General features: G+C 44.5%; 5 protein-coding genes and 1 non-coding gene across 6 annotated transcripts; 1 reads left to right on the top strand and 5 right to left on the bottom strand.

Annotated features, from left to right (window-relative positions):
- Positions 1-26,001: 26,001 nt before the first annotated feature.
- Positions 26,002-36,664, bottom strand: LOC142586347 (lipase lipl-5-like). Its single transcript, XM_075697597.1, has 8 exons — positions 36,433-36,664; positions 35,708-35,822; positions 34,905-35,055; positions 33,440-33,532; positions 28,791-28,949; positions 27,099-27,170; positions 26,843-26,917; positions 26,002-26,292 (listed from the first exon to the last, which is right to left on the bottom strand). Exons 1-8 carry the CDS (start codon positions 36,662-36,664, stop codon positions 26,002-26,004), a joined length of 1,188 nt encoding a protein of 395 aa, XP_075553712.1.
- Positions 36,665-37,485: 821 nt separating this feature from the next.
- Positions 37,486-93,212, top strand: LOC142585640 (palmitoyltransferase ZDHHC20-B-like). Its single transcript, XM_075696560.1, has 5 exons — positions 37,486-37,515; positions 38,759-38,821; positions 85,984-86,210; positions 90,687-91,047; positions 92,470-93,212. The coding sequence occupies exons 2-5, from the start codon at positions 38,795-38,797 to the stop codon at positions 93,037-93,039; spliced, it is 1,185 nt and encodes a 394-aa protein (XP_075552675.1). The 5' UTR covers positions 37,486-37,515; positions 38,759-38,794; the 3' UTR covers positions 93,040-93,212.
- Positions 49,055-65,765, bottom strand: LOC142584522 (lipase member M-like). Its single transcript, XM_075694635.1, has 5 exons — positions 65,727-65,765; positions 53,758-53,979; positions 52,159-52,301; positions 50,136-50,286; positions 49,055-49,120 (listed from the first exon to the last, which is right to left on the bottom strand). Exons 1-5 carry the CDS (start codon positions 65,763-65,765, stop codon positions 49,055-49,057), a joined length of 621 nt encoding a protein of 206 aa, XP_075550750.1.
- LOC142585639 (gastric triacylglycerol lipase-like) lies at positions 65,073-79,194 on the bottom strand. The gene is made up of 9 exons (XM_075696559.1): positions 78,782-79,194; positions 77,790-77,997; positions 76,236-76,347; positions 75,279-75,429; positions 71,717-71,809; positions 70,435-70,593; positions 69,195-69,266; positions 67,616-67,684; positions 65,073-66,320 (listed from the first exon to the last, which is right to left on the bottom strand). Exons 1-9 carry the CDS (start codon positions 78,896-78,898, stop codon positions 66,036-66,038), a joined length of 1,266 nt encoding a protein of 421 aa, XP_075552674.1. The 5' UTR covers positions 78,899-79,194; the 3' UTR covers positions 65,073-66,035.
- On the bottom strand, positions 81,081-83,232 carry LOC142584433 (palmitoyltransferase ZDHHC20-like). The gene is made up of 3 exons (XM_075694584.1): positions 83,013-83,232; positions 82,314-82,553; positions 81,081-81,633 (listed from the first exon to the last, which is right to left on the bottom strand). The coding sequence occupies exons 2-3, from the start codon at positions 82,424-82,426 to the stop codon at positions 81,081-81,083; spliced, it is 666 nt and encodes a 221-aa protein (XP_075550699.1). The 5' UTR covers positions 82,427-82,553; positions 83,013-83,232.
- A 31,158-nt stretch (positions 93,213-124,370) lies between the features above and the next one.
- Positions 124,371-124,442, bottom strand: TRNAW-CCA (transfer RNA tryptophan (anticodon CCA)). The gene has a single exon. It is a non-coding gene; the product is annotated as a tRNA-Trp (tRNA).
- Positions 124,443-144,179: the final 19,737 nt, after the last annotated feature.

Below are 144,179 nucleotides of genomic sequence, written 5' to 3'. Positions count from 1 at the left end.
CGTGCTTATCCCAGACAAGCGCTGTTCGGCAAAGCGCGCCACTACCTCAGCCCACTGCACATTGCCAACTTACCGCTCAGCGAACCAGAAGCCAGATATGAGGAAATTTCTTCCAACACGGTGCCCCTGTATACTGCCCAGGCCAGGACTTAATAAGAGCAAGTGCTTTAACTGCCGACAGTTAGGTCACCCTGCTGCAAAGTGCACTGAGCCCAGAGCTCCGCGTGAACAACTTTCAGGCAACACGAAACCTCATACCATGCCTTGCCTCAAGGATGACTAGTGCAGTGCGCCGGGATTGAAGCTCACGTCGCAGGTGTCGGAGAAGCTGACGCCATCCCAGACAGCGGCTCTAAGATTAAATGTTGACTGAAGACTTTGTATTGCCCTCCGCCTTGTCGTCTTTGACGCCATTTCTGTATTTGGGGGAGGTACAGTGACAACCGCAGGTACAATATCGGCTTGCATTTCAAGTGTTCCCGTCTCCACGGTACTAGATGGGACGATACTCCGGCCTAACCGGCTACCTCTGATCCTCAGTGAGGACTGGTTCAATGTTGCTAACGCAGAACTCATCGTGAAGCCACTTAAACCTACAGAAGTTCACCACCCAAGCACAAGCACTATTCGGTTCGGCCATGAAAAGTGTAGTCGAGGGTGGCGAACGCCGCGATGCTTTACACGCCGACCCGGTCCCCATTTACCCCAACTCATTTTGCCACTGGAAGCCTACAGCTCGACCGAACCCCTTCCATATGTCAACCAGCCGCCGTGGCTCTCACTGGCGTGGCATGAAGCAACCCTTTGGGAAAACAGCATCGATGAAAAGACAGCGGAGCCACCCGACCATTCAGGTAACTCAGCAACGGAAGAGCCAAGTACCAACCCAAGCGATGAAAGCGCAGTGTCGAGCTTAACTAGCAGCTCTGTAGATCTAGGAAGGCAACCCCAAAACAGGGCACATTCTGGAACCTTGAACACAAAAAATTAGGCGAAGAGTTAGACGTGCACCGATGTCAGTGAGCTGGAGAAAAAAAGCCAAGCACGACAAGTGACAAAGCTAGAGATGCCAGCTGCAACGGTGGCACCAGGGTTACCTAAGACAACGGACGCAAGAGCCGCATCAGGAGTCCATCAAGCACACCCTCCATTGAAAAAGCTAGGACAAGGAAGCAGTGTTCATTGTCGAGCAGCAGTCCAAGTCAAAAGAGAGGCGCTTCTAAAGAGCCGAGCAAAAGCCGAAGCACGTCTCCAGACAGCCCTGGTGTGGGAACACATGCTGAAAGCCCAGAGAGAAAAAGCCAAAGGCGAAAGAAGAAACTGTAGCAGGGAGAAGAAAAGAAGCAGAAGGCCGAGAGAAGCAACGAAGTCCCGCCGAGAAAAGCAGTAGAGCTGCAATTGTGAGAAACGAAGGACTCGCAGCAGAGATAAAAGAATTAGCCGCAGCCGAGACAGGAAGAGGAGCCGTAGTCGGGACAAGAATTAAGAGATGCCACAGTCGAAAGAAGAAGCGAAGCATAAGCAGAGAGAGGCGCAGGAGCCGTCCACGACGAAGCTGGGGTCGTGCCGCCGCACACCTTGCCAGTACCTTACCAAGGAACGGAAGAATTGTTCACTCGAAACAAATCAAAGCCATTTCGTCCACCGTACGCCGACCAAGTTTTTTTGAGCTTACAAGGAACGCCTCGTATCGCGCCACTTGAACATGCAGAAAGTGACGTAGAACTGACCGCTACGCCCCCAAGTGAGTCTGTGCAAGATAGATGCGAGAGGGAACCGTCACCCAAAGCATCTGAGGTAATCGCGGAATATAGTCAGGACAGCGTCGTAGCAAAGGACCCTCATACTCTCAGTCGACGTCGTCGTCATATACGTCAGCCGAGGTGCCTTCAGGACTACGAGAACTGATGTGAAAGGGTTGGGGAGGTCCTTTTAAGAAGGGTGGGATGCGAGGTCTACTGCTCACCGAACTACTTCTTGCTGTTTCTACTCACCGCCTGTGCTGCTTCGCCGTATATAGCGTATATAGTGACCAGTGGTCTGGCAACTGGGGACCTAGGAGGGACAGACGCTGTATGTGCGACGCCGAAGCCCGATGGGTCTGTGCTATGTCGGGCGCGTTGTAATCTGATGTGATCTGGTGCACATCAAACCTCTTCTCCCCGCTCACTATATATATATATATATATATATATATATATATATATATATAACAACGTTAATAGAATAAGTGCATGTGTGTGTGTGCGTGTCTGTCTGTGTATTTTTTTTTTCATTTTTACTTTGTACCTAATAAGCTTATATGACTAACAGCACCGCGTGTGGCACTCGCAACTGTGAGTCGCACATTGTCTGCGTCAGCCTGCCCCGCGCTATAGTAGCGAGTGTCACTATTAGGTGATCCTCACAGGTGCTGGACGGACTAACCAAACCACCGCTATCAGAACAAAAGGTTCTAGCCTTGTTCTCCTAAAGAAACTCCGCGCGGAAGGCTTTATTCGCGCCATTAGGGCTCCCAGGTGTACGTGCCTTCATGACAGACCTCAGGATCGCCACCTGCTATTGCTGCAGAGTGTACACGGTCACCTCCTTCGTGCTTGCTTCTTTCTCTCTTCCCGTCCACTCTTTTTCTCTTCTCAATCCCCTACACCTTCCCGCCGTGCAGGGCAACCAACCAAAGAGACCTCTGGATAACCTCCCTACATTTCTGTACATCCTTTCTCCCTCTCTCTTTCAATATATATTTAGCCGTCGCACGTAATTTGTTCTACAGGTGAAAAAAAAAATGTATGTATTAGATATGTGCAAATCCTGGGCAACTCGTGCATAAAAAACAGCGAAGGTGATATGGCACGCACACGACTGGTCTGGTTGGTGCTCCATTGACTTAGTTGAATCATACGGTTTTACGTGCCAAAACCACCGTCTGATTACGAGGCACGCCGTAGGGGGGGGGGGGGGGGGGGGGAAGGGGTCCTCTGGAAATTTGAACCACCTGCGGTTCTTTAACGTGCAAATAATTCCAAGTACGCGGGTGTTTTCGTATTTCGCCCCCGCCGAAATGTGGCCTCCATGGGCGCGGTTCGTTTCCGCGACCTCGTGCTTAGCAGCCCAACACCATAGCCACTAAGCAACCGCAGCGAGTTATTGACTTAATTCGTCCCACGCACTTTGTGTAATCGTGCGCCACCGTAAGCTATTGTTAAGAGAGTGTTGTTGACGCACGAGAACCGCTGGGGTGCTCGCATATAAGATTTTATATAGGACTTCAATATAAAAGCATCCAAGATACCAGGTACTTGTTTAACGAGAACGGAATTTTGAAAACTCGTCGGTGACATATAGCACCAGCCTATTGATTTCTTGAAGAGGCCGACACTGCTTGCACAATGAAGCAAATTGAATATTTGACTGGTTAATAAAATGTTGTTAAAACAAGCTGTTAGCTAATTATGTTTGCGCTCATCGTAATCTACGAATCAAAGCCAATGAGTTTGCCAGCCACATTCACTTGGAATGCATATGTCAAATGCTGTAATCCTCAGAATTATTTCTGAATGAATGTTACTTCAGCAGCGTGAACAGCAGCGTGAGCAGCGTGAACTCGAGCGGCTTTAGGGACTAGGAAAACTGCCTTAAAATATTTAGACTTGAGGGGAAGCTTCGTTAACAAACTATAACACGGCAATCAGCACTCGTATACGACGAGAGAAATTATTGAGACGTGGGAAATTCCCTTGAAATAAATCTGGTTTGCGAGACAAATGCTTGTATGTATTGAATCTCTTAAAAGATGAGGGGGGAAATATGCGCTCACCGAGAGGGCATCTTCAGCACGAGACCACCGCGAGGCACCTTACTGAGATGTAGAGAGCTTCGCGGCCGGAACGAAATCTCCCCTCTCCGCCGGCCCAGGGTGGAAAACGTGCTTTCCGATCGCTCAAGGTTGCGCGGATATTGTATAGCTCTAGCGTCTAGGAAAAAGCTTAAACAGGTGCGGGGGCGGCACGCATAGCGTGGGAAGCTAGCCGCCGGAATAGCTATCTCAAGTACTGCTGCTGGCGAGGGCGAAATACCTTCGTGTAATTATAATAACCCTAATAGGACTTCTTTCAAAGAAAAAAAAGAGAAGAAAAAGAAAAGGGAAACGGCTCAGAAGGCTATACTACGAGAGCTATGACTGATACTTTTCTATATATATGTATTCATCTCATCTATGGGATCGCATGCGCGCGCTGTTGGTTTTAAAGCGCAACCGTGGTAGGGAAACGGAAGGCTATATAAGCATGCGTGTCCATGATACGCACACGACAAACTGCCTTACAATATTTAGAATTGATATATATATACACACACAAAAGCCAATATAGGCTGCTCGACACTATCTCGCGCGTTTTTATAGCGAAGTACATCAGAACCGACTCGTCGTTCCACAACAACCATTTCCTGAGTGATCGCCAGATATATGCCGAATAACTTCCTGTCATTCAATAAGAATGTCTCTCTTTCATGCAGCCTACCAATTCGCGCTGTTTCAGTTTAGACAAAACAATTTATCATTCGAGGCGCACTTGCCAAGTTTGCCTCCAATTAAAACTGCCTGCGATGCCTATAGTGCAGCTCTTATCTCACTCAACGTATATAGAACTGTGTATGTAGTATAGCCTTCTGAGCCGTTTCCCTTTTCTTTTTCTTCTCTTTTTTTTCTTTGAAAGAAGTCCTATTAGGGTTATTATAATTACACGAAGGTATTTCGCCCTCGCCAGCAGCAGTACTTGAGATAGCTATTCCGGCGGCTAGCTTCCCACGCTATGCGTGCCGCCCCCGCACCTGTTTAAGCTTTTTCCTAGACGCTAGAGCTATACAATATCCGCGCAACCTTGAGCGATCGGAAAGCACGTTTTCCACCCTGGGCCGGCGGAGAGGGGAGATTTCGTTCCGGCCGCGAAGCTCTCTACATCTCAGTAAGGTGCCTCGCGGTGGTCTCGTGCTGAAGATGCCCTCTCGCTGAGCGCATATTTCCCCCCTCATCTTTTAAGAGATTCAATACATACAAGCATTTGTCTCGCAAACCAGATTTATTTCAAGGGAATTTCCCACGTCTCAATAATTTCTCTCGTCGTATACGAGTGCTGATTGCCGTGTTATAGTTTGTTAACGAAGCTTCCCCTCAAGTCTAAATATTTTAAGGCAGTTTTCCTAACCCCTAAAGCCGCTCGAGTTCACGCTGCTCCTCTGGCGGTCACTTTTCCAAGAAATTATGCCTTCCAACCACTGCCGCGGAAAAATCGACTGCCGCGGACAACATCAGTCCCTTTCCACATAAGTATGAGGCTCGGAGCAGGAGCTTTGGCGTTTGAAAGTAACCGTTGGCTTGACGAACCAACCGACTGAGCTACCTTTCCGGGCAACATTGAAGGATCACGAGTTCAAATCACATGTTATGTTCCTTTTTTCTTTTTTTTTCTTCTAATGTATTTTCCTTCCTTTTATCACTGTACGGAAACCCTCCTAAAAAAAAATTATATATCCTCAATTATGTGTGGCCACACATGTGCAGGTCATAAATACCAGGTTCTCTAGCCGAGTGCCATCCATGCGGTATAACCGAGCTCAGATTGGTCCACCTTGACTGATCAAATAGGGCACCACTGTAGGTTAAATGAGGCGTACAACTCCTGCGGGACCCGCCGTGGTTGCTCAGTGGTCATGGTGTTAGACTGCTGAGCACGAGGTCGCGGGATCGGACCCCGGCCACGGCGGCCGCATTTCGATGGGGGCGAAATGCGAAAACACCCGTGTACTTAGAATTAGGTGCACGTTAAAGAACCCCAGGTGGTCGAAATTTTCGGAGTCCTCCACTACGGCGTGCATAATCAGAAAGTGGTTTTGTCACGCAAAACACCATAATTCAATTTTTAATTTAACTCCTGCGGGGACGGTAGAGTATCCGTCTCCAGTGCAAGAGGACCGTGATTCAAATCCCGGTGCCGCGCAATTCTCCACCGGGAAATACAAAAAAAAACCGTGTGTTGAGAAAATTGCACAAACAGGCCTGGAGTGCGGCCTGATCCCGGTGACCAGAACCGGTAACGCACTCTCTCACCAGAGCAGGATTGGCCACCCTGGCGCAGTACTTGGCCACAAACTCCTATATGAATACAACAATCAAACCCCGGCCCTCAGTCCCCAGCAGCCGCGAAGCAACTGACCACGGCGGCGGTCAGATCTGTAACGCTGCAGAGGGTGCTAAGAATACCTGGCTCCGGACAGGCCGCCATTGGAATCTGAACCTGGCAACGTTTAACGTTAGAACGCTATCTAGTGAGGCGAGTCTAGCAGTGTTATTGGAGGAATTAGAGGGTAGTAAATGGGATATAATAGGGCTCAGTGAGGTTAGGAGGACAAAAGAAGCATATACAGTGCTAAAAAGCGGGCATGTACTGTGTTACCGGGGCTTAGCGGAGAGACGAGAACTAGGAGTCGGATTCCTGATTAATAAGGAAATAGCTGGTAACATACAGGAATTCTATAGCATTAACGAGAGGGTGGCAGGTCTTGTTGTGAAACTTAATAAGAGGTACAAATTGAAGGTGGTACAAGTCTATGCCCCTACATGCAGTCATGATGACCAGGAAGTCGAAAGCTTTTATGAAGACGTGGAATCGGCGATGTTTAAAGTCAAAACAAAATACACTATACTGATGGGCGACTTCAATGCCAGGGTAGGCAAGAAGCAGGCTGGAGACAAGTCAGTGGGGGAATATGGCATAGGCTCTAGGAATAGCAGAGGAGAATTATTAGTAGAGTTTGCAGAACAGAATAATATGCGGATAATGAACACCTTTTTCCGCAAGCGGGTTAGTCGAAAGTGGACGTGGAGGAGCCCGAATGGTGAGACTAGAAATGAAATCGACTTCATACTCTGCGCGAACCCTGGCATCATACAAGATGTAGACGTACTCGGCAAGGTACGCTGCAGTGACCATAGGATGGTAAGAACTCGAATTAGCCTAGACTTGAGGAGGGAACGGAAGAAACTGGTACACAAGAAGCCAATCAATGAGTTAGCGGTAAGAGGGAAACTAGAGGAATTCCGGATCAAGCTACAGAACAGGTATTCGGCTTCAACTCAGGAAGAGGACCTTAGTGCTGAAGCAATGAACGACTATCTCATGGGAACCATTAAGGAGTGCGCAATAGAAGTCGGTGGTAACTCCATTAGACAGGAAACCAGTAAGCTATCGCAGGAGAAGAAAGATCTGATCAAGAAACGCCAATGTATGAAAGCCTCTAACCCTACAGCAAGAATAGAACTGGCAGAACTTTCTAAGTTAATCAACAAGCGTAAGACAGCGGACATCAGGAACTATAATATGGATAGAATTGAACAGGCTCTCAGGAACGGAGGAAGCCTAAAAACAGTGAAGAAGAAACTAGGAATAGGCAAGAATCAGATGTGTGCGTTAAGAGACAAAGCCGGCAATATCGTTACTAATATGGATGAGATAGTTCAAGTGGCTGAGGAGTTCTATAGAGATTTATACAGTACCAGTGGCACCCACGACGATAGTGGAAGAGAGAATAGCCTAGAGGAATTCGAAATCCCACAGGTAACGCCAGAAGAAGTAAAGAAAGCCTTAGGAGCTATGCAAAGGGGCAAGGCAGCTGGGGAGGATCAGGTAACAGCAGATTTGTTGAAGGATGGTGGTCAGATTGTTCTAGAGAAACTGGCCACCCTGTATACGCAATGCCTCATAACCTCGAGCGTACCGGAATCTTGGAAGAACGCTAACATAATCCTAATCCATAAGAAAGGGGACGCCAAAGACTTGAAAAATTATAGACCGATCAGCTTACTGTCCGTTGCCTACAAAGTATTTACTAAGGTAATCGCAAATAGAATCAGGAACACCTTAGACTTCTGTCAACCAAAGGACCAGGCAGGATTCCGTAAAGGCTACTCAACAATAGACCATATTCACACTATCAATCAAGTGATAGAGAAATGTGCAGAATATAACCAACCGTTATATATAGCTTTCATTGATTACAAGAAAGCGTTTGATTCAGTCGAAACCTCAGCAGTCATGGAGGCATTACGGAATCAGGGTGTAGATGAGCCATATGTAAAGATACTGGAAGATATCTATAGCGGCTCCACAGCCACCGTAGTCCTCCACAAAGAAAGCAACAAAATCCCAATAAAGAAAGGCGTCAGACAGGGAGATACGATATCTCCAATGCTATTCACAGCGTGTTTACAGGAGGTATTCAGAGACCTGGAATGGGAAGAATTGGGGATAAAAGTTGATGGAGAATACCTTAGCAACTTGCGATTCGCTGATGATATTGCCTTGCTTAGTAACTCAGGAGACCAATTGCAATGCATGCTCACTGACCTGGAGAGGCAAAGCAGAAGGGTGGGTCTGAAAATTAATCTACAGAAAACTAAAGTAATGTTTAACAGCCTCGGAAGAGAACAGCAGTTTACGATAGGTAGCGAGGCACTGGAAGTGGTAAGGGAATACATCTACTTAGGGCAGGTAGTGACCACGGATCCGGATCATGAGACTGAAATAACCAGAAGAATAAGAATGGGCTGGGGGGCGTTTGGCAGGCATTCTCAAGTCATGAACAGCAGGTTGCCACTATCCCTCAAGAGGAAACTGTATAACAGCTGTGTCTTACCAGTACTGACCTACGGGGCAGAAACCTGGAGGCTTACGAATAGGGTTCTGCTGAAATTGAGGACGACGCAACGAGCCATGGAAAGAAGAATGATAGGTGTGACGTTAAGGGATAAGAAAAGAGCAGATTGGGTGAGGCAACAAACGCGGGTAAACGACATCTTAGTTGAAATCAAGAAAAAGAAATGGGCATGGGCCGGACATGTAATGAGGAGGGAAGATAACCGATGGTCACTAAGGGTTACGGACTGGATTCCAAGGGAAGGGATGCGTAGCAGGGGGCGGCAGAAAGTTAGGTGGGCGGATGACATTAAGACGTTTGCAGGGACAACATGGCCACAATTAGTACATGACCGGGGTAGTTGGAGAAGTATGGGAGAGGCCTTTGCCCTGCAGTGGGCGTAACTTGGCTGATGATGATGATGATGATGATGAATGTTACTTGCGATCTCATAGACCTATAAAGTGATGAAATGCAAAATGATACTAAAATCAGTCAGCAGGGGTGTTCTAATCGCAATATTTCCCATTCAAATGGAATGAACATCGAATATCGAATCGAATATCCGATATTTTTTCATTCCTAACCTTAAGTATAGAGTTTGCTAGGAGTCCGTTTCGGAAAGAAACAAAACGGGAAAAAAATCTTATTTGCATTGTTTCTTACTTGCGTATAATTCCATTCGGAACTGGATGTCTATTATAGGGCGATGTCCAACAGGAATAGAACTGAAAACCTCACCCGAATCGACATTTTTTCCATAACTGAACCCGTACCCGAGGCGGTATTCTTTGAGCATGCCAGAACCCGAACCGAACATAGAACGATAAAGTATTAGCGGTTACCAGTTCAACACAAAACGGTTTGGGATGCAAGGTGACAACGCATATTCATTAAATTCGCGATTCCTTGAAACAACTATTTCACTCCTATGTCCTTCATTTACTTTCGGCTCCCTCTTCAGAGACGCTTGGACTTCTGAACTCGTTCGTGCTAGTTGTGTTCACGACCGAAACGTTGTTTAGGGCATTGCCAAATCACCATTTTTGTATAGATGCTCCAAACCAATACCAAAAAAAAAAAAAAGAGAGATTCTCCTTATCAAATTGGATGCACGTTTTTCTTCCACCGCGAACGTTCAGGTGGGCAAGTAATGCGGTATATAATAGAAATAGTGGCTGGGATCATGCGAGGAGCAATCGCAACTCCTACTTTGAAATATCATTTAAAGTCCGCAAACGTGCTTCCTTGTAGTGGGTTACGTACTACGGCCGTTGGCCAATCCTTTGTTTCGATTGGGGGACGGTACTATGCCCAACACATGTTCAAAATAGTTTGCTAGTGACGAATTAAGCCTTTAGAAAAGTAGAGACGAACCTTGAACAGCTTTAAAAAAGTAGTGTTTATTGTAGGATCTATAAGCACAATAGCGATTCTTTAGAATGATGGCAATCATTCGTGCCTGCCTCAGACGAGGCACATAATATCACCAGCATCCACAAGCGAAATAGTCTGCTTTACCTCCACGTCTTCTCTTCTCTCTCTGTCTCAACGGCGTCCAATGTTCTCGCTCGTATAGGCAAAAAACTAGTAAGTTCTTGTTTTACTCTGAATCAGCAGTGTAATATTTAGCTGCAGCGATATCACTATTTACTTTCAAAAAGGCCTATAATTGCCTAATAACTGCGCCACACGCGTCAATGAGAAATGTGTACGGAACTTTGAAACCTACCCAGCAGTCACCGGACAAAATTTTCTTGGCATCGAAACGAACCTTCGAGATCGGAAGCACGCAAATGTGCGTTCCCGTCCAAACGAGCGGTCATTAGGCGATCGTTGAGCAACCGACAGAAGGCACCTAACCATCAGTTCTAGCACATTACGAGCAGAGATATAGGGTCACCAGGAGTAGGAGTATAAAGCATAGTTAGAATTCGCTTGACTTAGTTGTCGAACAAAAAAAAAATTGAAACGACTGTAGCGTTATACCTTGTAACTATCGGCAGCTATTACGCTAATGAAAACTAACCACTCTCATTTTGCCTCTTGAAAGCATGCGTGGTTAACCGCGCGCCTGATCGTTGTTAGACACGCAGCACGTGGTACACTTAGTGAAATTTAATTTAGTGCAGCAGGCACGACACACCAGGCGTCCAGCGCAATTGGCCGCCCTCTCGCGTACCTGTCTTTAAGAGTTCATACTCGTTTCTTTGAAACGTCGAAATGTCTCGGGCGAGCGCTTAAAGTAACGTAATTTCCGACAATGCGCTTAACTAACCCACGCGCTCATAATTTTGCGCAAATATCACTTTCCACGTACTCTATAATTTTCAGTACGGCGAGGAGGCTTCATTATTTGAATAGGTGGCACCAATTTCTAATGTCGCACCTTCGGCCTATAGCTTTACGATTTCAAGCAGTTCTGGTTGACCCACCGACTTCATGGTAACATTCCGGTGGTCATCCGCTCATAGCAGCTATACATTAAGTGCAAAGACTGCTTTGAGAGAGATAAAAAGAGGGCATTTTCAAAGTAACGTCACCCTAATACAGGCAACAAAACAGAGGTAGTGTAGTTGAGTGGAATGAGGGCGGGAAGAAGTGATGTGGACAGGACGGACGCTCTGCCGTTTCCACAGAGTGTCTATCCTGTCTACAGGGCGTCTGTCCTGTCCACAGAGCATATTTCCTGTCGACATCGGTTCTTCCCGCCCATATTCCACGCAAAGACACTAGATGATGCGCCAACTGGCCCTACAGTCAACGCTTCCAAAAGAGAGGCAGAGGCAGAAATGTTTACCAGATAGAAATTTCTGCTATGCTGCTCTTCAGGGGTGCGTGAACGGGAGCTTAGACTAGAGAAAGTGTAAGAAATTAAATATCAGAACTTAAAGACATTCAAATTATAGGGGTTAGCAGAGGCAGGTTGAGCATGAAAAGCGCTGAAGCACAGTAAACACAGGCGCAGCCTTATGGTTTGAGGGTGAGTCCTACGTGGGTGTTCCAGGATTATCCTTTTTGACAGAGATCTTGTTGTCCAACTGGCAAGCACGAATCTTACTACTGAGTAAGCCATTGTGTGGCGTAGGAAATGAAATAGAGATACGTGGTGAAATTGAAGTGTTTTCTGTCATAGAAAAACCGGACACCGCACCACATGCTCTTTCCCATATGAAAGTTCTACAGTGTTACATTGAAGCGTTACATACGCGCAATGGAGGTATCTTCCTTGTACCTTAGCTTGCTGCTGCAATTGCACTCATTATCATCAATTTCATCACACCAACATAATTTATCTGCCGTCCTCGATAGCTCTTCCCTTCCGTCACACTCCCTCTTACGAGGTTACAAAAGCCTGGCATTGACACTCCTAATTTACCGGTCAGCACGCAGCAGCTCTCGTAAGTCGAGCCAGTAAATTAAAAACGTCAACATGTACATACCTAAGAAGATAGAGGGAACAGCCCTGGAGTACAGCGACTATGACACCAAAGGAGGCAGATTAAACCTCAGCGACTGCAGCAGCATCGGAGTTGGTTGTGCCCTAGCAAGCGTATACTATAATACAGTACGCGAATTCGGATCGCCCTACGAACTTTATTGCACTCGCTGTCAAAAAACCTGCAGAAGCTTTTGCGTTAGCTTAAAAATAATGTGTGTAGAGAGTAGATGTATACCTTGCATGTTTTGAAGACAAATGTCTGCGAACTTTCTGTAAAGAAACAACTCGAAAGTCTAACACGCACAAGAAGCAAGCCAACTCCTTTTAAGCCTTTCACGGCAGCACATCCGTGGAGTCTATATAACCTAAGAGAAACGTCTGTGAACAAAAAATCTTCAAGGAGGCCTGTATAAAGTTACACGAAGTCATTTTTTTTTTGCAAAGGATGACATGGTGGATAGAGGCATGCCTTTGTCCCGCGGTGGCTTTGTTGCCAGCCCCGCTAGTCCTTTTGTTTCACGCCTCGTGATAAACGCTGTGTCAGCGTCGCGTTTCGCGCGCCAACAATGCGGGCACAATTTGTCGCTATTAAAACTAAAGCGTGAGGGGAACGAGCCGAGAAAAGATGAGGACCGTGCATTATCGCCTAGCAACAGTGGCACGCACGAAGGGCCCCCTTCACAACGTTCCTGCTCGTTCTACGGGGGAGAAACTCGGCGATAGTCCTTTTAAAACACGTGTAATGGACGCGTCGAGTGCCGGAATATTTAGAGCGCAACTCTCGGTGGGCCTAGCAGTGTCACCCAGCTAGCCAAACGACGGCCATCGTCACTAGGCGCGGTTTTATTCTATCTATACCGTCCCGCTTTTACGCTCGGGGACATGTGACGTCACGGATCATTGAAAGCGCACACGTACTTGACAGCGTGTGGGAAATCCTCTTTCATATCTTGTGAAATACCTTAATGCACATTTTTATCCCCCCTTCTTTTTTTGTTCCCCTAAAGCTGCATAGACTGCAAACCTGTTCTTTAATAAGCGAAACCCGAAGAGTAAAAGTAAAGAGCTTATCGCAACCTTAATCCACGCTATCATGCACTGCTGATGCTGGCGAACGGATCTACTTGAGCCACAAATCAGGATAGACGAACTGTGAACTTTTGTGCCTGTTGCATTGTCCTCGTGGGTGACGAAATCTACCTGCATAGCGAACGTATCTTTGAACAGCTTAAGAAGTGTTCGAACAGTGTTAGCTTCATGTACTGCGACCTAAAGCGCACAGCACTGTGAAAATATGTGCGTTACGTATAACCGCGTTCATGAAATAAGAAGCAAAGAAAGATAACTGCGCAGGAAACGGAACTAGACACAGCTGCCGCGTTGGCTGCGTCGAAAGCAGAGGAACAAGAGGAGCGGCGTGAAAACTAAATCTTCTTGAAATCACTATTCGGGCCTGTAACGATGCCTTATCAGAGGCGGCGCACATTACTTGTACGGCAAATGTGAATGCTCGTGTAGATAATTAAAATCATTCCCGAGTTGTCTTTCATTTGCTCGCTTTATTGCTTGCTGAAATTGTGAAATTGAGCTGAAGGGAAAACATGTCTGCTCACCAGAAGTCCTTAGACCATCACAGCTTTCGAAATATCAATCTTTGAAGTATGAAATGAAGTATGTTGGGGCTCCAAGCGTTTTCTAAACGCCTGCTTCAAACAGTTCGGAACGATAACAGTTGCAACGTCAATGCATACTTTGGCAAATTTAGAGGACGGATATCTGGAAAGCGATGCTAATCTCATAATATATTGTTACGTCCTCGGAGCTTCAGTTGCTCAGTACATGCCTGCTATTGAGATTGTGGAAGTCCCGCCAGTCGACGACTGCGACGAGGTTCAGGTGGTAGCGATTCCGTCGTTGAACGCTTAGAAACCGAGCGCCTCCAACACTATGTTACGGGGTGTGTAGAAGGCGTTTATTTCAGGGAGCCGTAGGGAAAGTGGGTGCCGGTACTGCATGTCGTCCTTCTCTTCTTCGCTGCCCTCCTAACGTTCTTGTTGCTGCTGATGCTGCCGCCCCACTGCCTTTGACGCACTGTAACAATATTCTGGGCACTACTTCTCTTTTTCAATTTCGCAATTTCAACAAAAATTCAAATCTTTCTTTAGTGGGACCTGTTAATTATCTACATGGCCGTTTCAATTTGTCAACTAATGCCCAACTCGTCATGAGCCACCTGAACAGGCCGAATTTTGTCACATTTTTCAGAAGATTCTGAAAAAAAAAATCTACCACAAGTAGAAAAACACACGGCCGGTACCTCTAGAAGAAAAAAAAAATATGGCAGGTAACCCTATTCTTTGACTTAGGTGTCTCTTAGCGGCACTCGCACCTCGCGGCGTCGGCATTCTTTAGATTAACTTTAGGTAAACGCAAAGCACGAACCGAACTCGGGGGCAACTGTTTTCCATTAATTAGCCTGTTAAATATGAAGCCACCTCCTTGTGTGTGACGGAATTAGTGATGTCATTATTCCGCTTTCTACTTCTGGGTATTTCAGGAATTTTGCCAAATTTGTGCTCACGTGGCGTGTCTAAACTGTACGATTATGTGATTTGTTGTGCAGTAATGAGTGATTTATAATTAAATTTTAATTATTCCAGACACTTCGGTAATTCAACTTGCAACTAAAGTTATGCTCTGATATCATATCTTTAATGAAACCCATGAGTTTTGTACTGTAGTATTTTTTTTCTGCTTTCTTTTCTATTTCTTCCCCGGTCGTCTCAGGAGGTGGACGGGAAGGGCTGCGCAAGAAACAAAAGTGTCACTCGATGCTCGTTCTACTAAAAAGAAATCAACATCGGGTGCTAACATACACGGGCACGTGCAATCGCTGGAGCGCTGAGAATCTGGGCGCTAGCTGCATTGAGATCTTCAGTGGCAGCACTTGTGCAGGCAGCCAGGAACACGAATATATTTGATATTGTATTCTCTCAGTGATTGCTTCTTTCACGCACGGACCTGCTTGGTGGGTCCTATTGTGGCGACCCTGCATTGTATTCTGCACATTGCGTCGTATAAATCGTTTTGTCTATACAATTTTTCCAGGATGCTTCGTTTAGCAGTTACCAACATGGCTGTTTTGAAGGCACTTGCAAGAACGCCCAGGAAGGTACCCGCGCGGCGCGCTCTTTGAGCGCCAGCAGCCTAACTTTCCGTCTTATGCCTCATACTACGTCAGCGGGGCACTTCCAGACGATGGCGCCACCGTTTCCATTCGCGCCCAGTACAGGCGGTGGAAGTCCGACCAGGACGAAAACTGACGAAAGGGGCCAAGGAAGTCATCGGCATCAAAATCACAAAAAAAAAATCTCGTAAGGAATATAATATTTAGGCAGGATGTGGACTCAGCCGCGGTCTCAGCCGGAGACTCAACCCGAAGCGGCGAAGTCCTTCGGCTCCACACATGGTTGCCACGCCACTCTGGCCCCGCGCGAGCCACGCAGTATACGTAGTCGCCCTCAAGTGGACAGCCGGATCGTGCCAGGCACGGGCGTGTAATTTATGTTCTCGGGAGTCAAAGGTGCCGCGGCGAGCGGCTTCGCACCCGACTAATCTTTTACGACGACCCAGTGCGTCGGGGACGACCGTAAAGACAAACAAACTCTTCTGATGCACGCCGCCGAGAAAAGGCGCGGTCCCTTCTCTGGGCGAGGCATACATTGATTTTTCTTTGTCCATAAGAACATAAGGACATAAGAGCGCACATCCTGCCCAGAGAGAGGAAAGGGGAATAGATAGGAGCACCAGTTTGAACTATAGAAAGCACTGTTGTCGAGGCGGCCCTTACAAGTAGACTGGGTACTCGATGAAACGTTCTTTCAACTACAGTTAAAGAAATAGAGTGGTAGTTGGGTAATGTTTCTTTACAACCCGGCTTACGTGCTAGTAAATACAAATGTGTTTCTTGTGTCTGGGAGACTCCAAAAGTTTACTATTTTTTGCTACCCATGCAAGTTCCTAGTTTATAATGCTATCTCGCCAAGTCAAAAGGTAATTGACATTTTAGAGCCCTTACGGCTTCTTTGTCCCCGAACTACACACTATGTTGCGTACTGCCATGTACTGTGAATCTCTACGTGCTGTCAGAACTTACGTATATATACTGCCGAAAACAACCAGAACAAAAGAACACATGCTTCATATCCATGGGCCTGTCCCTAAGGCATATTAGACTGAAAATTACTAACTCACGTTGGCCTGAAGCAAAGATGACCCTATTCTGCGTTTCGTTTGTTATTCAAATCCTTTTTACAGTAACGTTTGCGCGCTGGCCAGGGTAGTAAAAAAAAAATGGACACAAGCAACTTCCTCTTTCTATGTCACCGTTTATGCCAGTACGCTTGGAAAGTGAAAACACATTAATTATTCCTCTCTTTTAGTGGAGAAAAATATGGTTTTTTTATGAGCTTCCGCAGATACGAACGAACGACAGACGCATAACAAACGTGTTCGGGTAACAAAACAGATACGCCCTGTGCGCTTGGGCATGGCACAGCTTTCGAGGTCATGTACGCGGCGCCGTAGTACACCTACAAGCCACGTTGATCGATAGAAGCGGCTAGGCGCCAATTTTCCCGGCGCTTCATTGCTGCCTTGAGCAGTCTGTTGTTTTCCACCCTAGAATATCAAGGAGGAGCACTTCATCTACGCAGGATTCGCGCTATTTTTCTGTTGGTACTCAGCGCGATTGTGTTTTCCGGTCTCTGAGCAAAAGTTGCAAAAATAATAACATTCAATATTATTATTATTTTTTTATTTTATAGGACACTGGTTATTATACGGGTTCTTCAAGATTGGTTATCTTGCGCCATGTGTGTTTGAAATAGAAAATGCCGAAAGATTGACTTCTGGCCCAAGCATGGGGCCACCACATTATGTTGCTGGTTCTCCTTTGTTGTTTTTTCTACGCGAATGGTATCTTTCAGGCGAGCTTCTGTACTGACCGGGTGTTTCCCAGTGCTGCAGTGCACGTGAAGCAGTCAATGTCGGTTCTGTAGCTCAATGGTGTTTGAAGTTCTTTCGTGGGGCAAGCATTTGTGTAGACTAAAGAAAATGCGCCAAAATATTTTAAATGTTTCCGCTCTTTTTGGTGCTGCTCGCCTTTAATGGTTCCGAAGATGCAAAAAGTGATAGGTGTAAGCTTGCAGCACAATAAATTAATTCCTGTTTGTGCGGGTTGCGCACCATCATACATGAGTGCGTGTGTACTGTAACTTTGTGTCCTCAAGCATCCTCTTAGACTGTTATGCATCAATTGTAGCGCCTTGGCACAGTACATAACGTTATCTCCAAGCGTGTGATGGATTGATGAGCTTAACTAGCTGACCCGGTGGCACATCACGCACTTGTTTATCTATTTCTATTTTTTAAATTTTTTTGCGAAGTCTAAAGCTTGAAAATTGTTTACGCATACTGAGCAACTTCCCAAAGCCCACAATTAGTCTTAGATACCACAATTTACCTGCATGAGACATCTTTAGTTGTGAAAGCGGTCATGTCGCAGTGCCCTGATGTGATGAGCCTTTTATTTTAGGTGACTGTGTTCCGCTCGTGCCTAAGATTTGTGCTCGTGACTCAAGGTCAGATTCTCTGGACAAGTCCTGCTATCCGTACGCCCCTAAGGCCCACTTGGCACGAGTTTCATTTGTGCTTAATCCGCACTGTCCCACTAGTGACTGCGCGAAAAGAACGAGGACACAAGAAAGAAACACCACACCACGAGGTTGTGGTGGGGTAGGTGTTTCTTTTGTGTGTCCTCGTTTCTTTCGTGCAGTTAAAAGAAAGGTCTAAAGCTATGAACCAACTAGTCCGCCAGAACTACTAGTCCAGAACTACCATAACTACAGTCCCACTAGAGAAGTGCGTTCTGTAGTTATTTTGTCTCGTATTTTCCTTTTTCTGACATGAACGCTCGCTTGTCTGTGTTATAGGTTTTAGTAACCACCGGAACTAACAAGCGGGAATTCTATTGATCTCACTCACTCACTCACTCACTCACTCACTCACTCACTCACTCACTCACTCACTCACTCACTCACTCACTCACTCACTCACTCACTTACTCACTCACTCACTCGCAATTCTCTATGGCAAATAGCATTTCTAAAGCCACTACAGAGGTGTGACCGAAGAATCTTGTCTCGAACGGCTCTACAACGAAGGCCTCTGCAGCTAAATGACCCGTATAACGGAGGATTGATTATGTCCCGTCGGAATTTCTGCTTTTGATATGTATTGTGTGCGCCTCTACGGCAAAGACCACTACTACCAATTTGCGATACGACGAACAAACTTAGGCGTTTCCAATACACGATTTGTTGCCTAGCAAACGCCACGTAAAAGTGCTTCCACTGCCCTATGCAGCCGTCGCCAAGGTGTCCTCTGTGTTGGTGCTGACGGGGGCTCTTGCGACGCACTAGCTGAACGTGCCGATGTCAGTAGTAGTCCTGCCGCATTGCTCCATGATTCGCTCAACTCGTATGCTGCGTCCTGTAACGCATCAGTCGGTTTGACGGCTGATGACTGATGACCAGCATCTTCAAAGTTATCTAGGGTGGAAAGGAGATCCTGTAAAGGAAACAAAAGTTTCGATGGCAACGGAGGCGCCTGATAGCGGTATTCGACGACCGGCTGTTTTACTTTGCGCAGCTCCTGCGTTTCGCCGCAGAGCATGCTGTGAACTACGCTGCACTAAGATCGCCTGCAGTCGCACGTTCTGTCAAAGTGTGCAGGAAAAATTAGTGACTTACTTCACTAAGCCTCTCTTGAATTCATGTTAGACATCGGTTTTTCTTTTGATGAATGTGCTTAGCCTGGCTTTGTTGCCAGTGGTACGGTAGGCTACCTCTGCAGCGAAGTAACCTGTATAACGAAGGATTTTGGAGTTCCCGAGAACTTCGTTATAAAGGCATTTTATTGTATTTATTTCTAAAAGTTCACCTACCTAAGCTGCAAAACATAGTGTTACGAGTGCAAAAAAAAAAGCATGCAACACATATCATCACTTTACGAAAATATGCCCTGTCGTAATCGCAGTTTACTTTCCGCACGAGAGCCAGATGCAAATAAACACCTTCCACGTTCCCCAACTCCTGGATTCTGGCTCCACCGCGCTACTCGTGGTGCCACTCAGCTGTTTCCAGGCGTAGCCAGACAGCGAGAACCTTGGAGCACGTGGCGCCGACTGGTATCGAATTAAATAATTTATACACATTGTCGTATCGCCTCCGAGACTTGGTGTGTCTTACGTCTCGGAAGCAATATTTGCTGACGCTGGCTGTGGTTTCAGTAAAGTGTTCCGTGGGATTACCGATTGGTTTATTCATTTGTCTACATACTTACGTCGAATACAGAAAGTAGTGAAAAGGGGGAAAGAGAGGGCTAGTACTGCTTCTTCAAGCATCCATGAGATCAGTCGAAGAGGGCTTCAATATCGATGCGAGAGATAAACATGGCATCACATGACGTTAGGAAGGAAGTAGGCGTTCCATACTTTGGATTGCGTTAATATATGTTTTGAATAATAAATTTGTGAATGGACAAAAAAATGATTGTCAACAATATTTGATTTCAGGGTATATTAAATTGCGTAACAGAATTTTCAGGCGAACAATATGTTGTACATCGTTCCTTCTGCATTGACTAACATTTGTGGGAAACGGGATTTGATCGAGCAAAATATATTTTTCAGAATTTATTGCTAATTACTCAAGGGACAGACTAGCTGGTGCCTCAATGTGCGCCAATGAGAGCACGATAATTCACTATGTTTTCTTGCGTGCAAAAGACCACAGAAGCCCTTCTGCGCTTCTAAAAGGCTACTGGACTGTACGAACGCTTGTGGCAGTGGACTTTCCTCTGCGACCGACTCTGCTAGCAACTGTCTCTTTATTTTTTTCTATTTCCTTCTTATCTATTCTTCTCATTTCGCCGCCCCAAATATAGGGTAGCCAACCGGGCACGTCCTTGGTTAACCTACCTACCTCTCCTTCTTCGTTTCTCTCTCTCTCTCTCACTCTCTCTGTCTCACTCACTCAAAGGACCAGTGTGTTCGTCCCACTTGGCCATGCTTTCTCACATCTGCAGATATGCGCAGGATTTAGATTGTACATCTGCTTTTTTCACCTTCGGCGACAAATTGACCAGGGAAATCACTGAGGCATACCACATAGAAAAGAACCGGTACTACATGTGTGAGCCGGCCTCCATTATCATTGCTTGACGACGTAACCTTTCTAGATGACGAGGGATATCATCAGACTATGTTTATTTATTTCCGCAAATACTCTTTATTGTGCTTTTAAGTTTCTGTAATGCCACTTATGCCCTGCCTCTGAAAGAACTTGTGCGCAATACAAGTGCGAATCCAGTGTTGCTGTTTTCTTTTCACTTTCCTTCAAAACACACGCTTAGTCGACAGTCAGCACTAGAGATGGAAGGGCTCGGGAAAAAAACCCGAAAATTCTCGAAAGAAAAAAAAAAAAAAGGACAGTTTCTTTCTAGTTTTCTTCACCACGGCATTAAAACCAAAAGCAAATGAAAATAAAACAAACCAAAAAAACAAGCGGTCCAACTTACCTAATAAAGTTGGGTGTATTCATCTAAATTATGCGAACATTCGGAGAGTATCACTTTGTTGGTATTGGCTATGGTGTTGGGCTGCTGAGCACGAGGTCGCGGGATCGAATCCCGGCCACGGCGGCCACATTTCGATGGGGGCGAAATGCGAAAACACCCGTGTGCTTAGATTTAGGTGCACGTTAAAGAACCCCAGGTGGTCAAAATTTCCGGAGTCCTCCACTACGGCGTGCCTCATAATCAAAAAGTGGTTTTGGCACGTAAAACCCCAAATATTATTATTATTACTTTGTTGGTATGCACATTCAGGCCCCATATTGTTTGATCCTGTTTGAGTAACGTTCGTTATAGGGGTGGTGAGCTGCATCTCCATAGTTTTCTGCACACAAAGGTAACCCCGACTTGCGTCACATATGGCGGGAGACAAGATCCGCCCTTGGGCGCAGAAATTTTTGTGCCAGTTCTTCAGCCTTCCTTAAACTTGTTGCAATGTGTGGTTGAACCGAGAGGTTGACAGTTCTGTGCTGCATTTTTGAGCTTACATGGTTTGGCGTCAAAGGAAGAGCACCATCTTCTAATAGTTCCGTCTGAGTTTTCACCATAACGACACGAATTAAAGCGTACGTCGCTTGCTCAGTTTAGCCTACTTATAAGCCCCATCAAGAGGTTCAAAAATGCGCGTGAGCATGTGTTATAAAGAGGATAGGGATGCGAAGTCGTTGAGGTCAGCCGGGTCTTTAAAGTTTATTTCAGCCACTTCGAAGTTTGTTAGAGAACTTGGAAAACGGCCTAAATGACACGTAAATGTAAATACAGGGATCCCTCAGGGATCAATACTTGGGTCACTTTTATTTCTCATGTTCATTAATGACTTGCCAGAAATATTAACACATGCGCACTGCCTTCTTTATGCTGATGACACCACTATTATCGCATCTGTTAAAAATTTATTCGCATTGCAGGATAAGCTTAACGCTGACCTTGCGAATGTACATTCATGGTGTGTAATAAACAAGCTAACCATTAGCCCATCTAAGAAAACATTTATGGTATTCCATGCTTCAATAACTTTGCACATGTACTCTGTTGTGGTGTCCCTAAATAATAATGTATTTGCAAGATCCGCGTCTACTAAATTTCTTGGTGTAGTTCTAGATTAGAACCTAAAGTTCCAGTGCCATATTCAATCACTTATTCAAAAAATTTCATTTGGAATTTACATCGTCATAAAAACTCGCTCTTTTTCTCAGCAAACCATTCTCATGTCTTTATATTACGCGTACATACACACATCTGTCATACTGCCTGTCATCTTGGGGTAATACATATGCCACACATCTTCACCAGCTAGAACTTTTGCAAAAACAGGCGTTACGATAAATTGCATTCCAATCGCATACATCTCCCTCTGCTCCCATATTCCGTTCCCTAAATGTTTTACCTTTACGCATGTTATTCAATCATAAGCTGTCACTACTTATGTTTCGTCTTATAAATACCGAGTTTAATATTCCAGGTTTTACTCGCTCTAGCCTCATCAATTATAACAACACAAGATTTTCAGCACAACTCAATCTTCTCCTTCCAAAAGCAAGAACTAATTATGGGAAATATACCGTCGCGTTTTCAGGCATTTCTGTTTGGAATTCAATACCATCTCGTATGAAGTAATCTACATTATTATCATTCAAGCGGAGATCGAAGGAGCATTTCATGAGCACTTTATCTGACAAATAGTATAATTTAACGAACCAAGAATTAATTAGATTTTGTTCTGCATTACAATTATGCCATGTACTGTTCAAATTACCGAGTCACTGAATTTTGCCTCTAACTGATACTTCTCCTCGCTGTTAGTTTTACGTGGCATTTATCCTCGTTTGAATTTCTGCGAGTTATTTTTAAGATTTTGTCAATTATTTTTCTTTCTTTTTAACTGTGGGATTATACTTGTGATATCTTAATAAATTTTTTCTCTCTTACCGTTTATTTCCGATAATGATGCAGAAATTGCATAATATATGACATGACTAATTGTTTGACACGATCTTACTGTCCCCTTTTCATGTCTTTAGGAGGTCCCCCGACAGTTGTTACATTGGGACCTCCGAACGTGTACTTTTACCCATCTTGTATTGAATTTCGTCAAAAATAAATATTGATTGATTGATTGATTGATTGTTACTTTAAGTAAAAGTGACTTAGGTGCACTGTACAACGGCTCCTCCGCAGAAAAACGAGAACGTTCGGAGCATGGATAGCAGCAAATGTTTAGAAATATACATTTGTTGCACTTCATCCTTCACTTTTTGTAGGACAGTAATATTCCCACATGAGAACATGTAAAGCCAACAACTAGGCCGACCCATCACGTTTCTCAACAATATTATTGATCGATACTAAGAAGGAAACGCATTCTCGCTTTATGAAAATGTCATTGTATCATAATTTGTATGTGTGTGTCTGTTATTTCTCAAACAGATCATTGCGAAAATTTTAACTCGTTATATTTTGTTCCAAAGTAGGGCACCTGCTGTGTTTGTGACATTTATGCTGTATTTCTGCGGCGAGCCACTTCGTGCATCAAGATTTTATCCTGCCATTTTATAAGTTTCTGTTACATTTGGCTTGTGTGACTTCTGATGTATTTTCTTGCTTGTCAAATGAAAAGGAATAGCTGGCACCATCTTACTGTGTTGTGTGAAAAATATTATTTTTTATTCATGTCAGTCAGAAAGGGAATGCAAGTGCCAAGTGCTGCCTATCTGCTGCAGCGAAGCTCGAGTCGCTGATAAATGACATCGAAGTCACAGCTCTTTTCAGAATAATAAATTGAAGTCGCAACTACGCAAGTTTACTTCGGTGCATGGTGTATCATGCATATGACTTTCTGCAAAAGCGTCCTCGGACTATGCACAACTGGTCAGCGTCGGGTTGTTGCTACTCTAATAAATACCATGAAAGAAAGAAAAAAAGGCAACAAAGATTCCCAACAAAATTAGAAACGTGAAAATGTCATTTTTTTAAATGCCCCCCCCCTTCTTTTTTTACCCAGGTGCTGACAATAATTTCTCGTTTTCTTTTTTTTCGCTACAGTGTGCACCTCATAATCTTATCACGGTTTTGGTACGCATTGCAGCAGAATTTAAATAACATTTCACATCTTCCTCTCGGAAAGGGCCTTACAACGCCGCCTCTTGGGAGAGGCAGAAAGAAAGAACATGAGCATCACGGAATGCATCTCCAGATGGCGCCTAATTCGCGGGTTTGTGCGGGAGCAGTGGTAAAGTAAACATGTCCGCAATAAGAGGCGATTGGAGGATTGGTGGAAGTAGGAAAACGACAGAAGACGGAGACGTACAAAAGCACAGTTCGCACTAGGGGATCAGAAAATTTGGGTGTGGTAGTTCATAGTGTTTTTCTTATTTTTTAACCTAGGTAGGACATTAGGCAGTATAATAGCAAGGGCTTGGTGGCGCAACCCACCGCCCCGTTCCAAAGGCGATGCTCATATCATCCATCCATTTATTCATCCGATGCGAATCTCAGAGGCTCCGGCTGAAAATAACGAATGTTATGCGGCAGATGGCGCAGCTCCTCCGGCACATTTCTGTTCGCATTTATTGAGCGCGTTTTTCGAATTCGATGTGTTTGCGATGTCTTAACAATGAGTTTTCGGGAGGCGAGTAAAGGCGGGCGGGGGGGGGGGGGGAGGGTGTACGAGCTGGCTTTGCGTGTCGATAGGAAGATTAAATCGAGAGCATGACGGAATCACGCTGTGCCACGCGGCAACATGACAAAAGGTGAAGGGAAGACGCGAAGAGCGAAAAATTTCCTGCGGTCCTGTATACCATTCCTTGCTGTGACCGTTTCTATGATAACACCGGTTAAAATAGAAATTTTCAGAGTCGGCTGAAGCAGCACCAAAATGAGGCCAACAAGCAACACGTGTCATCGAGCTCGCTTGCTAAACATTGTATTTTGTCAGGCCATTATATATACTGGGTTTGAAAAAATGCGTTTGCAAATAAACAGAATCTAACTTCCCATCTTCATCTAGAGTCGCTTTACGTCCATAGTACGGCGGACACTCTCAACATAAACGATGGTGATTTGCCACCAGCGTACACTATAGGCGTCTTCGTCGCGTTTTGCGACGCATTTCAAATACTTCTTTTGTCGATTTTAGTCTCAATGTGTGCAAGGCTTCCGTTCGGTAGTCCAAACGTTACCGTTACTATGACTTTGGTGATCTGTTTTTCTCTTAATATTTCCTCAAATAGAAAGATCAGAAAGGACCACGAAGCTTCGCGAGGCTTGCGCTTTCTTGTATAACTTACACTCGGAGAAAGGTAAGCAGGAAGGAAAGGAGAATGGGTGAGTGTAGCGAGCATGGATTACGCTCCCCCCATCGTAATTATTCCATAAACCGACAGAGGCGGTAGCAAAGTCTATTACTCCCCGAGAAGTTCAGAGTGAGAGAAGAGAGGAAACGTCGGGAGGTTAACCAGACGCACGTCCGATTTGATACCCTGCAATGACCTGGGGGAGGGCAATAAAGGACGACAACGAAAGAATATGAGAAAAAGAATTGAATGCACACGCGGATGTGTGCACTAAGTCTCTAAATCGTCAGAGAGACATGCCTATTTGACACATTGCAGTAATACTTTTGTTGTTTCCCGCGCCAGCGGCAGACATGAACAACGTCCAAGGATTTTGGTTCTTCAAAACGTTGTTGAGTCCAGTTGCTCAAAAATAAAGATCATATAATTTTATTAATAATAATATTTGGGGTTTTACGTGCCAAAACCACTTTCTGATTATGAGGCGCGCCGTAGTGGAGGACTCCGGAAATTTTGACCACCTGGGGTTCTTTAACGTGCACCTAAATCTAAGTACACGGGTGTTATCTCATTTCGCCCCCATCGAAATGCGGCCGCCGTGTATAATTTTATTAGCTATCGGTACCAAGGTGCTTTGTAAATAGGCTAACAAGCTGCTTTCTTCCGCAGGCAGTCTTTATTTCTGACATACTTTTCTGCCTCGCAGAGATGTCAGTGGAGTCCTAGCCCGGGCTCAGCGGTGGTGTTTTACCTGGGTAAGTTTGCTGCTGGTTGCGCGCAAATAAACACTCCACAAGGAGTGCACATTATTTTTGTAATAGATAGCAAATTAAAAGAAAAGAAAGAACAGAAATACAATATCACTTTGGCAGCATCGATGACCTACTGCGGGAGCTCTGGTGCTTCCTTCGGCAATGGCACCTTTTGTCGAGTCGGAGAGTACGCTGACATCATCTCCAGCACTTTCTTGTAGAGGTGGTCTTTTGCTTTGATGCTCCATCCAAAGTCCACGTGCGTGAAGCCATTGACAGGCACTTTGTAATTGAGGACCACATTTGGCAGTTTGTTAGAAAGGTCCCGTACATCCCTTGGTGTTGCCAGCACGTCGCCGTCACTCCAGTAGAGTGCCACTCTGGCTGTGACACTGCTTAAGTCGTATGCCGGCGGCCATGGCTACTGACGTGAACACATGAAGACAAGAAGAAACATTTGGTCAGAAGAAAGTGGTGCAGCTGTCAAGAACAAAGTGCGTTACAGACGTTTCTTTTTTTCTTGCGCGGGCGCTTTGCCTAAAGTAAACGAAACAAACAAGCTCATTCACATCTCCGGAATGTCATCGCCATGGATGTTTCAGTCTAAGAACAACAAACGGCTCGAATGTGGCTGGACGTCTAACGTGGTTAAGGGGGCTGACAGCGTTTAGGCAAGAAGGTGGTTGCAGCCCCTGCTCGAATCACGGGCGTGTCGCGCGAAAGCAGTTGACGTCTTTTGGTTTTCCGATCGAAAGGCCTGGTAAACATCTGGTGTAATTCCCAGCCTTGCTTTCGCAACAGAAAAAATAACATGATGGCCCGTTACATTAAGCGAAACATTGCTAAAAGTCAATGAAGCTGTTAGAATTTACTGCCAAAAATAGATTACTGAGATTAAAGAAACACTATATATCCAACACACAATTGAAATAACTGTATAGTCATTCACTAAAGCCATGTAGTAAATGTGCACGTACCTTTCCGTACTTAGCGATGTTTCTGACATGTCCCCAGTCATATTTTTGCAAGCGGTTGGACTTGACTAGCTGCAATTCAAATATAGCGTGCACTATTACTAATTGCGATTATCCTTGCATCAGCGATTTCTACACTTCTTACACTGCTGTAATTTAAATAGGTGTCATTATGTTTACATTTACTATCTAAGCAACGCAGACATGTACTGATTAAAGCAGCTGCAGCAGTATGCAAGAAAAGAAACCTTACCTGCGCAAAGTGATTGATGTTCCGTACAGAAGTTCCAGAGGGAGCATTTGCCAGGTATACAGGAAGTCTCGTCTGTGTCAAGCGCAGTCCAAGCAGTTAGTGGCGCCAAAAAGTGTAAACCTGCTTTAATTGTTCCTGTTTAAACTATGTCTTTGTGAGAGCGATAGGGTCGCTCATGAAAAGTCGTATGCGAATAGATAATTATCTACTTCTACCGTACAAAAGACAGTTGGGGCACGAAATTCCACGCTTTCTTGTTCTATGTATCTCCAAACTTCATATCTCTGGTTGGCTATTTACATCATAAGAGTGATCTTAGCTAACATTCAATATACCATTTGTGGGATTTCAGAAACACTTTGTGCAACAGCGTTGCGATATGCCCAAATCTGCAAAGTTTAACACTAGTCTATTGCGCATTTTTCGCACGCTGAGGAGCAACAAGTGGAGTAAGTTAATTTGCAGCCTTCTACAACGACATCTCTAATTGTCCTCGTGTTGCTTTGGGATATTAAATTTCACAACTCACTCTGCAGAATTTTACGCAAGATCCAAAACTTGATCAATTGAAGAGGGATTGTTTTTCTCTTGTGTATTATTTGACATAAAGCTCGTGTATTCTAGGAGTCAATATACGTTGTGGGGAAGCTCGGCTTCTTGAATGTGTGCGCACATGCCACAAATTCACCGACTCTCTCTCTCTCTATCCCAAGGGTAGGTTAGCCAACCAGACATTTTTCTTTATAAGATCACTGCCTTCTCTCTTTCTTTTCTCAGTCTGCCTCGGATTTTTCACTGAGCAAGGCACTTTTGTCCAGTCCTCATAGCATTCCGGCACTCCAGCTGAATGCGCTTTCAAAATAGGCGTAGTTCCGTTTTCACGCAAGAATGTCTTTGTCTTCGGGAAGGGTAAACACAACTTAGATGCATAAAGGGGTTTGGGGTGCATGAGACGATTGCTTCTCACGCGTAATGACACAGCAGATGACTAACAAGATCGCCATGATGTGAGGGTATATTACTAAGTGATACTAAGCATGCTGCGCTGGAGCGAGTATATTGTGCATTGTTACTTCTAACAGGCAACTTGTGAGTACTGAGATATTCACTACTGATATCAGTTACCTTGTGAAATTTCATTGCCCACTATTACGATGCTTGTCTTTTTAAAAAGAAAGCTCAATGCCGCGTCCACGCTTTCTTCATTTGTTGACGTCCTCGGACTTTCTCACTACAAGTCATCGTTTGTGGAAAAGGGACTGTAATAAAAACAATAGTGCAGCTCTAAATTGCACAGCGCTTCATCCTTTTTTTTGCCGGTAACTTATACAGTAAACTGCAATAATAAACTGTAAATGATGATGTCGATTTGTCGCTGGTATCAACTTTCGCCAATGGGCAAGGACAGTTCTAACGTTCTTCAGTGCATTATAGTGGCCATTGGAAAGTAACAACCAGCATGCTTTTTCCTTAAGCTTTGGCAACATATCTGGTCGCGTCATTGCCTCCGCGAAGTTGCGACCAAGTGCGTAACCTATAAAACGTCATTTGCTGAGGGTATCGTAAGAAACACTTCAATACATCTCACTGCAGGATTGTCATCTTTAAATAATATCTTTTTTTTCCTCTGTAGTCCTTTATGAAGGAGCAAGTCTGATCAGGCGTAATTTATAGAATGAAAAATGGGCGTACCTTGTTCCACTCTATTGGAAACCCTCCATTAAAGCTGTAGAATGCCGTGATGCAGAGTGTATTTTGTTTAATGCTGCCACAAGATAGTTTTTTTATTTTATTAAAAATGGCTCCTTCTTTCTCAACAACGGCCCCGTTGAACAGGAATTGAAAGAATCTCTGAAATTATATAGAGTGCAATCTTGTTAAGACGAACTCAGTTAACCCGAATTCCCGCATATAACGAACAAGATAGGAACCTTTGTTTGGTTTCCCATAGACTCAATGCAAAAAAAAAGAAGAACCGCTTAAGACGAACCGCATCAGACGTACTCTTCGGTTAAGACGAACATTTGGAGTGGCCGCCACCGCTACCGATCCTGGAAGCTAGGGTGGCTTTGGCGCACATTTTATTTATTTATTTTACCCGCCGTGGTTGCTCAGTGGCTATGGTGTTGGGCTGCTGAGCACGAGGTCGCGGGATCGAATCCCGGCCACGGCGGCCGCATTTCGATGGAGGCGAAATGCGAAAACACCGGTGCGCTTAGATTTAGGCGCACGTTAAAGAACCCCAGGTGGTCAAAATTTCCGGAGTCCTCCACTACGGTGTGCCTCATAATCAGAAAGTGGTTTTGGCACGTAAAACCACAAATATTATTATTATTATTATTATTATTATTATTTATTTATTTATTTTCAAATACTGCAGCCCTATTCAGGGCTATTGCAGGAGTGGAGTATAACAATACGCAAGAAACAACAACAACAACCGCAAAAAAAGGGCAGTTGAACACGATAGATAAAGAAAGGAACAGCGATCTTATCACTCTAGTGCTTCTACAGAATCGGACAGTGCCGATTCACGAACAGAACCGGGTAACTCGTTCCAACAGTCGACAACCCTCGGGAAATAACTGTGCTTGAACGTGCTAGTGCGCGCAAAGAAAGGCTTTAGGTTGAGGGTGTGACAACGTCTAGTTGGAAGAGCACTGGCATACGAAAATGTAATCATCAGCGGATAGACGACAACATGAGTGAATAATTGCATGTAATTGTTTCATGGAATCCATATGACGCCTTGTGCATAGAGCGAATAAATTCAAGGAACTCATTGCGGATGAGGGCGAAAAATCACAATCGTAGCGATGACAAATGAAACGAGCAGCCTTCCTTTGCACCGATTCAACTTTGTTAATGTGGCAAACTTTATACAGGTTCCAGACGCATGAAGCGTGCTCTTAGACAGGACGAATGAGGGTTTTATGCATCGGTAATTTAGTGTGTTTTGGCGATTTACATAATGTTCGTCTCAAGTAACCTAATTTTCTTAGTTCTATAGATGTAATGTGATCCATGCTGGGACCATTGCATGTTGTGCTTTAATATAACTCCAAGGTGTTTGTACACTTGTGCCCGGGGAACTATTGCGTTATTGAAAGCGTACACATGCTGTGAAGGAAAATGGTGGTTTGTAAACGACACTACTACGGTTTTTTTGAAAGTTAATGCGCATCTGCCAGTCCATACACCAGGTGCAAAATCTTTTGAAGGAATCCTGAAGTAAGGCGTGATCGCTAGGAGAAGAAATTACCTGGTATAGCATGCAGTCGTCGGCATAAAGACGGAATTTTGATCTAATATTGTTAGGAAGGTCATCTATAAATATTAAACATAACAAGCGTCCCAGAACAGAGCCTTGTGGAACACCTGATGTTACATTTACAGTTGAGGACGAAGTGGAATTATAGGAAACGAATTGAGAGTGAGAGTTAAGCGAGAGCCCATGGACACAGGTGAAAACAAGAGGAGGAAACGAAAGAGCTAGCGCCGAAGCTTTCGGGTCTCGGTGCTCCTAGACGCTTACACTGTCCTTATCGCAGATCGTACTCAAGACAGGGCTCGCGCGGTGCGCCATACGCAGCGACCACCGGAGTGGAACGCCCCCTTGTAAACATTCGCTTACTAACTAAATTGACAAGCATGGTGTCAGTGCGCACAGGCAAACATGAACACATCATACTCAATGACAGCGGACGATTATGTTCAAATTGATGGCGAACGGAATTGTGGCAGCAGCAGCGAGCGAAGTGACCTTCGTGCTGTCTATCGCTTCAACGGAAACTGAGCGGCGAGAACACAGCGCATGGAGAGCCATCGGCCCCACCTATACTGTGCCCCCAAAGCAGATCACTCAACAAAAGCCTACGAGACCGCGCGCGGCCTAAGTACAACGCCCCCCTCCCCGCTGCCACGCCTGCGACGGAATGGGTGCGCTTGCTCCACCTCCCTCCCCCCCCTCACTTTTTTTCTTGCACACGCAAGATTGAACCGCCATCGTCGGCTCACCGTCGCACGCTTTCATTGGTACACACAGCATATGGCGCGCGAGGACGATGTTATCAGGAGACGAACCCGGTACGTCCGTATCGCAAACATAACCTGTACCAACTGCTAGTGGAGGCCAACCCAGCGCACCTTGGCCTAGATTCCTCCTCTGCGACGCTTCACCTCATTTTTGCTTCCCCGCCTCGCTCAACGTCACCTAGATATTCCTCTAGGTGGCGTTGCTTTGCCGCGCGCTCTTTCGTACTTTCGCTAGCTCGGAGCTAGCACTAATGACCTGCGAGGCGGTAGACGCCTGCTTGAACTCCCTAGTGAGCTTTTTCCAGCAGCACGAAGGCACAGAAGGATTTTTACTGTCAGTAGGCAAGATGAAGTCGTTTGTGGCTGCTCGCCGATTTGCATAGAAGCGACAAACATCCATCCTGGACTGGATCAAACCAAGCAAGACTACCATTTGAAGACAGTTTTCTATTACGTTCAGCTAAATAAATCTTTCTATGTCATATTTTTTTCTGCCGTTGTAAGTATACTTCATTTACCGTGTTGAAGCAAGATATTTGGACGCACCTGGTCATGTTGTCAATTATTGCTCTTATACAACGAACTTCTGATAAGCCGAACAAATTTTCATGGTGCCAATGGGTTCGCCTTTAAGGGAGCCTACTGTAGAAAACAAGAACGACTGATTGCCGATTACGGGGCTAGGCACGACTCAGGTGTGGCTTCATTTCAACTTTCTCTGCCAGCAGAAATTTATTTCAGCCTCTTTTGTCAAAGAGCGCCTGTTATTTCTTCAAATACTCCAACCAAACTGAATATCTTGAAATTAACAGTATAAAATGTGGTCTCTTCATTGTACATACGCTAGGAAAAATGTCAACAGCTCACTGAATAGGAAATATTAAGGGCCACTGAAACCAACGGTGCCTTACGGTACGTCGTAGGCCTGACGAGTTTACAGACGTCTCATACTGTGATAATGAAGTTTTGCATAAATACAAGGAAGCTGGCCATGAAAGGTTCTTTTCCGCTACATATAGCTTTGTATTTCTTTTCACTCTGTCTAAATTGGTTTTACTATACTGACTTTTGCACATGTTGCTTCACTGTAGCCACTTGTAGCTGGTCTTAAAAGTCGTGATAAAAGAACTGACCATTTAAATTTTGTACGAAATTTACTAGAGCGAAATCTACCTATGCGATTGTTCAGCTGCCATGAGAATCATTGGTTGTCCATGGTTTTGTCTAACACTCGTGTTTGTAACTACAAAGATTCATGCGGCTTTGTATTTATCCTTTTTAAAGCTGCACGTTAAAGATTCACTGGTGGTCAAAATTAATGCGGAGTTCCCCACTACGGCGAGCCTCATAATCAAATCGTGGTTTGGCACCTAAGACCCAAGAATGCAATTAAACTTTAAAGCTATCATTTTTTTTTCTAAGCACACGAAAGGGGCAAGTTTCTGTGCACATGCATATTCATTGCGAATTGTTGCGTTTATAAGAAACTAATTGATGTTTTTTTACTGTGATCGATTTGCAGAGTAAGGAAGCCACTTGAAGCCAGAAGGGCAATGTTTCGGCAAATGAACGTACTACCTATTGTTCCCACGCTGTCGTAAGCGTCCTACCTGCAGCTCCCGCAGACACTCTACCGAGACAGTTCCCTCTAGTAATATTTCTAGGAAATCCTGTGGAATTGATCACGCTCAGTAACTAAGTGGTGAAAATCAGGGGTAAATGCAGCATCGTTAGATATAAGCTGCTCGAGCTACTCAGATTCGGCGCGTTTCATACTGTGCTTGCAGCCGGGCCATTAGGAGTGTTCGCATTGAAGAAAGCGTGCTAAAGATTTTACAGCGGCGTCACCTACGCTCGCTTCATGGTTACGATCGTCTATTATTTTCACTTGCCAGATAGTGCCGCTTTTAATTATGTTTTACCATTTATCCGTTGGTTTTTTCGGTCTTATTTTCATGGCGATCACTATTTCGGTTTCGCGGAAGACGAGCTCAGGTTATGGGATATTTAGCCAGTGTCGTTGAAAAACGCGGCCTTTCTTTATTAGAGGCAGGCGCTGTATGTAATGCGTTCTTCTGGAATTGAATTGTCATCATTTTCTGTCTGGTTGTTGTCTAACGCACACTTTAATGCCAGCAGCGTAGTTCGACCGATGACTGTCAATCGTGCTAAGCACTATCACCATCATGGATATCTTCGATCCTTAAGTTTTGTTGGTACAAGTTTACCTAATAAAGCGCTCTCTTTTTCTAAAGCTTGATCTTGGCTTGCCATCTTCCTTGCGTATACAGGTAAAGCATACTCACCGTCAGCGGATTCGAGAACGGAACAAAGTATTTCAGGATCGCTGTCAAATGTCCCAAGAATGCTACTGGTGCGAAAGCGTTGAATAGTAGAATCTGGAAGAACGGGCGGAGAATAAGTACACCGAGTGTCGCAAAAATAGGAGTGTGATTTGCGCATGATTAGTTTAGCTAAACCATTGGCTGATTTGTGCTTAACGTTTACACACAGGTATAGTTTTGTGGTGGGTCCACCCTATTACACGTTTTCGGACATTACTTGCCTATTTCGTTCACTATAAGTCCTAAGTGCGCAGCGTATGCCGCGACGCACACTAAAAGCACTCGAATTTGCTGCCCCCAAACGCTGGGAATATCTCTCACCGCTATAGCGGAACGCGCCTTTGACTGCAGTGGCAACAGATGGCACCAACGTGGTCAGAGCGTATTGTTGGGCTAATTCATTCATTGTGTTAACAAACGGTGCCAGAGAACACGAGAAACAAGCAAGGATACCGAGGAAACCAAAAGATGTACTCGCAACTGAAGGTTGATTTCTTGATCGATCACAATAAATGCTGGTTGACAAACAATAAACTGAAGATACACAGCAGTACAAGTACTCAGCGAAACAAGCGTACTGCATGTTCATACCAGATCCCAAGAGGAAGCATACATCCTTGACATATGTGTGCTAAGAGAAGGCGTGACAGAGATCATGCTGACACAAATTTCCCCTAGCCTTTTTATCTGAAGAACTTCCATTATCTCTTTAGTCGGCCGATCAGCAGATCTGCATAGAACGCTAGTCTGCCGTGTCTTGTATGGACACGCAGTGGGCTTGTTTCAGTTTTTACTTGTTCTGATGCGTATGTTCGTGTTATTGCCTGTAAGCCAGCATTCATTCTACGTGATCAATAATAAACTTTTAATCTTGTGAATTATTCGGTCTCCTTGTTTATCCATTGTGTTCTATGGCGCCATTTTGCTGCCCCCATTCCGTTGCAGCAAACTTAACATTTCTTTAGTGGCTTCGCCGCATACGACGCGCACTTCCGTGGTATTGTGAAAGAAACAAACAACTAATGCTCGCAAACGTCTTTGAAAATGTGATGGCATAAGCGGCCTGGCCGTGCTGGAAAAAGATTTCATTCTATTCTTTTCTTTAGACGCCTGAAGAATGCAATCTATTTCTTTTTAGTTCTTTTAACCTCGCTCAATGTGAACCTACTTTAGCGGTGGCTCCTTGATATGGACTTTACGGTATTTTTCCGTGTTTCTTGTAATCTGTCAACAAAATCACCGGGCTCCGAGTCACCCTCCCTTATTTCGACATATTTGCCTTTATCTTATCGGTCGACCATGTTCAAAAGTCTTAAATGACGCCCATGTTCTGAAATACGTTCTCTTTTGCTTTATGTTAGACCACCCTTGTGCCTATATTTCATGGAAACCAGTTGGCGTAGCTATGGTATCATAGGGCGCTCACCTTCTTGTTGTACTCTGGTTTCGACGCAAGCAGCCCGAACATGATCGCTGTTCCTTGAGACCACCCGACGTACAACAATGCTTCTTGCTGCGTCACGTTCAATACGGTGTCTATTTGATCAGGTAGGTCGTAGCTAATCATTTCATCTAAGCTATAGAGAAAAGATTCAGGATGTTAAGGTGTAGTATTTCAGTGCCTAACCGCGGGAATGTGCAGAATAAGGTTCATTGGAGGGTGTGTTGTTGCATTAGAATGTTTCCTGCAAATTGTTAACAAGGTGGAAGCGCGAAACATCTAAACAAAGAATAGTGAAAATCCGCGAACTAGTTCGCTTAACCTCTAGCACTGACACAAAATTGACTGCTTGCGGAAATAAATTCAAAAGAAACTCGAAGAGAACAAATCTGAACTCAGAATCTCGTATATGCACTTCAGTATTATCCAAGGCTCTGTGAGGTCAAGCAGCCCAGATGCATTACAATTAACAAGCCACTGGAAGCAGAATAATGCAAACTGACATATTATCCCGCGTAACTTCTCCTCTATAGATTCACGTGATTAGGAGTCTATTTTAGTCGTTATTTTTCTGTATTCAGTGCACCTAGATTAAAATTACAACTACATGTGAGACGCAAGAAATTTGAAGCGATCGAGCGGTACAGAAAAGGCGAACGTGCTTGTTTTGAAGTGAACTCAAAAGAACTGGTCATCAGAGCCATTTTCGACATGTGTGCAAGAGAGGGGAAAGAAGAGTCCTAAGAACCGTCAGTAGTAGTTTGTTTTGATAAAAGCATGATGGTTACCTGAAATCCCAAAATTCCCGGCTGCTCTTCTTGAGGTGAAGGTGGCTGGAATATCTGGTGCCTCTCACGTTGGTTAACCAGACATCGTAGCCGTTGTCTGCTAGGATGAATCCTAAGTGCAGTGTTCAGAATAGAAATTTGATCACAAGCGTAAATTTGTTTAGCTTTTGGGTAAATTTTTCCTAATTCAATAGCACACGATGCTGTCCAACTTGCTCGTGATCCATTGAAACAACGTGGTAAATCCTGCAACACAGTGGTATGCATTGCCAAATGCTGCAGACTTATCACAAGCGACTTACACGTAGGAAATAAGGTACAAGTGCTTGAAAGTACCAGCACAAACGTATGAGGACCTCCAGGTCGCATTCGTATTCGGTTTGTTCAAACGACGCTACAAATTACAGACCAATCACGAAGGATAAGGATATGTGAAAAATGTTAGTTCTTGTTTTTTCTCTTACTCAAACAAACAAACAAACAAACAAACAAACAAACAAACAAACAAACAAACAAACAAACAAACAAACAAACAAACAAACAAACAAACAAACAAACAAACAAACAAACAAACAAAAACAAAAAAACAAACAAACAAACAAGCAAGCAAGCAAGCAAGCAAGCAAACAAACAAACTAAAAAGAGCGCTGACTACTCCCAAGAGAAATTTGTTAGAATTCTGTTGCGGATCCCACACGAAAAAGGCATGGGCTATACCTTCTTACCAAGGCTCTGATCAGGCATATTCACCACAAAGTCCGCGCTGCTCCCTTGAAGGCCGCACATCAAAATAACGGCAGGCTTGCGATCAAACTGAACACTTCGTTCAGTGCGTCCCGCGGGTATTCTTTGCATCATAAGGACGTAGGAATCTCGGGTCGTGACATTGTGCTCCTCCACGGGATATCCTTTGCCGGCTATTAGCTGCGACTGGAAGTGTAACGGCGTGGTTTCCATCAATGCCAAGTTTTTGACACTTTCTCACTGAGTGTTTCTATTGTGCCATTCTTATGATGATTAGGAGAAAACATAGCCGACATGATACAGTTAGAAATCTTGACTGAAACAGCGTGATTATTACTCCTATGCTTTCCGTCAGAAATTGAGCTGTGGCGAGGAGGTAAAGCTCTTCAGTGTTTTCCCGATTATTTTCTCTTAGCGCAAGGAGCCCCCTTATCTTGTAACTTCTACATTTCCATTAAACATAACTGATTTGCTATGTATTTTTTCTGGCTTAATAGACAGTTTCTTCGAATTGTTGAGACTAACAAAAGATAGAGCCCTTGGGTTTCTTCTCGTTCAGCAACGAAATAAGTGCCACTATGCGTGTTCTCCTACAGGGTGATGAGTTCACAGAAATACGTTTCTGACACGTTTCTTTAACAAATGAACTTGTGGTTTCTATCGCAAATATAAGCAATTAAGCTATTACAACTGTATAAACAACGCATCAACGCGATGAATGGAATTCTTCGAAAAAGGAGCACGAAAAAGCGCTGAGACAACGGGGACGGCAAGGCGGGAGTGATTCGTCGCGGCGTCTCCCTTGTCGTGTTACTTTTTTTTTGCTAATGTTTTCGTATTCATAAAAATATAACAACTCTCCCAGCGTTGCTAAGGTTTCAATTAGGTCATATTGTACGACAATCAGAAAAAGTAATAATAATAAAAAGTACAGCAATGTTCAGAACGCTTACCGTATTTTTGTTGCTGTCTGGATCGGTCGTAAGGAACGCTTCGTTCGATGTGCAATACGAAGCTAAATATAGAAGTAGGACGCCAATAAGACATCTTCTTTCCATTTCGAGGTGAGCCTAAACTTCAGATCGCAATTTCGTCTCTTCTCAGCTTGATTAGTGAATTTCTTGTAATACTGCACCCAGGAATCCCGACTCGATGTTTGATTGAAAGGAGCCGAAGTAACGGTGACTATAACTATATCAACTTCACTTCACGTTTTGCTTTTCTGTCAACATATAGACGGTCCAATGAGCGAGACGTAGCGTACGCCTTTACCGTTTCAGTTTGCAGCCGCACAGAAAGGCACGCATAATGTCCATAGGCAAAGGGCGTCATCACGAAATTTCTATACTCTGTTGGGTTTTGTCGTCTAAGCAAAGCATACGCTTATGCTATTGTCGTGTCCTCCGACGACATGAACGCGAAAGGGCCTTTGGAATAATAGCGCTCGTTTCGGCGTCTCTTGTTGCAGTTGTCGTGCTCCACGCCCGACTCGCACATGCTCGCGTTTAAGTTAAAACACCTGGCTTTGATGAAAGCTGTTTTAGTAGCGGCGTCATTAGGCTCCTTTCAGAAATAAGTTAGCATGAAAAAGAAAGGAGACGCTTCATATTACATATTCGTAGGTTATTACTTTCTTAAATTTGTTTTTTTTATACATTAGGGTCATCTCTTAGAGGATCCTCCATTTTTGCTGCAGCGCATGCCTTGGAATCTTGCTTCTTTTTGTGAGAATGTATGTGACGCTTACCTGTATTGTACACGTACCTGCAGTCGTTTTCACAATTTATTTATACAACACTCGATCAAAAGGCCAGAACAATATGTGGCAGGATTTTAATACATTTACTAGAGAGTTTACAGTTAAACAATATCAAGTTTCCTGTGGATTGCCCAAGTAACTATCACGAGAAGGGAGTGGTAAGAGCCTTAGATGCTGCCCCACGTCGTGGAGGAAGGGAATAGTTAGCCAGAAAAGAACGATGTGATGCTTGGAAAAGGCAATGGTTTAAGTTTGTATGAGAGATGAATGAGAAAGGGGAGACAACAACAACAACTACAAAAGAAGGATGTATTGGTACAGATTGATGTTGCATACCTTCTCTGTGGCCTCTCATCATACATGAACGACGTAATCGTTTCGACAATTTTGAGTAGGGAAAAGCAAGCACATCTTAAGGCGCAAGTGTACAGTTGCAGCTGTGCAATGCGGATACCTACGTATTTTTTACTCAGTTGATTCTTAAAACATGACATGCACGACTTTATTTAGGTGTATTGTTTCATTGTTTCCACAATTTTTTTGTAAAGGTGTTTCCATGCCGTGATGCTCCAGCCGAAATCCAGATGCGTGAAGCCCCGCATGGGCACTTTGTACGTGAGTACAACATTAGGCAGCCTACGGATTAAGCGTTCTATGTCGCGGGGAGTTGTGAGAACGTCTCCGTCGGCCCAGTAGATAGCCACCGGTGCTGTGACTTTTCTCAGATCGTACAACGGCGGACTCGGCTGAAATGAAGGACATGCTGACATGAGACAACGAATGACAATCCCTGTCTTAGCATTCGTTATAGCGGGCCAGCAAAATCAGGTAGCGTAAGCGCAGTGGAAATCATTTTTCAATAATCTTCAATAATCCACTTTTCTTCGTAAACAAGCAGCGTGTACCAGCAGTTGAGCATAGTTCCGTGTATACCCACACGCAACTATACGCAACTATACGTATACGTATGCGATGCGTACAGCGTGTACTTTTTCTCCGTGCAGAATGCGTCGGTAACTTCAAGCGCTGCGCTGAATATATAAAAAAATTCTCTCATAAGATTCACTTGTCTATCAGTCGCGTTCGTTAATAATTTGTTCACTAAAAGCGCCTGTTCTTATCAATTGTTTCAACATAAAGAGAGAAAGATGGAAGAATGGGGAGAGGCAAAGAGGTTAACTAGAACAGCAAACTTCGTTTGCTACCCTGCAATCGGGAAATGGGAGAGGGTAAAAGATAAAAAACAAATAAAGAGAGAGAGGAATTTTTGTACATACCAAGACGTAGGCGGCAGTTTAATGACCTGCACTGCACGCGTGTCACGATATTCATGTCATGACCTTTCATTTATGTTCGAGATGCGCCCTTGTTATACTGTGCCAATTTTGGTACATACCAAGTTAACTAAACGACCGTGAGAGCGCCACGACGTAGGCGGATAGATAGATAGATAGATAGATAGATAGATAGATAGATAGATAGATAGATAGATAGATAGATAGATAGATAGATAGATAGATAGATAGATAGATAGATAGATAGATAGATAGATAGATAGATAGATAGATAGATAGATAGATAGATAGATAGATAGATAGATAGATAGATAGATAGATAGATAGATAGATAGATAGATAGATAGATAGATAGATAGATAGATAGATAGATAGATAGATAGATAGATAGATAGATAGATAGATAGATAGATAGATTTAATAAGCTATATTGTGAAAACAGGGCTTAAATAACGTAATTTAATCTCAAGGTAACGCTATGCTATGATTATATGTAAGTCACCCGCCGTGATTGCTCAGTGGCTATGGTGTTGGGCTGCTGAGCACGAGGTCGCGGGATCGAATCTCGGCCACGGCGGCCGCATTTCGATGGGGGCGAAATGCGAAAACACCCGTGGTACTTAGATTTAGGTGCACGTTAAAGAACCCCAGGTGGTCGAAATTTCCGGAGTCCTCCACTACGGCGTGCCTCATAATCAGAAAGTGGTTTTGGCATGTAAAACCCCATAATTTAATTAATCATATGTAAGTCATATAACTTTCCTCTTGTTTCTTCGGTGTCGAAGAAAAATAAAGGGTGAAGATAATTCTTCGTTCTCAAGCCAGGCTGAATTCATTTTATCGTGTCATTCTGACTATAGAGCATATGGGATACAGAAAGTGGCAGGAGTAATTTGGCGGCACAGTTTCGCCGTTTACTGCATGACAGTGATAGGCGGCAGTAAGCACGTTCGGTGCATAAAGTTCAGCGAAAAACGAACGCGCGTATTCACATGCGCCAACTGACAGATAGAGAACATAAAGCCTCTGGCACTGACGTGCACTTAGCCACGGCAGTAGTTAATAACAGCGCACATCGTCTCATCGATAACTTGCCACGCACTTTTGACCACACTTCGCTGCCGTCATCCCCCTCAGCCACTGTTTAGCGACTCGGTGGAGCGACAGCTGTTCGTTCACAGTAATCCAAGGGCACAGCGTTAGATTCGACGTCAAAATAACGGCAGCAGTAATGGCGTCTCAGCTGCTGCAGCGTTTGTCAAGTGTGCTTTCACCGTTTGAGCAGAATGGTACGGACTGAAAGGGATGAAAGCGATCTTGTCTTCAAAGAAATGGTTTTATTCGAGCGTGCTATTATGCTTTCGCGCAAGCATGTCCCTGAACTTTACGCAAGAACTGTAGATTACACACTTACTGATGTACAGTAATACTGACAGGTTGCTCGCACTTATTGTGGTAAATTCAGACTAGATTGCTGAAATTGACTTAGAGCTATAGTAATGCAATGTAGATTAGGTTAAAACAAACGCATCCTGGGCAAATAATGTAATATATTCAGCCTTTCAAGTGCGAAACAATGTCGCACAGGTGTACATACCTGACCATATACTCGTTTGTTCCTTTTTCGCCCCCAGTCAAATTTTCGAAATTCATTGGACTTGGTGATCTGCAAATTATAAGAGAACAATAAAACCAACGTATATGGTTCGGTGGGCAGCTTGCAGATCGGTTCGACCAATGCTGCGCTATCGGTCAACCATGGCTTACTTGCTTAACATTTGTGTGTCGAGAACCGACAATTACATGCAACTCTTGAGTGTCCGTGGGAAGAGATTGTAACAGTTGTTATTACAAGAAAAGTGTTAAACTACAATTGTGAAAGATATTGCGTGCACGTCGAAAGCTCCTGCTTATGCAGAAGTTCCTAGAGACTACAATCGTTCCACCGTCAGTCATAGAGATGATAAAGTGTCCATATCAACGTGTGTGCATTTGTCCTCCAAAACTCGTTCTATGTTACTCCACCAGGTGTGGTGATGAAAAAAAAAGCAGCACTTAGAGGGGAGAAACGGTAATTGTTGTCACCGTGTGGTTCATGCGCGTAAAATATTTAGCTCGGGAATGAACTGCTTTTGGTGAATTGGGAGCAATGCAGTACAATTTGTACAGAAGAGAATTTTGATCGTTACAAGAAAACAAGTAACCGAAAACAATTACAATTACTTCATTCATACATGTTATTGGTTACAGTTACCAGTTACCGCCCCATGAAAGTATTCGAGGAATTTACACAATAGTAATCGATAACTTCTACGTTATTTTCCTCCAAACGTTTATTAACACTGCATATCACCAGCAAACAGCACGATCTGCAGCCTTTCGCGCATTGCTTATGCGCACTAACAATAACTCCTAGAAAATTTCGTCGATCATAGTCCCTCTTATTGGTTGTGAGGACATAGACTGATAAGCTTCTCGAGGAGGAAACAGACGGAAAGAGAGTGAGCTTCGTCACTTCGCCCTATGTGTGCGCTAGGGGCAGGGCGGTGATGTATGCGCATCTTGCACGTAAGTTCGGGGTTTTTCAGCATCCGGGTCCTCTGTGACACGCAGCACTTCATTTTTGCTGAGGCTTGGTGAACAAGCTCCAGGTTAGGCCAATGAAAAGCTGAAAAAAGCAAATCGTCCGTATGTCATTTCCTTTATAACGCCCTAAGTGGCCTTCGCTATCGAGACATATCAGCACCTGTTGAATTAGTTGGCCAACATTTGGTGGTGCCTTTAAGATGAGTAAACAAGTACTGAGCTCCGGGGTTTGCCCGTCTGAACATTTGCGTTTAAGAGGCTGCTGCACGGCACGATCTAGGGGCGTTTTACTGTAGTTTTCGTCAAACTCGCGTTCCCGAAGTTAGGTTGCTTGTTATGTTTTGCCTCGTCAATAAAGTAACTGGTTACATGTGATTCGTTACTGAAAAAGGTAATTAAAATACAGTAAGCGTTACCAGGTAAACACAGTGATCGTTATCTTGCAGAATTACCATGAAATCTAACGAATTACAAGTAATTAATTACATCTAATTTGTTAGATGCAAGTCCGCTATAGAGTGAAGTAGAAGGTTCGCTCAGTGATCGTAGAAAATGCCTTGTCGGTATTCATATTGATTGTCCGAAATGACGTGTTTTTACAGCAGTCAAGTGCCAAATATTAAGCTGTCCTCACAACCCACACTGTGGTAACGTATCATTTGGCTTACAACTCCCACTTTTAAAACTCCTCAGTGCTGTACTTGAGACAAGCTACGAAACACTGTTTAATGCGCTTGGTTAGGATTGTCAAAGTGCAAATTGCCTTCACTCTCTCTCTCTTTCTCTCTCTCTACGTATCTCAAGTGGGCTCCTGAACAACACCTTTCAGTGTCGTGAAAGCTATTTCAATCATGGATCCGGGACCTCGAAGAGGTGCAAAGTAATGATAACGCTTTTCTCTCGCAGTTACCGCTAACTCGCCACTGAACCTTTTTTTAAAATTATGAGTCATATCAAATGAAAAGGAAAGGTAAAGTGCGTACTTCGCTCGACCAACTCAGCCTACCTGAGTCAAGTGAAGAACGTTGCGTACTGATGTTCCTGCGGGGTCATTTCCCAAGTACACTGGTAGCCTCGTCTGTGGAAGGTAAGGTGCGTGATGAGTGCTAAATACCCGGCGCGTTCAATTATATTCAAGATAGTACATAATGCTATACGTGTTATGTACCCTACATATGTATGTTGTATACTTTTCATCAATTTTCATTGTGCTATCGTACTCATTGTATGCCATCCTGTTATGCTCTCGTACGAGAGAGGCAATATCGTAGGCGATAAAAAATAAATAAAATACTATTCACATGGCTTGCTTTGCTCATTCACCCTTTCTTTGCACAGGTAATTGAATCGCTACGCTTATAGTTCACGGCAGTTTTCTTTTATAGATAATGTTGGTGAGGCATGCTGCATGTGAAGCTTGCTTTTACGAAGTGCCGTCGATGCGTTCGACGCTTGGTTATAGAGAGCGCGCTTCGGAAGCGAGAAGCATGGAAGAAATTTTCCTGCCTGCTCCTTTTTGTAGAGCGAAACAGAAATATTTATACTCTTCGAATTCGACGGTATATTCGTAGGGTGATAGCTTACACTTTGGACGGAAGGAACTTCAAATAATTAATTATTGGCAAGAGTTGCTTCAACTGAAAGATTACTAAAGCCGTTATTTTGCTGATGAAATTACCTCTAACGGGTACGGCATATTTAGAGCATACTTAAGCATTCATTTAGTGACTAGTTCATGCTAGAGCATCCAGATATATGCGTTGGAAGAGCCGTACGAAAGCACTAATTGCCGTTAAAGTCTTCAAAAAATGATTTCCTACGCGAAGTTTTACTCTTACAACGCTTCCCCTTTTCGGAGAAGCACTAACGTCTCCTTTTTCGCTAAGTGCATATGTAAAAAAAGAAAACAAAATAAAATATTTTCTGATATGAATGGTGACAAAAAGAAAAGTCATGCCAGCAAGGCACACGCAGCACAGTTATACAGTGTAAGCTGGAGGAGCGGCTCCATGGGGGCTCCCTAATTTTGTGACGGCAGCCCTTGCCCCCATATTTTCTGTCAGATAGGCGTGTTTTGTTAATTTCTTCGCACGGTGATTTCCATGTTACCTTGTTCATGTCGATGGGATATCCTCCGTTAATAAAGCGGAAGCTCGCATTGCAGAGGGGGCCCGGTTTGACACTTCTACAGGAACTTAGTCTCACTGCTTTCGACACGAGGCCGTGCCGTCCGAGGATTGTTCCCCCAAAGAAGAGTTCGGCAGCTTTCTGTAAAAGCAAAGACACACAAGTGCTTGCACTGACGATAAGAAACTATCTCAGCAACAAAGCAGCGTGTTTCTAATGTTCTTTTAGATTTTGGAAGCCGATCAGAGGAGCAGTTTCACGTGTTTCACTTGTTAAGAATGTTTGACGGAAGGGTTTGCGTCCCCTTTTAGTATAGTGTACTGTGCGCACCGCTAATAATTAGGATTCAAAACAATTTTAAGAATCTGTCGTGTGCCCACCTTATGCGAAAATGCATCGCAGGTGCTGACTTTACAAAAACTATTCAGCGTGATAAAAGGAAACAACATGGCGTGTAATATTTTTCGGTGCAAGATCGGTTTTTTTTTAAGAGGAAGATTTCTAGAAGAACACTCTAGTACTTGTCTGACCATGCCTGCTGCTGCCGCGTTGCGGAATAACTTACATACAGAATGGCACTTATATAACGATTTGGCTTATATGTAGCTCCATGTGTACAACATGCTGATGTCCCGGCTGTCGTCTCTGTTCTCTAGAGAATGAAGCAACGAAACAACAAACGCTATCTAAAAGTTCCCAACGCAACAAATGTAGGCTTTCAAGCTGCCAATTCCTTTCTGAAAGTGAGCTTTCTGCGTCTTCGTTACAGGGGTGTGGTGCGCCTACTCGGCCGAGTTCTTGCCGAATAAGATGGGCTTGTCCTAGAGATATAGTGCAATTTTTAACTGGACTTGTCGCGGAGATGGAGTCACTAAAAAAAAAAAAAGAAGGAAGAAAGCAAGTCAGGCCTGCGGGGCACACGCCGCACAGTCACAGCATGAGGTGCAGAGAAGCGGCTCCATAGGGGCTTCATTTTCGGCAACACGCGCTAGAGGGTCTTCACGGCGAAGTCTCTTTGCGAGAGAACAAACTGAACTGTCCGCCCACCGTCGGTGGCGAGCGGCGGCTTGTGCTGCTCTACGCATAGCGGTCTACTGAGCCCGACGTTGCCTGGTTGCAACCTCGCGCTTAGCTCGACGATTCGCTTCTTGGGCAGCGGGTCGTACCTTGCGAGGAGGCGCCACAACGAGTACCGAAGAGCAAAAGCAGGTATCGAGGAGACTACGCGGCTCCCTTGTCGCATCCCTCGACTCGTGCGTGATACGATGAAACTGCTGCATGTCGTGACACCTGGGGGAGTGCAACGCAATTACAATGCAATGTTTGCACGTATCGACGTTACGTGGCGTGCATCTCGCATCTAACATCGTGCGACAAATGGCACGATACGATGCTGATGCTGATGATGAAGGTTTATTGGCACCTCCTTGCAAACGGGGCAGTGGCGCATATGTTACATCTCTTGACACGTGTCATGATAGATGCAGCTGCTACATGTCAGGAGACCTGATGGAATACAACGCAACTGCAATGTAATGTTTGCACATGTGGACGCTACGAGGGGGGCATCTCGCATGTACGCCATGTAGAAGAAAAGACACCTATATCACATCTGATTAAATTAAGCAGGCTAAGTGTCTATTTGTCACCACCCGTTTCTGAGGGGATCCCAAAGATCATCATCGTCATCATCATCATCATCATTATCGTGACAAGTGGCTTGATACGATGCTGCTAGTAATGATGATAATTTGTTGGAATCCCCTTTGAAATGGGCGGATGACAAATAGTCACCTAGCCTGCTTGAGACAATCAGGCATACACGTTTTCATTCTATCATGTTTGTATACATCTCCGTATTCTTCCTTTTCTTCCTCAAAACGTCTCTATCCATTTCAGACGCAAATTAATTATCTCCAATGAAAATTTAGTTTCAGCGCATTTCTTGTCTCTTCCCCATCATGAAAATTAGAGCTGGATAACGAATTAATAGTTTGCAATTCTTCAGTCAGCTTTGCCATGTTTTCAAACTGTGGATCGACACCATGTGAAAACTCGATGCTGAAACGTGAGATATTAGAAATTTATATGTTTCGTGTCTGGCGTACTTGTAAGAAACCTATCCAGCCACTCGAAAAATATGCTTGGCGTAACACATTGCTAGAAACAATGAAAGAAGTGAACCAGTTACATGATTACTTACTGACACTGCGCGCGAACACCCAGACGTCTACCTTACAACTCGTTCTACTAAAAACACTTACACATATTATTCAACTTTCAGGTCAGGCTCATTCAGAAATGCTTCGATATGTATGGGACATATTTTATCTACAATTATTTTGATCACTGCTTTTTCTTTCGATACACTATCTTGGTGTACACAATTGTGTACACAGTCCCTGAAGAGGCTATCTACTTTGTACCACTACCTATGCAACTGCTACACGGTGTGCTACTTGGTACAATAAAACACAATTAGAATGCCCAGCCCGCACGTATCGATGATACGCGACTGCATCCCACATCGCGCGACTCCTCCCGCGCTAGGACGCTTATATAGAGCTTGTTTTTACAGCAGCTAGCAAGCGCTGGCTTGGCGCAGTGGTAGAGTAGCTGACTCCCACGCACAGTGACCGCGTTTGATCCCGGCGGGAACTGGGTATCTTATCATTCCGGGCGATAGTTGTGACGGACACCAGCAACTGCGGCGGACAACCTCGCCAACCCAAACTATAAACCCAGGCTATAGGAATGAGCCCATAACAGCTTACGCTGTAAAATTGCCGATCCCGTAGACAGTTTGGTTCCCGCTCGCGTAGTTCACGTGGGTCACATGATGAGGGGCTCTGAATTTTGCTTATTTTCGGTTAGACACGCAATTGCTATGATGCTAAACGCGTTGCTGAAGATGGGCAGCTTCATAGCGTTTAATAGCTGCTGCACGAGGGTTTCGTTTGGCATAGATTTCAAAATGTGTGTCGGATGCATATAGCTTCTTGGTGAATCAACAAATCGATAAATTAGCCAAATAACATATGCGGTAAGAAGATATATAGGCGGAAATTTTATATGCTAAGCATTTATTTGCGAACATTTGCCACTTTGACAGTATCTATCTATCTAGCCGCCTACGTCTTGGTGCTCTCATGGTCGTTTCGTTAACTTGGCATGTACTACAATTGGCATAGCATTAGAAGAGTGTATGACGAACATAAATGATAGGTCATGATATTATGAATGTCATGACATGCATGTCATGTAGGTCATGAAACAGCTGCCTACGTGTTGGTGTTCTCATGGTCGTTTCGTTAACTTGGTAGTCTCCCTGCACAGTGCTTTGCATAACATCGATTCCCACAGGGCGTGGAATCTGCCGGCTGTTTTGAAGAAGGCAACACAAAGGGCTGTAGACCGCCGGCTTCCTAGCATTGTGTTTAAGGCTGCCAATGAATGTGTAGTGGAGAAAAGCTTACTTACTATGGTAGAATGTGGCATATTAATCCATTTCTTTACCGGGGCCGTCATGTGGCCCATAAAAACGGTCGGTGCCATAGCGTGGAAGAACTTAACCTAGGAATGTGGGTGCAAAAACATAAAGGAAGAAAACAAGATCACATCACATGTGTAGGCATGCACTTCCTCAGTTACACTGTACTTTTATTGAAGGAATCATTGCGTAATTTTAGATAGCTTTGCTGCCAGTCACCTAGAGCTCCTCTTGCTTTGCCAGTAGCGTTTTGTAGTCATATCAGTAAAATAAATTCCAACATTGATCATTCGCGCAGCTGGGAAATGGGCAGATATCTTGGTTTCTAGGGGTCTCCAAATTTCTTGACGCACAAGGCTGACTTAGTGATCTGCTGAATAAGGTCCACCGCCGTACATAGATATCTCGCCTAGAAATTATTAATTACCCCTGCTTTTCTCCAGTTCTGCATACTCTGCACCGCGCAAATACATCGGCGCACCTAGTTTTCTTACACCCCAGACGCGCTTTCCTTACCAGCTGACTTTCTCATAGTTAAACAAAAACGAAAACGAAAAACATCTGCTATGTTTAGCTCAAAAAAAAGGGGGGGGGGGGGTCTTGCTATATATACATGTGCTATGTGTCACTGTGTGCTATATAGGTGTGTTACGAGCCTGCTGCTATGTGCCGAAACAATTCGACTCCTTCGATTTCATTTCATCTATAATATTGCTTGCCCGGCGTGTGATCATCAATGCACACTTTATAAATTTTAACGTTGCCCCCTAGCAGTGCTGTCTACCTCAAACCCAATATGTAGCCTCCTCTTTTCGAGTTTATTTCTTTTCGAGAGGTAAAGCACCGTGACAGAACTGAGAGCAAGAGTAGTGCGTTTTTGCACGGAATGTTTCTCAAAAATTGTTTCGAGAAATAGCCGCAGTTAGAGAACGGGCTCATATTGACACATGTACATCTTTATCTTTATCGGGTGACCACGTTTCACCACATAACAAGCGCGCCTGCTTTTCTATCAGTTCTATAACCTTCTATAAGTTCCTATAAACAAGCCTGCGTTTATAGGAACTTTCTGGAATGTTATCGATGGTTCCATCCGCTGTCTGTCACCGAACCTTGTGTAATCTGATTGCATGTATGCGCGCCGCGAATGGTGTAGAACTTTGTGGAAGACACGCGGGTCCCAGCGATTACTCTGGAACTTTCGACCACTGATGTATAAAAGCCGAAGCGCTTGACCCGCTGATCAGATTTCGACGATCGCCGACTGTGTTCGTCACTTTCGTTGAGCTTTGAGTGTAGCCTGTTGTTGTGGGCACAGGTTCCCCCAATAAAGTTAGTTTCGCCATTCACAATTTTGTTGCTGTGTCCTCGACCGTCACTGTATAGGCTCGGGGGAAGCTCCATTCGTCGGACTAGCAAGTGACGCCAAAAAGGCCCGTCAACATCATTCTGGGTGATGCCTTCTCGTGATACAATGCCTAGAAATTACGTTTCAAATATAGGAATCAGAAGGAAATCCCAATCGCCTTTTTGATTAGAAGTGGGCGAATATAAACGTTTTCGAATATGAATCGAATACGAATGGTAAGTGTCGAAAATTGAACAATAATCGAATGGTCAAACGGTGATGCACATATTTACAACAAGAATATTTATTTTGCTATAATTAGGTACCACGCCTTTACTGAGTTGTGAAAAAAATAAGAATAAAAACGAAGACACTAACTATCAGGGACAGAGGATCAGTTTTCAACTCACGATCGCAAACGTTGGCAGGGTACTATGTCGGGCGAGATGGTGCATAGCTAATAAAAAAATTGTGGCACAGCTAATGTAGAATAACAGACGAAAGAAAAAGGAAGACGCCAGAAAGAGCCCAGAAAGGCGCCCTTTCCGTCTCCTTTTTTTTTGCCGTATGGTATTTTACATTGCGCCACAACACCTTTACTATCAGACGTTTTTATTGAAGTACACCGCACGAATAGCTTTTCAACATCTTGAGAGCCTGGCTGCCATTATGCTTTCCAAGAACGAATGGCTGCTGTACGGTGAGCTTTAGAAAAAAGCTTAGTATAGGAGGGATCCGAGCAAACGACTCATTCTTCCAACGTGCTAATTGCTTTCAGAAAACGAGATCTAGGCGGAGCTGCATGGTGCGTGCGGCTAAATCGTAGGGCTATGCAGTAAGGCTGGCTTCAGTGCTTGTGTCTGCCTCTTCTGTCAGCCTTCCGTACTGTGTTGTGCTGCTTTTACAATGGTAAGACCAGGAGGTGACTCTCAAAGCGAAGACGCCCCGCTCATCACAAGCAGGTCTTGCGGACTCAAAGCTTGCAAATTGAGTCCATGGATATCGTTAACGGTACTTTGTCGCCGCGGATAGCTCCAAAGAAACGGGATAAAACATTTTAAAGTCAGTCTTGGTCTTACCTTTTTGTTGTATCCGGGCTTGTCGGCAAGCAAACCGAACATGATGCCGCCTCCTTGAGACCATCCAACAAACTGCAGAGTGTTTTTCTTGGTCTGGCGAAGTATCCAATCTATTTGCGCTGGTAAGTCGTACTTAATCATTTCGTCAAAACTGAAGAAGGGGTGAGGACAAGGTAAAGAGTCGGCACGTGAAGTCAGTAGCAGAAACTGACGCGATAGCTCATCCAAGGCAAACTATAACGGCAGTGTAAGTTGTTAAAATTCAATCGTTAGGACAGCTCAAATAATGTGCGTTGCTTTTTGGGACCAGTTCATTGAAGACAATGCCTTTGGCATAGGCTATTTAGGCAGGGACCTTCATGGAGTTGTGGAGAGCAAATACGCAGTGATTTTTCGAAGTAGACGCTGCGGAGCCACCGCAAAAGAATACTACGAAAGTTTCAAGGATCTGAATGGGGTTGCTTTAGCATTTTTCCCTCATTACCACATGCGTGGTTCCTATTATATGTGTATGTCATTAAAGTTTGTGTCTTTCGCTCTCTTGCTCTCTCTCTCTCTCTCTATGCTAATATACGTGTGATATGGTTAGCACAGGGATAATACTGTATAATCAGATGTGTTCTTTTTTTCTTTAGCAATATAACATACTGCTAATTTGTATGTAACACGTATTTCTTATGGCCACTTATTTAATATATTGCGAAGCACTAGCTGAAATTTTATGACCTTTGTGACTTTGTGACTTTGATTGTATGACCTTTCTGACTTATTTTTCCACTCACTGTATTTTCATTCATGTATTTTCGTTTGTTTGCTGTAACCACTCCCCTCCGCAACGCATTTGATTCAGACGATACAATAAAAATTCAGCAGAAAGCATCTCACGATGACAGTCTATGGCAAAGCGTTTGGAGAGAGAGAGATAGCAAAGAGAGGAAAGGCAGAGAGGTCAACCAGACGAGCGTCCGGTTTGCTACCCTACACTGGGGGGAAGGGAAAGGGGCAAGAGAAAGAGGAAAGCGGAATAGAGGGAACACTGTGTGTGCTCGCAGCAAAGCGCCTTGAAATCAGTCAAGACCAAGCAAATGCCCCGCCGATGCATTAGGCTACTGTCATTCTGCGCTTAACTAATATAATTACGCAACGTATCACCTCCGGCGAAACTAAGCTATCTATGTACAAAACGTGTACTGCAGCGGTCCTCTTTCTCGCTTCCCTAACAGCATGCGGCGCCATCTAGACGCACCGCCGTGAATCATGTGCGTGGCCTTCGAAATGCGAGGTGCGCCAGTGCTTTAAACGTTCACCAACTTTGCAAACGTTCATAGAAGAGCGACACACATGTACTGGCACGTACATGCCCGGTGATTTAAGTTGGCATCAAAAAGGTTCATTGAAGACTATCGTAGACGGAGTGGCACAGAACCAATGTTCCAAGTCGGCGTCAACGAGTTTCTTGGAACAGCAGTACCTGCCCAGTCTCGCATCTATAGTGACCAACGTGAAAGAGATTCGTTGACGAGCGGCATGTATGCACACATTGCCACATACTCAGTGACCCAAGTCGGTCCGATAATTCATTTCGGACCCTTTTACCGCAGCACAGCAGCCCAATGATCCAGGTATATAGGCGGGAAAACGGTCAGATGCAAACATAGACAGATAACCTCCGGAAAGTGCGTCAAGTACACTAAGAATGCTAACGCATAAATAAATAAATAAATAAATAAATAAATAAATAAATAAATAAATAAATAAATAAATAAATAAATAAATAAATAAATAAATAAATAAATAAATAAATAAATAAATAAATAAACATTACTGACCCAGAGCATGCTAACTCTGGGCATCTTTACAGGCGGCTGCAGCGGAAATGCCTGTTACGAAGGAACCAAAAGTCGTTTGCCAGATTGTTTTCGTGCCTAAAAAACTGTTTCTAGTCTTACGTTCTTTTGTAGCTCGATGTAATCTGGGTGCTAGAACATTCAAGGTGAAAGAAATTATTCACATGCACAGGTACCTGAAATTCCAAAATTTCCTGTCCGTCTTCTTTAGGTAGACATGACGTGAATACTCCGTGCCTCTGACGTTGCCCAACCACACGTCAAAGCCGTTGTCAGCCAATATGAAGCCTAAATGTAATGCAAAAGGGGATAATTTGCTCTTAGTGCACATGCATTGAGGTTAGAAGGCATTCTCTGTGCGTGTGTGTGTGTGTGAGTGTGTGGGAGAGAGAGAGTGTGTGTGTGTTTGCGTGTAAATGGATCGATGAAATTGCCTTTCCTCAGCTAATGTTTCAGTCTTTCAAAAAATATGGCCCGATGCTTGTGACATCTACCTAGACGTCACATTTTCGGTTTGTCACAAGCATCTCGGATATTCATCTACAGAACATAGCAAAAAAGGGTTCCAATATTTACTGACAAGCTACGTGCCGTTGCTCCCGAATACAAAGACATTTACAACAATTACTTCTTGACAACGCCAGCCAACGAACATGGGCGCATATTTAGAGATTTAACGGGCGGGCATTTTGAAAGTGGCACCAGTCTCGGCAGTCAGAATTGTTAGTAAACGGACGTGCCTTGATCATTAGCTCGCAATAGTTTTGTATTTGCAAGTTGTGTCGAAAAGAGGCGACAAGAACACAGAAGCTTGAATTGATTAACTCTGGGCGAACAAGTGAAGTTTCAACCCAGGGCAAACACTGAAATTAAAGGATTTGTTTCACTCAAGCACATCACTGGTGAAGATAAGTGCCCTTGTAGAAACCATGGCGTTGGATTGGGTTTTCTTTTGCCTGCTACAGACCGATGTCACAGTGAGAATGTTCAGTAGAAAATTGGTTAAGCTAAACTGGTTAACATCGCTGCTTTTCCTTCTCCACTTTTTCCTTCCTTCCTTTAGTAGAACATCTTACTAAGTGACTCATTATTCCTCACATGTCATTTTGGAGGCCACAAACAGTGCACCTAGAAGAACAAAAATATTTTTGTCTCTGCCGCGCTCCCTTTTTGAATATCTATCATTATTATCTGAAGCATGCCGCGCGCACAAACCACTTCGTGTTGTATCTTTCTTCATGTCTCATGTGTTCCTTGCGCTAACTTCCCAAAATCGTGAATCCCCAACTGGCCTACACCCACACTCTGCTATGTTCCTATCTCGCACATTGGTTGCACTTCCTTTTTATTTTTTACTCACTTGGAATCCTCTTCACCAACACTGCTGTCTGCCCGCTGTCATTTCGTTCTATTCACTTTCTTTAGGGCAAACAAAACAGCTTCATGGAAAGATGAGTCAAGTAACCATTAGAATAATCACTAATTATCTATTGTTAGGCTTAATAATTATGCTGTAGCATAGGGCACTGCAACTGCACTACAATAGCATTTAATTTCTGTCAACATCCCTGTAACTGCCGCTGATAATGCATCTAGTTTCTGTTACAGCAGTCATAAATGCCCGCTTAAACTTTGATGAAACTTCCAAGCAGATTTCGTTGAATATCGACCGTTTCCTGCATTCCGTAAAAAAGCGTAACAGAAAAAAAGAGAAGGAATAAATAGAGTAAAAACACCAGAAAGACAAGAAGAAGTGACGAAATGCAACCGCGTACCCAGGAAGGCTCACCGAGACTCTGATGCGGCATGTTCACCACAAAGTCCGCGCTGCAGCCTTCAAGTCCGCTCATCAGCAAGACGACTGGTTTTGTTACTTCGATTCCCCCTAGAATGTCTTCACGTCCGGCAGGTATTCTTTGCACAGTTATGATGTACCAGTCGTCGGTCCTGATGTCATACTCTTCGACAGGGTATCCATTGCTGCCGATTAACTCTGCCTGCAACATGAATGTGGTCGTGCATTATAATATTGGCGTCCAAATTATGACTCTCCCGCTTCTGTAATGTTTCCATCGTGCATTGGTTAGGCCCACGGCCATGACCCCTATCACCTCAAAGCTGGAAATAATTGTGCTTTCAGCTGCGATGCTGTAAGGCAGACAGCGCAGTCACATCACAGTAACAGGAAATGAAGCGGCATTGCTTTCCACGCAGCGCAGACTTTAAGGTTTTTTTGTCGCTTATCTGTGGAATATTGACTTCCTTGGAAAGCTTCGGAAAACGATCTATATGCACATTAGAATGAGCAAATTTTATTTACCGTAGGCTCCTTTTGTAGCCAACATAGGAAATATATGTCAATAGCAAATCTATCTTTCGGACATCTTTTATTGTGATAGCAATTAAATTATGGACGCTTCAGGCGCATTTCTGCCGTCGGCATCCCCGTCGCTGTCGCCGTGAGGTTCCGTATGAAGTCCCAGGGCGATAAAACCATCGTCGTGCGCTGTATGCTGTATGTGCAAGTGAAAGCTTGCGATGGTGAGCTGGCGAACGCGGTTCAATCGCGCGTGCGCGAGCGAGGAACGCAGGTCGAAAGCTCCCCTGTCGTGCGCAAGGCCGTGGAGTCGTTCTTGGGGGCGTTCTTCTACAGCGGCTGCTAGGGTGCCTCGATGGCCACCTCGCCCGCCGCTGTGTACAGAGTGGATACGACAGCGACGTCTACTATCTAATATGCCGTTGCGCGCGCGAATGGCGGACGCCGTAGTAGACGCCTTTGGCGGACGGACTCGTTGCCGGCGCTCGTGTCTTGAAAGCGACCTGCGACATGGCCAAAGTGCGCGCCCGCGCGGGCCTCATCTTAAAGCGATCTGCGATGTTTGCAGAGTGCGCGTGGTGCCGGTAGCTTCGTGTGTCCTCTGCTTTCGACGTTTCGTTCGCGTGTAAGCGTGAGATTCACGAAGGCCAATTCGCTTTCTGCTGCCGCGATTCCTCACCCCAGCATTTTGACAGCGAGTCTCCGCGCTCATCAAGAGAGATGTGCTCATGTTTACCTGTGCGCGCGTGACACCGCGCTTTCTAATTTAGTTAAAACACGTTAGCCGGCTAGTCAGTTTGAGTCCACGATAGAATGTGCAAGCGCGACTGAACGAGGACAAAGACACACAGAGACAGCGCTGTCTCTGTGTGTCTGTTTCTTCCTACGTGCCCGTTGAGTCACGATTACGCATTCTATCATCGTTAATTTAGTCAGTAAGCGAATGTTTACATGTTTATACGGCCACTAAAACTACTATCCTTAATTCGTACAGCTATCCACTAATTTGCTATCGCAATCGGTGCTTCGCCTTTCAGGCGAAACTGCGACTTTTTTTTCTTCGAACCTCTTTCTCTCTTAGGGCATTTCAATCCCTTTCAATCCCTGCGTCTTTACACGCACCGTCAAAGTCGTCTGCGTTTCAATAAAGAGCTCCTCTCTCTCTCCCTCTCTCTCTCTCTCTTATCTATCACCAGCTGTGCCATTGTGCTAAGTTGTAAGCATAATGTGCTATACAAAGGTCTTATAATCGGAATGTAGGCTTAAGGAAGCGTGTACACTATCTCGCTGACTACCAGAAAGCGGTATGATAGACTGGCCTTACTTTGAGCCGGCCGATCATGGAATCAGATTCTCAAGTTATAGATTGACAGCGCAATGCACTGTCGTGAGAGCACTGAAACTGGAGAATTATTCGCATGTGTACAAAAACAGGTACTTCAAAATGTTGCCGTGCTGCACCTTACCGGCAGAGCAACAGCTTATTATTACCTGCCACCCACCTTTCCCTGTATCTCTAACTTTCCCTTATTCCAGTGAGGAGCAGTAGGCTACAGACATGCTTTCAAGGCTGACATCTTCTCCTTCTCTTCATTAAAATCTGCTCCTCTTCCTCTACTGAAGCATTCAAGAATCTTTAAACATCTGATATCGTGAGAAAGCATGCTTTGTTAGGAGAAAATAAAGTTATACACTCAAATTGAAGCTCGAATCGTACGTTTGGCAAGCAGTTTCCTTCCAATTGTCAGAACCTGGTTCGGTTTTTCAGTAGGTGTGGCTCCTGTCGTCTGTGCCCGCAGCATCACTAGGGAGATCTTGTTAGAAATATCATTTTCACCTCACTTCCATGCATGAGAACTGTATTTCATGTGGTATATTGATTTCATTTCATTCTTGCTATATTAATTTTAAACATACGCAGAAAAGGTTGAAATATAGCACGACATCGGGGCGGTTCCCATAACCTCAAATAGATTGAAGTAAATCTCTGTGCTGTACTTTTGTTGGCTCGGCCTCTGGTAGACCACGTGATAACTAAGTCAGCAATGGAGGAGCATTCCCCGGACACAAAGGAAAACAGCAAAAGTGAGTCAGCATTGGAATTTTCAAGACCAAGCGTGATACACTTGACGCAATCGAGATATACATGCATAACAAGGCATGCATGCACCGTTTATTTTTTACAGTGCTTATTCTAGGTAATACAAGTGAACACATCTCGTTAGGAAGCATGGAATTGGAAAGGAACGTACATAGACTTACGGTGCTTTTGAAGGCGTCTTCATCGATTTCAGTGCTCGTGAGCATAAAAATGGCTAAGCATAGCACAAGGAGGCTCACAGCGTGTCCTCGTCTCATATTCGAAATCATCATGTTGGCGAAAAGCAGCCACCCCTTCCCGCTGTGAAATTGTTAATGGTTGTTATGCCGGGATAAAAAAAGATCATGAACGTGTACAGACATGAACTGCGTTACATGAAGATGACCTTTAACTTATGCATGTGATACGCAAGCGAAATAGGTAATACATGGTAGCCACCGAACTCTCACCTTTTAAATCTCAAAATCACTCTTATAAATGCAGCTGCTTTGGCGGAACACTCTTGGCACTGACCGCCATGGAATATGCTGGGCGACCTTCCACGCATCTACATTGTTCGACACAGAAACATACGAACTTGTGTCTATTGTACTTTGATGCAGTGGGGGTCGTTTCGAAAACAGTCGCTGTGTGCGCGAGGGGATAATGTTCGAGACCTGCTGATATAAGTGCTGCGTTTGTCGTCTTTCGAGCTCATTTTACCTCTTGTGCGAAACAATGACGTCATACAGTGTTGCGCTAACCTCCGATTCCCTAGCGTTGGGTAGTGATCTTGCAAATAGGGATAATAACAAGTCGCCTGTCCACAGCTGTTCCAAAGCTGGGCGATTGCGCTCTGAATATGCACACTAACCTGCACATGCGCCCGTAGAATTCATCACGGAAGGAACAGGATTCCCGCGGGGCACCATGGTAGGCCCATTTTTACTGCATACCACTGTCATTTAAATTGCTACATTCAAAGTGGAGCCTAAAAAGTACAGTCGCTGTAGAAAGCCTTGATGTGTTTCTATTTTCGACCGGAGCTATTGGTTATGGTAGCGGAAAGCCCCATTTACTATTGTGAGCAGGTAGCTTTAGGCGTTATGCTTGTGACCGCACGATGAGCGGTGAAATGAAATGGCTTTTTGTAATGCTAATAGGAGCAATGAACGCGGTATGGATATGATCAGAATAGCATGCATGCTATTATTCTAGCTTAAGTTACGACATAGACTGAAATGGGAAAGGCTGTGTAGTTTCTAGAGTGCACAATCGGTAAACCACTGGAGCGGCATAGTTGCTTTCAAGGGAAGGGGCTGACAGTTGACGGCGACAGTTGATTACAAGAAGTGATGAGGCTACAAAATAAGCGGCTCTCATTGCTCCATGTGACACTTTGCTTCTTAGGGAACCCTCTTTTCTTTTGAGTACGTTTACATGGTCAGATCGCTGGGTAGCCAGGACTGGATCGTCCCAATATGGCCATAGTTTTCTTCAGAAGCGAGGAGAGCTACCGAGAAGCTCGCGTTAACATATCTTAGCTTCAAGTCCTGCTGTAATCAAAGACAACGACCACTTTACAACCGTTTTTTCTAGCACTTCTTTAACGAAATACTACTTCGCCAGGAACTCTACATGAAAATGTAAAAGCCAAATTTTTTACCAGGCCTTAAGCAAAGTAAATTGCTTGTCCTCGGTTATTGTTTGACTGAACGCGTGCTGCATATGGATTCTGGTTTTGAAATTAGATCCGCTTGTTCGCGGGGATTCCACTGGTCACTCTTCCCCATAGACATTAAGCTCTACAGCGCTTCCAGAAGTGTTCATCCGCTGTGGAAGGGTTTCTATGTCGTGCTGTTACTATTTCCTCGGAAAATAAGAGACTCTACTATCCATAGAGTTCACCTCAGTGAAAACGCATGTTCACCCTCAAACCACGACAGGTAGTTATACAAGGAACAAGGTAACGACGAGCTCGGTTCTTATTACGATGAGGACGTCACTGGCGGATGCGTCAAAAACTTTCCTTTCGAATTTCTTGCGGTCCTGAACTCTACATTTCCTGTATTATTCTTGCGTTTGTTTTACGTAAGTCTTTGCTCTTTTAGATATTGATTTGTAGCCTACACTTATACAGCGGTGGCTTGCCACAATACTATCGCTCCAGCTTTTTGCCTCGTCTAACGGCTGTCGAAAAAGAAACTGCGGCGGTCAGTACGTTGAGTAGATCCAGCAATTCCCTGATGATAAAAATAACAAGAAACAAAAGTGCATTGATCGCTAGAAGTTTGTAGCAGTCGCAGTCCTTCTGCATCACGGCGACACCGACGACGACCGCGGAAGTTAACGTCAAGTGTCCATGTGATTGTTATCGCAATATTCTTTTCGAAAGGTCGCGCATCGACGCGATGTAAGGCTCACAAAGCTGTACTGGAAATTCTTGTCAACCACGAAACTAGACTCTCGTCTGTCACGCTGGTACTTCTGCGTGTGATCGTGTGAAGTATTGTTTGTTCCTCTTTCCTTTTTCTTCTTTTATCTCCTTCTTCTCTTTCTCTTTTTCTCTCCTCTGCATGCGGCCGGGCGTGGTGTCCTTTTAAGATGCAATTGTTAGACCGTTTTTCTTTCTCTTGCCAATGTTTTTATATGTTTACATGATTATTATAATATTAGGAATAACATATGCTATAATTAGTCGATTAGAGGAGCTGAGGAATAATTCTGACCACCTGTTTGTTTAATGTGCACCTAAATCTTAAAACCCAATGGTTTTACATTCTCCCTGTAAGTATCGAACCGCTATAACCGGGAACCAAACTCAGGACGCGGTAGCCGGTGGAAAAATGCTAGATAAGCCGCAAGTCACTGCGACGCTAATCGATAAATCGCTTCCACAGAACTTCTATGTATGTATGGATACCTGATAATTAGAAGGCGTAGACAAGGACAGGAGCACTGATTGGCCACATCTTGAGATGCTTTTCAACAAAATCAGGCAGACCTCTCGTTTTAATGGTCCATGGTGGCCCACTTGGTGGCTGGCTTAATATTGTAGTAGGGAGACACTTGTAATGAAAATAAATTTGTGGTTCGCATATCCTTCGACGCTTTCTTTTAATACAAGAACAAGGCGTATCGGCTGCGGCTCGAGAGCCGCAGCTGATACGCCTTCCCACGTTCTTGCATGGGGCTACGCTAGTAGCTGCATACGAGAATGCGGGAAGCGCTTCAAGTACATGGGATGTGTTCGGATACCACCTTAAACATCTTGCTTACATATTTTGAGCACCGCTTTGCAGATTTCCTCACAACTCGCTTTCTTAATTGCCGGAATATTCTATCACATATGCCAGTTTCGACGTTTTTATCTTTTGTCATAATGTACTATTCGTTTAAGTGAAATTCCAGCGTGCCTTTAGATAATTTTATTGGTCTCTACTGTGGTCTTTATATTTATAAGAAGCTGACCAGCTGCTTGTGAACTATATATAACGAGTATTAGCACTATTGGTCGAGATGGATCGATCATAGGAAATAGCTATTCTACCCTTTCTTAACCACTTCACTTAACAAACAATGCTAGAATGCGTGTAGAAGAATCGACATTTGGGCGAGTTAGTACTTGTTGAACATCTTGAAGCGGCAGCATAAGATGACAAAGACAAAAGGCAGGAAACACCGAGTTCAGCGCTGTCCTGTATGTTTCCTGCCTTTTGTCTTTGTCGTCTTGCGCTGCCCGTTGAAGATGCTACAATGCGTTTTTGCTGAAAGCAAAGGATTGTCGGAGTGATGTCGTTGTTGGGCCCGCGATTTCGAGCAGGAAACATTTTCACGCCGGTCAGACGTAGCTGCCCGTAGAGCTTCTTGTTATTCATGCTCTTGTAATCAAATTTCTTGAAAGCCGTTCGCCTTTGCCAACTGTAATGATCTAAGTGAATCGTGCGTGAATGCAGCGTATACAATTTTCATTTCGAGCGCTCAGGCCTTTTAGAAGAAGTAGTGCGAAAAAAAAAAGGTTTGCTGGTCTATTTCATCACTTATGCAAAATAGCAGTGGTATATTTAAACATACCCGCCGTGGTGGCATAGTTGCTTCGGCGTTGTGGCACTACGCCCAAAGACGTGGAATCAAATCGCGGCCGCGGCGGTAGCCTTTCGATGGCGGTGAAATAAAAAAAGATAAAAATAAACGCACGTGTACCGTATATTTGGGGCACGTTAAAGAACCTCAGGTGGTGAAAATTATTCATGAGTCTCCCACTACGGGCGTGCCGCATGATCATATCGGGGTCTTGGCACGTAAGACTCCATAATTTAATTTGCTTCTATTCTTAAGCTTTCAAAATTATTGAGAGTAAAGTGTACGGATGACGTAATTACGAACAGAGGCACCAATTTCTTGTCCCGCCGTCAGCGCTCTATGCTATGCTGAAGGAAAAAAAAAACACTAGCCGGGCTTATAATTCCGTTCATTCAATGGAAGAAGCGTCTCAACTTCTGCAAGCGCGACGATGGGGGGACACAGTTGACTAAGGTGACTGGTGCGCTTTGTTAACTCTGCAAGGCGATTATTTCTTAGAAGTCGCTGCCTTATAAACTACTGTTTACTTCAGAAGTCGAGGGTTCGTGTCGAGCTGGCAATAGTTTGTGAATGTGACGCTAATATATAGAGGCCCGGTTACCAATAAGCGCAGTTGGCCATTGGACCAACACTTCTAGCGTAAGTACTTTTTATCATACGGGTTTAAATATGATACTGTAAAATCCACTTGGAATATACATGGCAGTATACTTACTTCGATAACTCAGATGCTTCAGGTAAAACTTGAGGGCATCCATAGCGTCATCCTAAGAGTTTCCAGCTTATAAAAAATTCATTTACCATACCAATCTACTTAGAGTAAGCACAAATAATTAATGTTCAAGTTTAATGTTACTCACGTTTTGATTCTGCTTTTTTCGAAAATTCGAGCAAGCTTCGTATGTCTTGGCTACTAAACTAAACTAAAATTAGATTTAATACTGTGCGCCTTATATTCCTCTTTCGTCTTCGTCATCTGTATATGGTCATCCTCTTGGCCAGCGTCACCTTCTTCAGCGCGTGGCCTGATAAATAAACCGTCAAGGTTTAACAGCTGTCTCGCAAGTGTTGGAGGCTGCTCGCGATCCCTTGGTCCTCTACGCCTTCGAGTTTCCCTGGAGCTTCGTTCAGGTCGCCGCTTGCTCCGCCTTTCCGCCACCATGTTCCAAGAAGATCCACCAGGAGCCTCCGGCGTCACCGTCCCTGCCCCACCTGCCGTCCCTTCATGGACCGTCAGCACGCGGCAGCGCGATCCCACCATGTTCGCTGGCCTTCGTAGTGATGACGTTGACGACTAGCTGGACAATTATGACCACGTGAGTGAGTCTAACCGGAGGGATGATATGCACAAGCTTCGCAACGTCGCATTCTACCTCACTGACGTTGCCAGAACTTTGTTCCTTAACCACGAGAGCACCTTGCCTGAGTGGGCCGCATTCAAACACCAGCTTCAGCATATTTTCGGCGCCCCCAACGTGCGCTCTGAAGTCGCCAAGAAAAAGTTTGATGGACGCATGCAACTTCCCGGGGAAACATACACCTTTTATATTTATTATAATTAATGGTAAGTGTTTTTAGTGATGTAATTTACAAAATAAATGAAACAGCATGACGAGACGTCAATGTGCTTGCAATAATCGTTCGTAGCTCACAATCTTTTTTAGTTAGAAGAGCTTTTTGTAACCACAAAGCAGCATTTATGTAAAGCAACTTGTAGTTATGCAATAAAAAAATAACTTGAGGCCTGCAATACACATCTGGAAATTTTAGGTGGCTGAGCTTCCGTATACAGAACTCTTCTTGGCCACAGCAAGCATTGTATTGCGAAAGAGCGGAATGTGCCATTATGCATCGTACGGAACTCTATTTCATTGTATGTAAATTTGTGAGAGCTGGAGGCTGCAGTGAAGTGTTCCGAGTTCGCAGGGTAGCATCGGTTAACGTAACGCTGGTGGCATCACCCGTATATAATGACCGATGCGGACGGTATAAAAGGGTGGCTCTCTGTGCAGAAACCCTTGGACAAACCTGTTAGGCCGAATGCTATGCTGATGTTTGCAGGCGCTCTTTTGCTAGCAAAGAAGGGCGCATAGCTGGTCCGCTGGCGGAAGATCATGACATTTCAGATTGGATATTCGTGAGCAGAAACATCGCAAAGTTTTAGTGATTGCCCTTATGGATTTGTTGGCATCTAAAAAAGATTCGTATGTAGGAGACGTCAAATAAATTGCACGTTTCATATGCAAGCAACATTTTTATGCATGAAAGATACGCTAATCCTTTACCTGAATGCACAAGAGGAACCGACGAAGTGGTCCGTTCTCAGAAGGGCATTTGCAAAGGTTGTTTTCATACCCCCTGATGCATGACACGGTGGCTGGTAAGGATACGTCGCACTGGGCTTGACCGATACTGCCCGCAAGCATATTTTCCGAGAAATATCTGACAGGTGGCATCGTCATACTACACCATTAATTACTGCCCTGAAAGAAGTTTTCGACAACGACACATTTTCGACAAGCTCGGCGACCTCAGCAAGCCACGCTATCTAGACTTTTGTTTCGGCACTTCTTTGCCACGAAAGCGAGCCCAAAGAGCAGGAATACTGTTGCATTTATTGTTGGCCGTAATTGAGAGAGGCGTACCGCTAACATGGCCGCTTGTTTGAGGGCCTCATTGAACTTAGCTTTCTGCCTTATTCTATTGAGGGAGGCGCCACAGAAGTTTCTTGCTTCCTTTGACTTTCCATTCTCCTGAATTTCCTGTGCTGTCGCATGTCGAGGGCGGGCCGTCTGGCTGAGCAAGAGTTTTAAGATGATCCTTCAGCGCGAGTTCTTAGATAGACAGACAACGCTAAATGGAGACTTTCGATACCTTAGGATGCGTGACAGGGAGTGAGGGTCGTTGAACACAGTGTAATTGTGGCTGTTTTCTTTTTCTGACAAGTTTGACTTTGGTCTCGCCTTGGTGAAATCGTAACATGAAATTGAAATGCAGCAATGTGCACCCCGCCTGCACAAGCAGCTATAAAATAAGGCCTGTGTATATGCAGGAAGCCAACCTTTTCTCTTCTTTAAAAGGGCAAAATAACATCTCCCAAGTTTCAGTGTGAGAGTCTCAAACAATTCCCTACAAATTTCCGATAAAAGTTATAAGCTGAAATAAGCTATATTATGTTTCACCTATCCCCTCCAGTACTCCAAGTATAGAAGGATGACAGCTTTTGGAATGACTATAATGATAAAAGTGTACCTTGAAAAATAATATGAACAGCAGAAGAATAGTGATAGTATTGGATGTTTTAATGTGAAGCATCTTTTTCCCTAATTCTTCGCACATTGCGGTAGTTAGGCGGGTAGGTTCCTTCGCGCCTCACTTTAATAAGAAGTAAGTATTGTGTGACCAACGCACGAATCAAACCTCTTATCTGAAGCACAGCAGCCCGGAGCTGTAACTATTAGGCTTCGATCGCGTTTATTTTCTCTATTACGGTCTTGGTACAAATGAAAGTCAGTCAGAAATAATCATATAGATAGATGCGATTTCTGCAAAGCTCTTGCTGGATAGTACTAATAAAGCGTCAAGTTTGCCTGGTCATTCAACAAAATAAACTATTCTGGTTCTTGCTCGCGAAATCTGCGCAGAATACAACACTTTCTATAAAGTATTGCCTTTGTCTTTGTAGATGCCTTGAAAGGCATTTTTTAACCATCTTCAGAACATCTTTATGACCACCTGCATGGTATAATAATCTATAAACCAGCACTAGCAGCATCGTACTCACTAGGTGGTTATAAAGGTTTCTTCTTGACACTCTGCAATCGTATTCAAGGGAAAAAGAAATATAATTCGTGACATTATCTATAGGAAAAGCAATTGTGCTAAACTTAAACCATCTCTTACTGTACCAAACAAATTCGTTCTACTGATGCGTTCTCACACTGATCCCCATACGAGAACTGCCATCACTCTGTGCAGTTTTTGTCACTTATTCCAGGCATGCTTAACACTTAGAGCAAGTACCACACATTGGATACAATAAAGATTACCCACCGCTGAGCGGGAAAATATTGACAATTCGCTGCCACCACCTTTCTGTGTCTTTTCTGGAGCTCGTTCAGTGTGCTCTCTCCATAAGTCCGTCGGATTCTTCTACTGCTCAATCGGCACATCAAGATACCTAACGGGTGAGTAAGTGCATTGCATATCCTCAAACCACTCAGGTGTGGTTTCCCGAGAATGATGCCATAGGCCCATGAATTTTTTGTATTTGACGATGCTACCAGTTTGCTTACAAAACATATAAAACATTTTACCACTTTACGTACATTTTATCACAGTCTGCATGCATTTTACCACAAAAGAAAAATGCTATGTCATCGACACATGAAAGAGTTTGATTTCACTTGACGCTAAAATGAATCCATGTATTTCCTAATATAGTACTGTCTTGGTTTAAGAACACTCAAGATAAATATCAAGCAACAAACTGGATATTGAGCCTACTTGTTTTATGGAGTGTACAATTTTAAAACTGTCAGTCACGCGTTGGTTGACAACAATATTTTCTATAACAACTTTCATAAGCCATTTGAACCCATTCTAATATAACCGATGAGCCTACTTGTTTTATGGAGCGTACAATTTTAAAACTGTCAGTCACGCGTTGGTTGACAACAATATTTCTATAACAATTTTCATAAGCCATTTGAACCCATTCTAATATAACCGATCGTGCTTTCACATGATTTAGTATGGAAAAAAGACTCTCGTGGTTGACTCTGCCAAAAGCCTTTTCTAAGTCTGGTTGCACCATGACTACTTGGTCAAATAGGCATCGCAGCATTCAAAAATCCTTCGAGCATGCGATCACGCGATCGTGGCCTAATTCCTAGCACATGCACGGATTAAGTAATGATCGCAAGTATACTTTACGGGTTCCAAAGGCAGCTAGCTCTTTGAAACACTGGATGCGTACGTCCTGTGCCACTTCCTCGTTTTCTTTTCTCGTCACAGCTCATGCTTTGATGCTCCGTGTTAGACTGAACTATCTCCGGGACCGGCCGACTTTCCACAGTACTTTCCTTGTTGCACTTAACGCCACCTAGAAACATTGCGACGTTGCGCCAATTTCATGATCGACAAATATAATCGTATTATAACGTTTCTTCGGAGTACAAATGCCATCATCGTTTCAGCATACACTCTATTCACACATAGACGTAGTCGCTGATGATGTCACAATCCGCGTTTCTCCCGCTTACTCCCTCGTTGACTACCGTGTTGAATCCAACCATCTCCATGTCGTAAGCTGGCGCCTAAAGACCAGCATAGGAATTGTGCCGTTGGCGCCATACGGCGTCTTCAACGTGGCCGTAGTCGTCAGGCTGTCATCACGCACACGTAGTATACGCTCGTGATCCACACACTCAACTACTTAACATACACAAACACGTTGGTCCATCTCGTATCGCTTTGTCGAACCCCAACCAATGCTGTATAGTCAGTTACCTGCACAATGCTTCACAACGTTGATTCCCATAGTGCGAGGGGTCAGGACATCTTTTTTTATTTCATTCGTTTGAATTGTGGGGCGACATGTGCACAGTTGATATAGAAGAAGAGTACTTTGTCATCAGTTCTAAAATTTTTTTGTAAAGGTGCTTCCAAGCTGTGACACTCCACACAGTGTCAAAGTGTGTGAAGCCGGGTACGGGCACCTTGTAGTTGAGTACAACATGGGGCAGGCTCCTGGCGAGGCGTGCTACATCACGTGGTGTGACGAACACGTCTCCATCGCCCCAGTAGATGGCTACTGGCGTTGTGACTTTGCGCAAGTCGTACTTCGGTGGTAGTAGCTGCAATGAAGGACACTTTCTGACAGCGCCATATCGAGCAGCAAAGCGACGTAAGCTACAGGAAACCACTCGGGCACACTGTGGTAGGCGATGTAGTTCAGCCAGCCATAGAAAAATCCCGATACCGTTACCTCTGTAGACCTGCCGACAAACAAACCTTACTTAGCAGCATTATTTCTTTGCGACTATTTTGTGCCCACGTGTGAGGCTTGCGTTGTCTCTGCTGAACTGGGCCCGAATTCACAAAGGCGTGTTACGCTAGAAAAATACCAGCCAGTCTTAATTTAGGGCATATCATCAACGAAGCCAGCTGGCCAATGGGAAGAGCACTTACGAACGAAAACTTTGTGAACTCGGTCTTTGGTTCACACGTCATGTTATAATTATTAGCTGACCAGGTGATGAACACCTGCCTAATCATGGTGTAGCGTTTGCGTAGTAACCAAGTATGCACTGCATTTTCTTTGCTTATACTTTGGCTGACGTAGATCTGGCATTGTGTAGTAGATTACACTTCTATTTATTCTGGATCCGGGCGTGATGGCAGCCGCATATTTTTTTACCTTACTTTATTTTTTCATCTTTTTCTTCTGTTACTGTAGGCGAAAGAAATGAAGTAGCTGACACACTGTTATTATAGACCGTTCCACGACAACCCACTGAATAACCGAATAATTCCGATTGTAGGATTTATTCACGAAAATCACTTTTCAGCTGCGTCCATTTTGTTGGACGGAAGTGTTACTTCAAGAAAAATTCTTGAACTGTTCCATCTTGACAGCACATTTGCGTGCTGCGGTTCTTTGACATCATAGAACATTTTACGCAAAGCGGAACTGGATGAACCATCACTTGAACCATCATTAGCATGAATTAGTTGTCTAAAATGTTAGTAATAGAAACTGTCCTAGGATACACGCAGAGTGGTTCTCGCAAAACACAGAAGCCTCGCTGATTCAGGGGAAGTAATTTGATAGCTGAAGTGAACACCGGCGGAGAAAGGAAGAATGCCAAAGCATACACGTTTTGTCACTACAATGCGTGATAGCGGAGCACGCGCTGAGTCATTTGACGTGGAGTGGCTGCGGTGTTAAAACAACGTTTAGAACTTGTATATCTCTGCATCTGTTGTCAAGGCTAAATAACAAAGCTAGGTACCACTTTTGAATAAATTTGCATTATATTTATACAGTGGGGCCCTTGCACTTTAAGAGTAAGGGTACACAAATCAGCTGCGCATTTTTTCTCCAGCCAAAATTTCTGAACGCGAAACGATCTTGCACGGGAGCACGTACCTTTCCGTACACTTTCCAGTTCTTTTTTGGTCCCCAGTCAAATTTTTGAAATCTCTTTGACTTTGTCAACTGCAATGAACAATGAAATCAGAGCGTGAAGGCGGACGTGGTTTGTGCTACCATCTTCAAGGGACACCTCTCCTTCACTTAAGCAATGCTTCTAGCTTGAAATCTTTGTCTACTGAAAACTTCGAAACGTAGGTACACTTAACTCCTACCACCTTCAACCTATGGCATGTAAATATTTTATTCCAATAAATCACAATAAGTAAACAAATTCTAAAGACGTACTTCGCATTCATCTAACAACCCGTCCTTTGAGCGTGTACATTTACGGCACTGGAGTTAATATATCAGGAAGACGATGGATGCCAGGACCAGAGCTTCCAAACACATATACTGGGTAGCCTTCATGTACCGAGTAAAGAAATAACACCCATCGTTCCAACTGAACAATACAAAATGCACATTGTTTACACTCTTGCAGAGAAATGCCGTGATGTTTTAGTCACTGACACCCAATCTATTAATTAAAATAATTATCTAGCATTTTAGATGTTGTTCTAATTGGCGAGATGATGTCAATCAGGCGTTTGTATAGACTCATAAGACACTTCAAATCGAGGCGTTTGCAGCAAGGTACACATGTTGTGTTTACCTTTACCGGCAAATAGAGAAAACGCGCGAAATATGGAAACTGCCATATGAATGCGAACCCGAGCGCACGGAATATCGGCGCCTCCAAACAGTCTCTACGGAAAAGTAAACTGCTCTTCTCAGACTCGCCATTGAAGGAAGCGCATTTCCGTGATCTCGAAGCGCAATAATAGCCAGGAGATGTTCGCGCGTCGTGGAAAGAACAAGACCCCTGTTATCAACACCACTTGACCCAGTAACAGATGAACAGCTTGCTTTCCCACTGAAACTGTATGATGGCACCGCTATTCCGCGCGCACGGATACTCAGTTACGTGGCATATTTTAAAATCTCATTGGGACTTTCTTTATCTGCCACCTTGCTCTATTTTGTTGGAAGCACCTCATTTTTATATTTCTTCTCTATAACCCACTAATTTATATCATCGAAAATTCGAGCAATGAAAAAGTTAGCTGATTGTTTTTATATAAAAAATGGACGTCAGTGATTAAGCACATGACTGTGAACAACATGTATTTAATTTTATTCGTGCAAAATATTGGCGTTTTTTTAACTTGGCGTATGGTTGCTGGGACATCCTGTGCATCACTAAAGCAGGCGTTCTCAGAGGCAACTGATCTAACAAGAAATGACGCGTACAGCTTTATTTCAGCACATAGAGCAGTGCAGTCCGAGTCATGTATAGTGTGTTTCGATTCACGAAGAGCGCCACTGGCGCAATGACACTGAGGCAATGTTATTCTATGATCATCCAGAGTGTGATGTGAGAATTACTGCAATACCCTCTTTGTGGTCGCACTTTATATGGTTCTTTGTCTGCCACGCTGGATTTCGCACATCTTCGATAATTCTTTTACCACAAATCTCTTGTACTATACTAGAACGTATCGCATATATTGAGCGCACAAACAAAGTAGCCTACCTGACCGTAGTGAAGGAGATTGCGCACGGATGTCCCAGATGGGCTATTGCCCAGGTACACAGGCAGCCTGGTCTGTGGAGAAGGTAAACTTCAAAATTCAAGCAAGTGCACTGCAGTGTTTTCTTCTGTTATTTTGTCTAAACTTTTCACACAGGCGTTACAGTGCTCTGTTCTTCTCGGCTACTGGAAAGTAGGCAAGGTGGTTGCAGTTCACAAATTAGATGACGCGCTCTCTCCTAATAATTAGCGGACCATCTCATTAACAAGAATACCGCACAAGTTATTAGAACACATCATATATTCTAATTTAGCAAAGCAACGCTGCTCAGCGCGGCTTTCGAAAATATTTCTCTTGAGAAACACAACCTTTAGCGTTCACTAATGAACTGTTTACAAATGCTGACCTTCAAGCTAAGGCTGTCACGTCGCTGTCACGTCGCTCAAGCTGTCACGTCGTGCAACGCTGTGTAATATTACTAAGCCTGATTACACTACGTTTACTGTATGTCGAGCGCTGAATGTGTCAAGCACTGTGACGGCTGTTCGAAGTCAGGATATTTTCGAAAGTTTCTTATGCACAGTAAGTGAAGCGCGTAGTGCGAGACGTAGATTAACTTCCTTCAGTTTCTGCCTTGTTATATTTCACAAATGCCGAACTTGCACTCACAAGGATATAGTTTCAGGATAATGATAACCATCATCACTATCGTTACTCTTCAGTTTATCTATACACATATAGCTTTAACATACCGCTGAAGTATACGCGCTTTCATGCGGGACTGCATGTACATTATTTAGTTATCCAACGTGTAACACGAACATATAACTATGAAGGCTGTACAAGTGAACTAAACATACGCAGCCATATGATCTGCAAAGTTTGAATACAACGCAATATCTGATTCTTCTACAAGTCAGAATTACAGACAAATCATACATAACTGTAGAAAACGAAACATTCTAAAATAAGCACGTTCGGCTGCCGTCAGACAACCCCGACAATGAAGACTCATATATAGCCGCTTCAACTTTGAAGAAAGGTGCTTTGAGCAGACATTCCAGTTACCTCAGCATGAAATATCTAGCACCCTCCGCAGAAGGAGCAAGTAAGCGCTTAGGGCGTGTTTCGAGTAACTACAACGGTGATTGCCAATTTTCTACTTGAGTGTAAAACAATTTCTACTGAAAAGGCAATATTAAGTGCATTGTTTAAAAAATGCCACGCTAACTATAGCTTTACCATGTTTATGTCGACAGGGAATCCTCTGTTGACGAAGAAGAAAGCCGCCCGGCAGGAGATGCTTGGAAAAACTGGGTTGCAAGACATTTGCTTAATTTTGTCGATGAAGTCGTTGTGTCTTCCCAGCATTGTTCCCTGAAATATAACCTCACCGATCTCCTGAAACAAAGAAAGAGCGAGAGTGTTCGATAAGTAGTAGTGCAGGATGCAGAGCACCGCTTTGAAGTCGTACTTGCTTTGTGGTATTCGGTTTCACAGCAGTGTGCATGTTGGAGAGCTTGCGAACGTCAGATGATTGAAGTTAGATTTACATTTCTTTTCAGAGCACCGTGAGGGTTCGGCTGCGCGACACGCTAGCGTGTTGCGGATCCAGCATCTGACCCAGGATTCTAAACATGCTTTGAAAATGTTTTCATCTTCACGTTTTAAGACATGTGTATATAGGGTGTCCCAGCTAACCTTAGCCAAGCTGTTTAAACAAATAAATGTGGACCACTTGGGGCTCTTTAACGTGCACCTAAACCTACGTACACGGGTGTTTTTGCATTTCGCCCCCGTCGAAATGCGGCGGCCGTGGCCCGGATTTGATCGCGCGATCTCGCGCTTAGCAGCTCAACATCGTAGCTACTAAGCAACCGCGGTGGGTGGCTAGCCAAGCTGTTGAAGTTAATAATAATAATAATAATAATAATAATAATAATAATAATAATAATAATAATAATAATAATAATAATAATAATAATAATAATAATAATAATAATAATAATAATAATAATAATAATAATAATAACAACAAAGAAAGAAGGTGCAAAATGCAGTTACAAAGCCTACTGTGTTCGGTCGTCAGAGGTCTGACGCTCGAACACCGTGAGTGTGCAGATCATATCTTGCGCCGTGTTTTTTAAATCTTGTTTCTTTCGTTTATCAGCTTGGCTAATGTTAGCTGGGACACCCTATATAGGCATGTCATATACACGGTGTAGCAGTAAATTTCGAACTTCTCGCAGAAAACAAAAACAAAAACAGGATACACATAACGAACTGTTTGGTTAAAGAACCTAATCTACCGCTTATTGCAGGTCAGCCTGTTATCAGAGAAGTAATGAAAATATATGCGCCAAGTTATTAATTCTGTGCCTATTTTGATACTGCTAAGGGAGGAATGACATGTGTATACCTGTGTAGCCACACAGTTCTATGCTTGACTTGAAAGTGCCCTTTATCTCCCGTTGTCGGAGTGGGCACGCCGAAGAAAAAATGTGATACTGCACCGTATACTCACGTATATCGGCTTGGAATACGCAGAAAGACGTTTCATAGGCGACGTCATGTGACCCAAAAAAACTGCAGGTGCTATAGCCTGGAAAAGTTGAATCTGTCGGATAAAAACGAAAGAAAAGCATGGGCCCATGTCAATTGCCAGCCTGCCATGGTCCGCCCGTATACCACTATGAACAAAAGGGAATGTATTTTTCCGCACACCCATTGAATGGCGTCTCCCCTCGCGCCCGTAACGTGGAGGAGGGCGAAGGAGTGTGTTGTATTTGCTCATGATTGATAGAGGTAAAAATACTCATATCATTTGTGAAGGAAAGAATCGTACTACTTTTACCAATCGACATGCCCACACGTCGTGCATCTTGTTGCCTGCTCAGCACACTCGTTTTCACACTTTGGCACAGACAAAGACATTCAACAAAAACGGACACTCCCATAGAGCCCAGTGGCCGAATTGACTGTACAGCACCAAACAGATGGGTTTAACTAACTCCTTCCTGTTTCGGTTTTGGGCGCGCGCGTTTTGAACGCTAGCTGTCACGCACTACGCCGGATGCGCTAATCGGCGCAGCATTTTTCTTTTATTTTATTCTGCTGCTCAACCGCACGCGGTCTTGGTTCGGAATCGCTTTATTATTTATTAAAAATGATTGTAAACGATCTTTACTAGCCTCCATCGAATCTGTGCCACGTGCAATTTCATAAAGTAGACGCAAAACGCCTTGTAAATGAGGAAATGTTTATTTCGCTCTGTATAAATGCTCGTTCCGGGCTTTTTGTGCATTCATCCGACGTTGTGGCACAAGGAAAGCAGCAATAGTTCCCGTACGAAGCTCCACCGGGCGGCATCAGCTGAAGAAAAGTAAATTACAAGCATGTGTCATATTGGTATTTAGGCCTCATAGGAATGCTGAGTGTAGAGGTGAAACGTGCGAAAGTGGTGGATGGCCGGCATTACAAACAAAAGGAATTCGCTTTTACACTCATGGGGTGCAAAATACCCGACTCATCCCAAACAATACCGTACATACCATATCACGAAAATGTCAGATTTCCAAGCATTTCCTCATTCCTGAGCCTTACTTCCTGCACTTTATCACAAATACACGAACGACTGCGCGTTTCCAAAGGAACTTGGCTTCAACCGACGCGATAGTACGCTACGTATACACAGAGGTGGCCACAACACAGGCGCTCTGCCAGACCATGCTAGACGCTCGCATAATGCCTTCTACGCGCATTCAAGAGAAATACGTTGGTTTTAAGAAAGCAGAATTTCCGAGTTCTTGATGTTTGAGCTCCTCGGCGCTATCTTTTGCGCATTCCGCCGCTTCAAGCAACACTCTGTGTGTTATCATTCTTGGCAATCGCTTGCCGCGTTTTCGACAAGCGTGAGTACCGAAAGAAGGTTTATGTTACGGGCCCAAAGAAAGCGTCACGAACTTGTCCCAGTAAGATTCAGTACACGCCAAAATAACTGTCACCATGGCCGAGCTGCTTTTTTGTTAACTGCGTCACAACGCCAGGCGCGGCAAGTGTGCCTCAAAAGTATGTAAAAAATAAGCGAATTACAATAATGTTCGGGGCCAGAGAATGCGTCACGAACTTGTCTCAGTAAGATTGAGTACACGCGAAACTAACTACGTCGCACGGCCGAGCTGCTTTTCACTAACTGCGCCACAACGCCGGGCGGGGCCACTGTGCTCCGAAAGTACCCCCAAAAGTACTGAAATTAGTTGCAATAACGTAGCAGGTCAGAGAAAGCGCCAAAACATGTCCCAGTAAGATTCACTGCATGCACGAGAAACTGAGTCCCATGGCCGACTTGGTTTTCGCTAACTGCGTCACAAAGCCGAGTGTGTGAGCGTGTCTAAAGACTACCGAAATAAGTTACAATAATGTTGGGCTCATAGAAAGCGTCGCAAACAAGTCATTAACTCAAACCAACTGCTTCATGTTTTGCTCACTGCGTCACATGTCTCGGTTCCGCGCTGTAGAAGCCTACATTGCTTGAAATGCATCGCAGACTGTCAACCAAGATTTCTCACCTTGCCGTAGTCCAATAGTGAAGTGGTGCCGAGTCGAAGTGCAGAAGGAACGCAAGAATACGCCAGGAGCCCAACATGAGAGGGGAAGACGACGAAGTTCAAGGGAGGCTTGTAGCCTTTTGTGGGTCGGTTTTTTTCGAACGCTTCCGCGCCTTTTTTGATCCTATCGTGGCACACATTAAATATCATCAGATCCGTAAGGACGATAGGATTCAGCGGATACCTAATTTGGAGGTGGGACACCACTTTTTTGGACTTTATAGGAACTTTTGTGCTCACGCCACGCGCGACGTGGAAGGGTCCCGCATCAGTCCCAGAATGATCTCTTAGGACCTAAATAAAGTTCTTCATGCCATACCCAACAGAACAGGCGAACTCCGCGGTAGTTTTGCTAGATTCGAGCTTCGATTCCGGATTGCGCACACTCTTCAGCTGTGTGAGGTCGTGATCACACCACAGTATATCACACACCTTGCAGCTGTGGCCGCACTCATGGTCGAGGGATTCTCTCCCGAACCGTCCATCGGCACCCTCTGCGGGAAGAATCTCTCTGCCTCGACGTGTCTGCTCGACCTCCTACCTCAGACCTCGACCTCGACCTCCGACCTCCTTAGGTTGCCTCTGCTGGCACTTGGCTTAGGTTGCCTTCTCTTGAAAGGGGGGGTTGGCTTGCCTCCACCGGAGCTTGGCTTGCGCTTTCCGTTCTCGATACTCGGCCATAGTGGTTTCTCTCCGCTGGCGCTTTGCTTGCGCCGCTCGCTCTCGAAGCTCGGGATTTGCGCGACGTCGGCGCTGCCGCTCTAATGCAAGCTTCCGATGCTGCTCGCGCAGCATCGGAAGTGCCGGCGAAACACCTGCTCCTATACCCCTTCCCTCCTCCCTCCCCGGGCGCGCCCTCTGCCCCTTGCACCGCCCGCTCCCCCGCGTGACACCGGACAACGAACGGCGAAGGCTCCACTTAGAACAGATCCGCTGTTAAGAACGAAACGTCTGTAAGGCCATTTCATATTTTCTTTCCTCGCGTCAGCTAACGGATGGGGCGGATAACAGAAGTGATGTGTTTCCTGTTGCCAATTTTCACCGAGTGTCCCCTCTTGTTGAATTTATTTTTCTATGCGTTGGAGGTTGACCAAGATCTTCCCTCTAAGGGGAATCTCTCCCTTGATCAATTTCAAGGCTCGATCACACCAGAGACTTGAGGAGGTTGCGCGACCATTTGCGACTGGCGGGTAAAAGGCGACCGAAGGCGACCGATGCTCACACTGGCAAGCCCGGGCGAGGACCTGCAAGTTGCAGTCCCGGAGATTATCGTTCTCAGCGAGAACTATAGGGATCTACGCAGTTCGCGCCAGATAACTACATATGCACCTTCAGAACGAAAATCTTGCGAATAAGGGCATTTGATTCCGGAAATGAAGCAAATAAACCAGCCACGCGGCTCTCATGAACTGGTTAATCGTTGAAATTGATAGCCGCGGTAGAGCACAGGTGATTCTGGTATATTATTTTTGTTCCTACCTTGTCGTTGTATCCTGGCTTCTCCGCAAGCAAGGCAAACATGATACCGCATCCCTGGGACCACCCTACGTACTGCAATGAAGGCTGCTGCGTCTTTTGGAGTATCCAGTCTAATTGCGCTGGTAGGTCGTATGCGGCCATTTCGTCGATACTGCAAAATACGGATGATGACGTCATCAAATTTCACGTGCTTGAAGAAAAGCGACTATATTTCGCACAACGTTTTATGCGCAACGTAACCTGACGGAACGAGAAGAAGTAAAGATAGGATGAGAAAACAGAGAACAATACAATCATTTTTTGGCCAACGTTGCTGCTGTCTCAGCAGTGTCATGTAAGTAGGTGGTAATTACGGATGCAACATCGCGTGTGTGGCTGCGATATTGGTGTTGCGTTGAGGGGTCTGTATCTGTATTTATGGCCAAAAAAAGAACAAGTGAGACTATCATACGCAAATCATAGACAAAGTGCATCTTTCGTGATTGGTTCGTACGAGAAACGGGCCGAGCGATACAAAAGAACGTCTTCTAGCCTTAACGTCTATTTGCGTTGCGCATTATAACCGTAAAGTAGATAATCGGTTGTCTATTCAAGTATCACAAGGCATGCTAGGTGAAAGAAAACGCAATCTATTAGAACACTAGATGAATTTACGCGATACAATTATGACATTTGTAGACACAGGGTGGTGTCGGCTGATACAATGCACCTGTGTGCGTAGTTGAAGATCACTGGGAGTGGCTTTGTTCTGCATTGGGCATAAAATAGGCTGATGACAATGGTAATTATGATCGCACACATGGGGCAAGTGGTTCGGCACAAACAAGGAGATGCCGAGTCGGCTTACAAGAATGTATTTGTAGCAGGAAATTCGTTTCTTTTATTAGAAGATATCCTAAAGTTTATTCCATTGAGCCAGCGACTAGAATAATAAATTTAGTTGATATACGCACTTACCTAAAATCCCAAAAATCTTTTCCTTCCTTTCTCAGCCAGGCGTGGTTTGAATACTTGGTGCCCCTGACGTTACCCAACCACACGTCGTAGCCATGGTCGGCTAAGATGAAACCTAAACAGAAAGTTGAAGAAACTCCTTTTTAATGGGCCTACATTAGAAGTTTACTAGCATGTTCTTTTTAATGATTATTTTATTGATAACCATAAGTTTTCCGTTGCATTGATGTTATAAGCTGAGCTGAACTATAGCCGGACCACCAGAAGATGGGCCTCTTCTTTTAATTTGCTTATCTTAGTCATTAAACACTTAATGACAGCGCCAAGCAAGTTACAAACTCTCGAAAAGGCTTAACGATTGTGCGAATCCAAGAAACGCCTTGCAGGTGCCGCAGAGAACCTATTGTGTCCACAAGTCCTATGTATTACTTTTTGTGGAGAAGCCGGCGGCAAAATATTTGCCTACATTCTCAATTTCATCCTCATAATTTGGCCATATGGGGTCTCTCGGCGCAAAAAAGCGTGAGATCAACTCAAAATCTTAATATACATCTTAAGAGACGAAAAGCGCGGAGGATCAGGATGGAACTTTATTATTGCGGAAATTGTGTCGCGGTTTATTCCTGGGTGGTTCCCTCTGACAGAGCTACAATGGCCATTCGCGTAACTCAGAGTGCTCAAACATACCAGCCTGATTTTATGGGTAGAATTGGCGGGAAGACAATGGATAGCCTCGCTTTGCAAGAGAATGGACTGAGCAAAGCTTTCAGAGACAGCTATTGACGGCAAAGAGAGGGTTGAACAATCGTTATAAGAAGGTCACGTCTATGAGCACAATGGGAGCTACGCTAGCTTGTTTCGGAAGCAAAAGGAGATGATAATGGCGGCCGCTGTCGTAACGAACGTTTTCGCGGGGTCAATCTGAAGCATCACAAGCGGCTAGGCGTGATTAAGCGATGTTGTAAAACCGCACGTGCAGCAGCTGCAGGCTTACGTGAACCACTGATGATTGCGCGCCGCAAAAGTACGCCAACGTGGATTGTAATTTCTACAAGTGTGATATTCATTCCCTCTTTTAATAAGGAAGTAAGTGATTGTGGCACGAAAGGAGTGGTGCTTCATCAACTTTTACGTCCAAGAAACGTACACAAAGAAACGTGGGACGCTGTAATGGAGGGCTCCGGAGAAATTTTAGCCAGCTGGAGTTCTTCTTTAACGTGCACCAGAACCACGGCAAATGATAGTTGTTGCATCTCGTCCCAATTATAATATGTGGCCACCCCGTCCGTGCGTCGAACCCACGACCTCGTGCCCAATAGCACAACGCCACAACCACTTCTCTACCGTAGCGAGTGTGAGCGGCTCTTGAAGATGCTGTTGAACATGATGAAATTCAATAGAAATCCAATGAAGATTGGGCCTAGACAAACGAGGAGGCAGAGTCGCTTCGCAGACACGTGGTAATCCAATACCGATGAATTTTTTTCACGCCGCTATAGTTCCAAGATGTTGCAACAGTGCTACGAAATCAGGGCTATAGGTTCTAGAACAGCTCACCAAGACTCTGATGTGGCATGTTCACCACGAAGTCCGCGCTGCTTCCTTCGAGCCCGGTCATCAAAAAGGCCACAGTCTTTCGCGCTCTTGGCAATCCTTGAACTCCTTCCCGCCCTGCTGGTATCCTATGCACCGTTATGGCGTAGTGATCCTCGGTCGTGATGGTGTACTCTTCCACAGGGTAGCCCTTGCTTGCTATTAACTCGGCCTGAAATGATTTACGCTAGCTGGCACCCCGATATTGGCGGAACACATCTTTTTTCTGTGCATGCGTTACAAGAAGTATGCCGTGTTACATATATATATATATATATATATATATATATATATATATATATATATATATATATATATATATATATATATATATATATATATATATATATATATATATATAGCATCGTTTAGAACATTTCGAGTGAACATTTTGATATATGTATTTTCAGCGATATTGATAAAATATTTAGGATGATTCTGCAGATGTATTTACATAGTATTTCCACAACTAAATCGTCTTCTTAAAAAACAACCGGCTTGTCTATCACTCCCGGCTTTGGTTCTTCCCGAAAAAATTTACTCCCATTTGACCATTCTCTCTTTTTGGTCATAAACTCATGGCCTATGAAATCTTTTAACAAAAACAATTACCCCTGAATGCACCTTTCAAGGACCTATTACTGCTTGTACCATTGCTTTATCCGCCTTGTGTTCTATTTCCAGTCGTAAATGCGTCTTTACAAATTTAATGAATGATGCCAAAGTTAGATCCTGATGAGAAAGATATGAGTAAGACATCCATGGCTATGTTTACAGGAACCTTCTTGTTTTTAACCTAGAAGAGCTTTTCCTCGGGGATTCATTCACCTCGGTAAGAGTTAATGAAAAGCACATGCATGGAACTTTAGTATTCTTTTGTAGCGTTAATTACAACCCGCTCCACTATGCTTATATTGTCAGCGTCAGTGAGACAATATCTGAATGAACACACATACAGTACTTCTGTTGGCGTCTTCGTCGGGCACAGCCACGAAGCTCTCCGTTAGCTTGATTACTGCCAAGCACAGCAAAAGGAACTTCGCAGTATACTTGTGGAGCATGCTGAAAATCATTGCATTGGCGAACAGCAGTAGTCCTCCTTTCTGAGTGGGGTCGTAGAGCAAGAAGGTGAATATTAATGTCAAGAATGAAGAACTTCTCCCAGGATGCGCGTTCGTTCAACATGTAGCGCCTATGCTATCCTGAATGTCAGCCACACGACCACTCACTATTCCGCAATTACTTCGAACATCTCCATATTCCACGCAAGGCTTGATAAACAGCTTCGCATAAGCATGACTGCCTTTGCGGCTTTTGTTAAACACTGAAAAACTCCGGACACTTCGACATTTTTGAGAAAGCTGCAGGCGAAGCACTGTCTATTATTGTTCTCTCTTCTAGTCTGCAGCAGGTCGAAAACAATTGCCGTGCGCACCACTTGTTGACAGGACACTAGTTCATGACAGAACACTCGTTTGTGTATGGCTTGTATAATTTCCTTGCGACGTATACAACGCTCCGTTTATTCCAGCCTTTCTACAGATATGTCCATTTATTTTGCCACAAATTGTTTTCAGCAGCATGTTGCGCCTTTAGCGCAGCTATGTATAGTCTTCGGATAAATTTTAGAAAAGAGATGATCGTTGAAATGCACCATGTGTTACTCTGGCATAGAATAGTTATATTGTAGCACGTTTACAATAGATTATGCGATTTTTTATGAGAGTTTCGTCGAGTAGTTTTTCTCGGTAATAGTCTACATACTTTGTAGACATTGTACTAGAACAATGTATTGATGGAAGAAATAGAACTCAAAAATGTTGGCGAAATCATGGAGGGGTGATAATCACAATACTCTTATCCTCGCACATTTTCAAAATTTCATATGAGAACGCAAATACACTTCGCCCTTGAATCAAGAATATCAAAATTTCTGAACTGTCGTCACCTGAAGGTTTTACCGTTTTTTGCGAGCATACTGTGACAGCTAAGGCATTATTGAAATTAGTAGAAATGTTTTAGGACAGGGTGGTACATTGGGAAAATTATAGTTTTTAAGAAACACAACTCTGAGATAAAGGTCCATCGAAAGCTTCATCGCTCACGTCGAGGTAGATAAATTATATGGTTGTTTGCTTCAAATCGTGGATATGCAAGGAACGAATGCTACATAGAATCAATAGGCGCCTGCACTGCAAACTGAAGTCCCCTGCGCCATTTTTGTCTATATATTAGCACACTGTCTTAGGATAACGAAATATTGATCCACGGAAGGGACTGCTTCTGCACTCACTTCCCTGCGTTGAGTGCGTCTGCGATTTCCTGGCCGGAGAGCCCACATGATGAGTTATGGTTATTGTTTTCGCCGTGGTTTTTTTTCGTTCAAGAAAAAAAAGCGATTGTTGTGGGTATTGTTGTTCCCCCTTTAGCCTATGGTTCATAGTCTCTAAAGTAATTTAGTCATGAATGGGATGGATACAGGGAAATGAAAATAGAAGTTGTTGCAGCTATATGCGCTATGTACATTGAAAATCATGTTATATTCAATAATACATATTGGGAGGTGCTGAGACATTCAACGCCGGACTTATCCTTCTTTATTTTTAGAGGAGGGGGGGAAGAGAGACTTTCTCGCTGAATTAAAGTTTGCATCTTTTTTTTATAGTCATTTTACCATTTCGTGCACTTGCATGCCTGACACAAACGAACAAAATTGCACTTCATGGCGTGCACATGACTGCTATGTCAAAAGCAGCCGCGTCCGCGGCTGTGGTTTGTGCAAGTTTTGTGCTATCTGCGCATTAACTTAACTAGAACCCTACTTTAGTCCATTGCGACACCCGGGACCACTCCTGACAACAGCCCCATCTCCTACCCGGTGGGGTTTCAGACAGAAGATATTGCTGCATAAAAATTGTGGCAGATGTCTCGCAGCAGCTCTCAAGCCAACTGTGACGTCGCACTGAGGCAGACTTCACAAAAGCCGACAGCTTATGCGAGTCTGCTGTGCAAGGCGCAGTGAATGTGATACACTCTCATGTTAACTGCAGTGAGATCCCGTTCAAAGCCTGCGGGCAAATGCTGCAAACGTTGGGAACGTGCTTGAAGAGCTCGCAAGGAACCAGACATCTATATTAGGTGCGCTTACTCGCGCATACTGAAAGTCTTTTTAAGGTAAATTGCCGGTTACCTACAGCGTCCCATAAAATTTGCGTCGAATAAGGACGTTAACAGAACTGTATTATCGATTCTTAGCTAAAGTATCACAGTCACTGTGGCCGACGACGGGTTACCGACGGACGAGCCAGTGGAGTAAGTGGCTTCTACTGAGCGCTGTTCGTACTCCTCCTGCGCGCCGAGTACGGGATGCAGCTTTGTGGGGAATCGCACGCCGTCGCCGACGCTGGTGAACACTGGAAACATCCACAGCGACTTGCGGGGACCGAACACCTGAACCATGTTTTGCCAGCAGCCGACGTTGAACGAGTCGTTGGTGTCTCGGAAGATGGGGGAACGCATGTCTTCGAGCGTGGTCTCGTTACTGAATACCATGGACACGTGGTGCCACAGGAAAGCGCCGAGGCCCAGCGCCAGCGCAGTCCCCAAGACCGTCAGGAAAGTGACGTGGAAGGTCGATGGCGTCATGCGCGCGATCACCCACATCTCGATCACGTATTTTCCCGCGGTGAAGACACCGAAAAGTGACAGAGCCACCACGTAGAAAATCGTGAGCAGGAAGAACTTGTAGGTGCTGAAGCAGACACAGTTGTTGAACCAGGGGCAGTGGTGGTCCATCTTGGGGATGCACCTGTGAAGATGCGTGAAAAGAAACAAAGCCTCGGGCTGTCATTGCTAGCTACGATGATGGGCGCGTGCCATCATTCCACAAGTATTTGAATTTACAACTGTCACAAAAGTAGAGCTGCAAGCAACATTCAAAGAGCCACTAACACTCCAATGAATGCCACAAGACAAGCAAGAACGTAGAGACACAGAGGAGACGAAAAACGATGAGCTACGAAGGAACATGACCACCAGCCGTGATCGTATTGCTGCTGATGTTGGGCTCCCGCCATTGCATCATCTCTTTTCGTGCGTCAGCAGTTAGCTATGTTGAATTTTGCGCTTGCGGCAGTTGGTGTTAGCGGGTCGCTGGGTTTTACGGTAGTGAACAGGGTAGCGTATATTCCACGCGCGTCACCAAGAGCGACGAGTAAGCCGGCTCTATTCGTCACGTGGGCCTCATACATTGGTCACGTGGGCCTCATAAATTTGTCTAAATGGGTCTCGCGTTACAGTTGAATAAATAGTTTCTCGAAGTGGTTTACGCATACCTGTTCCCATACCCGAATAACCGTCAAAACAAGCGATTGCGTAGCCATGGCACCATCGTCTAGCGTATGTCCTGAATATATATTGCTGCAACTCCTTCTGATTATCCCTAATGATTGTTTTTTTTTCAATTGTCCCGCATGGTCGTGGCTATACCTTCGGCAGGCAGAGCAGTGGTGGCAGCGATCGGGCTTGATGAGGCAGCAGTCTTCGCAGTATCGCACGCAGCCATCGGCACCGAGGGTGAGCACGCCGCGTTCGATGGCCATCACGTCGAGGACGCTTCGGCGAGTGCGCTCGTTGTGGCAGTTCTCCAGCGCCTGTTGCTCGCCTGCGGTCAGCCGAAAGAGCGGTGGTATGGGTGCGACGACCGCCACCGTGGTCTGTACGTAAGACCTGCGCATTTTTGTGAGGTATAAGAAGGCAGAACGGCAAGAGCTATTTCGGACAGTGTCAGATTCCGACACGTTTGCTTTTCGAACCAGTAAAAGAAGTGATTGGCTCTGTGAGCCACTCAGAACAAGCAAGATGTGGAATTTGACAATGCGGCAGGTTTCGACAGCGTTCAGGATAGCGTTTCAGGTTAAAGGGAACTAAATAGTAAATGACATTTCCTGCTTCCGTGCCTCCACCGTAGGAGGCACGCAGTGTGCCGTCTACTGGCAGTAGGAGGCACCAGGTGGTGTCAATTACATTAGTCGCATTGCTGTCGAGTGACAGCGGTCCCTTACTATTTGGTCAAAGGCATGCGCTTTTGTGATGATGATTGCAACCGGTGATGAACACTGTGAACTGCAGTCATTACCGTAATAAGCCGTAATGAAATGACTTGTACAGTCCGAAGATGACACATACCAAAGGCAGAGAAAGAGCAGCAGGTGAAATCCGATGCCAAAGGCGGCGGCTTTCAGGGCATTGTCGCGGACCACGGATACGCAAAACACGACAACGTAGGCGTAGTAGGCCCACAAGAAAAGACACGTAACGAGTGCTAGTGGAAGCCAGTTGAGCAGAAGTGGTAGCCAGGAACGGAGACCTCTGGAGCCACTGCACCGACCCAGTTGATAAAGCTCCAGCGATCGGCCAACGACTGCTTGCATGTAGAGCCTTCTTCTTCTTCTTCCCTTGTTTAATATTCAGCCACGCTGGCGATGCTTTTTACAACAGAACACAGAAAGGAAGTAATCAAAGTGTATTTTATATTAGAATACGGTAACCCCTAAGTGCGTGTTGTGTCAGTATCGATGCTACGAACACAATTCATAAATAAATAAAGATAAAGTAAGTAAACAAGAAAATTCATGCGCAAGCCTGTGTTATTTCTTACGTAACGAGGGTGCCATTCTAGGGTACCTTACTACGAAAACATGTAAAGTACATATTAAAGGTTTACAAGAAATTGAGACAACTGCAGAAATAGCTCTGTGGGAAATATGAAGGTGCAATTTAAAGTCGGATTAGAATTACTCCAGCACAGTCTTGGCACGCAAATTCATATACCAACCTGACCATCTCTAGGGATGCGCTCTAGGGATGTTTGCCTCGGCACTGCTCTTCGATCTCTCCAGTCCGCCCCACTGTACGGTCCACTCGCCTTAGATAAGACAACTTCCGTAAAATCTTTGCGGCATCTTTCAAGTCCTGCAGTTCGGTTAGGCGGCAACTGCTGTACCACACGATTTGTTGTGAAAACCCTTACTGGCGTAATTCTAGAGAAAAAAGTGTAGGGGCAGGTGACTGTCTCTCCCTGCTAACTTGTTTTTAAAAGACCCCTCCCCAGGTTTGGTAATTGCCAATAGGCAAGCGTGATTCGTAGATCATGCCGTGACTATTTTGTCTGCAAAGTATCAAGCGGCTATAGGACGCGATGACAGGCGAGAATTCACAACCAGGCCCGCGCTCCCTTCCTCTCGAAGGAGTTCTGCTTTCAGCAAGAGAGTCAACGTCACACGCACAAATGCCTCTACCTAAGACGCAGAGCCTTCGACGTCACCGATTATGGCACGTGCCGACTATAAAATCTTCCAATGCAGAACGCGCAATACCGCCATTGGGAGTGCATTGTGCAGCAAGAAGGCAAAGACAAAAAATAATGGAGAAGGAAAAGCAAGAAGCGAGGCTTGTGACGTTAACGTGACGCGGTCCCTCGGCTTCATTATGAGAGAAGGCAGGGAAGAAATGTCACATGTGAACGCTTGCCGAGGCCGAAGGAGAGAATGTCTGCGTTGGCAGCCACCTGGCAGCGCGGTAAAGCGACACTTCAATTTCTCGAATCTCATGTAATAACGACAAAATTCTAAAAAAAAAGACTTTGCGCTAATCCACTTCTTATACGGTGTCCTGCAACTTACAATGCACAACCAGACATTGCGATGAGCCCTGGTGAGGAGACCTTTAAGGCTGTCTCTCTTCTCTAGTTTCTAAAGGCTTTGTAATAAGGAACACTACGTTAAGGTGCATTATTAAATTACGTTCATTTTCGCAGAAAGAAAAATCGTACTAGTTCCCATTATTTCTGCAATTTCTTTAATCTACTACATGTACTCTAATGTTCTGAGGTTTATTTGGTTGTTAAAACGACGCTCGTGCGAAATCCGCCGGCTCATTGGTCAATGACCTGTAGTGAGTAAGAGCCATTGTTCGAAACAACACCGAGCAAATAGAAGAAGAAAATGACGATGCCAGCGGTGATCGGCTTTCTGCACCGTCGTGGAACGCTGTACAGCTGGTTGCCGGTCCTCGTAGCCCTGGGCGGGTTTGGCTGGGCCTACTACGCCTACGTGCACGTATTCCTCCCAGTCCTGGTCGCGGACCACGCAGAACGCGTCTCGCTGTCAGCATTCTTCCACCTGATCCTCCTGCTCACTCTTTGGTCCTTCCTGCGGGTGAGGCGCTGCTGGGAAGCTTCTTTTATTGCGAGAGTGAAATTCCACTTGTACGGCCAGTAGCGCTAGAAAGAATCATCAGAGCGAAAAGAAAAATTCGTTCGGCTGAAGTACGAAGCATTTCGTGTTGCCGGCAAATTTTATCTCTTTCGCCGTTTCATAATGCGGAGACAGTGCCTGCTTATTTATCTCTAAAGGGGCTTTTGTACTTTCTAAAGGGATATCTAAAGTTGATTTCTTTAGATAACGTTGAAAAGGCAAACTATACTAGCTTCGAACAACCTAGGTTCGTCCAGAATTGGTCGGGTGCGACATAGCAACGGCGACAGCTAGGGTCTTCAACTTCGCCAGGTTAGCTGGTGGTAATTATTGGACAAAGATGTGGTATTGGCGGGAACTAAACCTTATTTAATGAAGTGAACATTCTGTTTTCTTCTTCACCTGATAAGTTGCCGCGAAACCTAATAGTACACATATGTACACTGTGGAATTATATTTCAGTTACTTCTTCACATTTTGTATCGATGCCGAGTGCCTATGACCTAGGTCACTGCAAGGTAAAGAGCGTAACTACAGCTAGCACATAAAATAACCTACGCACAGAAGGAATAACATCTAGACGGCAGTAAACAAATAAGTTTTCTGTTGCATAGTGAGACCGTGTGGCACTCAAGACAATCATTGTATACCCTCAAGCAGATTCTAGAAAAACGTGTTTGCTTAGAACGGCGGAAAGCTGAGCAAGTTGGTAATTCACTAGCTTTAAAAGGTGGACGTAAAAAAAAAGTCAACACGATGAAAACGAAATGAACAACGCAGACACCGTCTTTCTCTTCTCTCTTTGTTTCCGAGCATTTCCTGTTGTTAAATCATGAAGCCAACCTTCTCTTTACCTGGAACATTGGACAACGGTCAGGAATTCGTATGTGTCTGCGTTGCAGGCGGTCACTGCGTCTAACCCGCCCGTGCCAGCGCGGTATCACATGAACGCGGCGAACCGCAGGATGATAGAGGAGAGCAAGACGTACGAGGAGAAGAAGGAGCTGCTCGAGGGACTGGGCGCCAACAGAGGCATCCTGACGCGCGCTGCGGACGGAAGCGTGCGCTACTGCGAAGTGTGCGGACTCGTCAAGCCCGACCGCAGCCACCACTGCTCCTCCTGCCGGAGGTACGAATCTCCTGAGGCATCATGGTCGCTGTGTTTTAGTTCTCCAGGAGCACATGAAGTAGGGCCGATTTGCAGACCCAACGTCGTGCTATTTTAGCTTGAAGTTAATTGGGCCAGGGGGACGCCATTGGGATCCACGGTACGAGTACTGACAACGTTTGGTCGCTCCTCCAGAAAAAGAGATTGGGAAGTCTTGCGTATACTTTGCCGAAATGTGAAGCAGAGATCATTGCTGTGAAGATTAAATATTGTTAACTAATGATGTTTCTAACGTACACTGAGGGGAAGTGTAGTACAGGGAGAAAGTTCCCGTGCCGAAGAGCGTCAAACACATGTTTGATGTGTTGTGATTCGCAAGCTTAGGTCCCATCTATAAAGCGCCCAAATTTGCAGCTGATCCTGAATTATTGCAGCGTAAGTCTCTTTCTGAGATAATCGGCCCCTATCATAATGAGGAACAGTAACTTCCGAGAAAGAAAACGGGGGAGGGAAGGGGGGGTTAGACTCATTAGAATAAATAGGAAATTCGTGAAGTGGGGTTCCCTCCACGCTGAAATTTCTCAGTAAGAGCAGTAGTGGCGGTGGCATGCGTAGGGGGTTTGTGATGGCCCGGGCCCCGAAGGGCACCTCTAAACTCACCAGTGCTTGAGACCGCTCCGATGTCTTATCGTTTTTGAGCGTCAGGTCATTAGCGCCTTCTCGCTACCGGCCTTCAACTCTATTGCCTTTTATTACCATAGACATCTGTTTACAAGGAGGGCCTTTTGGTACCGTTTTCCTGTATTTCCTGGCAATGTTACCCATCTGTGTGGCCGTTCCAAGTGTTAAACAAACTAACGCTACACACCAACGTGCGCCTCTGTTAAAAAGAAGAAAAAGAGAATGCGTGAAATTACGAAGTAATTACAAATCTCCGAACAAGAGTGTTACAAAATACGGATAGTACTGTTGCAGAATGGCCAGCTTTGAAGAGCTTCTTAATGCATCTGCACTGTTTGGCTACGCAAGTGGGAATCGTTACATACTGTAACGCTTCTCGATCGGATGCGTTCTTTTAAGCGATAACGGTAGAACCATGCGCACAGTGTCAATATCTTGAATATCGAACGAAGACACCGTGTTAATTCAACACTGTCGATTCAAGTTTTCTTATTCGGTGTTTTCGTCGCACTAAATGGCACCGCAACACACGCCCAAAAGCTGCAGTTCTGAAACGTTTTATGCGTCCTGTATTATAGGCGGTCAACTCAGGTGCTCAAGTAAAACTCTTGCTTGGGCTAGTTGGTTCATGCTTCAAGTAGTTTGGCAAGGCGCAGAAGACCAGGACTCGAGAAGACAAAAACACAAACGACAGGACCGGCGCCTCCTGTCGTTTGTGTTCCTCTTTTCGAGTCCTGGTCTTCTGCGCCTTGCCAAACTACTTCTAACTCAGGTGCCCTTGAGTCAATTCTCCTAGGGCGTAAACATCTATTTCGCAAATATTTTTTTTGAATGGCTGGCAGCCTTCGCAAATATTCCGAGCGCTATCGCCATTGGTCGGTTGCTCCTTGCCTGGAAAATATAATCGTAGAAGTGCCTGTCTGCTGCGTTAGAAGCTTCACTGTGTTCTCCAGCATGTCGCAAAAAAAAAAAAAAGAAAGCTTGCAAATGGCGAGCCTTTGTGATAGGACCGATGGCGTTAATTGCCTCTTTCAGCCAAGCTTGCTATTGTTATTGTCGAAAAAAAAACAGAAAAATAAAATTGGCGTAAGAACGACTCTCGCGTTCCCTTATGTGACGCGCATCTGTAGTGCACTGTGACGCAAGTGTGTTTGATTAAGGTGGGCGATGTCAGAAGGTCGGAAGAGAAGAGCAAAGATACCGAATATAGCCACATCCCAGCCACGGCGGCCGCATTTCGATGGGGGCGAAATGCGAAAGCACCCGTGTACTTAGATTTAGGTGCACGTTAAAGAACCCCAGGTGGTTTAAATTTCCGGAGCCCTCCACTACGGCGTGCCTCATAATCAGAACGTGGTTTTGACACATAAAACACTAATTTTTTTTTTAAAATATAGCCACAGGAAAGTTTTATTGTTCAGGCACCAATACGGGGGAAATAGTATTGTTGACGAGTGCTTATAGAGAGATCTTCAATTGAACCCAAGAGATTCTCACTCTTGCCATTCAGGCCTTCGTAATAGTGTCAGCAGCATTTTCGCGGCTTTGGTTGAACGTCTAAGTCGCTTATTAACAGCAAAAGCATGTCCTCGGCGTCACATGGTGATCTCTGAGTGCGAGTGCTCTATAGGGTAATTTCAATATCGAAACGTTTTCTGTACAGTGCTAAAAACTGGTCATCTTTCTTACCTGTAAACACATCTCCCTCTGTGAACAGTGGTGCGGTCGCTTCCCGTTCTATTGTACTCCGCTTCATGCATTGTAGGCACCGCTACGAAGAATTGAGGGCTTCCTCTCCTTTTTGCATTCGCTTTATATATATATATATATATATATATATATATATATATATATATATATATATATATATATATATATATATATATATAAGGAAAAGTTCTGTTGGTCCGGTGCATAGGTAGTTGAAGAAACTAAGGAGCACACTTACGAAAATTGCATTTTAATGGTTTAACCTTTCAGCCGTGTTACAGTCTTCGTCAGAATAAAAACGGCTGCATTCTGACGAAGGCCGTGCCACGGCCGAAACGTTAAACCATTAAAAATGCAATTTTCGTAAATGCTCCTTAGCTTCTCCAACTATATATATATATATATATATATATATATATATATATATATTTTCGTAAGTGCTCCTTAGTTTCTCCAACTATATATATATATATATACATGTGTGTGTGTGTGTACAGGTACACGTGTCAACTGATTCGGTGTATTGTTAAGAGCGCTATAACGTAAACCTTTTCCAAGCTTTTTATATTACAATTATGCAATCAGCTAGCCTTCCACGATTCGTCAAAAATTTTTCGGGTCCCCTTTACTTCTCCTTTCTGTGACGCGACGTCACGGTAATCGCGATAACCAATAGAAGATGGGGAATATGCTATGACGTATACACGCTAATGGTGCATGATAGAGCGAACAATAGAAAAATAAGAATTTCCGATTCGATGCCTTTCTCCCCATTAGCCCGCCTCTATTGGCGAAAAGTTTTCGGGATACGCTCACTTTGTCTATCATGTGGCGTCTCAAAACCGCAAAAACTCACCACGTCAAAGTAACGTGTACGGATTAAAGATACATTAATATGCCGAAGAAAACTGAAATTTTTTTTCGCAATAGCCGAAGTCTGCCGCGTTCCAACAGCAACTTAGATTTAGGTGCACGTTAAAGAACCCCAGGTGGTCAAAATTTCCGGAGTCCTCCACTACGGCGTGCCTCATAATCAAAAAGTGGTTTTGCTACGTAAAACCCCAAATATTAAATTATTCCAACAGCAATAAAAGATCGCTGCCTGCGGATCACTCTGACACTGGCTGCTCGGGGCTGCATGGGAAAATGAATTTATTTGAGTATGATAACAATTTTTGCGTGACCGTACAATGATGTCGAGCCCTTTCAACACGTAGACGATGTCGCGCAGCCAACTTGTTCGCTAAGGCTACGTTTTAACGCCATTTTTAATATTCCATTGCACACCGCCGCGATTTTTTACCAGTTACCGCAAGCTAAGCAAGGAGAAACCAGCCAGTCGTACACGCCGGTATACCACCTTGCTCATCCGGTTATCTACTCTCAATGCGCTAGCTCAGCCCCAGTGAAATATTCTCTACATACAGATGTGTACTCCTCGCCTCTTGTCAGCCAATTAGTTAAGAAGAAGGAGCTGTCAAGGTAGACAATGTTATTCGCTTTAAAAATGACCTCCTCTAAGCGAGTAGAAGGTTTGAGTAGGCTGTTTGAACAGCACTGGGAGTTAACGCCCGACGCTTGCGTCGCCGTTTATGTAAGTTTGACGTCGGAAGAGTGGAATAAAAACAGATTCGAATAGATTAACGTTCTCGGTCCGTAACGTTAATATTCTTAAGTCGAACTGTGCGAAATAATTAATAATTGGAAGGTGTCGTAGATCTAAACATATTACCTTCAAGTGAGAACTGAATACGAAACACGTTTTTGTGTCCAGAGGCCGCGCAACTAACCGCTTACACTCACGACCAAAACATAGTACGCCGTGTACTGGTAGCACGTGAAAGGGGGCAAATATTGCACGATTTGACGTAACCTTATGTCTACAAATTGGAGTTGCGGCACATGAAACCATTATTCCGCAGAAAGCGTTGTAGATGAAGGGCACGTGTGGAGCGAAACTTGCACGGCTGCACTACTATCGTAGTTACCGCGTCGTTGCCTGCCATAAGTACAAAACGGAGCATGTATGGCACAGGTATTCTGCGCAATGTCGCGTAAACGGAACTTCAAATGGCGCCCCCCGCCGGCATCACTGGCGCTGCGCAGGTGCATCTTAAAGATGGATCACCACTGTCCCTGGCTCAACAACTGCGTGGGCTTCAGCACCTACAAGTTCTTCCTGCTCACGCTGTTCTACGTGGTGGTGCTGGCGTCGTACGCGCTCGTCAGCGTGTCGTCGTACGCCTTGGACACGTCGAGCGCCATGGGACTGCCCACGGATGTCCTGGTTCACACGGGCTTCCTGCTGTTGGCGGGCACTGCGCTCACGGTTCTCATCGGCGGCTTCTTCATCGTCCACCTGCGCATCCTGGGCCGCAACGAGACCACGCTGGAGACCATGCGCCCTTTCGTGTTCGTCGAGCCCCTCGACTCGTTCGACCTCGGCGTTCGGAGAAACGTTGTCGAGGTAATAAGGCTAGAATGAAGAGCGAAGCGCTACGCCGCCCGTTAAGAAGTTCGAGTATGTAAGTTAGTTATAAGTCGTAATAGTTGCCGTGGGCTGTAGCAGTGCGCTAACTGGGTTCCTGTTACCAAGCCGCGCAGAATGCATGTTCCGTTTCATTTGCGTTCCGTTCACATAAACCTCTTAACTTGTTTGAAGAGTCTTCACAACACATCTTGAGATTTTTCGAAGCACCGTTATGAAGACAGGAGGCTAACATCATGAAGCAAAACATGGCAAGCGCCTTCGCAACGGTATTTTTGCAGGTAAAGCTACGTTAAAGCTTTATTTGTTCTGAGTAGCGCCAGCGCTCTCGTATTTCGGCGATAACAGCTTCTGTTCCCTGCGCCTCGGTTTTGATTACGACAAATCACGCACTCCACGCGCTATTGCTTAAGAGGAAGCTTTAGCTAGGGTGCTCCTATCTAAACACATGTAAAAGGAGAATTCGTTTTTCTCGGGAGCGGCTGCACCAAATTTGACGAGGTTCAGTGCATTTAAAAGAAGAACTTAAAATCTAGTGACTGTTGGTTTCGAATTTTTATTTAGGTCGTCAATTTTTTATTAAAAATTGCCAAAAATCACAAATTTTCAGAAAGAGAAACTATCAACTTTACAGCTCTGTAACTCAGCAATAAAAAATAATATGACCATTCTGGGAACTGCAGCTAATATTACATTTAAAGCGGACAAAATTGATATGTTAAACATAAATCGGAAAAAATTTGGTAATATGAAAATAAAGCTTTTGCAGACCCCTTGTACACAACGTAACAAATTAACGCAAGTTATAAATTGACACAAAGAATTTGTCCGCTTTGAATGATCTAATGGTTGCCGTTAACAGAACCACAATATATATTCTTGATGCAGAGCTATGAATTTGTAAGCTTTCTGCTTCTATTTTTTTGAAACTTCCGAATTTTCGAAAATGTTTTTACAAAATTCAGGCCCTGAATCGAAATTCCGCTTCCAACAGTCACTAGAATGTAACTTTCCCTCTCAAATGCAACGAATTTCATTAAAATTGGTCCAGGCGTTATCTCAGAAAAGCGTTTTTACGTTTTACATGGATTTCTATAGGCCGCGTGGGAGTTAGGCCCGAGCTAAAGCTTCCTCTTAACTATTTTTTGTCGGAATGAGAAATTCCGTAGCGGCAGGAGCACTTGTCCTGTTTTACTTTCAGCTGTACGTTGTAGTTGCGCTTGAAGAAACAAACTTCAAGCGAGATAACCAGATTGGCTATCTTTTTGTTTCTCGAGACTTCTAAGGCCCGAGAATCTGTGAGCATCTTGACGTGTCTACGCCGCCCAGGCAGACTTAGCGAAAGAGGCAATACTTTCGCTGCGCTAGCCGACACCATCGGGCCCCTCGTACGGTTTCCAGGTCTTTGGCTCCAGCGTCATCCTGTGGCCCTTCCCCGTGGACAGCACTCCGGGAGACGGCGTCTGCTTCCCAACGAAACTCTACCCGGACCCGGAAACCGCCATCTTGCCGCTGCTTCGGCAGCGCACGCGGCAACTGGCACTAGCCCTACCCGGAAGAGACCTCCCGGTCGTGGCACCGTCCATGGAGACCGCCTTCGTGAACCTCATGCCATCGTGCGACGCCGCTCGCGCCTCGACCATCGATCACGCGCAACGTAAGACGGCGGCGACGACACTGCCAGAGCGGGACATCTACGCCACCGCCGCGGACACCTCGGGCACGTCGATGTCTTCATCGTCCGAGCAGTATCGGTCCGTGCGCACGGTATCCGCTCTCACTGGCGGCACGGGGGTGGCGCCGACAACGCCGTCCACGGCACTGCTGTCGCCGGCCGTCCGCACGCGTCCACCAGGGCAGCAGCCGACGGCGACACCCGGCCGAGAATCGCCCGTGCGCGCTGCACTCGGTCGCCCGTCGCTGATGACGACGACGTCCCAGACGTCCTTTCCGACCCTTTCAACACGCTAGAACAACGAGTCCGTTCAACACTTTTTCACGATGCCGTCAACATTTCAAGGCTTTTCTTATTGTCACTGCGCCTGCCGAGGATTCCCACTTCTTCGTGGCAATTTGGGAGAGTTTAGAAAACTCTGAATACGCCATGAGGAAGTTACTGTGTTTTTTTTCCCCGAATCACTTATACCGCCGCGGCAAAACGAAATGTAAAAAAGCGCTTTCACATCTAAATATACTTCCTGTGCGTAGGCGTAAAGGGTGTTCCTGAATCATCACTGTTTATGGTTACCTTTTGTAACTATCGTTATGAAACTACTTGTACATTTTGCACACTGACCATGAAGACAAAAGAAGAAGGCAGTCCATAGCACCTGGAATTTACAAGATCAAGGGTTATTGTATGGGTCACTTGCTACGGTCTACAAGTCACCTAGAGAAAAACTCCAAGTTGCACTTTCAGCCTCGTTAAATCTATTTTTTGTAGTAAAACAGAATGTTATAGATAACCGATAAGGTAAGACGCTCCGTAAAGGGTAAGGTGCACGGAACACATTTATTCAAGGGGTTTGGCGCAATGCTGCTAACAACAATGTCGCCGGTTCGAAACCCAACCGCGGCAATTCCATAGCACTAGGGACGACATTGAAATGTGCGCAATCGCGGAAGCCAGCAGTCCGCCTACACTTCGCTCTTACGTGTGTGAGACCTAGTCCACATGATTTTGGAATTTTTTTTGCCAATTTAATACTACCTTGAGCATCCGCGATTCATATATGGGACGGAATGTTCTGGATTCATGGTAGAAATGTCTTTTTCAGTGCCAAATCTGGATAAGATGCCGAAAGCCTGATATTTTAGGCCCACACTCCACGTAAGGAAGCTACATGAGCAATGCGAAAAGCTATGCGACAGATATACTAATTCCGTAAGGTAGAAACTTCACATTCACCTGGGCTTGTCATTACATCCAACACTCGAAGACCTATTGAATTTTCCAAACGTTTCCGCTTCTCATGCACAGCGGACATTAACCGCCTGTTGTATGCGCCCGCCGACAAATGTGGGTTACATGAAATTTTAAGAGCCGCCAAGGTGTACGAATGGATCTGGTAGCCAGTTATAGGCGTTTACTCATAAACGACAAGTTTGCTAATAATTCCTTAATTCCACATTATACGCTATACATATTGTTTAAACCATTTTTCTGTGCGGCAAGGAAATTGCACGAAAAAGAAAAAAAAACTTTGTCCGGTTGTAGCGCAGCTTATGTTTCGGAAGACCAGCGTTCAGGCGAATCACAAGGAAAAGGAGGACACACACACAGTGCCGAAATGAGGACTGAACGAAAGGAAGTCTTTATTGCCACGACAAATAAAAGAAAGAAAGAAAGAAAGAAAGAAGGAAAGAAAGAAAGAAAAAGAAAGATTTATTTCTTCTGTATCTTTACAGAACACGACAGACGTGTTTATATTACACCGACCTATATGATGACTTGCGCCCACCCGAAAGCTGGTCAGTGAGGAAATTCCACTAGAAAAAGTAGTTAATTCGAAAAGCACTTTGTTACTGCGAAATTCTTTTTCATTCGCCATTTCCCTTCGCTTATACCGCATTCCTTTTCGCCATTATTCGGTGTCTGTTCTTGAACGCCTTCAGACCTACAACTGTTTTATAAACATGAGCCCAACATCTGTATTCACGGAACGTTTCCCTCCCGAAACATGATGGTGGGAAATGCTGCCTCCCAGTCGTAATACGACATATATTGGCTACGGCTGCCAGCCACTCACGTACTGTTTACCTGTTTAGACATTCCTATTTGAACTGATATTTGGGCAGGGCATAGTTTGTGTAATTTCTCTCACCTGTCATAATATTCTGCACTTTTGCACATGCAGGTGAGCTAGAATGTACTGCACTTTGGCCACTTTGTACACCGACAAATTATACAACGTAGCCCCAACCGCCCTAACGCCGGAGGTTGTTAGGAGCTTTGTTTGCTCCTTATGGCGAAAGAAATACAGCTGATACATAAACTGTACATTTCACATTACGGCTTGTGTGAAAGCTGTATTGTGAAAAGAGCCGCTGACAACCGTTGCCATTCAGTTCTGAACGTAGCGATCTTTGGGTATCGTACTTCCATCAAAAATAAAAATAAAAATCTCACTTTTGCGCAACTTCTAATCATTTGAAGACTAAGGGTAAAAATAAATAAATCAACCTGTATACTACCGCTTTATAGTTGCGGTGAAAAACCAAATAGTGCCGGAGGTGGGAGTGCGCAACCATATTAGATTAGACTCTTACTCTGCTGAATCCGCGACAATATTCGGTTACAGCAGGCGTTTCTTACGTCGAGTTGCAAACCGATAACAGTTAATAACTCGTACGAAACTGTCCACATCAAAAAGCAAAACAACGTACACGCGACAATATCATATATCGTGCACTTTGCCGGTCAACATAGCCACATTAATTTTGTGGTGGAGGAGAAATGGATTTTGGTGGATCCATTAAAGCAGGTTGCTTGAATGCAGCCAACAAAAAGAAAAATCGAGCGGCGATTTTTTATTGATCGCCGAGTAGCGGTTACTTCCCGCAGGCATTAAAATGTCAAAGGAAAGAGAAAAAGTTGAAGGAGTGGGCCCATCGGAAGCTCACTGGATTTCCGTTCGGGTAATCAGAGAATTGGTTGGGCACTTAGCGTGGGTGCGCCGGATAAAAGCGAGCGTATAAGTCTCCTCATCATTCCATTAGAGGATGGAAGATAGTGTTTTTGTCATCAATAGTACTAATTGGGCGGATCCATGTCACCGTTGTTCTAATCAGTTTCAATGGGCATAAAAAGGGTTTAGCGTTTCTTTCTTGCATTTTATTGTTCAATCATTATAGCTCTATCCCTTCTTTTGCTGAATTCCAGCTGAATTATAAAAGAAGTCACATTTTAGTTACGCAGGTTTGCAACGAAAGTTTGCTTGTGTGAAGGAGTTTGTTGCACTTTCTCTTCGAATGTCTTATTTCTAGCTCACGCCTAACGAGAAAAACTGTACATCTCTACATACTATTATGTTGACAGACGCTCAGATAATACAGAAAGAGCTAATGCTACAATTACATAAAGACCTGAAGCTAAACATTTCGACAGAATTACATAGCAACAAAATGGGCAGGATATGTGAATTAATTTAAATTGGTTTTCTTGTGTGCGTGGAGGTGGTTCTGTCATCCGTGTTCGCCGGGCAGTTCTTTTCGCCGCTCTTGTTGCGCGCATGTTAAGAGGAAGTTTTGGCTCGGGGTCGACTCCGCCGCCGCGTATTCCGATACATGTAAAACGCTGAAGTCGTTTTATGAGATATCCGATGGAACGATTTGAATGTAGTTTATTGCATTTGAGAGAAAAGAGTAACTTCTAGATGCTGTAGGAAACAGAATGTTGTTTTCATGCGCAGAACAAAATTTTTTTTTGAAAATTCATAAGTGTAAGAAAAGTTGAGGGTTGATGTTTACACTTTCATTATTCCCGATCACGAATAAGTATCGCACTTCTGTAAACTGCATAGGTCATGTACAGTGGACAAATATTTATATATAAATTTGCAGCTTACATGATGGTAACGAGGTTTGCAGAAGTCTTACACACAAATTAATGGCGTATTTGAAAGCGGTGTTTACTATATAAAATTTGGCCAATTTAGCTGTGCTATTAGGTACAGTTTAAAAGAATTCAGACAGCTTGTTTCGTTGTTGAGTTCGATATGAAGCTTGAAGATACAGTTTGAGATCTTGCACTCCTGAAGAATTCTTTCTAAAAAACCTCACTGCCTGAATAAAAAAGTGCTCTTCTTGCATCATTAGGTTATTACTTTTCCTTAGTCAAATGTGGTGCAGTGGTTGCTGGGAAGAATGTTTTGTCCATTCCCATATATTTAGATAGGAGCTCCATCACTAAAACATCATGTTAAAGTGCCGACGGTTTAGTTTGTAAATTAGCACCATTCTGCCTTCATCTACCTTTCAGCATATTATATGGGTCGCAGTAAGAGCCACATACGTTCATCTGTTTACCCTTTCAGTCTAAGATTATCAGCGCACGACTGAATAAAGTTAATTCTTTAGACAAGAAATAGTCCTGGCTCGAGTATATCGAAAACATCAAGCACATTTATACTCTCATATAATACAGAAAGAGCTAATACTACAATTACATAGCAATAAAATATGCAAGAATAGGCGACATTTTTTGGTACAATTCTAATTATATTCATGAAAATTTCAGAAGTTCTCACTATGAAGCCAGCCGTTGCTTGTTTCGAACATATACTTGGAATGGGGCTTTTCTTTGAGACTCAGTTACGATAAATAACCGCGAAAGGAAACAATTCGAGGATTGTTTTCTTAGCTGACATTTGTGAAGGGTGCGAGGTGATACATGCATGTGCGGAAGGGCCACCAAACGTGTAGTGTTTGCGGCATTAGACACATGTCAGCAGTTGAATGCCGGTTTTTTCAATGTTGTCAGCATGTCAAAGAAACCACATCTTTCTAACTATAACACTATTATTGTAGAAAATTTATTTGGTGCATTTTTATAGACAGGCAGATTAAATTGTTCCAAATGAAATCAGAGGCTAGCATCATTACGAACGGCTCTTCGAAATATTTCTTGTCCTAGTAACTCTGAGCACTGAAGACGCTTACTCCTACTCATATAAAGTAAGGCAAAGACCGTATGAAATTGACGCTTCCAAACAAGGACTCCGATAAATTTATCGGTGAAGCATTAAACAAGAACTGGCGAATGTAGAAGGCGGTGTTCCACGGCAGGTTTCGGAGCTTTTCACTCTCGAGACGATGGTAGGTAGCGAAGAATGCTCAATTACTGCGGTAAAGTGCAGACGTCCGTTTGGAGCTGGACTGAAATTTCGAGAGGCAGGTTTTTCCTGAAGTCTAGTCAATCGAGGGGCATCTCAGCAGTCGCGTGGGCAACATTTTACTTAAGTGGTGTTCGAAATTGCTTTTAAGGGAGCCTGTCTTCTAAAATATCACTTCAGGACCTCGTCTTCGTCTTCATCTTAAGAGGAAGCTTTAGCTCGGGTGCTCCTATCTAAATGCATGTAAAAGGAGAATGAGTTTTTCTCGGCAACCACTGCACCAAGTATGACGAGGTTTGTTGCATTTAAAAGAAAAACGTAAGATCTAGTGACTGTTGGTGTCGAATTGTTGAGTTAGGTCGTCAATTTTTTATTAAAAATTAGAAAAAATCGGAAATTTTCAAAAAATATTATCATGTTTACAACTCTGTAACTCAACAACGAAAAGTGATAATACAATTATGTGAATTGCATCTTATAGTACACCTAAAGCGCACAAAATTGATATGTTACATATGAATATAAAAAAATTAGTAATATGAAACTACAGCTTTAGCAGAACTCTTTTAACCAACGTAACAAATTTACGTAACTGGATGACACATCCAATGTGTCCGCTTTGAATGATTTCATGGATGCCATTTACAGAGCCGCGATATCTGTTCTTGATGCAAAGCTATATATGAATTTGTAAACCACGTGTTTCTTTTTTTTTTTTCAAACGATTGATTATCTGAAAATCTTTTAAAGAAATTTGCGGACATAAATCGGGATTCCGCTTACAACAGTCACTACACTTTAACATTCTCTTTCAAATGCAACAAATTTCGTTGAAATCGGTCCAGGTGTTATCTCAGAAAAACGTTTTTGCGTTTTACATGTATTTGAATAGGCCGCGTCGAAGTTGGGCCCGAGCTAAAGCTTCCTTTTAAAATGATTCTTCGATCAATAAATTTTAGATTGTGTGAGGCGTTTTTCGTTTAGAGGTAACTCGAATTTTATGATCTAGCGTGGTTTTAACGTTTAATAAAGCCTGTTACTGAGCGAGTCGGTTCATAGTGCTTAAGAAAAGATGCTGCGCCAAGGAAAAACAAGGGCGAGAGGATGTCGACAGTGATTTGCGCTAGCCCGTGTCGATACCCTCTTTTTCTTGTCTGTCTTTGTCGCAGCAGCTTCTTGTAAAATTTTCAGGATCGCTTTCAATATCATTACTGAAAGGATACTCTTGTAAAAGAAAAAAATATCACATCATTTGAGACAATGATTGTTGACTCATTTCTGACGACAGAAAATGCTGCTTTGAGTAAGCAAAAGTATAAATTCAAGGAATCGTACCCTTGGATAGGCGGAGGAGTTAATCAACAAACGGCTCATTTGATTACTTGCCCGATTGGCCCACCGCACCTCACAATCGCACCACCACTGGACCGAATCTTGAGGATATGCGCAAATTAAGTATGTGCGATACTGTAGCTGGACTATGGCAGATGCCGAGGTCAGGACAGAGATTGTGTGCATTGATGCGAAAGTGTTGACGGCAGTATATATAATTTCAGGCTTTATTGCATGGCCTAGCATTTCCTGGTTTTTGTGCTTGCAAAGTAGGAGGCGGGCATGGTAACCGTACGTCCATTAGGTGGAGGCAGTCTTGCCAACCGTTCGTATCATGACAGCTCAATTGGGTACAAATGTGAGGTGCAAGCGGTTTTGCTTTGTATTGGTTGCATTGGCTAGACCCACTCATTTCCGAGTGCGCTCTCGCTGTTTATGACTGTGTCTTTTTTTCAGCGAGCTGACTTCTGGAGGCGAGCCGACAAATTATATCCGCCGTATGCTTCTCTCGATAACTTCACCGTTCAGACTGATTTCCCCGCAGGTTTTCATCAGCCGCGGTGTAGATGATGCAGTATCAGCTGACACACTTCCGATGCTTCATCAACAATGCAAATTACATCACTGCACATGGTGTTCTGTCTTTGCGATCTGGTGCATTGCAGGTACGTTTTTCTTTTTTAAAAATCTGATCAGAAGAGCGCAGGGACATAAATATTACAAGTTATTCGCAGTCGAGTAGTGATACCAAAGAAGTTAGATATATAGAGAATGTTGAATCGCTCTAGAGGACAATCTTACATCAAATGCTGACTGTGCTTACTAGCTTCATGCTTACAGAAGCTATTACTACAAAAAACTAAAATATAGAAATCCTGCCGTTTCCCCGGCCCAAATCAGGATATGATTATGAGGCATGCCATAGTGAAAGGCTCTGTATTGATTTTTATCACCTGGGGTTCTTAAAAGTGCACCCAATGCACGGTACACGAGTGTTTTTACATTTCGCCCCCATCGAAATGCGGCCGCGGAGGTTGGGATTTGATCCCGCGCCCTCGGGCTTAGCAGGCCAATGCAAAAGTAACCACACCGCCGCGGCGCATGTACAATAAAGGGATAACTCGATACAGCCGGTTTGTGTCATTTTTAATTTCGAGATAACTTGACATCAATAAATAGGGCCTCACTGTGTCCATATTTATTCAGTGGAAGTTAAATTTAATTCTTTGTGACGTGCTTCGAACGTCCCATTTTGCAGGTACATCTGCTGCGCAAGATGAGCGACCTATTCTGTGCAGAAAAATACTCCCAGGTTATCAAGCGGCATTTCCAATTGAAGATGTAGCCTCATGCTGCTAGACCACTGGAGCTGTCGGGTTAGCAACCGGTCCTTCTACCCTATAGGCGTAGGAGAGGCATTTGGCGTCGAGTTCGTGCTCAGCTTCCCGCTCGCGTCCATAGTGTTCGACGCCAGGAACCTGTGCCGATGCCACATGTCGACAGGAACCGGAGAAGGTGCCTTGGCCATTATTTTTTGCTAGTTGCTTCCTTTCTTTAATATTTCCTTCACGTTCCTTCATTTCATTCGGAATAGTATGCCAAACCTGTCGCTGGAAAAACACTTCAGATGCCATTAAACTACCTGTCGTTCTCTACTGCACTTGCACGTTGACCGGATGAGAAACACAAAGGGCATGATAGTGCTGCTGCATCCGTCCATCAGGGATAAATGTCTCCATGTCATCACTTTAATTATGTCTTCGTCTACAGGGCTTTCTGTTTTCTCAAATTGTTTCTTATATCTATATATAAACGAATAACCTCACCAGCCTTTTTTCTCTTGTGGCTGCTTTAGCGTATAAAATGACTCAATGTTTTTCCAGGTGATAAGAATCCAGATACGCTATAGTTATGTCAAGCGTCTATGCCTCGTTCTTTATAAGACATGGCGAACTTCGAGTCGCATGCTCTCATGTGTCAATTGCCAGTAATATGCAGCTTGCCAGACTTAACCCATCATTACTGCAATTTCATTGTACCCCTGATTGGGCTTGTTGTGGCGGTTAACGAATGCGCCACCTACTGCTCAACAGAAAGACGCCATACGCACTGAAACATCGCGAGGGGTGCATCTTCGTATTGCCTTTTTTTTATGTCTGCTCGAATAGGTTTTCATAGGAGTGTGCTATATCACGGAAAACATTTCTTCGACGGATCGCCCGGAAAGTTTCTCAGTGTCTCCCCCCCGCTCTCTCTCTCTCTCTCTTTACTATTGCTCTGACGTGGCCGGTGACCATTGAAGTGTCATCACATAGGTCGCCATCTCTTGACCAGGCATTTGTAATGAACAAGTTAGCAAATCACTGCGTAGTGATCTGTTTGAAACATTGCTAACTTTTACCTCTCTTGCGCTGCCATTTCGTCCCAGCGGTAGGGCACAAAATTAGCGGAAGAAATTGGCCAACACAATATGTGATATTTTGCGAAGCAACAATAGGAATAAGATTAATTTACGCTTCTCACTTCTTTAAAAGGTCATTTTTCTCATTGTTCCAATTTATTGCGCCATGAGAAAGACCACCGAACGACGTGAAATCGAAAAACCACTCACCGGGGTTTGCAGCACGCTCATCCACCCATGACGTTCGGTCACTTACCTCGCGCCGATCATCGCTCATACGCATGCGCACACAGTGTCAGGGTACGGAGACGGCACCGTTGTCATCGCGAAAGGCACTTCGCGAGATACCGCGAAAAAAATGATGGCGCTCGGGAATGAGGGAAGCGCGACAACGACCCGTGGAGACTCTGCTGTGGACCAGTGTATAGGCGGCTCGTGGATATCGCGGCTGGCAGCGGCACGCCGACTGCACTCCGAGCCGTACATCAAACTTCGCGCGCAGGATCCCCAGGGTCCTACTGTCAGCGCAGCCAATCACAGCCAAGCAAAAGCAAAAGCGCCTCTATAGGGTGAAGACCAAACGTCATTGTATACGGTTGGGTCTCTGTGATCACTCAATTATCTCTACACGGGCCTTTCCCTTTAACCCCCTTTATTTCTGAGTGTTTCCTTATTTCTTGGCCGATTCTGGTACCGAAGGTCACGTAGGGGACGTCGTGCGTTTTGTCTCCAACCTTTGTCGAAACGACAGCTGCTGTACTCTGTCTCAATTAGTTCGACCACGATTGCCAGTCCTCTGTGCAAACACGTTCCAATTTTTTTTTTTCAAAAAGGCCGATTTTAGGACATGTGCTGAAGTTTCGGTTACAAGGTAATTGTGTGAAATGTATACTTACATGTACTTTTTTACTTTTCTGTATATTTAAATGTACTTTTCTCTGCATTAACAGGGAATTGCAAATACCCGCAAATGCATACGTTATACAAAAATAAAATTAGGGACTGTAGGTGCCAGTATTGCACTGGAACCTGTGGTATGTTACCTTTCACATAAAGCAAAGCCTTTTTTAAAGGGGAGGGTGGAGTATGGTAAAGTAATCAACACAGCATTTTTCTCATGATTATTTTTCGGCCAATCATCATAGTATTTTTCTGGCGAGGCTTGAATGCGTTATCAAGAACAATGAATCTACGTAAACCTCATTTAGGCATTAAAAGGAGCATGTTTTATTCATGCGAAACGCAACAGCAAAGAAAAACTACGTGACTTTCTTCCAGAATGTGCTCGTATGTACAGTGCCCCAGCTAAGGTTAGCCTAAAAGAATAATTCCGGCGTTTTACGTGCCAAAACGAGGATCTGCTTAAGAGGTAATGCCGTAGTAGAGCCACTTGGGATTAATTTTAACCACTTGGGGTTATTTGACGTGCACCTAAATAAAAGTACGTGAGTGTTTTCATTTCTCCTCCCTTCGAAATGCGACCGCCGTGGCAGGGATTGAACCTGCGACCTCGAGATCAGCAGCGAAATGCAACAACCACCGGACTACCCAGCGGGTCCGTAACGTAGTGTTAAAATCTGTTAAAAAATCTGGTAATGTATACGAATATGGGGGAGGGGGAGACCTGTGGGGTTCGATCATTAGTATTTTCCCGGCACAATAAACATTTTGTACACTCATTATCTTGGCAATTAGACAATATTATTTAAATATGTTTGTTTTTTTAAAAATTTTCGAAGTAAGGGTGTGAATTTCGATAGGAAGATTTTATCACATCTTATGACATGCCATTCAGTTAGTTTTATAGCGCTGTGCTCGACTATTTTCTCCGCATTTTACTCATGGTACCCCAAATACGAACATTGCCGTGAGATCACACGACACGTCGGTGCCGCCACACAAGCTGTCTCAAAAAATGTCGGGAAAATGATGTGACAACGCTCGTTGCCCGCAACCACCCTGGAGGTGGCAGGCGGTCGGTGTTGGCGTCTGGTGGTCTCGAGTTGCATGTTACACGCAAGGATAGCAGACTATGCCAACCGCCGAGTCAGGCGATGAGCTGAATGATTTCCTTTAAAACAATTTCGGGGTTACCAATGTACGTGTGTGTGGGCGTGCAATCACGCGGCATTTTACAGCGCAGCTGTTAGCCTCTAGTTGGTCGAGATTTTTCGTGGCGTGCTCACCGAGAAAAGAGAACAATGCAGCTGGCACAGGGGTTTGTGTTTTCATTTCTGCGTAAGCGAATTATATTTTCTCGTATATGCGAATTACATTCCGATGCTATCATGTCTGCAAGATGTGTGTAAGTCGTGCTTTACGAATTTTCTGATGCATTTTACTGTGCGAAATTCAATTACTTCAATAAAGCCCTTGCGCTAGGCGGAGGGCCTACAAGAATGAGAATGTATGGATGGATGTTATGAGCGTCCCCTTTGGAACGGGCGGTGGGTTGCGCCACCAAGCTCTTGCTATTATACTGCCTAATGTACTACCTAGGTTAAACAATTAAAAAAAACACTATGAACTACCACACCTAAATTTTATAATCCCCTATTGCGAACTATGCTTTTGTACGTCTCCGTCTTTTGTCATTTCCCTACTTTCCTTCCACCAATCCTCCAATCGCCTCTTACTAATGCCTATTGCGGACATGCTTACTTTGCTGTACATGCTGTGCTAACAATACCGCCACCTAGCGGTCGCGACCACTCTGACCGACCTCAAACGGCAGCTGGAAAAGGGCGTTGGTTTAAAGTTTCCACGTAACAGATTTATGTTTTCTCGCATATTCGAATAACAATCAGTAGCTATCATGTCTGCAACTTGTGTGCAAGTTGTACTTTACGCATTTTTCGACGTAATTAACTTTAAGGAATAATTTATTTCAATAAGGCACTTGCGCTTGGCGGACGGCTATGAAGAATCAGGATGTATGCTGCGCTTCTATACGTGCATGCGCGCGTGACGTAGGTCGCTTGTGGCGGTGTTTGTGTAACGTCGTCCAACCTGTCTCCAACAAAAAATGGCTGCCACCTACAAGTGCCGCAAATTCTGGTCTGTACTGCGCAACCTGTTTGGACTACTGCGATGTACAATGTGGTTCGGGAACCGTAAAATGTGCGGCTCTCACTTTGGTGACGCCCTAGTTGCGGAAGCAGTGCGCTGACACACGTGTCAGCATACTGTGCCTACGTGTCTAAAGGTGCCTACAATGTGGTTCGGGAACCGTAAAATGTCCGGCTCTCACTTTGGTGACGCCCTAGCTGCGGAAGCAGTGCGCTGACGCACATGTCAGTATACTGCACATGTGTGTCTAAAGGTGTCGTAGCTACCGACGACAAGATATCTGCTGCAAATTTAGGCGAGTGTACTCGTGTGAGAGAGAAAAATGCGGATATTCTCTGCACTCAAGTGTTCCCTTTAACAGTGGGTCGCCCTGTACGTCCCAAACGCATAAGGCGAAATTCTTCTAGCCATAGATGTTCGCGCAAACCAAGCATTTACGTGTCGCTACCTGTTTCTGGGACAGTTAGTTCGTGCTTGTGCTTGTTTCGCGTATTATTAAACCACAACAAACATTTACGCTGCAGCGTACATACGTGCGCGGTCCCGGTTACCTGGAGCGAGATAACTAGTATTTCGCCGTCCATCTCCTTGGCAGCGGCGTGAGCAAGCTGTTCCAAGCTGCTCGATTGGGCCACACAAGGAAGATGCTGGCCCATGTGCGGTCGCGACAAATCGAGCGAGTGCTTCTGAGCAGGGCCGGTTCCTCGTTACAACATTGTTTCCGCGGCCTTACTTTTTTTGTATTGCTTCTCTTTGCTTTCGTTTATCAACGGGCTAGGAACGTTCGCTTTATTAGATCTGGCCCCCCAGCGCAGGAAACGAACCATGAACGGTCGGTATTACAGTGGGGGGAATACGCCCCCGCAGGGGGTCTCTGTTGATTGAATAGCAGCTCCTTTGCACCGGGCGTACGGAGGCGTTACGATGTCAGAACCGCCCAGATTGCTGCTCCGTCAAAATGTGCCCGCGCCAGCCTGTCTGCAGATGATAATTCCCGTTAGAGTGAGCGAGTGCCTGAAGTAGCCCATTCATGTTTTTCTTTCCAATAAATTGCTTTTCGTATTGCTTATGCGGCAGAAGGAAAACACGGGCTCTCTTGATTCGCACGGCTGACTGTACGTGTTCCTTCAAATCTAGCAGAATGAATGAGAGGAGCTTGCGATGCAGGTTCTAGGAGGCGGCACGCGAGCGCCGCGAGCAGTTTAGGCAGAGTGACACTCAGCACTGCTTAAAATAAAAGTTGGCTGAAGCTTCGCTGCGAAAAGTAAAGCAGGAGCACTCCTTGCATTCTGGATGGTCTTGGAATGGTCGGAGTTTGTTGAGAGCCCGGAGGAACAGCGAGCAGCTCCACATAAAAAAAAAAAGAAGAAACAAAGAGAGCAGACTCAGCAGCAATAACAAAAAAAAACGAAAAGGCAGGATTGAGGGACAAGTAGGCTACGTAAAGCCTGTACCAGTCTTGCAAAGCCGCCTTAAGTTGGGTTGCTTCTATCCAATATGTGGCAAGCCGTCGTGTTGGAAGGAACATATTCAAAACATCCACGCAGGAACGGATTGACGGGGCTTGGAAACTTCAATTAGGCTTCCTTCCAAGCGAGATGAAAGCGTAGAGAAGGTCATGGGCTGCGCACAGCTTTCAGTAGGAGCGTTGTTCCGTGTCGGTCTAATGGGGCCCCGTGCCTTTTATGATCGTCGGCGTTACCTACCTACAGCTTCAGCCTGAGAATGGCATGCTCCAGCAACTAAAGGCACTCTCTGCTTACTTATTTGGTATAGCGCCACTTGTGATGCTTGGAAACATTGAAATCTTCAAACCATGGATCGCATATTCAGTTGCTACAGTCTCGAATATTTTTACACTTTCTCTGAGCTGAGCTACAGCTTGGTTTTGTGGTGCTTGCTGAAATGCGCTTGCAAGAAGGCAAACGGCTTTTCTTAGGAACACCGAATCAGCTCAGTTTCTCTTTTTGCCTGCTAGGTAAAAGTTTCTCGAGGGTCTGGATCAATAAGGAACTGCTTCTGCAAGGAAAAGCTTCCACTAGGGGACAGAAAAAAAGAATTATAATGAAAGCAAACGCAGAGAGGTCGGCTGAAGGAGCGATTTGTTTGGTATATATATATATCCTGCGAACGTGTACGTTCCTTTAGCCATGCATTGTTGGAGGTGTTTTTAATTTTTGCTCGCTATTCTTTTGATGACCTACTGATTGTAATGCTCGAGCCTGGTGAGCCCCTAACCCAGGGCAGCTACCGCGAACATGAAATTTTTCAATTAGCCTTGGCTGCGCTCGCCAATGCCGTACAACGCACGCTCAGCGCTGGCTTTGGCTATTTTTACGTTCAGAGATGTTGTACATAGCTGGTATAACCTACCAAGAAGAGCTTTGCTCCCACTCTTTTAGTTTCTCGCTTCTTTTACTGTTTCTGGATAATCCGCTGTGTTTCTTTTTATTCTTTTTGGCACGTGGTTACTGCAGTTGCGGCTAGCATCCTTTGTGTTTTTAGCGCTCTAAGTTTTTATTATCATGCATTATCAACAAGCCCACCTATCTAACCCTCTGCGAATAGATAATCGACCACTTATTATGTCACTGTTATCTATTTGACTTACAAGGAGAATCAATGTCCAACGCATTGGGACGACAGGAGGATCGTCCACTGTCCGTGAAAACGCTACATGGAGCATCATACAATGAAGTGAATTCACGTTTGTATATTCTTTGAGAACAACTGGATTTCCTCGTTTTTCTCTCTTTCTGATTTCGCAGATGTGGCGAATCGATCAACAGACATTTCCATGAAGTAAAGGAGGACATTATAGGCCTTCGCCTGTGCAGTTGAAAAAAGGTGAATTACCTTTCATATAATTTTTTTCAAAGAAGTCACATTTAATTGTCAAGCCTCAAACGTGGCGGCACTTTCAACCAGTATATGGAATATTAAGATGAAGCGTTAATTCGGGAGCTCATGCTTCAACTCGGGAACTCGCATCTGAATAAATGCTGGCGAAGAGGCTGATTTGCACGGCGTCCTTTAGCTGGACCAAGTTTTGACAATTTTGTTGTATCTTTATCGACTGTTGAATGGAAATATTCAGGCGCTCGGTGCTTGAGAAAAATGCCCGGAGACTGGTAAATTTAAGAAACAAAACAATGAAGCATCAACTCTACAACTCTGTAACCCCGCATTCGCAGATGTCAAAATTAGGTAGGTGAAATTCGTTATTTATTAAATATGCACTTCTTTGGAATGCACAACTATTTTGGGCATAGGACTTATGAATAATTAAAGTAAAAATGTAACGATCCTACGGTAACCTTCTATTAGTATAAGTTTGCCAATTTCATACGCTCTAACTGATGCATGCTTTATAATAGTCAATTATGTTTTCGGTGCGGAGCGATGAAGCACTAAACGTAATTTGCCATTGTTTTTTCGGTGTTCATAAATTATCCACAATATTTATAAAAGAAACTCAAGGTCATGAATCATCATTATCCGTGCTGTCGGTAGAGCTTAACGTTCTAAATTATTATAGTTACTACAATATTAAATGGGGCGAGTTTTTTTAATAGTTCACGGGTCTCTCGGAGACTCGGGAAACATTACTATGTTTGCTAATTTTTGACAATTTTTTTCGACGTACTTGAGGTCCGATTTTGAATTCCGTTTCCAAAAGCATGTCGACTTTATCCTTCATTCAAGAAAGTTCCAATTTGAATTCATTTATCGGGTGGTCAGTAAAACAATGCACGAGTCATTGCTTTTAATGTGCATTGCTCAGATCCGACCTGCATTTTCTGCTTACTGAAGCGGAGAAAAGAGGCACTGCTGGAATATGGTAAACGACATTTCAAGCGATCGCGTCGCCCTCGGGTTTTGCTGAAACGCTGAAAAGAAGAGAATCCAATTGAATTACCTCAGCGATTCGGAACGTGATGGAGCGCATTTGCAAAGACACGTTGATTTGCCAAATGCATTCGGTGCCGGTGTTACGGCATTTTTCAAATCTTGCTCCATTTTCACAAGACACCTTTCCTGTTTCGCCAGCAAGTGCTGGATTAATTACTAGTTTTCTTGGTGTAGTAATAGTTCCCGGATTTCTTCTCCATGTTTACTTTTATATGTCCCATATGTTTTGTCAATTCTTTCATAAATCCATCAACTGTTCAATCGTAACTTGCGGAGAGCGCAACAAACTGGTCTACTCGCCAACCTTCTTTACTCAACAGTGAGAGAATCTTCTGCGTTTGACGGCGCACGCGCACTATGCAACACTAAACCTATACGACAGGGTCGAGCACAGCACTGCGACTGCGTTTCTTGTGGCTTCCGGAACGCATACATGCATGCAAGAAAAAGAAAATGTAATTTGTTAAACGTAGTGGCGGTTTTCATTAAAACGACCAGTCATGAGGAATAGTCAATTCATACTCAGCATGCTCGTTAGCCTGGAGATAACAACGTCATCTTAAGGGACGCTTGGAAGTCGCTCAGACACATTCACCGCCATTTTTTTTTTGTACGTCTTTCTCAATGCACACGCCTACGTCGTCGTACGAGTACGACGGATCGCCGAATGGCGCTAGCGTGACGTTTTTCATTCGTAGCGGCGAGAACACTATAAGACCGTGCAGGAACAAAATAAGTCCAGAGACGTGACAAGATCTCATGCCGGCGACACGAAGAGAACCAAACCAGCGACAATCTGTCGAAGCCCTATTGATATTACGCCTTTCGGTCACCAAAGCTTGGAGCGGCTAGTCAACAGACCATAGGAAAAAAAAAAGAAGAAAAACATTGTTGAGCCACTCTTCTTAACCGAATGTACTTATTGATAACTCGCTCGTAGGTGACGAGCTCACCACAATTCGTCTTAATAGAAAAACAGCGGGGAAAGCGACTCATTCTTCTGCACACTGAACGATGGAATCAACCAGAAAAGGTGGCTTATGTATTCGCTGGAGAAAAAAAAAATAAGAGAAACATCCTTGCTTCTGTGCGTAAGGCTTCGGCTGGAATTATGGTAATTTTGAGTCACTGTTATGCTAATGCCTTTGCCGTATGGGGCGCCAGCTGGCTAATTGCGTTATGGGCCGAAGGCGCTCATCTTTTCTGACGCGGCGCGCGTACCACTTCGGCGCGTGGTGGAGCCTGCGGCAATGAATACATTTCCTGCAACCGCTTCTGTGTACGTTGCACAGAGAGCTGATTGTAGTTGTTTTTTTTTTGTGCATTTCTGCTTCCTCTTTCGCATCGGCTCACGCTTCGAAAGCTCTCCCGAAGCCTCAGATGTATTTTAACTTTGGCTTCCTGTATCAGGCATGACAGGATCTACTTTTGGCCGTCAGCACTTCGATGTGTTATAGAAAGGTGCAGCGCTTGTTAGCATTCGAGGTTACTTGTGAACATGAATGTGCTGAAAAAGAAATTTGATGTTATGGCCGATCAAGGCTGTGCTTGTTGCGCGCACTGAAGAGTATCCTTAGGGCAGGCACGGTTCAGAAAAGGTCAACGTCGATTAATTTGATTCTACATAGACAGACGCAAAGGTGCGTCGAATTGCACCAATTACACATTTCAACCGGCTAACGGGATCGCCTTCCACCCACAGAAATATGCTCTAGCCTGGTCTTGGCAGTACCGGAGTGAAATTTGGCTAAAACCTCGTTCGAACACAAAAATCTACTATTTCTCGCTAATTGAATTTCATTATGAGCTGTAAATAACGAATTGCGTTCGAAGTTTGGAAGCAATACCGATCATTTCTTTTCGGGAAATATTTCATGGTCATTGCCTATGAGCTCATTATTATCAGTGCGCGTTACACAGGCTTCGACTCGCTTTGCTACTGCACACGAATGCTGCGCGGCCGAGCTCGCATGTGCGATCAACCGGAACTCACTCGATCGAGGCAACTTCTTTCTACGCTGTAGCGCTATGCCTGTGTGGCACGCCTCGTAGTCGCACTATCGTTTGCAGTGAAGGGGGTTTATCTAATAAGTGATAGGCCATGCGAAGCGATAAGACATGAGAGAGGTCGCCAAAGAGAAAAGGCGAGGATAATAATTAGGTTGCACGTGGTTCGCTACCCTATATGTGTCATTGTCTTGCAGCTATAGGCGACTGCAGAGGCGTGCCTGTTGAAAGGCAAAGTAATTGTAGAAACGCAATTTCATTGGAAGCCAAGAAGCGTAAGCAGTGAGGGTCATATGTTTTCACCATGCATGGTGGAGCACTTGTGCCCGGCGGCGGCGTAGGGTAGAGGGCGCGTATGCATTGCTGCTGCAGTGCCCTGCAACCGTGTTTCAGACAAATTTGCTTGAGCCTACAAACCTACACAGGTATTTCTAAAACGCTTAAGCGCTGCGCTTCTGAGTGCACTGCAGAATTAGCAAGTACGAAACTGCTACGATAATGAAAGTAACGAGCTGAATGCTACCTGGTTCATATTTCCACGTGGCTTCGGCTGCTCAGGACTTTGTTTCCAAAGTCAGGCAGCAACACAGTAGCATCGATTTCTTTGCTGCGCAAAAAACACACAAAATAAAAAAGGAAAGGCGCAGAAGTGCCCTTAAAGAGAACTATGAACTCCTGTATAATCTATCTTGCGAGACCAATATGCACTGTAAAGCTTAACAGGCCCCGCATGCACGCTTCGGAAATTGATACTATAGAGATGCGCAAATCGCAGTTGGCGACTCCACAACGGCTGCGGCTTCCGTAGTTGTTTCCTTCATCATTTATGCTGCAGTCCTACATCTAGCTCCGTCTGTGGCGTGGAGTGGGTTAATTAGTATCGTCTTCAATTAATGAAACGACCAAGTGGATGTCTGGATGAGCGAAAGCATATTTTTTTTTTAGGACCGGGTAATTTTCGGCAAGCTGCAACTCAGCCGGTCTTACCCCGCCGGCCCTCTTGTACGGTGACACGTAGGCCAATTCATGTTGTTGTTCTCTCTCTCTCTCTCTGCAATATATATATATATATATATATATATATATATATATATATATATATATATATATATAGAGAGAGAGAGAGAGAGAGAGAGAGAGGCAAGGTGTCCCAGTTAACTTGGACCAAGATTTTTAAGAAAACCCAAGAGCCCTAGAGAAATCGTACGGACTGCGTAGTAGCGGCAGTCGTATGTGCTTACAGCCAGTATCTTTTTCATCACGAAATATTAATTAGTTAATTGCTCGTAATTAGGGAGCTTTGTAATTATTGCTTGAATCGCAAAGATATTTACTTAAGGTGCCTACAACATTGTAATTAATATCATTGCGATTATATATATATATATATATATATATATATATATATATATATATATATATATATATATATATATATATATATATATATATATATATATATATATATATATATATATATGTATATATATATCATTTCTGAGTGGGCGTAGTTTCTTTGCGCGACTGATACCGCTGTCTTTTGAACTGTCTCATAGTGAACGCGTTAAATTCGACAAATTTTGATAATTTGTTTTTATCGTAACTAATTAGTAATTAATTTATTTCTTCTTATCGATAATTTCTTATTCCCGTGCTTTGCAACGAGGTTGAATAGAAGAAGTCAAATTATTCGTTCGGTAATTTTTCCATATCGATTGCGCTGCGCAGAGCTTCGAACTCAGTATGCGTTCTTGACCTCCCGAAATCGTTGTTGGTCGCTGTTCGGACAATCAGCTTGCAACCACAGTTCACGAGAAATAGGAGTCTGGGCACATTAGCTGTTGTCGTTGGGTGATACTTCAACATTGACCCGCTGCGGTGGCTTAGCGGCTATGGTGCATGCGCTGCATGGAATGAAATCCCGGCCGCGGAGACCGCATTTCAAAGGGGGCGAAATGCAAGAGCGGCCTTGTCCCGCGCATTGCGGGCACGTTAAAAACCCTCTGGTGGTCAGAATTTATGAGAAGTCTCCCCACTACGGCGTGCCTCATAATCAAATCGTGGTTTTGGCGCGTGAAACATCAGAACTGAATTCAATCTAATTCAATTCAACTTCAACATTGTGTTCTGAATTAGACCTGAAAGAGCAAATCGCTCAAAATGCCAACGTACGCAGAAACGCTAAAGATAGGCAGCGAACTATGTGCGCTCGTACTGTTGTACGTCAGCCTTGCTGTCGTCTACCGGAGAAGTATTACACGGTACGAGTTAACGACATGAAATCAGATAAAGCGCGTTAGCGACCCCCTACACATACCTCGGGGAAGTTTCTAAGCTTAAAACCTAATTATCTCCTTCGCCCCCCAAAGGTGGTTCAGTTGCCAGTATTTTTTGTTAGCCACGGAAGCACACCGACGAAGAGCAGCAGGCACTGTAATTTGTTTACGAGCGCTCCTCGTTTGCCCTCGCGTTCATTCGGAACTCGGCTGGCACCCGAGGCAGGCGGCCGGAAAGCACAGACTCGTCTGCAGTCTGGCGCATCAAGCAAGCAGGCAAAACTTCTTTGGCCCCCCAAGAGAGCCTAGCAGCCGGCACCACGCACGGGAACGCGAGGACGGTTTCTAACAGCAGGTGAGATGCTCCGATGCGCCCACGAATTGTTTGCTGATACTTTTCGTTTGCTGTACTTGCACGTATCGTGGCACGAGCAACCCTTGGGAGAGGCTATGCAAGTCAGGAAACGGCCGCTGGGGCAGAGTTTTCGCATAGAGAGCGAAAAAAAAAATAGAAGGATAACACGCCTTGCAACAGGAATGCGTGAAGCCTACATTTACTCAGGTAAGAAGAAATAGAGGAAAGAGAAAGACAGAGAAACACGCCTCCGGCGCCTTGCACTACAGCAGCGATCTTGGCATTTTTAACGGAGAACTGCTTCACCTTCCAGGCTCTAGAACTACATGAGATGCGCCTACGCCGTTGTGACGTGCTATGCGCAGGACATGCGTGTTCGCACTTGTCCATGTTTTGTCACAAGGTACCATCATCAACATCCGCGCCATCTCTCATTTTCCTTTCCCTTTTGCCATTTTCCCGACGCATAGTATAGCAGGCCGGATGCAAAACTAATCCGGCTGACCGCATTGCTCTTCTCAACTTAAAAACGTTCTCCCTCTATCTAGCTCGTTATTGCCCAGCATAGCGCGTTGGCGTAAGTGTCGGAGGCCATGCAACTGGCTAATACTCTACTGCACGCTCAGCTTAAAAAAAAATTATGAAGTTTTACGTGTCAAAACTACGATCTGATAATCAGGCACTCCGTAGTAGGGTACTCTGCAAATTTGGGACCACCTGGGGTTCTTTAACGTGCACCTCAATCAAAGTACACGGGTGTTTGCGCATTTCGCCTCGATCGAAACGCGGCCGCCGTGGCTGGGATTCGATTCCACGACCTAGCCAACCCAACGCCATAGCCAATAAGCAACCACGGCGGGTACGCTCCGCTTGACAGTGCTTGTAAAGAATGAAAAAAGAAAAGAAACGTGCATGTGGATCTACAAATGCGGCAAGAAAGAATACAGGGTAGAAAATGTATACGATAACGCAGAGGAGGCAATGCTTTGTTATTTGAGGCCCGACTTTGCTGCCTGTGGTCAAAAACACACCGGAGCAAGTAGTCGCAACAGGATGAGGCATGTGTATGCTGCAGCGAAAATCTGGAGATGACTTCGTAGGTTGTAATGGAATATCAAAGAATTCACCCAGCAACACCTGTAGGGAACGTCGACCATTTATAGGCGCTGGGATTCAAAGCGGATGGAAGCATTAACTAGTCAGCAGTCGAGATAAGCAAGAGACGTTTGGAGTATTGATATAAGAAAGCAGGGAAGTGATTGACAATACTGGCGTCGTTACAGGCATAGAAAACTTGGCAATATAGTGATAAAGATATTTGTCTTTTCATTTCATATAATAAAGAGACAAAAGGTCAAAAAGAGATAAGCCAAATGCTTGACGGCGATAGACGTATATGATGCCTGATTAGCTCAAGCAGGCTAGGTGGCCATTTTTTTTCCGCTCCGCTTAAAAAGGGATGACAATAGAGATCACCATCATTATCGTCGTCATCATTAGGTAGTTAATTTTTTTCATCTTAAAATACTTTTGAGGTTTAATTTTAATAACGAGGCACGAAACTTTATATTTATTTACTAAAATATACACAGTTTCTACCCGGTGCTCGAAATAAATTCTAATCTCTGGCGTTCAATTTTCTGAAGCAACCTCGACGAGCGTCAGCCTAAGCTCGAAAAAATATTCAGTCTGTTGTTAACATGCAGAGCGCGTCGCACTGGAGGATCAGAGTAGAGGAATAGGCGCAATGCCGAACTTTACAAAGCGTTTTTTAAAAGAAACTGCTGAACAAGAGACTAGAGGGGAAAAAAGCGAATGTCAGAAGTCTATTCTGACTGCGAAGATGACGACACGAAAAGATTCCCGTTTTTGACGACAGCAGGCGCACAAACACAAGAGCGCTCATTGAAGCAAAGAACGAAGCCCAATATCACGGGGCGTTGCCCCTGGCGTTTCCATTGCGCGCTTTGTGAGATCTCTCGGCCAAGCTTCATCGCTTTTCCGTATATCGAGCTCTTCAGCGACAGCGCGGCATGCGCTGGCGAAAAACCCTAATTTGATCGGACCGATCTCTAGTGCGTGACCGTACACGCTTGGCTGTAAGTGTGCCACCTCAGGATCTTATTTCCAGTCGAGGATAATGAACTAGTGCGCTTGGGATATATCCCGTAAGAAAGTACGTGATAGGCATCAAAGTGCAAAAAAAAAAAACGCAGGAGAAGCAATCTCTACAGGTGAAAGAACAAAAAATTGGGAAAGCAGATTTTATTCCCTTCTTTGCCTGGTAACGCTTGAACTCTATCAGCGCCGAAGTCGTGCGTGGGTGATCATGCACGCCTGAAGAATTGTATTGTTTTTAGGAAAAAAATCCTTCGACTTTATGTTGAACTCTGCGTTTAGCTGCGAGCGCCTCCGAGAAAGAAGGCATGCTTGCCATAGTACTAGAAACAGTACCTATTGGAGGATGATATTAAAAGCTTTAAAATGTCTTTGTGCCAAATGTATGCGTATTGCGTTCAGAACAATGGGAGCAGCGAGCATAGAACAATTTCGCGATTTGTTTGACACCGATCTATACTTGAATGCACCTCCCTCGAACGAAACAGGAAGAGGTCAGGGGAAAAGTGGAGCTGCAAGCTACAAAATACACCTTATATTTTGATCGCTTTCATTCGTTCATGATTATCTTGCTTCACGCGGCTTTAGTCATTCTTTTTGCTCCTTTAGGACTTGATAAAATGTCAGTGCCATATTTGTCAGCATACACGTGAACTTAAGAAGCCGAACGCAGGCATGCCGATATGTTATTTATTCCTATATTAGTTAGATCCTAGACAAATTAAAGAGCGCGACCTGCGTAATCAGATATGTGTGGTGATCCTGTTCTCCCAGGGCCTTTTCCTTCCCGCTTTTCGGGAAGAAATACCTCATTATCGCTACATCGCAAGAAGCGTAACAAAACTATACTTGTGGCTGTGGGATAATCTCTGCCCACTTGACGCGCGAAAGTCTGAGATCGTCTTTCGTATAAGCATGGAGAACATGTGAATAATGGAGTGGCGTTGAAAATGAATACAGAGAAAAAAAACTAAAAAGAAATATAAGTAAGACAGATTTGCAGAATGGGAGAAATATGTGCTACTTCTTAAGTGTAGCAGTGGTCTCGAATAGCGTCTTAAGTTATTCGTAGGTTTGTTGTAGCTTTTGCTCTCTGGATGATGGAAACAAGTGTCTTATCATCAGTGCCCGAAGAAATAAGGTAATATATTTCTCTACATAATGTTATTGTATCCAAGTGCTTTTTGTGTCTTTTGTCTTTTTTCTTTCTTCTCCTCACGGGACTCGATATGCGCTACCTAGATAAAGCATAGCGGAACGCTGCCATAAATAGCAGCACGGATGACGACTACTGATGAGGTTCCGTTCGACCAGCATGTGCAGCAAACATTATCATGCCACACAACATTAATAATGCACAATAGTAAAACGTAGCTCTAAAGGGACTACGTCCTTGCCAAAGGCCCGTATGCAACAACACAGTCGCAGACTCCAACATGCGCGACGCTTTTAATGCGCAGCTTTCTTAACTTGTATCAAAATTTTTGCGGTGGCTGGGTAGGTTCCTGTCTTGCATTATTATGGGCATTCTAACTTTTAAAAAATATCAAGCGTCCGATGGCTAGCGGCTAACGAGTATATGCTCAGGCCGATAGAAAGGAAAAATATATACGTACGTTCAGACTGATGCTCCATAACAGTCCTTTAACGTTTAAAGGTTTCCGTTGTGATTTACTCAGGCATGCCATTCTAGTCCACGATTGTCACGGTTATCAAAGAGCTGATAAAAACGCTGATAGTAGAGCGACGTTGCGGAAAGATGACAAAAGCGTGTCATGTACATTGGGAACTTTTATTTTTTAGTACAGGTATAGTTAAACGATTCTGCGTTTCTTTTCTGTGTTTAGAAAGGAAGACCGAGGAAGCGCATGCGTTTATGAAAGGGGAACATTGTTTCGTTGTCATCGCGATTGGGAGACTAAAAGAAAGGCTATGCTGAAAACGAGCCCTCCACGTATACTAAGGAAGCGATGAAGTTTGACGAACAACTTAATCTCATAATGCAAAAAAAATTGTACAGAGAGCAAGCCCGAACGAGTTAAATAACACTATCAGATGTAGTGGCGGCGAAAAAAGAAAGAAGCATGTGAACAAAAAACGAAACACGTGAGGAACGGGGCAACAGCAGAGGAGAATCCGCGAAAGACAGGCACTTATCTTTTGTCCTAGCAAGTCGCTACCAATTTTTTTCTTCAGCGTTACTCATCACTCCTACAGGCCTTAGAATATTAAACCAGCTCGCAATATAACGACAGCTTTCAGTTGACAATGTAAATTCCTTTGTTTCTCCAAAAAATACGTGCGAAAGGTCCTTCGCGGGAGACGTGAATGCAACGTTGCTGGCGTCTAGAAAACGAGCCGGTGCAGACAAGAATAAAGAAAGCGATATAAGCTTGCCCCTCTGCCTAATCCCTACAAGAGATACGCGTTTTCATCACATTTGCTACAGACAGCAGGGCTTACGGCACGAAAGCCCGAAATGTCTTCAGAGTCGTATTATGGGGAACTCGGATTTCAACGACAGCGCACCTGTGTTCACGTACTTCTGAAGCGTTGTCACTCTGCATAGGAATGCAGTAGCTTTCCCGCCCTAAATCCGACAAAAAAGTCCTCCGAGGCTTTCTTCGGAACTCTAGATTACCTTTAGTTCCGCGGAGATGAATGTTGGACGGCTATAGGCAATGTTATGAAATAAGCATGGTGCTTTCTCTGAGTGGTCGTTTGAGTTCTCTGCAATGCACGTTCGTGGCCAAGGGCCCATCGCTGTCACTTACCGACTTTAGATAACCTGAAACAGCGTTCTGGGCTTTCATTTCACTGATTAAGTTTTATTCTTGAACGATAGCAGATATGTCGCACTAGAGTCAGCCAATTATCTTTCATATCATTGCTCGTGTATACATGTAAATAAATTCAGCTCTGGGTTTGTAACCATCAGTGATGACTGCTCACTACTGAACGAGAATTAATTAGCGAGCTTAAAGTTATGTGGTGGCCCGCACTAAACTGGTATCAACGATATCTCTTTTAGAGTGAGCGGAATTAGATGCTCATTTCAGATATACCTAGGCCAAATGAAGTTAGTGCGGGCACATTGTCAGAAGCTTATAGACCTGAGATGAACCTCTAACAGAGAACAGTCTGACTTTGAGATACCACGCATAGAAAACTTATCTATGCATACCGTTGCCAGGTCAGCGCTTCATAATGCGCCTCCGTCAAAGCACTACAAGAAACACGAAGCTATCTTGAGGGGTGAAATGTGCCAGAAAACAAGGCGCTCTTCACTCGGAAATAAAAGAAGTCTCAGCAATTATACTTCACTGCATTGTGTGCATGTGATTTGGAATGTCGCCAATGACAGCCTAATACTTGACTTTCGCTGTCGAAGAAACCAGATGTCGGCATGTCGCTTCGACTAAAAACAATCGCAACTGCATGAACATTTTGAGAACGTCTGTAGGACACAAAGTTATATTGCCACTGAGGGCACGAAGAACGTGAGAGCACCGCCATTATTTCCTACAGGAGTGCTTGCGACAGCCGCATGCCTTTTACGATCCACGAAAGGTAATTTACAAAAACTGCCGAAGTACACATCTCCGGTACACGGGACGGTGGAGAACCGGCGAGCGAGGAGCCCACACACATTTTGCAATAACCTGGAATCGAAGGCAATGAAGGAATGACATTCACATATATCTTGATATAACACGTACCCACGTTATCCCCAGACACTTAGATGGTGTAACTTTATGGCAGTTTCTGTTGCTCTAGTTCTCCGTCCTATCTTCGTTCATTGCCGTGATTCTCCTGAGGTTTCTTGTTGCAGTCGAGTCTTTATTTGTTAGCTGCGTAGCAGGATGTTCGGACAAACTGAGCGGCCTTATGTGTGCAGTTTTTAAATTATGTTTTCACCACTCAACAGGTCTTGCTTCTGTTTCAACTCAAAGCTAATGTTTTACAGTTTGTGGCGCGAATACTCGAGCGGATGGTTGCTGTCATGCTGAAGTCGTAGAATATAAGTGCCTCGAAAGCAAGAAGAAAAAAATTACTGATGTGTTTTTTAAATTCTATTTTAAAACAAAGTGACCACCTCCTGTGCTGGCGTCGCGTTTGCCGAACCAATGTTCTACGAAGGACTCTTTCCTCTACAATAAAAAGACAGAGTATTCGCTACCCCGACAGAGCTACCTGCAGGAGCGAATATATTACATTTAATTTCATCTTGAATGGTTTCTTTCAAACAGTATACGCACGAATCACGCAAAATGTTGGGCCAATAACCCGAAGAAAGTGTGGGGCCGTGTTCGTGTGTGCTTTTTGCAGCCGCAAAAACAATCAAAAGCGTCGAAGGTTACGAAGTTATACAAAAAAACAACATGTATGTAAGTGATAAGAACTACGCGCAACAAAGATAATACTTTTTTTAACAGAAAGTTAGCACGACTAAAAAAATTAAGTGGTTGACAAGTAATTACTGTGCTAATGACCCCGCTGCACGGAAAACGCAACTTAAGGGAATAATAATTGCGGCACCGAACTAATGTCGAACGCTTATAACATTTGTGTCATCGTTCCCCAGCTTTGCCTAAGAACTTACAGTGCACACAGTGTGGGCGACAGTGCGTAGTTCAGTTCACATGTGCGGAATAATTTTATGGCACCATTACTCCGCAATTTCAGACTTGCACTCCGGCCGAACGTCGTTTTTTCTTTCCTGTCCTATTTTTTCTCTTTCAAACGAATATTTTACAAAAAGAACGGAAAGTGTCCTAAGCGCTACCGATTTTCACAAATCGAAGAGGAAGAGAACTTTGAACTTTTTTTACCTCTGGGTGGTACCATTAACCGAATACAAACGCCGTCGTTTAGATATATTGTGTCTGGGAGCAGTATATATATATATATATATATATATATATATAATCTATTTCATCACCTATCCAATTATAATTGGATTATAATTGGATTGAGCTATAGCTCAACAGGAGTTTGACTATTTCCTTCGTATTAGCGCTGGCTGACTGCGCGCCAAACTCCTGTCTATTTCCAAAGCTAAAGTTAAAGCAGCCAAGCGTGAACGAGGTGCACAATTCACAATATATTATGATGAAACGAAAATAAAAATAAAGAAGCTGTGCGAAAAGTGCGCCACTGCCTTTTTTACATATGTAAACTATTTGCTTAAAGAAGAAGCATAGTGGGGCATCACCCATGATGCCAACTTCTCCTACACACACATTAAATAAAAAAATACATAATAAGAAGGAAACTTATGAACAGAATAAGACCTACATTACCAGCAATGTTCGTTCCAAGATATATACAGAAAACATATAACTTCGATGGATGTAATCTGTGAAACTGTGGAGAGGCTTAGCGCCATTACGTGCAAATAACATTTTTTTTTTCATTTTGCAAATAAGTAAAACGTTCGCAGAGACGCAACTGTGTTCAAGTTTTGGTTTAAGTCCAGAATGCCTCTGACACTTACGTATGGAATTAGACAAGCGTTCGACTACGTCTGTGTTGCTGCACAATTAAATATAGTTATGCGACAGGCTTAAAGAAGGAAAGCAAGAAATGAGAAATAAAAGAAAGAAAGGTATTTTGGGCAATGCGTCGTAACCGCCGTGACTACGGCGGGACGCATGCAACCCTGCCCCCCCCCCCCCATAGCTCTTCAATAATAGAGATAAATTAATAAATAAGGGAATGAATGAATAGTAACAAGAATAAAGAAGTCGTGCAAAATAAAAGCTGAATTTTCGCCTAAACATAGTAAGGGTTTTGCAAACGTCGACTAAAAAATTAGTGGTGCATCTCAGAGCAGCGTATAAAACATCGCTTGTGTCCTCTTTAGATGTATTTTTACGGGCTGGTTAAAAAAGTGTGATATTGTTTTTATTGCCGAGTTCCAGAGTGAAAAACTTGGTGCTTGAGTTATTCTCAATATTGGAATTTTCAAGATTTTGTTTTTTAAATGTTACGGCCAAAATGAAAATCTGCTTCGTGCAGTCAACATATTTCAACCTTTCCTTTAGTGCAACCAATCTCATAAACATCGGTGTCCCGTGGGCGCGCAGAGAAAACGGTTTCTGCGTTCCCCTGTATTCAGATAAGTGCTCTTTGGCTGCATATTTCCCTTTATATAAGGATTCTCATTAGTGATTGATTCATGTTTATTTAACATCATGCTAGAGATATGGCTTCATAAAAGTGACACTGGCGGATTCAGACGAAGCAACCCCTTTCACTTGCTTCTGTAAATTCTATGGTGTATACCAGGTGCCACATATATTATTTCTTCAGTAGACTCTGCGCGCGCACGCACGCACGCCAATACACATAAACCCTCGCACACGCGGACACTCACACGCATTGACACACACACGCGATACATGAGCACACATACTCTTACGCACGCACACACAAAAAAAGAAGAAAAATGCCGAGAGCCAATCCCCTTTTCGGAGATTTAAATCCTTTAATGGCTCGCAGATAAAGGCTCCAAAGCCGATCCAGGAAATTGTTTCGCGCTGGAAAGCTCTAGGCGTATCCAGTAAAGTACCCCTCGGATCTTTTTCAGCGACGATGGCGACTGCACACAGGCAGCCCCGAACAAGGTAGCACAGGAAGCCCAGCAGAGAATGAATCGTCCTCTGCCCGACCATTACCGGCGGCCAATTTATGTCGCAATTAAAAGCGGGGACCGAGCCGGGCATTAGACGGGACGTTCATTGGTGAGCACAAGTAAAAGAGAAGTGGCTTGCGAGAAGCGCTATATATATAGACGGCTCGCGTGAGAGCTTCGAGGGCAGCCAGAGCAATCTCTTTTTGCTGCTATGTGCAAGGAATTGTACAGGCACAAGTGGCTTTGATTCGAGCCCGGATCCCTGGAGGGCCACATGTCTCTCACGCATGCGCGCCACAAGCAGCCATTCTCCTTTCTTTTCCGCCTACGCGCACAGTGCTGGAGACGCAGGCTTCTGGTGCGCAGCAAGGAAATGGGGGCTTGTACTCGTAATTAGGGTTGAGCGTGAAATGTCCGGAAGAAGCGAGGAGATTGCACGCTCGCTGTGTAACGCGGCGAGGGTGTCCGGGCGCTCGTTTCCACATTGCTCGTGAAGGAGACGCTGGTCAGCAGTGGTCAGCGTTGCTATAGAAGCAAAGCTGGCACTGTTGGACCTAACGAATACGACTTGAGGGCGGTCGTGAACAACCTTGACTACCGTGACTGAGACGTTTTTGAGGCGTACGATCAGACCGGCGCCGGCGCCTGAGTTCTCGAAGCACTATAGTGAACGGCCCTGTCAACGGCGGGCTTATGTAACAAGCATCAGCTTTCAATTTTTAACCGCATGACACACGTTCTGGCCGCATACAGGGTAGACTCAAATTAGACACATAGACTGTTCGCGGGAGATGCGTTCTGTTTAGTGAGTGATTGACTGGCGCTCTAATTCGTGCGTCGTGAAAATGCCGATTACCAATATAGGTTGCAACTTGCAGGTCTAATCCCACAAGTTACACGAAGAAACGAATTTGGTCGACCGTAGACCCCGTGGTTCAAATGATGACAGGTGAATGATGGGGACACACAGCCCGCGTACATGTCGTCGAAGAAGCACGGCGGAGCTCCTCAGCGGTCAGTGCCCTTATCAATACGGAGAAGCCCTTATCTCGGTCAGTGCTGCATGCAGCTGTGAAACAATACATAAACAGGCGAAGCACATGACGGCTTCTAAAGAACCGTGCTGCAGCGACGGTGATACTGTATCACCATGCTATCGAGCACAGTGCGCCCCCATGTTCAGCATAGAGATAACTACAGAAGATAACTGCCCTTTCATGTGTCGTTCCGATCTTACCTTATCTATTCCTATCCTGCAAAGCTCTGCCAACGTAACTACCCAATGTGGGCATCAAAACTAATGGGAATTCGGTCAACAATGCCACTGAATGCCAAACGTATGAAACGCACTTCCGCGACGTGTCTAAGGCGTCGTGTTAGCCAGTGTCGGGACGACGTCTATCTCACGTTGCGGGAGAAATACCATTGCTATCATGCACCGTGTCCAACGCAAGATTTGTTCCGGTTGTCGTGTTGTACGCTTTGCGAAAGTCCAACGTGTCTCCAGCAAATGTGTTACCTCGTTGGTTACACTGAACTTGCGCCGTGACAAGAATATTAGAGTAAAGATTACTGACACGTCGATTGCACTGTTTGACGAAAGACGAAATAAAATCGTTCCTGATGTTCCCTGCCACTCAGACCAAAGTGAAACACTAGCTTCTGGGGCTAACTAATTAAAAATGGAAACAAGACAAGGAAAGACAGGAGAATGCATACCAGAACTTCGCAAAGAGCGCATCTTCCTTCTATTGTGTCGTACTGGTACAAGCGCCCTCCTACGACACCTTTTCAATCGGAGAAAAATGCCAAAATGTGCGTGCGTACGCTGCTTTTATGCTGATGTTAAGGTGCACCGGATGGTACAAAACAGTCCCGGACAGCCCATTAAAACAACGCATGCACGATACTAATCAAGATTAGGCACTTTAGAAACTTCAACTTTAAGCGAAATAGAAAAAAGAAGACAAATTATATAGAGAACTCCAACGTTTGTAATGCTATCACTGGCGCACAAGAAAGTCAATTACGATGCAAAGAATGATACGTGAAAGACATTCAAAAGGAATTTCGCCAAGATATATATATATATATATATATATATATATATATATATATATATATATATATATATATATATATATATATATATATATATATATATATGTATATATAGGTACATACATAACCTGCAAGCTCAATATATAAAAGAGTTAAGAGTTCGAGCTATATCGTTGGAAGGGCAGAACAGGTTTTCATCGTGTCATAACGGCATGGCCATAAAGACCCTTAAAACGTGGAAGCCACTGACAAGGTCGATCCAGTAAAAAAGAATTCATAAAATAAAAATATGAAAGAAAAATGACCCGGACGTGATTCGAACACGCAACCTTCTGATCTGGAGTCAGACGCGCTACCGTTGCGCCACCGAGTCCTACGTTTAGGCCCGCACATCTGTATCCAGTAGATCTTCCTCCCGGTTGTGTTTGGCAAGTGAGTGGCGGTGTGATCACGGAATGCTTGCCGGTGGGCATGAAATTGGAAAACTTAAAACGATCGAGTTCGACTTGCGTGAGCAGAGTGCCAGAAATAGGTCGCCCCTCAGAGACTTTCGAAGTATTGGCCATCGCGGGCTAGCGAGGGCGTAGGGCCACTCGGAGACACAACGGAAAGACAAATGGAACGACAAGGCCAGGGGCCCATTCGGGGAAGCCGTCCAGGCGAAAAGAAAGGTTGCTGAGTGAAGGAAAGAAAGCCAACTGCTTCCTGACAAAAAAGCCAAGAATATAAATTGTCCCCTGAAGACCAGAAGGCACGAACAAAACGAAAGGGGGCAAGATGTCTTTGCGCAGCGTGAACAGTCGAAACAATCGGATTGGTGAATTGTGTTATTGCAAATGAATAATAATAATAATAATAATAATAATAATAATAATAATAATAATAATAATAATAATAATAATAATAATAATAATAATAATAATAATAATAATAGGGTTTCAAGTGGAAATATAGATTAAAATATTGAGGGACGAGCTGGCCGCATTGTTCAGAATCCATGCTGCTTTCAGTCATATCGTTACGTTTCTTGATGCACCAACTTACGCGCGATGACAGCAGATTTGGAGGGGCCATACCGCCTTTCGCAGCTTCCCAAATGACGTCATTATCGCTGAAGTCCTGCGAATGTGTCGCCGTTGAGGAGCTTTGTAGGCTATTTATTCAACTTTACAAAGCACTGATTATTTTACTTTTTGTTGCGCTCTTCACGCTACCGCAGGCATTCGCTCTACAGTTTTCACTATTCGTCAGAATTGTCGTTCAATTTACGTTATAATTTTACCACGGTTCTGCTTTCGAAGCCTTTTCCTTCTCTCTCGTTATTGACAGCAGCATGTAGGCCAAATGCAGACCGTCAAGTCTCCGCACATTTCAGTCAAAAGTTCATTTTTTGCCCGATTGTTTACGCAGTGTTAAGACAATTCTTGTACTGAAAGTCAGGAATGGAAAGGACTCAGTCAAATTTTCTAGGATCTTCGCCAGTAAAGCTCTTGAATTCTAACCAAATGATCATCAGGCACCACCGACGTATCACATTTTCTTCGCTAACTACAGTCCTTGATCAGCTTAGTCTTTTTTTACGCGGAAGATTTGTCCTCGGTTGTCACTTTTCTTTGACAAGTTAGAAAGGCTTAATGGGAGAAGCTTCAAGGCGAGGCAATGTTCCCATTCTCTCCTCCTTCAATAAATGGCAGAATTCCAAGCGACAATATTGGAGGCCACTAACAGAAGAGAGCTTGAAGAATATGTTTCATCAATGAAATATGATATGAATTAAAAAGAATAATAAGTAACTCTGCGGCAAATGGAGTGTCTATGGCAGTATTCGCACAATCAGCCGTTTCCGTAGAACCAAGTCCATAAAGCCAATGCGCCATTCTATGACACTCGCGGAACGCGAACAAATGGCTTCTCCCTGCAATGTACTGTCCCGACAGTGGACCGTAAATAACGTTTGTTGCAGTGAGGATTGCACCGTTTCTCTTCGCTCTTCCCTTTCCTCGCGTGACTCAAATATATGAATAAATGTCCTGATTTGTCATCTTTCTCTCAAGTTTTTTTTTTCTGCTTTTGAAACCGCACGAATGACCATACAGTACTCTTAAGAGGACGAACTAGGCGCATTTGAAGGGGGGGCACAAACGCCTGCGTTAATACGGCCGCCCGTGTCCTGCAGAGCGTTCATTTCATAGTTCATTTCCTCCTTGGCTTACCAGCAGGAAGACGCGTCCTATGAAAAGCAGATAAAATGGTCAATAGCGTAACTCGAAGAAGTCATGCCATGTCGCAAAATCTGGTTGTTCATACAATAGGCGAAAACAGGACATAAATTATGTTACACAAGGCACAGGCACATGAATGACGAAACCAAGTGTTCACATTCAATGACGATTCAGAAGTCTTGTATTGGTATGAAGAAGTACGACACTCGAGCCGTTACAGTTGGCAGGAAAGAAATAGTGTCGAGCGCGCACAGAGCAGCCGATGGCGAGACACGGGATTTTCGGTGCAGAACTAGCCCAATGGAGCAGATGTTTCGGGTGAGGCTATACGTTTGTGTTGCATGGCGTATCATCCACGAGCGTGACGATCTCGCTCCTTACATAACGAGGACCTCGGTTTCGACAGCCTGCACGCGTCATGAGGTTGCGATGGACAGTTCGTCAGAAGTCGCCTGTTCATGTGACGCCTGCACGTGAAGAATGTCATCCGCGGCAGTGGCCGTGAGAGGCTCAGGCTTAACACTTCAGATGCTGATCTCGTACACACATACCCAAGAAAGTTGACGGGAGAATGGCGCCACTGCTGTAGTTTAGTTGGTAGAGCAGCGCATGCGTGATGCAGTGGAACTTGTGACTTCGGCTTCCACCCACGACAAGTTGTCTCTTAGCTTCTAGGGTATTTCTACGTTTAGTATTTCTATCCTACGGTACTTCTACGCTTCAGTTAAGCATAGCAATTAATTTTATCTGTGCTTTCTCCGACTCAGTTATCTATTTTCTTTACATGTTTGCTTGTATGTACCAGGAGTTATGTGCAAAATGCTTCAAAACGCAGCTGCTTTTATACGTCCGGCCTGCGCAGAACACCGAGAGGTGGTGCTTTGTTGCCATGTAACCACGGTAGACGAGCGTATTAATCACACAGCTTTTTTGGGTTAAGACATCGAACATCTTGCTCCCACTGGTTGGACCTGAGTTTGAATCTTGATCCGACAAGAGTTCTGCACGTGGAAGTGAGACAAAAAGACGCGCATCCTAAAACCACGTGCCCTTGCATGCATGGAATGAAGATAATAAGGATTTGTTTCACACATTAAAGCTATAACATAACTTGCATGCATTGTACCTAAACTTGATTTTGCCACCTGGTTATCGTGTTTCAAGCATTGATGCGTCTTTACCGCATTTTACCAGAACTTCAGCCATCAGAACCACCCCGGTTGTGCATTGCAAAGCGCAAAAACAATAATTAAACTGGAATCTTTCGAATGCGGCGATAAGAAACGCTAAACAAGGCGCTATTAAGAAAAGAACACATCAGTGAACCGCTAGCAGCGAAGAGAGGCGAAGCTAAGTTCAAGAAAACGGAATTTATTTTCTCGCTTCTGTCTCGCTTATACGCACATAAAAAGCAGCAACTTCCCTTTCCAAAGGGAACTCCTCGACTATATTTCGCACTTATCTTCACGAGGTTGCTCATTACGATGCGAAAATTTGTGGAGGATAAAGAGGCGGAAAGAATCAAACAAATACAACAGGGACGTTGCAATAACGCAATAAGGCACAGCCAGCAGAAAGCGGAAGTGTAAAACTGCATGGAATTCAATTAGGGAAACGAATCAGGCGGTCGGGCCGCTTGTTCTTGACATAAGCCAGCCTAGTACGAGCAGATCACCGAGCTCATTCAGCTGGGTTGCGTGGTTAAAGTTCTAAAATGCAGACCGTAAACAATAAATAACCGGGCAAGTTCATGCGAAAGTTTGCTGACGGAAGTCATAAACTGAGTGCAGTGTTGATACCATGAGCTACTACCTGCAGCGTGTGAACGAAGTTCAGTTTTTATGACAGCAGCATGAGTCCATAGATAGCAAAATCTACGGGGCGCGGGGGGAGGGGGGTAGTAAATGAGCGAATATAGAAAAGGGAAGGGTTAATGACTGTACGTCTGGTCTACAGCACTAAAGGTCAGTCCTCATTAGTACTAAGTATTCTCAGGTTCATTCCAGGCACATCGCGGCAGTTCTTTAGGTAGGTTTCTGTTTCTCATCGTTCCGGGCCATTTTTTCATATTATATAAAATCAACCATCCGATGCTGGGATCGCGGTTGAACTCCCCCAGCGCAACAGCTCGACGCTCTAACCATTACTAACGCCAGCTAGTTTTTGAGACGAATGGCACGTGCAGTAGGTCCCATAGCGCGAGTGAGAGCTCTATTGGAGGATGGGCCCGTGCAGGCTGTTACGGAACAGGTTGTTTTATATATATTTTGTAGCTTATCTGACCTCGGTCTGAGCGCATAGTTTAGTTTGCACCAGGTACGAAAAGCGCTTGACACTGCCAGCTTTTGCGTGTCATATACCTGGTGTTTCAGCGAACACTTTAATTTTTTTAATTGCCTGTAGCCGATAACACAATTCTAGCCCGCGAGCTTGTCTACTCGAAGAGGCGGTCATTACTTGCACAGACAATTTAAGTGCGTAACCTGCTAACTAAAGAAAAAATAGTAATGAAGTGTCTAACTAATTGGCTTATGGCACATATGGCAATTTACAAATTCAAGTTCGCAAGGCGGATCCCCTTGGAACGAATTCTCAGGATGACACCAGTTTCGAGATACAAATTCCCGTACTTTCAGAGAAAGGCATTGGCGTTCCAGCTACTTTTGTGCTTAGATGCATAAAACGACGTTTTGTTAAGAAATTAAGTGCAACGACAGTGCATCTTACCGCAAGTTTGACGGCGCATATCTTGTCCATGTTGTCATCCACACAATTCTTTTGAACTGAACATGACTTGCATCCTCACCCGCTGGAATTTGTAAATTCATATTTGTACCATAACATAATTGGTTAAGAACTTAAGTATTGAATGTTTGTTAATTAGTCAATTATGCATTTCACGTTCTTGTGCAAGCAATGTCCGCCTATTCGAGTAGATCAGCTCATGGACTAGAATCGTGCTATCTGCGAAGGCAACCTTGAAAAAAAATTTCGAGTGCTCCCTGAAACCCCCTGTATTTATTAGATGCCTTCCACACCATCGAAGACCTCGCCATAATTATAGTACTACATAGATCGATTACGTTCGCGTCTCTTCGTTAATATATGGTAAATATAATGTATTGATGATAGTAGTTGAATGTAGCACTGTTAGACATAATCTATAGCAAAGTTTGAGAGCTTTAGCACATCGTGGAGCCATGGCCTTACGGTCTTAAAAACAGCATATTTTCTTAATGGTTTTTACGCGATGCAACTATTTCGAAAGTACAGCAAGTTGCTCTCACTTAACCATTGCGTTTTCTTTTCATTAGGGGGTGGGTAAACGATTTGCGCTTTGCTTTAGCTGAGCAGATTCGCCTTCTCGTCACGTTTACGAGGCACTATAGGCCGCTCATATCTTAAAGTGACACCACTCCAAGTCGTGAGCACTGCCACGTGCCAGAAACACTTGCGTACTTGTTTGGCATTTATCCTGCATTCACGCAAAAGCGCAAGTAGCTAGTCTCTTCGATCGCACATGTCGATAGCAGATTGCTTTCAGACGAGTCTGGTCTGGGCGCTTGGCTTCTAGCAAACAGCCTAGCCGAGGTTATAAGGGCAAGTCTAGCATTTTTACAAGCAGTTCGACTACAAAACGCGCTACTCGAGACGGGGCTAGGCAGTGCCCTTGCATTTAGGCACTTCTTTGTCTTGATCATTATGATCATCGTCATTTCTTTCCTCCACTTTTCCCAACGTGGAGTAGCAGGCCAGAGAAAGCTACAGCTCATTTGGCAAGGACGAACATTAGCGTTAACGTTCAGTCCTTTTATGATCTTCCTTCGGCGAGAATCTTCACGCAGGTCACGAATGTTTCAATTGCACTGTAGTTGTACAAAGGGACGCGAGATGTCGCTATCAGTTGTGCTACTGCCGGCCACGAACCGGTTTGCGGACCAGTTCAAACTGTCTATTAACAATATTCAGCGCGCTAAGTTACTGCTAATTGTTGAGTGAGACTTTCTCTTTCAGCGTCCTGTGCACCTAAATATTCGTGCATGCATGCAAATAAATTAATGACAGCCTGTATCGATTACCATCGCAAGGAAACTCATGGAATATGATAGGGGCCGTTAGCTGCGGCTCTGCAATAATTTTGACTGCCAGTGAATCATTGAAATGAACACGAAGTAAGATACACGAGTACTTCTGCATTAGTGCCCCACCCTGAAGAGGCCGCTGCGGCCTGTAATTGAACTCGCGACCTCATGGTCATGAGCAGAACGCCGTATACATCGAGATGCGCGTAAGGGAACAACAAACGTCAGTGGCATCCGGGTCCTTGTACGATAAACAGTGGTTACCTGCCTGGTGTGTCTTGGCTTACTCTTGATATCGAATCAATAAATTACTAGGCGTGTGAGAAAATAGTGATGCAAGTGATAGATAAACCAGCCGGCATTTTCTATACCGAAACTTCGCAGGTATACAGCATTTGGCATTCGTTCCACGTAGAATTATTAAGTCCGAAAACAAGTGGAAAATGCGAAAGTGTTTGCTTGATTGCGCAAATTAGAACCAAATAAAACAAATAGTGGAACGTGTCAGGGTTTGAGAAAATGCTGAACTGCGCCAATATTTACCCAAAAGCATTTACCCACTGCGAGATATTGGCCGAGGAGCAGGTAGTAATTAAGAGACCGGTCTTAATGTGGACCGCAGGCTTCGGATCTGCGACAACAGCTAGAGGTCCCTACTGGGTTTCTTGGGGTTGTCCCGTCTCCACGGTCAGGGCTTTTTCCATTACGCTGACGAGGTCGTCATCATTACATCGCCGTTACGCCGTAGCCGGCATCATCAAGTCGCCGTCACTTTTCGCGTCGCCGTCAAGCCCACTTCGTCATTCACAGCTTTTCTTTTATAACACATCGTGGGAAGGAGAAGCTTCGCCCACCATCGCCGCAGCAATTCTCAAGCTGCGGACACTCCAAGAACTAGGAAACGGCTTATATAGCACGGCAATTAGGTTCATAACGTAATTGGAATGAGTCCATCTCTTTGTTCGTAGTCATACATAGTCGGCTCATGGATATTTCTTTGGAACGCAGATGTGCTAATACAATACCGTCATAATAAGCGGTTTAATTATGGTCGTGTAACACCTAAGTTCTTACAACACGTACGGTGTTACGTACAAATGTTCGCAGAACGCGTGGAGGATAGCCAAAAAGCGCTGAAAAAGCCGCACCTTACCGCCACCGAAAATCGAGCTCTTGCCCCTGCGGATTTGGTAGCCGGGCGGGATAATCACTGGGCTATCATGCAATATTCATACATGTTAATTTGTGCCGTCTGTTTTATTAAACCCCACATGACTTTCGGCTAATCCTCCTGGAATAGAAAAAGAAAACACTTTTTTGTTTTCCATATAGACTCCGAGAGTGTTGGTGAATGTGCATGGATTTCGGAGGCCATGAGGAGCAGTACCCTACCCGACAAGAATGACGTTGTGTGCATCGCACAGAAGTTTATTCTTTAGAACAGCATTTGCTGGGAGGCTCTGATACTCTTGCAGTAAATGAATTCTGCGGCATAAAAATTGCTTGTCCGCAGATTTTTAAAAATTTTTGTTTTTGCAGGCAATCATTCAGTCTGCAGCCAATGCTTAGGATAAGGCTTCGCAGTGGACGCGAACACTGTGCGAGGTTTTCGAGACATCATTCTCGCGACGAATACCCGCCTCTACCTTCCAGTTGTTACTATATTTTCTACTTAAAACGTTTTCTGCGTTGTATGTCACATGTGAGAGAACTATTACATTTTTTCTCCTTCTCCAATATGAGCGCAGCACACTAAACAAATAAAAAGAAGAAGAAGAAGAACTGTTCCGCTGTGTTGACGCTCAAAGGAACGCTGGCACCGCGGGATCAGATCAAGTAAGCGAGCACGCAAGGAAACAAAAGAACGGTGCTGCTACGGACTTTGTTTAGGAAGCTATGTCAACTCCTAGCTTCGAAATCCGGACTCTGTCAGTACCGCCACTCAGCAAGTCCACCAGAAGACGCCACACCCCTCAACGGCCGCTTTTACAGCCGAGTCGTAGCTACCAATTCGTGAGGCCAGCAGCACCGTCAGTCAGTGAGTCGACTAGCGGACGGCCCAGCCGTCAACAATCACCAATACAGTCGAGTCGTAACTCGAAAACCCATGCATCGGGGGCACCGTCATCCCTGGAATCGACCAGCAGACGGCACACCACGGTACCGCCGCCATTACTACCCAGCGACACCATAGAAGCTGGCGGGTGCAAGACAGTCGCCATTTTCATCTCTTCACTCCTCATCGCTGCGGCTGGCGCTATGGCTGTTTACCTTCAACTATACTGGTTCAGATCACGCACAAACGTCAAAGACAAGACAAGGGACAGGAGCATGGATGCCTTGCTCCAAATGCTGTGGGCAGCCAGCAACACCACCCTCGATCCTTGCGAAGATTTTTACTGGTACGCGTGTTACAACTTCAAGCTTAAGACGTCGAGCAGTTTTACTAACTTTAACTACGCCCCAATATTCGTCATTCAAGGCCTGTCACAGAATCAAGCGGGACGAGCCATATTCACCTACTTCGCGAGCTGTATTTCGATGCAGTGGCGCCGAGAAAACAATATACGAAACGTAGTTCAAGCGCTGCTGCAAATACTCAACGTCGATGGAGCTGCTACGTCTTTAAGGATGTTTATTTTGATCATGAAGCTTAATCTTCTTTACAGCCTTCACACCGACCCAATCGTGTACCTCAATGCGAACGGAGCCTTTCCAAAAGTCATTGATCGAAATCTTTTACCTGCACCGCGAGGACGAAGGCTCTATGTGATCACCCTACCGGGCAATTTGTGTGGCCTGGAGATTTCCTCTCCAACGTCAACGGTTCTGTATGATACCACACTGAAGGAAACAGCGGCTGGAATGAAGGCGAACGTCACCTTGTCCCAGCTTCTGAATTTTTCGAGGTACCTATGCAGCATCCCTGACAATGGCACGTACACAGTAACAGGAGTAACAGATGTTTTGGGAAGTTTTATTCCGGAAGTATCCGCGCGGCTGTGGCAGAGTGTTTTGGATGATTTGACCCAGACGAAGGTCATCAACCATTTTATACATACTTCTCACGGCGCTCTGGAGCATCGATTTAAAGCCCTGACGAACCGAACCCTGCAACCCGTACCTGCCGTGCTTCTTCTGACCAACGCGGCAGTCAGCTTGGCGCACCAAAGCACGGCCTTGGGGGAGTGGGAAAATCGATACCACGATTTCTGCATAGGCTTGACAGGGCAACTGACTCCCCTCTGGATGCTTAACCACATGCTGACTTTCTCGGCTACAACAGTGCACAATGATGTCATCATGCATCTGTTCGATGCTCTCGTGGACACTATCAAAGACGAGGTCAGTACCATTCCGTATATCCAAAACACCACTGCGACGCGAAAACTCCTGCGCGAACTCAAACTGGTGCTTCCGTATCACGTGTATCCGATAGACATGCCGATACCGGTTTTCCACGCTAACTTGTTCAGCAACATTCTCTACGCTCGCCAGAACGGTCTTACTTACGACCGTTACGAAGCTCCCGCAGAGATCCCGCATGACCTGGTGAATCATGTGGAAGACTTTTACCCGGAGCACTTCAAAAATTTCATCATTGTTCCAATGGCGATGTACATATCGTTAGCCTTGCATTCGATGTCAAGTATTGAAACAGTGGCAATTTTTGGTGTGACGATAGCTGACGCCATCTGGTCGGCGGTGTTGCATGCAAATGAGGTGCCCCTCACTAAAAATTCAATGGAGTACGATCGTTGTAACGATCAGTGGGACATACTTGGGGAAGACGACAGTCAGCTCATAATGAAGTGGCCGCGGCGAGCATTCGCTTCTGCAATACGAGCTCTACGGACCTCTGGCTGGTACGAGAAGAGCCTATACTGGGGTATCTGGCGCACCTCTCGCAGCGAGGTGTTCTACCATCTGGTCGCAGTAACATTCTACTGCTACGAAGATCCCTATGATGCAGCCTTCACGCGCAGACAGCTACTCGGATTTCTCTCTCGCAGCACTGATTTCTTCAAAACTTTCCAATGCAACCTGAACGCGTTAGACCCAAGCTGTAGAGAAACGCACTTTGATGCACGAGCTACTGACTCCAGTTTCAGTGAAGCATAATAAAAGGACGCATCTCTTTAGCCTATGAAAACACGGTATCTTCACCCAAAGGCCGAAGGAAACGAAGTTTCCCTTCGGCTAAATTTGGTTCAAATAAGTAGTGCGTAGCACTTAACCAGTCCTACCAAAGCTACGTTGGGCTGGTAATTGTATAATTTTCTTGTTAGGAGCCTCTGAACAGCACCGAAGTACACGATGCGTGCATCTGGTGGCTGTCGTAATTGACGTTAGTCCGAGCATGACGCGTCCGAGATTTTTTTCAGCGCGCCACGGGGCAGCCGTGGGCACCGGCCGTTAGTGCTGCCTCGTCTCGCCATGTGCCCAGAGCTTCGTCACCCACAAGACCAACAGTAGCACGCGGTTTCCCGAGCGTCTCCACGGCGAGTTAAACGTCCTGGCTCTTCTAAAGTAGCGAAAGGCTTTTACCTCGCCGCCGTGCTACGCGATTGGCTGATAATAGTAATGATTTAATGGCACCACCTTTGAAACGGGTCGGTGACGAAATGTCGCAGTTTCGGGCGAAAGGCAAAGCATCGGTTGCAATAGTAGACAGCTAGGCGATGTTAGGATAGTTGTTTTATCAGCCATCTAAGCTTCTAAAATTGCGAACTAAATTGACAAGCATGATTTCAACATGCCGTGGTGGCTCAGTGGCAATGGTGTTCGGCTGCTGAGCACAAGGTCGCGGGATCGCATTCCGGCCACGGCGGCCGCATTTCGATGGGGGCGAGACGCGAAAACACCCGTGCACTTAGATTTAGGTGCATGTTAAAGAGCCCCCGATGGTCGAAATTTCCGTAGTCCTCCACTACTGCGTGCCTCATAATCAGAAAGCGGTTTTGGCACATAAAATCCCATAATATTTAAGCATGGTTTCACATGCGCACAAGGAAACATGAACACTTTTCATTCGATGACAGCGCCCACTCGCTGTCAAAACGTTGCAGCGAGTAAGCGCGGCAGCAGCGAGCGAATTGACCTTCGTGCTTCAACGCGAACTAAGCGCTGAGAACACAGCGCACACGAAGCTATCAGCGCTCGGCGCACTCCGTCCCCATCGCAGATCGCTTTAAAGATAGGACTCGCGCGGCTGCGCCATAAGGAGCTGCCACAGGAGTTGTATGCCCCCCCCCTTCCCTCCTTCGGTGCCTTGTGCGCGATGGAAAATCACGCACTTCCTCTCCCTTTCCTTACGTGCGCGCGCGAGATTAAGCCATCATCGTCGGCGCACCCTCGCACACTTTCACTCGCATATACAGCATACGGAGCGAGGAGACGATGTTATGGTCCTTGGACTTTATACGGAACATCACGCGGACGCCGACGGCAGAACTACGCCTGGAGTACCCATATAATTGCTATTGCAGTAAAAGATTGACACGGAAACTTCACTGCAGTTGTCTAAATATGCATAAGCATTTTGCCACTTGCTCATCACCACGTAGCCCGGTGTCATTATCAATCTTATCAAACTTGATCCGACCAGTACAAACCCTTATGAACCCTTATCCGTAGTTATCAACCTTATCAGACTATATCGGACCTTTACCAACCCCTTATCGGTCGTTGTCAACCTTATCGCTATCGATCCGATTCTTATCAACCCTTTTCTGTCCTTATCAACCTTATCGGACGTTATCTGTCCCTTATCTACTTTTATCAACCTTATTGAACTTGATGCGACCGTTATCAACCCATTATCGGTCCTTATCAACCTTATCAGAATTGCTCAGACCATTATAGACCATTATCGCTCTTAAGCCTCTTATCCATCCGCGTCGATTTCGTAAAACATTGTTATCTCGGAAAAGTTTGTTCCTGGCAACGGAACGTTGCTATGTTGCGCATATGCAACAACGTGTATATGGTTTTCTATCTGTTGAATAGTGAAATGGCTCCTAAACGCTTTTATGTCCGATCAATTCCTTCTGATAGTGAAGACAGCGGCCTTGCCAGGAGCGACGACGACCCCGAGTGTATGTCCGTTTCGATTCAGTATGTGTGGAAGATGTTTTCTGGCCGAATTTCCCTTTTTCTTCCAAAAGGATGCGGTACATCCGCACGCTGCCGTGTCAGCGTGGTCACGTGCGCAGCCTTACGTTTGTGCTTCTATGTTCTAAATTTTGACGATAACGCAAAAACACTGCATTGTTTCCTGGCTGCACGGGAATCCGCATGACGTACTGCTCGAAGTGTGGGAACGACCTGTGCTGCACAAGCAAGAACAATTGCTTCTTTTTGTTCTACACTAAAACGTGATTGCACGAATGATTTTCACGTGCGAATAAACATCTGAGCATGAATCACATTAATTTCACCTTCAACTTCCTCGTCATTTACATGTTTTTGCAAATACGCAACGTACCCTTTCTCTACAAATTCAAACCACAGAAATCCGCTAAAGTTAGTTTCCATGGGAGTACAGCTACTGTTATGCTTCCCTGCAACTCCATGAATAATATTATGAGGAACTAAAAGAACTGTGCAGAAAGGGCTAACGAAATGAAGTTGTTTCCTCCTCCTCCTTAATCGTTTATCTCTTTCCCCAAACTTCTCTATGTACCTTGTATCCCCACATATGCCTGTAACAGATCTGGTCGGGTTTTTTTTCTTCCCTTTAACTTCAACGCGCCCTTTGGTTTGGCCTGCAGCTGCTTGTAGACGATAGGCGCGCCTCGGGCGTGTCGTCTCCTGTTCTCAACCAGTGAGCACGTTTTCACCCGGACGTATCATTTGCGTTTGCGCTCCGCCGCTTGCTCCAGTCTGGCCGTGCTACATGGGACAGACCGGCTTTGTCCTGTATCAGCTTGACCCATGGATAGTAGCGAAATCCAGATTTCGCATATTAAAGCTCTATCATGTGGTCCCTGTGGCTCAGGGCTTTCCGAATTGCCACGCCGAGGAGACGCTCGTTCCAGGTCGCTTCCGGCGAGCGGTTATGGCGGCGTATGTTTCTTTAGAGCACAGCTCTTCAGCTCCCGTTCCTGCGTTGAGCGTCGCGGCCTCGGAGTCGGCGTAACTGGCAGAAAGAACGAGTCCACCGCAGGATGAAAAAAGAGCGAACGCTGAGCGCTGCGGAGCATGAAAAACAGCTGAAGACGCCAGGAGGAGGGCAGAGCGAAATAATGGGATGAATGTGGAGGAGGAGAGTATGGCGAAAGGGGGAGGCGCGAAGCGGAGTGCTGCACGAAACGTGCTCTACGGCGTCGACCCGCTACGAGATGACGCCATAGTACGGCGCAGGCAAAAACCCCTAAAACTTCGCAAGGTAGCGCCACGCTTTGAAAAATGCCGCTTCCTCCTCGCGCACTCTGGTCGAGGCCAACGCCGCGTCGCTATTGGCCTAATAGCGTCACGTGGGCCACCGCGCCGTGCTTCAGCTTCGCTCGAGAAGCGTCTACGGAGTGGCGAGGAGCACATGTTGGCGCCGTTGCTCCGTTCGAGCGGTGTAGGCGGCACCACGGTCGAGGAGGGAGCGTGAAAGAGGAGAAACGAGGAGGAGTGAAGGTGGAGGAGGGGAGTGTCGCTACTTTACGAAGTTTAAGGGGTTTTAGCGCACGCTACTGGCCATACGCTACTTCGCCTGCGCCGCCGCCGCCAGAGAATGCGCTTCGCACGAGCCACGTGTTTCCGTGTTTACGCTCTCTTTCTGAACAATGAGCGACGCAACAAGTAGAAGTGCTTCCTCTCTCGTTGCTCCTAAACGAGCTGTCTGAGCAGAGGCTCAGCGCCGTAGGCGAGAGGACCCTGGCTTTCAGATTCAAATTATTTTACTCATTGTGTCGCTAATTCCAAACAGCTGCCCTCAAATTTCGCACCAGGGGGTATCGTAAACGTCGGTGAATTCTAGACATTCTGGGAAGGAAAACTTCATTTTGGTCGTGAAATTGTCTCTGAAAGCTTCCCAAAATACGTAAGCTTCCAAAAAATTTGAAGCACTAAATTTACAAATTCGTAACTCCAGACAAAATCGGATATCTTAGTTCTGTAAACGACATCAACTATAGCACGAAAACCGTACAAGCTTGGTGTACAAACTTACAGCTTACGGTAACTTGTTACAATGTTTACGACTGTTTTTCAGAAGTCCCACTCAGAAATGAGTAATATGTTTATAAGTGGTGTATAGTGCATCATTCCTTTCGCTTTGGATGGCTGAATAGGTTTAGTTTACAGAACTATACTATGGTTATTTATTGCCGATTTACAACGTTGATAACTTGGCACTTTATTTTTTTTTTTCAATTTAAAAAAAATGTAACAACAAATGACGGCCCTATTGAAAAATTCGCTGCCTAGCCTTTACCTTTTTCTTTTAGATGCAACAAACTTAATCAGCTCACAGAATTAGGTGCAGTCAACGCCGAGAAAAACGATGTCCCCGTTTCGGTGTAGTTTATAGGCAGGAGGTCCCGAGATAAATCTTCTCAAAGGAAATCCTAGCTGGGCAGCATCTATCTGAGTTCGCGGAAATTGCTTTTGTTGGCGATCACTGCGCGGAAGTTGATGAGGTTTATGAAATTAAAAAAAAGAAGTTAAAGTATAATTACTGCACAAAATACATCATTTATTTAGGCCGTCATTTTTTTATAGAGATTGTTGAAAATGCAAAATTAGAACGAAAGCTATCAATTAAGCAAAAGAAATATCAAGTTTCCAACTCTGTAATTTAGTAACGAAAAACGATACTGAAATTCTGCACACTGCACCTAATAATACATCTAAAGCAAACTAAATTGATTTATTAGACACCGCTCTAAATTTCACCAATAATTTCTGAGTAGATCTATTACGAAACCATCCTCAACATGGTAACAATTACCCGCGGTGGTTGCTCAGTGGCTATAGTGTTGGGCTGCTGAGCAAGAGGTCGCGGGATCGAATCCCGGCCACGGCGGCCGTATTTCGATGGGGGCGAAATGCGGAAACACCCGTGTACTTAGATTTAGGTGCACGTTAAAGAACCCCAGGTGGTCGAAATTTCCGGAGTCCCCCACTACGGCGTGCCTCATAATCAGAAAGTGGTTTTGGCACGTAAAACCCCACAATTTAATTTAACACGGTAACAATTTCAGGTAACCTCTTATTTCATATATAATATTTACGATCTTTCGATGCTCTGAAGGATTTAGTTTACAGAACTGTAGTATCTGTTTTTGATGCAGAGTTAAGGAACTGTAAACTTCGAGCTTCAATTTTTTGTTAACTTATTGATTTTAAGGAATTTTCACAAGACATCGCACGCTCTAAATCAAACTTCTGGTTCCTGCGGTCACTAGAATTTAACTATCTCAAGCGCTACGCATTTCATTCGAATCAGTACAGCGGTAGATTCAAAAGTATTCTGCGTTTTACATGTGCGCATGTACTCCAGTTCGATCTCGTTTACGGCCGTTACGAAGCTTCCGCGCAGATCCCGCTAACCTGGTGAGCAGTTTTTTTACGAAAGTCTACTCATTCCTTTTTAGAATGTCAGACACACCAGTCACTTATGCAATTGTGAAGAGATAATCGGACACGCACTGTGTTCCTGTAATTGTTATGACATCGAGCGCGACCTTCTTCGGAGTGTGTTAAGCCGACTAAATAATAGACCATTCTCAGAGACAAAGATCCTTGGACCATGCCCTAACGCGTCGGCAGCTTACAAAGCAACGCGGGACTTCCTACGGTATATGAAATCAACTGGCCTGCGCGGCCGGTATCAGGTATAATGTAGTGGACAACCCCACCTGTTACCATTCATAGCAACTCCCTCCCTTCCTCTATTTTTTAAGGCGAAAACATTTCTAGGCTCATGGTAAAGTTTGTATCAGCAGACCTGACCGCCGGAGTGTCCACCAAAGCGTCATCACGCCATATGAAGACAGATTAAAGATGGATTGAAGAATGAAAATGATTCATAGTGACAGTTAGTGAATGATGACGTTAGAATAGAGGGTGGTAGAGGTTAATAATGACTAGTAATGACTAATAATGACTACCAATGATTTGTCATTACTACTAATGACTACGAAATGACCAATATGTCTAACGACGGCTTGTACCGACCACAATTGATTACAAATGACTAAGAATGCTTAATAGTGAGCAGTAATGACTAAAAATGACTGAAGTGACTTTAATTATTAGTAATGACTACGAAATGACTAATATGTCTAACGACAACTTGTAAAGACTACAATTCATTAAAAATGACTGAAATGCTTAGTAATGACCAGTAATGACTAACATGACTGAAATTACTTGTAATGATTAATAATGACTATAATATGACCAACATGTCTAACGACGACTTGTAATGACCACAGTTGATTACAAATCACTAAAAATGCTTGGTAGTGAGCACTAATGACTAAAAGAAAGAAAATAAAGAGAAGAGGTAATGAGAAAGAGGCGAATGATAAGCGGATGAAGAGTAGGCTTTTGCCGTTCATCTCGGAAGAGAGATCTTAAGAGACCCTGTAATTTTTTCCTTTCATCTCTTAAACTTCTCCCGGCGTAGGGTAGCGAACCGGACGCAAATCTGGTGGACCGCCTTGCCTTTCTTTCTTTTCCGCTTCCTATCACGTGTATTTGAGTAAGGAAAGCGGAGTTGGCCGCCACTCTCGTAACGTTAGTAAGCTTATTAACGTTGGGATTACGGATTCACTAAACGTATATTCTTAAATTAGCACCCAACTTGCTACTTTGAAATACCGGCGATTGTTATATGCGGCAGCTTAACGGATGTCGCTGTGACGTAGGACACAATCATGCACACGCGCGTAGCAGGCCGGAAGTCGCCCCTTCATGTTGCGTATATAACCGTTCGCCTTCTAGAACAAACATGCATTCATGCGCTATGCTCTGACACATCCACATGGTGTCAGAAGTGGTCGGTTAGCGACCGAGCAACGCAACCGACGGATGAAGAGCGATCGCGCAGCCAGCTAACCTGGAAGGCTCCAAGTCCCATCGGGACAGCACCATGACGGACGACATGCAGCAACCTCGCCCGCAGCCAACCACCCCAGTCACTACGCTATTGCCACCTGCAAGAGCGCTAGACACAAGGGGAGACCTTTGGCACAACTGGAAGGCTTGGAGGCAAGAGTTCGAGCCCTTAACCACTGCAATGTACCTCGACCAGCAGCCGAAAGAGGTACAAACAGCCACTTTTCTCATCAGTAGTGCAGAGGAAGCGCGCAAAACGTGCAGTACTTTCGTATTCCATGCTGGAGCGACATTGAAGTACTGAAGGGAAAGTTCGAAGCGTTCTATAAACCAGCGCTAAACCATTGGAAAGCTGACCAAAAAAAAAAAGACGGAAATTTTAACTACTGGTTAACTGAGCTGCATGTACCTGCAAGGCGCTGTGAATTCGTTGAAATAAAAGAACTCATGCTAAGAAGCACAATCATTTTTGGAATAAGAGACAAGAAACTTCAAGAAAACCTTCTTTCAGAAGAGGCTTCTTTTGCCAAAACTGTTGAAATGTGCCCATTTCGGGAACACGGTAAAGTGCAAAGCGAACCAATTCAGTCTCGCAGGAAAAGTCAGGTAGAAGTCAACGCAGTTTCCCAAGTGAAAAGTCAGTGCTGTAGCATATGTGCAAAAATCCACGAGGACCAGGAAGCATGCCCCGCAAAGGGACACACGTGCGTAAAATGCGGCAAAAGAGATAATTTTGCAGCCGCATGCAAAACCAGGAGCGTAAATCTTGTCGCGAAAGAGCAAAAAGTGGCATCACTCGAAGCCGATGCAGACAGAAAGGCAGGCGATTTCTGGTTGTAAATGTTATCGCAAAGCCACCAAAGAATGATGCTCGCTGGACTGCAATCGTAAAAATAGAAGGAACACCCGTCGTCTGCAAGCTCGGCACAGGCGCGAACTGTTCAGCCCATATCACGCAGTCATCTGCAGAATATAACGCAAAGGCAGCCCACAGTCTGCGCTGTCGTTCTAAACACGTTTTTTTGGCTTTCAGAAAAAAGCAACAAAATGTATTTGACTACATTCGACCGGCCTTGAGGGAATGTGTGAAACGAAATCGTTCGTAGGTGAAGACGATGTATCCGTGACTTCAAGCGGCGCACTGGCAGAGAAGCTGGGCTTGGTTAGTCGAATTGCTTCACTGCACTAACAAGGTTCCTAAGACGTAGTGAAGCCTTATGAAGATGTTTTCGCTGGATGAGGCGAGCTTAAGTGCGTCATATACACCACCTGAAGCTCAAACCGGGTTCCCAAGGAGTGGTCAAGTGAGAACGCCAGATCCCGTTTGCCGTCCAGTACAAAGTCGGAAGTGGACCGCATGGAAGCAGCCGGAGTTGTTTCCAAGGTGACGAAGCCAACAAAATGGTCCAGCCACATGGTTATCGTCATAAAGAACGACACGCTACGGGTATGTTTTGATCCATCTGATTTTAACAAAGCACGGTTGAGGGAACATTATCCTATGCCACCGCTAGAATATATTGCACCGTCTCTGAGCGGAACACAGTACTAGGATTTTGGCAGATAAAATTCTATGCATAAAGCTAAATAAAAAATTGCGCGATGAGCACTCCGTTCGGTTGTTAGGGTCCTACGTTTGCCCTTCGGTATTTCTTCAGCTCCAGAAATATTTCGGCGTGCCATGCCGAAAGTAGTAGAGGGTTTTGCAAGCGCAGGAGTTGTTATGGGCGGCATTCCAGTCCGGGGCCGAACTAAAGAAGAGCATGACAAAAACCTTGTCAACGTGCTGCAAAAATGCCAAGAGGACAACTAGAAGCTAAACAACAAAAAATACAATTTCCTCCAGGAAGCTGTCAACTACCTCGGGCACGTGTTAACTAGAGAAGGGTTAAGCCTGGTATGCAGGTAGACGGGTAGACATCCTTCACGTGCAGGCCCCTTGCAACCAGAAAGAGCTAAATACATTCTTGCGTATGATGAATTTCGTCTCCCGCTTCTTTCTGAATATGTACACACTCACAGCTTCGTTCCGAGAACTCTTGGGAAAAAAAAGAGAAAGCCGCATGGGTTTAGGAGGATAGACATCAGCGAGCTTTGTAGTACTCGCAAGAGCTACCGTATTAGCATGCTACCAGGAAGGAAAACCAATCGCCCTTTCAGTAGACGCCAACCAAAGTGGAATGGGCGCCGCGATAATGCAGAATGGGCACCCGTTAGCTTACTTATCCAGCTTGCTGACGGAGAAGCAGTAGAGATATGCTGAAATGGAGAACGAAAGAGATGCTTGCAACCGTTCACGGCTGTGAGAAGTTCCAAGACTACCTTTTTCGACAATCGAAAGTCACTGGGGAATCGGCTCACAAGCTGCTTGAAATGATTTTCCGAAGGCCGCTACGTCAGTGCCCACTCCTCTTGCAGCGTGTACGCCTGAACCTACGGAAAAGTGTATAACTGTTAAGTACACTCCAGGAAAACAACTCTTCACCGCTGAGGCGCTATCACGTTTTCCGATTAAAGCCCAGATCGACGAAGAGTGCGCTCATTTCTATGTTAACGCTACCGCGTGTCTTCAAGTTTCCGACAGGCGCCTGGATCAAGTCCTGCAGCAGACGCACTGTGACCCCAGCATGGTGCAACTCCGCCAATATGCAAGCACAGCGTGGCCCCACGCAAAGACTGACGTCACTCCCGAGTTACGCAACTACTGAAGCTTCCGCGAAGAGCTGCATACTCAAGATCGCCACATGT

Source organism: Dermacentor variabilis, chromosome 6, assembly GCF_050947875.1.
Source record: "Dermacentor variabilis isolate Ectoservices chromosome 6, ASM5094787v1, whole genome shotgun sequence".
NCBI classification, from domain to species: Eukaryota; Metazoa; Arthropoda; class Arachnida; order Ixodida; family Ixodidae; genus Dermacentor; species Dermacentor variabilis.
The sequence above is the reverse complement of the archived record's forward strand: the minus strand, read 5'-3'. Positions and strand labels throughout refer to the sequence as shown.

Coding starts and splice junctions, on each gene's coding strand:
- LOC142584522 (XM_075694635.1), bottom strand. CDS start 65,765: ATGGAGATGGTTGGATTCAACACGGTAGTCAACGAGGGA. Junction 53,980..65,726: donor ACACGGTAGTCAACGAGGGA/GTAAGCGGGAGA, acceptor TTCATGTTGCAG/GCAGAGTTAATCGGCAGCAA. Junction 52,302..53,757: donor GTCTCGGTGAGCCTTCCTGG/GTACGCGGTTGC, acceptor ATGTGCACTAAG/AGCAAATTATCCCCTTTTGC.
- LOC142585640 (XM_075696560.1), top strand. CDS start 38,795: ATGCGTGAAGCCCCGCATGGGCACTTT. Junction 38,822..85,983: donor AAGCCCCGCATGGGCACTTT/GTACGTGAGTAC, acceptor TCTGCGTTGCAG/GCGGTCACTGCGTCTAACCC. Junction 86,211..90,686: donor CACTGCTCCTCCTGCCGGAG/GTACGAATCTCC, acceptor GGCGCTGCGCAG/GTGCATCTTAAAGATGGATC.
- LOC142584433 (XM_075694584.1), bottom strand. CDS start 82,426: ATGGCCATCGAACGCGGCGTGCTCACCCTCGGTGCCGATGGCTGCGTG. Junction 81,634..82,313: donor CACTGCTCTGCCTGCCGAAG/GTATAGCCACGA, acceptor GCATCTTCACAG/GTGCATCCCCAAGATGGACC.
- LOC142585639 (XM_075696559.1), bottom strand. CDS start 78,898: ATGATTTTCAGCATGCTCCACAAGTATACTGCGAAGTTCCTTTTGCTG. Junction 76,348..77,789: donor CATGCCACATCAGAGTCTTG/GTGAGCTGTTCT, acceptor CTTTCTGTTTAG/GTTTCATCTTAGCCGACCAT. Junction 70,594..71,716: donor CGTATTCCAAGCCGATATAC/GTGAGTATACGG, acceptor TCTTTGTTTCAG/GAGATCGGTGAGGTTATATT.
- LOC142586347 (XM_075697597.1), bottom strand. CDS start 36,664: ATGGAAACCACGCCGTTACACTTCCAGTCGCAGCTAATAGCCGGCAAA. Junction 35,823..36,432: donor TATGCCTGATCAGAGCCTTG/GTAAGAAGGTAT, acceptor GAACACTGCACT/TAGGATTCATCCTAGCAGAC. Junction 27,171..28,790: donor TTCCAATAGAGTGGAACAAG/GTACGCCCATTT, acceptor CGCTTGACACAG/ACGAGACTTCCTGTATACCT.